The following is a 144,179-nucleotide window of genomic DNA, read 5'->3' as shown; positions in this document are numbered from 1 at the left end:
AGACCTAGACCTCTCTACACCATCACTGGTCATCTCCATCAGAAACATCATCCTGGACCCACTTGTGGGTCTCCACAGGACCTTGCCCTCAATGTGAATCAACAATAGTATGGACTGCCCCACTTTCCTAAGGTAGGCTGCATCAGCATACTCTGCCGACCCAGGAAGACTGGTCCTGAAATGAGTGCAACCTAGAATGTTCCTAGTTATGGCCACAGAGTGTGAGCTAAGACTTACAAGGATGCAGAGGATACACAGGTTCCTGTGATATATATATATATGCCCCAGGTCAGATCGATGGGGTTTACAGTTTATGGTATTTATATACATTTCCCATATTTGGGAGCTACTCTCTTCTTTGATGCAGCTTTCTAGTCCTGTTTCCAATTCTGATACCATCTCCCCAGACAATACCTTTAGTCTACCATACATATGTTCATTATCAGGTTCAGGCAAAAATATTGGTAAAGTCATGGGCTTCTTGGAATATACCTAAAATACAATTCCTAGATTTAGTGAAAATGGAGACTCCAAATCTCAATTTCTATATTCTTACTTTTAGATTCCTGATTATTAAACAATTTGTTCTGCTTTATATCTTGATAATTTTCAGCCACCAAATTGTAGATGCTACCGTGATGTCAGTATGAATTCCCTGGGCAGATGACCCCACCAATGTGTCCTGGAACCCCACCTCTCCAGACCCCTGCCCCACCAGGGGAAGACAGAAACAGTCTCAGAGTATGGATGTCAATGCCCATGTCCAGTGGATAAGCAATTACAGATGCCACACCTTCCACCTTCTGCACCCCATAATGACCTTGGGCCCAGAGCGATAAAGAATAGGAAAGCTTCAATGGATGGGATAGGATGTAGAACTCTGGTGGTGGGAATTGTGTGGAATTATACCCCTCTTATCCTATGGTCATAACTAAATCAATTTTAAAAAAAGAAAGAGAAGGCAGGGTCTTAGAAGTGCATAAAACAAAAAACTTCTGTTGCCAATTTCCTCTCTCTCTCCCTACCACCCATGCATTGACCTATTTGCATGCTTTCCCTTTTCCTGAATAAAGACTTTAAAATTCCTATTAAAAAAATTGATGGTAGATACCATCATTCAGGAAATGTGGGAAGCTCAGAGAGTAAGAATATACCTTATATATAATAATATATATAAGGATATACCACAGATACACATAGAACACCCACACATATGCCACATCATATTTAATAAGAAAAAACAAAAGGAAAAATCTTAAAGAAGTTTGAATGGGAGGTTGTACTCACAGATAGTGCATGCCTTATATGTGTGAGGCCCTGGGTTTCATTCCTAGCACCACATTTAAAAAATAAATAAATAAATAAATAAATAAATAAATAAATAAATAAAACATTGTAAGTGGTGAAGTTGTATTCTGGTATCTTTCTCCCTCAAAAGGAAAGAAAGAGAGAAAGAAAGAAAGAAAGAAAGAAAGAAAGAAAGAAAGAAAGAAAGAAAGATAGAAAGGAAGGAAGGAAGGGAGATAGGAAGAAAGATAAAAGGAGGGAAGAGAGAGAGAGAGAGCGAGGAGAGAGAGAAATTCTCAAAGCTAATTCTAATGTGGGTGTGTGTGGAGGCTTGTACATGCAACAAGCAATTCTTGATCACCAGCAGGATGTTAAAGAATTTAACTCTATCCTGACAACAGCTAGTAAGAGGCTACAACAGATTTCATAAGTTAAGGACTCTGAAGCAAGACTATCTTCAATATAGTTCAGAACCCAAACATTTCCTTGTTCCTTTGAACCACTGTCTACAAACTACAGATTTCTGGAGGACCTTCTTTGGACTCAGCTAATTTCTTAGGACAGTCAAAAAGAATTTAGAAAGCCTGTTGACACACTAGATTACATACTTATAACTGCTTAGCTCTAGTTTATGGTGGTGTGGGAGACTGAGCCTGGGACCTTGGAGCCACAGGAATGAGAGTGTTTTTGCATAACCATTACGCTATCTTCCCCATAGTATTTTCTTTATATCATTTTACTGGGCTGAGTTAATAGTTTGTGGTACAGTTAAAATATGAGTACAATTTCTCTTCTCCTCACAATATATGTCTCACCCCCAATTTAGGTCCATGTATCAGGACACTAAGGCCCTGTTCACTCCCTCCCTTTCTCTCCTTCCCCAGAGTCTTTTGCTTTGGTGAAATGTATATATAGGATTGATTGATACATTGGATTTTAGTGACTGGCTCAACCACTAGCTCCACTTTGAAAGATCAGGGCTGTGGGACCAAAAATTTAACCCACTTTTCATGCTTTGCTTTGATGGCAGCCAGCTCCATTCTTTAGGTGTTGTCAAAGGTAACATTCATCAACATAAATATGTTCCTGTAAATGGTGTCAATGGGCTTTTTATACATAATAAGATATCTACTTAAATTCCACTGTTCTGAAGCATTTTTAGGAACTGAAGTCAAGAGACTGGGTACTATGGAAATAGAAGCTCTCATTGCTCTTAACACTCAAGAGATTTCAAGGCTTTGTATACCTGTACAAAAACTGGTGGCAATTGACAAAACAATCTTGAGAAGAAAGAATAGAACTGGGGGCATCATACCCCCAGATCTCAAATTGCATTATAGGGCCATTGTAATAAAAACTGCTTGGAACTGAACATAGACACACTGAACAGTGGAATAGAATTGAGAGCTGAAAAGGAAGTCACCGCACCTATGAATATCTAATCTTTGACAAAGGTGCCCATACTATTAAATGGAAAAAAGGAAGTCTCCTCAACGAATGGTGTCAGAAAAAGTTGGGTTAAAACATGCAGAAGAATGAAACTGAAACACTGTATTTCACCAAACACAGAAGTAAATTCCAAGTGGATCAGGGACTTGAATGCTAGACTAGAAACTATCAAATATTTAGATGAAAATATTGGCAGAACTCTTTTTTGTATAAATTTTAAAGGTATTTTCAATGAAACAAATCCAATTACAAAGAAGACTAAGGCAAGAATAAACCTGTGGGATTACATCAAATTAAAAACTTCTGCACAGCAAAAGAAACCACTATCCAAACAAAGATACCCCTCACAGAATGGGAGAAGATCTTTATATGCCATACACCAGATAAGAGTTTAATAACTAAAATATATAAAGAGCTTGCCAAACTCAAAAAACAAGAAAATAAATGACCCCATCAAAAATGGGGAGAGGACATGGACAGAATATTCACTACAGAAGATATGTGAAAGGCTGAGAAACATTTGAAAAAAATGCTCCAAGTCACTGATTGTCAGATAAATGCAAATAAAGACAACCATGAGATACCACTTAGCTCCTATGAGAATGTCATACATCAGAAAAGGCTGCAGCGGGAAAGGTTGTGGGGTCAAAGGAACCCTTCTGAACTGCTGATGGGAATGTAAATTGGCCCAACCCCTGTGGAGAGCAGTCTGGAGAACTCTCAGAAGGCTAGTAATGAACCTTCCCTATGACCTTGCAACTCCTCTCTTGGGGCTATATTCTAAGAAACCCAACACACCCATCCAAAAAGATTTGTGTATACCTAAGTTCACAGCATCACAATTTGTGATAGCCATAACCTGGAAGCAACCCAGGTAACCAACAACAGATGAGTGGCTGAGCAAGTTGTGGTCTATATACAGAATGTAATACTACTAAGCTATTAAAATAGTGTTTTCCGAGCCCCTAGCTCTCCACCTGCAAAGGAGTCACTTCACAGGTGGTGAAGCAGGTCTGCAGGTGTCTATCTTTCTCTCCTCTTCTCTGTCTTCCCCTCCTCTGTCCACTTCTCTCTGTCCTATCCAACAACAATGACATCAATAACAACAATAATAATAACTACAACAATTAAAAAACAACAAGGGCAACAAAAGGGAAAATTTTAAAAAATGTTGTCTTCATCATTTTCAACCCATCTTGGATGAAGCTTGAAGGAATTATGTTAAGATAAACCAGAAAAAGAAATATGAGTATGGAATGATACCACTCATAAACAGAAAGTGAGAAAGAGTAACAGAAAGGAAAATGCAAAACAGAATTTGACTGAGTTTGGAGTAATGCACCAAAGTGAAAAAAAAAACTCAGGAGGGAGGGTATATTTTCAGTGCCACTGTAAGAGGGTGAATTGTTGGGTGTTAGACCTTTGGTGTGGGTAGGGTGTTAGTATATATACTCGTATTAATTTATAGTCATATAAATCATTAATCAATATAAGAGGGGAAATATAGGTTGAATTCTTGAGCTCTTAAATGCGTAGATCTCAGTTCTGAGTATATATTCCTTCTGTTGAAGTACTTAAGGTTTCAACATTGGGCTTATATGGCTAGTGCATTTCTAATAATACCTTGTTTTTAAAATATTAAATAAACTATAATCTTAGACCAGGGAGACCACAAACAACCAGTCCTGTCACTGTATATAAGATATAGTTATTTGTAAATAACATTAAATGAAATAAATCATGGTAAGATCTTGTATGGTTCAGTAAACCCCAAATGTGGGATTTCCAAAGTAAACCAAATTCCCAAATAACTGGGTCATAATAATAATTACTATTACCTTCATAAATTCTAAGACGGCATTCTCTATAAAACCCGTATTTCTCCCAGTCCTGGAACCGCTGAGGCTTTGCTTGGTTTCCTTCATGCTTCTCTTGATCCATACCATTTGATACCACATCCACTGCTCTCAACCAAATAAATACAGCCAATTCCACCTCAATAAGTTTCACATTGGACTATGTCCAGAGTCGCCAGACCAGGATGTCAATCTTCCAATTCCATTACTCTGATGAGACTTTTCCTAGTTCATAGGACTCCTTGGTTCCATTTGGGTGGTGCACTTCCTAACAAAGTTACAGAACCTAAATATAGACCAGGGTCCATGAGGTAAGGCACATGTGCTCATGTATCCATCCACAGGTTAGGTGAAAATATATACCTTAAGGTAAAAGTGTGCAATTGTCTACAATGACTCTAAGTACAGCAAGCAAGTAGAAAGACCTACAAAAGACACTATGAAGTATTTAATCAAATAGTTTCTACTTAGACCTGGATGCACTCACTCATTACCTGTTCCCTATTTCACTTCCCTCAATCACTCTAAGGCTAAACTTGTCAATTAAAGTAAGGACTACAAAACCTGGATAAGGGTAAGAGACTGGCACACTTTTATGATGCCCCTTTTGATCACTACCAGACCACTCCATCATGTGAGGCCCTATCAGAGAATCCTTGGATTGCCACATAGATGAGCCTAGACCTCTAACAGATCTCTCTCTGTTATCATTGGTCATCTCCATCAGGAACAACATAGTGGACCTCTTGTGGGCCTCTACAGGACCTTGCCCTCTATGCAGAACAGCAATGGTATGGACTGCCCCACTCTCCAAAGAGAGGCTGGGTCAACATACTCTGCTACTCCAGGAAGATTGGTCCCAAAATGAATGCAGCTGAAGATGTTCCTAGCCATGACCATGGAATCTGAGCTCAAACCAGCAGGGATGCAGAGGTTACATAGTCTCCTATGCTGAATAAGTATAGGCATGGACCCTAGGTCAGACTGATGGGGTTTACAGTTTATGGTATTTATATACTTTTTCCGTATTTGGAAGCTACTCTCTGCCTTAATCCAGCTTTCTTGTCCTATTCCCAATTCTGACACCATATTCCCAGACAATACTTTTATCCCACCTGCATATTAGCTGCTGGGCTCAGGCAAACATTAGTAAGTAAGGTCATAGGCCCCTTGGAATATACCTAAAATAGACTTCCTAGCTTTTTCCAAAATGAAGACCCCAAAAATGCTATATTCTTGCCTTTAGGTTTATGATTATTAAACGATTTGTTCTGCTTCATATCTTGATACTTTTCACCCACCAAGTTGCAGATGCTACCGAAACACCAACGTGACTTTCCTGGGCAGACAACCTCACCAATGCATCATGGAACCCCACCTTTCCAGAGCCCTGCCCCACTAGGGAAAGATAGAAAGTCTTCCCCTCCTCACTCCATTTCTCTCTGTCCTGTCCAACAATAACAACATCAATAATCACAACAATGTTAAACAAAAAGGGCAACAAAAGGGAAAATAAATAAATAAATATTTTTTTTAAATAAAAAAAAAACAGTCTGGGGTATGGATCAACCTATCAATGCCCATGTCCAGTGGAGAAGCAATTACAGATGCCAGATCTCCCACCTTCTGCAGCTCCTAAAGATCTTTTGTCCATTCTCCCAGAGGGATAAAGAAAAGGGAACCTTCCAATGGGAGGATGGGATACAGAACTCTGATGGTGAGAATTATATGAAATTGTATAAGTACCGCGCGCTAACCAGTTGCGCCACTGGAGCTCCAAATTATATGAAATTGTATCCCTCTTACCCTACAGTCTTGTTAATCATTATTAAATTACTAATAAATTTTTTAAAAATAAATAGCCATCCAAAGGGAAAAAATCTAAATGAATTTTTAAATGAATATAATAAAAGAAAGTTATGGGACAACATAAGAAGATAAGAGGAATAACATTCACAGTATCAGAAGGAAAACAGAAAGAATTTTTTTCACCTTCCCCACTTTTTTATTATTGAGTTAATAATGATTAACAATACCATAGGATAAGAGGTGTACAATTCAACACAATTCCCACCTCCAGAGTTCTGTACCCATTCCCCTCCTTTGGAAGCTTTCCTATTCTTTAACCCTCTGGAAGTATGAACCCAGGGTCATTATGGGGTATAGAAAGTAGGAGGTCTGGCTTCTGTAATTGCTTCCCTGCTGGACATGGGCATTGATTGGCAGGTCAATCCATATTTCCAGCCTGTCTCTCTCTTTCCCTAGTGAGGCAGGGCTCTGTAGAGCTGGGGTTCCAGGAACACACTGCAAAGAAAATATTTTTATTTGAAGAAACATTAGATGAGAAATTCTCCCAAACTAAAGGAGATAGATTCTCAGATCCAGGAGACTCTAAGATCAAAAAAATAATAATTGAAAGAAAAAAAACATACTTAAGAGCACCAAGACTCATAATAATTAAAGTGGCAAAGATCAAAGATTGAGAAAGAGAAATACTGGTTAAAAATAGCTGGGTAGGGAGTCGGGCAGTAGCGCAGCAGATTAAGCGCAGAACTGGTGGAAGGATCCCTGTTGGAGCCCCCGGCTCCCCACCTTCAGGGGAGTTGCTTCACAGGCGGTGAAGCAGGTCTGCAGGTGTCTATCTTTCTTTCCTTGTCTCTGTCTTCCCCTCCTCTCTTCATTTCTCTCTGTCCTATCCAACAACAACGACATTAATAACAACAACAATAACTACAGCAATAAAACAACAAGGGCAATGAAAGGGAATAAATAAATTTTTAAAAATTAAAAAAAAATAGCTGGATAGGGAATCAGGAAGGACCGGTTTGAGCCCCCTGTTTAAACCCCCGGCTCCCCACCTGCAGGGGAGTCTCTTTACAGGCAGTGAAGCAAGACTGCAGGTGTCTATCTTTCTCTCCCTTTCTCTGTCTTCCCTTCCTCTCTCCATTTCTCTCTGTCCTATCCAACAATGACGACATCAATAACAACAACAATAATAACTACAACAATTTAAAATAGGCAGCAAAAGGGAAAATAAATAAATAAATATTTTAAAAGTTTTTTTAAAAAGAATAGCTGGGTAAGACACAGGCCTTGCCATGTACACAGCCCATATTCACTTCCTGGCACCAGAGAGGAATGTCACAGCACACAGGGGAAGCTATGGTGCTGTGTGATGTCTCTGCCTTTCTCTATCTCTCTATCTGAATGATGAAAAATTGATCTGGGAACGGTATTTCCTATTTCATCTTCCTGCTAAGCTGAGGCCTCCCTCACATGTGTGAGTTTACCACTTCTAGGCCAAGTTTTTCATTTAAATAGAGAGACAAAAGGAGAGAGACACCACAGCACCAGAACTTCCCCCCTCCCATGTCATAGTACTTCTTTGTGTTGCTGAGGCTCAAGCCTATGCCATATGCATGGCAAGGCCTGTAACCTACCCAATGAGCCGTCTCTCGGACCCTCCATTGTTTGGTGGTTTGTTTTTTTGTTTGTTTGCTTTCTTTTTCTAAGAACTCCCCATACCATTTCTATTGGAACTACACTTATTTGCATTTCCACCAACCATGCATCAAGGTTTCTTTTTTCTCCACATTCTTGCCAATACCTGTCATCTCCTGACTGGCTGACCATTCTCACAGGTCATCCCACTGTGATGTTAATTTGCACTTTTCAAATAATAAGTGGCTTCGAGCATTTTTTTTGTATGGCTAGTGTCATCTGTGTGTTTTTTGTGGAAGTTTGTATTCAGATATTTTTCTCAGATTCATGTCTATAAATTTTTTTCTATGTATTGTTGGTATACCCTTGTTGCAGGAGGAAGAAAACACAGATCTCCCTGTCTAACAATCCCAGTCAACCCTTTCCAATCCCTCTGATATTTGCTGGAGTAATTCCTCTTTACATGTAAGACTTACTTTAAGTAGTGTTAATAACTCCAGAGAGACAAGATGTCAGAGGACCTAGTGGGAGTTGTATTGTTGTGTGGAAAACTGAGAAATAGTGTGCATGTATGAACTATTATATTTACTATCTACTACAAAACATGAATTCCCCAGTAAAATAAAAAATAACTCCAGGGAGTTTTCCCATGCACTCTGCTTCCTAGGTTGGTTTGGTCCACTTTTGCTGAACTCCCATCTCTAAGTTGTTTTTTTTTTTTTTAATTTTTTTATTTTATTTATAAAATGGAAAGACCATAGGATAAGAGGGCTACAATTACCACCACCAGAATTTCATATCCCTTGAACCCTAAGACAGCAGGAACCTCACATTTCCTTTATAGAGCCTATATTTCCCCCAGTCCTGGAACCTTAGGGTGGGGCTCACTTTTCTGCATGCTTCTCTCAATTCATACCAAATAATATTGCATCCGCTGATCCCAGCCTAAGTACCACCTCAGCATGCTTCACTTCAGACTGTGTCCAGATACTTCAGGTGTGGAATGACAACCCTTCAGCTTCATTACTCAGGTGAGACCTTTCCTTTCATAGTATTCTCTAATTCCATTCCAGGCTGGCTGTTCACTTCCAAACAAAGTCCCAAAACCTAGATATATAGCAGGTCCCATGAAATAGAGTATATGTTCACACATATCCATAAACTAGGGCAAAATATATACCTGAAAGCAAAAGTGCACAATAGTCTACAGTGAGTCAGTATAAAGTTCCTAAGGAAATAGTATCTAATTAGACTTAGATACCCTCCTCACCTACTTCCTATTACAGTTCTCTCACTCACTCCAAAGCTAACCTTAGCAAAGCAAGGACTGCAAAGCTGAATAAGGGCAAGAGACTGGCATACTTTAATGATGACTCTTTAGTCACTATCAGGCCATTCCACCAGCTGGGGCCCTATTCAGGGAGTCCTGAGATTCCCAAACAGACATGATGGGCCTAGACCTGAAATAAATCCCTCTCTTCATTGTTACAGGTCACCTCTATCAGGAACAACAAAAACGACCCCTTTGTGGGCCCCCATAAGACCTTGCCCTTAACTTGGATCAACAATAGTAGAGAATGTTCCATCCTCCAAAGGGAGGATGAACAACATACTCTATGCTACACCTGAGCAAGTTGGGTCCTGAAATTGGGGCAGCTTGGAATGTTCCTACTCATGACCACAGAATGTGAGCTCAGATCTACAGGGATGTAGAGGTCACATAGGCTCCTAAGCTGAACATGGACCCCAGACCAAATCAAATCAGTGGGGTTTACAGTCAGCAATATTTATACCCCTTCCCCATATTAGGGAGCTACTCTATTCCCTGATCCAGCTTTCTGTCCCTTTTCCAACCATGATATCACCTCCCCAGTGATCCACCTACATATCAGATTTCAGGCTCAGAGAAAAAAAAAAAAAAAAAAAAAAAAAAAAAAAACAGGCCCTTTGAAATATAACTGAAATATTTCTACTAGCAGTCTACAAAATGGAGGACCGCCCCCCAACACTTCATCTGCACTATTTCAGCGTTCAGGTCCATGACTGTTCAACAATTTGTTTGGCTTTGTATGTTAACTCTCTTTTCAGTCACCAGGTTCCAGATGCAAGCATAATGCCCACCAGATTTCACTGAACAGAGAACCCCACCAATGTGTCCTGGAGCTCTGCTTCCCCAGAGACCCACCCTACTAGGGAAAGAGAGAGACAGGCTGGGAGTATGGATCAACCAGTCAACGCCCATGTTTAGCAGGGAAGCAATTACAGAAGCCAGACCTTCCACCTTCTGCATCCCACAATGACCTTGGGTCCATATTCCCAGAGGAATAGGAAAGCTATCAGGGGAGGGGATGGGATATGGAAATCTGGTGGTGGGAATTGTATAGAGTTGTACCCCTCTTATCCTATGGTTTTGTTAATGTCTCCTTTTTTAAATAAATTTTTTTAAATGTTTTTAAAAAAGAATTCTGTATCCCATCCCCTCCCTTGAAAGCTTTCCTATTCTTTATCTCTCTGGGAGTATAAACCCAGGATCTTCATAGAGTGCAGAAGGTGGAAGGTCTGCCTTTTGTAATTGCTTCTTTGCTGAATATGGGTGTTGGCAGGTGGATCCATGCTCCCAGCCTGTTTCTCTCTTTCCCTAGTGGGGTATGGCTCTAGGGAGGTGGAGCTCCAGGACACATTGGTGGGGTTGTCTGCCCAGGGACCATCTCTAAGTATTATATTAAGTGTGATCATGTATAAAAGATAATTGCGCCTTTGTGTTTCCTCCAGATAAGTATTGATCTGTTTTAAGGTGTAGACCATGAATCTTTTCATCCTTTGAGATAAGCAGCACCTTGCATATTGTCTGCACTAAGTGAAAGACTGATGATTGAATAAGCAACCAAGAAAAAAATGTACAGTATCCCTATTCAAGTTCGCAAATCCTCAGTGATAAAAAAAAAAAAAAAAAGCTAGGTCTTTTGGACAAAGTATTAGGTGGGTTACCTATCTAGAGTCAAAGGCCTACAGTTAAGTCAGACTATGGGAGCAGGGGCAGATGGAGTACAATATTTGTAACTCTGATTATAAATTACTAAGAGATGAAGAATTGAGTTTTGCAAATAATGTGAATACAGCAGTAAATATTTTGCTACAGTTTAAATAGTGCAATCTATTCCATGTGTGAGGAAACCTACATATCATAACTGACTAAGCCCCCAGGAGAATTTAATAACCACTGTGATGCATTTTCAGCCTTTTACACCCTAGTGTAAATAAAAGGTTTGAAAGTAGAATAAGGCTGCCATCTGCTGAAATATTGGTGCATAACAGACAAGTGAAAGCTGCAGTAGGTTCTCATTTTTTTTTTTTAGAAAGGCTTGTTATTTTTTTTTTTTAATTTAAGAAAGGATAAATTAACAAAACCATAGGGTAGGAGGGGTACAACTCCACAAAATTCCCACCACCCAATCTCTATATCCCACCCCCTCCCCTGATAGCCTTCCCATTCTCTATCCCTCTGGGAGCATGGACCCAGGGTCATTGTGGGTTGCAGAAGGTGGAAGGTCTGGCTTCTGTAATTGCTTCCCCGCTGAACATGGACGTTGACTGGTTGGTCCATACTCCCAGTCTGCCTCTCTCTTTCCCTAGTAGGGTGTGTCTCTGGGGAAGCTGAGCTCCAGGACACATTGGTGGGGTCTTCAGTCCAGGGAAGCCTGGCGGGCATCCTGATAACATCTGGAACCTGGTGGCTGAAAAGAGAGTTAACATACAAAGCCAAACAAATTGTTGAGCAGTCATGGACCCAAAGCTTGGAATAGTGGAGAGGAAGTGTTAGGGGGGTACTCACTGCAAACTCTAGTGTACTTCTGCTTTCAGGTATACATTTTGCAGTAGTTTATGGATACTTGTGAACATATGCTCTCTCTCACAGAAACTGGTGTATATCTAGGATTTGGGACTTTGTTAGAAAGTGAACCACCTGGGATGGAATTAGAGTATACTATGAAAGGAAAGGTCTCACCCAAGTAATGAAGCTGAAGGGTTGTCATTCCACACGTGCAGTCTCTGGACACAGTCTGAGCTGAAGCATGTTGAGGTGGCAATCGTTGTGTTGATTAGGTTGCAATGGGCAGATGCAATATTATTTGATATGGATTAGGAGAGGCATATGGGAAAGTGGGCCCTATCTAAGGGTAGGTTCTCATTTTTTTTATATTCTTTTTATTTTATTTATTCCCTTTTGTTGCCCTTGTTGTTTTATTGTTGTAGTTATTATTGATGTCGTTGTTGTTGGATAGGACAGAGAGAAATGGAGAGAGGAGGGGAAGACAGAGAGGGGGAGAGAAAGACAGACACCTGCAGACCTGCTTCACCGCCTGTGAAGGGACCTGCCTGCAGGTGGGGAGCCGGGGGCTCGAACCGGGATCCTGACGCCGGTCCTTGAGCTTAGCGCCACCTGAGCTTAACCCGCTGTGCTACAGCCCGACTCTCAGGTTCTCATTTTTTAATGGCTTCTAGAATATGATCTAATTTCTTGATCTTCCCACTATGTATTTTATCTAGGATACTGTGTATATTACTTCAAGCACATTACTATATACATATATAAATATTATATATTCTTAATAAATATTCTATAGGCCTTTAAAAATACATCATGTTTTTCTCATATTTTCCTAAACACTTGCTTTTTTTCTAATGGCTTAATTAAAATTTTAAAAGTAAAAATTAGCAGAGAGTTTATTATTGAATAACAAGCAAAAATGCTACCAGTTATGGTTCAGGAGAAGGCACGGTGGCTAAAAATGTTAGAAACATAAAGTCCTGTAGCTCCAGAAGTAACACAAAGATTAAAGTGTTAGACTCTCAAGCAATGACATCTTTTGTTTGATCTCCAGTTTAAGTGTGTCAAAATGTTGTTTTGTTTTACTTTCTCTCTTTCCTTCTTTCCCTTTTTCTCTCATGTCTCTCTTATGTCAACAAATGATAAATCTTTTTCTCAAAAATAATATTAGTTTCTTTGTTAATCAATTAGGAAGGATGGCTATTGACACAACATAGGAGCCAGACGTGTTCACATTATTTAATACGAAATGCAGACTGTGAAGTTCAAGGCTTCATGGAGCCTTTACAAGAAGGTACTCTTGACATAGCAATGCATATGGTAGAGCAGTTGAATCATGATGAAAGAAACATGAAACCTGGTATTTCATGCCTGTGGATATAGTACAGTGTATAATGCTTTTAAGTTATATAATATGATCTCTCAAGATCCTTACTTTGTACACAAAAAATGTACTTAGTCATTCAGACGGGAGGCTTAGTGGAAATAAGCTTTAAGTAGGGCAGCAATATGGTTAGGCCTCCATTTCTTTCCTTCCTCTTAATTTAATTTTATTTATTTGTGATACAGAGGGAAATTGAGAGGAAATAAGGGAGACAGAGAGGGAGAGAGAAAGAGAGTCACTTGTAGCTCTCCCTGTGCAGGCTCCAGGTCCTTGCACATGGTAACATCTGTGTTCTACCAGGGGCACCACCACCTTGTCTCCAGGTTTCCTTTCTTTAAACTTTATTTATTTACTTATTTATTTATTTATTTATTTATTTTTATGAGAGAAAAGGACAGTGGGGAGGGGGAGGAGGGAGAAGGGAGGGGAAAGGAGGGGGCAGGGAGGGGTGAGGAGAAAAGGGGAGGGAAGAGGGAGAGAGAGGGAGAGACTATAGTACTATTCAGCTCTGGTATATGCAGTACCAGCGAAAGAACTTGTGCCCCCAGGCAAGCAAATCTGCCCGTGAGCTCCCTCTCCAACCTAGATTTTTCATTTCCAACACAAAGTTCTAGCAGGTGTTTAGGACTGACTATGAAATGCAACCAGAACCAAGAACAGAATATAAGAGGACTATAAATGAAAGAGAAGAGCAAGAAGGAAAGACATTGAGAAAATAAAATTAACAGGATTTGGAGATGATTCTGTGAGAGGTGCAATAAATAATGTACAACTTTCTGTCTTGGGTAATAGACTAGAACGTCTACATTATGAGAGACAGAGAAGCAGGCTTAGCTTAAATATATATTTATTTTATGAGAGAGAAATAGACAAGCCAGATCAGCACTCTGGCCCACAGCCTTAAATTTGCAAACCAAAAATATGTGCATATTTATGGCAAAATTTTGTGGACTGATTTAGTCAAAGTAAAAATAATATTTTAATAAAGATAGTTCTGTGTTTTTCAGTTAAGAAGATATTCCACAGCTAAAATCCCAAATTATTGTAAATAAGACATCAATATAAAAATTTGTTTGCAAACCCACTAAACCTCCTCTCCAGGCTTCACTTTTTTAAATTCAGTGCTTTCTGATTCTACTTATCCCTAATCTTGTTCAAAAGTATCCAGCGAAGTTGATATTTTGCAGAACACACTTTCAGAACATTGCAATGAAGAGGATACATCAGAAAATCAATAGACCCAGAATATATATATATATATATATATATATATATATATATATATATATATATATATATATATTTCTTTGCAGAAAAGTTTGCCAAACCTCAGTCCAGGGGACTGTTGAGCAGGAAGGAGATGCTTGCAAAAGATCAGACAATAGACACTCAGAAATCAGGAAGGAGATGCTTGCAAGAGATTGGCAAATGGACACACTTAAGTCCATGAATATTAGCATGAGCATCAGTCATCATACACACTCCATGAAGTCTTTATCAGTTGTGAACACATTCAATTGCAAAAAAAAAAAAAAAAAAAATCAACTTTTTCATTCACCTTTATCCATTTAAAAAGAATCTAACAGTGAGTACCCAGGGCCAGTTGAAGAGAGGAGGACAAAGGGAAAAGGGCAAAGAGTCGCGGAAGCATACTAGCCAAAATTATCCTCTCTGGGTCCACCAGGATAGCTCCCCTGGATAGTGCACCAGTTTTGTCATGCATGTGGCCCAAGTTCAAGCCGGAAAAGTTTGAGTGCTGAGGTATCACTCTCTGTCTCTCTTTCTGTCTGAGAAAGTCAGCTGGAAAAATTAAGGCCCAGAAACAACAGGGGGGGAAAAAGGAATGGAAAAATATGTCCTGTTCAGAAATTTTTCTGGTAACCAGAACTGTTCTAAGGCCTCTCCTTGAATCTCATTGCCCAGAAGTAGCTCACAATGCAACTTCTGCCTGCAGGGAAATCTGAAAAGGAAACTTTGTGAGCGTTCAGGTTCATATAGGAGAGGACATTGGGACTGACTTTTCTGCTAACCTGACTGGGCACCTTTGCTGGCTAATGTTCTTGTTCTTGTTCTTATTCTTATTCTTATTCTTATTGGACTGAATGAAAAAGGAGAAACATTGAAGATAACAGAACCAAGTTAACTGAGGGAGGAAGATACATATTTCACAGAAAAGGAAAAAAAAGAAACACAGAAAGAACAGAGAAGTTTATGTGGCTTTTAATAAACACAGAAACTGATACAGGCCACCACACAAGCAGTAAAATCCTCTAGTAGACTGGGTGGCAATGCAGCAGTCTACCACGAAGTGGCAGCAGAGAGCCACTGATCTTTCCCCCTTTGATGAATTGCAGCTTCATCTTGCTGACTTCTACAACTTTCCAAAGAAGGGATTCACAGCAATGAAAATAGGAATTATCCCAGTCAGACGCACATCATCACACCCTCTAATCCCGGAGACATAATGTTCCTGGAACTCTATTTCCATCTTCTTTCCCTTATTCCATTCTTTATCCTTGCTGTTCTTAGGAATACAGAATAACTAGTAAATCCAGTGTTCAATAAAAGAAAATCATTCTACACCCAAAGTAAAGAATTCTAGGGCCTGACCTGTAGCAAACATTCTAGCTGCTTTTTGTAAGTCTGCAGCTAATGGTTAAAACTTCAATTAAAACAAAACACAATAGTAATCCTAGGGGTGGTGGCCTGGATAAAATGCTAGATTCTCAAGGTTGAGATCCTGAGTTCAGTTCTTAGAATTACATGTGTCAGATTGATGCTCTGATTCCCTCCACCTCGATTTCTCATTAACAAATAAATAGATCTTAGAGAGAAAAAAAAGGAAGAAAAAGATGTTTTTTAAAACCCAGTCTGTTGGGAGTATGGGCCGACCAGTCAAAGCCCATGTTCAGCGGGGAAGCAATTACAGAAGCCAGACCTTCTACCTTCTGCAACCCACAATGACCCTGGGTCCATGCTCCCAGAGGGATAGAGAATGGGAAAGCTATCAGGGGAGGGGGTGGGATATGAAGAGTGGGTGGTGGGAATTGTGTGGAATTGTACCCCTCCTACCCTATGGTTTTGTTAATTGATACTTTCTTAAATTTAAAAAAAAAAAAAAACAGTCTGTGTTTAATAGTACCACCATGAACAGGCAGATTATACTGACAAGAGTAGTTTTTTGTTTGTTTGTTTGACAAGAGCAATTTTTAAGAAATGTGCTACAAAAATTCAGTTTTTTTTTTTAAAGAAAATTCCAATGTTATCACATCAACATCATTTAAAATTAATTTTCAGAGTTGGTAGGATAGCTTACCTAGAAAGGTGCCAACTTTATCATGTGTGTGACCCAGGCTCAGGTCCCTGATCTCCACCACTGAACTAGGAGATGCTTTGGTATTGTGGTGTCTCTGTCTCTGTATGTTTCTGTCTCTCTATCTGATTAAAAATAAACATTAAATAACTTCTACATGGAATAATAAAGATAAGATATATAATTCACCTAAAAAGCCAAAGTCTCCATGAATTGTCATTGTTGATCTAAGGAAACAGGACACTTTTCTTTATGGTCACAATGAGGACAAAAGTTGACATTATTCATTCTAGATTAAAATTATAATAGGGCCATCGTTTTGAATTCATTAGTCTTTAGTCAGGACCAAGTAAGTCATTCAAGAAGATTTTACACATATGTAAAACTAAGATTCATATTTGATGCTTAGACTAAATCAACGGATGTGAAATACATTTCCAAATTGTTCCCTAAAAACTATACGGAAGCTGAAATAAATTATGCCTGTTGAGGACAATGTTCATGTATACCTGAGATCTCCCACTGGCATTGCAGCTGTGCTCAGACCCTTTGATTTTTAGGCATGACGAACTTTAATGTGGGCTAAATGAAAACTTATGTTAATTTTTAAAATATTTTCATGACCCTTTTTTGTTGTTGTTGTCATTGAGGCTTCACCACCCTGGGCTAACTTGTTTAATATAGAGACAGAGTCAAAGAGAAAAAGAAAGAGAGAGACACCACAGCACTAAAGTATTTGATATGCGGACTCTCTCAAAAGCCTAGACCAAGTAGATTAGAAGCTGGGCAGCTGGACAGCACTGCTCGCCCGAGCAGTGGTGACGGGGCTGCTGGCCCTCAGCACCCTGGCCTTGTATGTTGCTGTTGTCAATGTACATTCTTAGGCTTGATGCCACAGAGGTTCATGCACTTTTTCCCCATCTGCTGATCTCAGTGAAGTAAACAGTATTTGGGAAAAAAAAAAAGAAGCTTCCAATAGCACAGCTATATACAAGACCAGCAAACCATAACAAAGGGACTTTTCAAAGTTAACCCAATTAACAAATAATGTGATGATAATGTTAACTATTGATTGTCTTTTTGAACCCTAAGACAGCAGGAACCTCACATCTTCACTATAAAGCCCCTACTTCCCCCAGTTCTGAAACCCTTGGATAGGGCCCACTTTCCCGTATGCATCTCCCAATCCAAACCAAATAACATTGCATCCGCCGATCACAACCTAACCAAAGCAACGATTGCTACCTCAACATGCTTCACCTCAGAATGTATCCAGAGACTTCACGTGTGGAATGACAACCCTTCAGTTTCATTACTCGGGTTCCAGATGCCACCAGGAAGCTGGCTAGGCTTCCCTGGATTGAAGACCCCACCAATGTGTCCTGGAGCTCAGCTTCCCCAGAGACACACCCTACTAGGGAAAGAGAGAGGCAGACTGGGGGTATGGACTGACCAGTCAACGCCCATGTTCAGAGGGGAAGCAATTACAGAAGCCAGACCTTCTACCTTCTGCAACCCTCAACAACCCTGGGTTCATGCTCCCAGAGGGATAGAGAATGGGAAAGCTACCATGGGAGGGCGTGGGTTATGGGGATTGGGTGTTGGGAATTGTGTGGAGTTGTACCCCTCCTACCTTATGCTTTTGTTCACTAATCCTTTCTTAAATAAAAAATTTAAAAAAAATAATAAAAAAATAAAATACCATCCTTTTCTATGGAAAAAAAAAAAAAAGAAAGAAAGGAAGTGAAGTCAGGGGTTGAAAGTTAATAAAAGCTGTTATGTGTGTGGTTTTATGTTCTCTGTCTGCCAAGCTGGGATTCTCAACATGTGAGTAAATTGCTCAGTCTCTTGTGTTCTTTCACACTACCCATGTATACTTCAACATGTGTATATTCTCAGTGTTATTCAATAAATCTTAAAATTCCTGAAAAAAAGAAAGAAAGAGAGAGACACCACAGCACTAAAGCCTCCCCTAGTCAGGTAGAGGTCAGAGGTTCTAACCTGGGCTGCCCATATGCTGGGTGAGCTATCCCAAGTGATCACATATGCTCCAGGCCTGACACAACAATAATTGCTAACCACCACAGGCAGAAGGTTGGTTGGAAAACTGATCTATTGATAGATTTAAAGAAACAAAAGAGACTAAGAAGTCTAAGTATGTGATTCTAAATTGGACCTCAGGACAGGGGTAGATAGCATAATGGTTATGCAAAGAGACTCTCATGCTTGAGGCTCCAAAGTCCCAGGTTTAATCCCCTGCACCATAACCCAGAGCTGAACAGTGCTCTGGTAAAAAAAAAAAAAAAAAAAAAAAACTCAAATCAAAAAAAAAAAAAAAAATTGCACACACACAGAGAAAGGGTATTACTTGCATATGGTGAATAGCATTGGAGGATAATATTGTATCTGTGTAAAGTTTCCTCATTTTGATCACTACACATGGTTATACAAGTGAGTTCTCTTGTTCTTAGGAAATATAATTATTTAGAAGTAAGTTGCTCTCCTGTGATTGAAAAAGAATATGTAATTCCTATGTGTATGGTGAGGGTATTAAAAGTTGGTGAATTTGAGTGAAGAGTATTATGTAATAGTCCTTTGCACTATTTTATCACTTCTCTATAAGGCTAAAGTATCAAAATAGAAGGTCACATGTTTTTTTAAAAAATGGTAGCCAGAAAATTGTTCCAGGCTAAAATCCAGTAAAGCAGTTTTCTTAATTTATTTCTTTTTTTTGTAATTTTTTATTTATAAAAAGGAAACATTGACAAAACCATAAAACAAGAGGGGTACAGTTTCGCACAATTCCCTCCACCAGAACTCTATATCCCATCCCTTCCCCTGATAGCTTTCCTATTCTTTAGCCCTCTGGAACTATGGACCCAAGGTTATTGTGGGATGCAGAAGGTGGAAAGTCTCTGAACATGGGCATTAACTGTCGATCCATACTCCCAGTCTGTCTCTCTCTTTCCCTAGTGGGGAAGGGCTCTGAGGAAGCAGAGCTCCAGGACATATTGGTGGGGTTGTCTGTCCAGGGAAGTCTGGTAGGCATCATGCTAGCATCTGTAACCTGGTGGTTAAAAATAGAGTTAACATACAAAGCCAAACAAATTGTTGAACAATCATGGACCTAAGGGCTGGAATAGTGCAGATGAAGAGTTGGGGGCACTTAATTTATTTCTTAATAAAGCAAGGGGGCAGAGCCAGGTTGTGGCATATCTGCTAGAGTGCACACATTACAGTGCATAAGGACACTCAAGTTTAAGACTAAACTCCCCACCTGCAACAAGGATTTTTTTTTTCTTTTTCCTCCAGGGTTATCACTAGAGTTCGGTGCCTGCACTACGAATCCATTCCTCCTAGCAGCAATTTTCCCCACTTTTTATTGGATAGAACAGAGAGAAATTGAGATAGGAGGGTGAGATAGAGAGGGAGAGAGACAGAGAGACACCTGCAGTCCTGCTTCACCACCTGTGAAGTGACCACCCGGCAGGTAGGGAACTGGCAGCTAGAACCCGTGATCCTTACGCTGGTGTGTTTCTCTGAGTGTGTATGTGTGTGTGTGTTTTCATATCCCCCAGCCCTCACAGTTTCTCTATCCAAAATAATAAAATATTTTTTAAAAAATCAAGGGAAAGACGGGTGGTGGCACACCTGATTGAGCGCACATATTGGAATGCTCAAGGACTCAGGTTCGAGCCCCCTGTCCCCACCTGCAGGGGAAAAGCTTTTGCAGGTGTCTTTCTGTCTCTTTCCCTCTCTGGCTCTCTCTTCCTCTCGATATCTGACTATCTCTATCCAATAAATAAATAAAGATAATAAAAAATTAAAATTAAAAATTAAAAATCAAGGGAGCAGGATCGTGGGTGGCACACCAAATTAAGCGCACACTGTAGAAGTGCAAGGACCAGCGCAATGATCCCGGCTCAAGCCTCTGATTCCCACCTGCAGGGGGTTTCTTCATAAACAGTGAAGCAGGTCTGCAGGTATTTGTCTTTCTCTCCCTCTCTCTATCTTCCCCTCCCCTCTCAATTTCTCTCTGTCCTATCTGAAGGAAAGGGGGTTATGGTCACCGGGAGCAGTGGATTTATAGTGCTAGCACTGAGCCCCAGCATTAACCCTGGAGGCAATAAATAAATAAATAGGGAAATGTTATTAGTAATTTGACAGTGTTTTGCAAAATTATTATTTCAGGATATAATTTTATACCTACATAAAATATACATGAATCAACAAACCCTCTACCAAGGTACTGTGTCCCCACTACCTGATAATCACCAGAGTTCTCATAGAAAAAAATGAGAGACAGTTTGGCTACTATTAATTTATTTTCAAGTTCATTCACTTCAGTCATCTCTAATCTACATATGAGCACAGCCATATGGTAACTGTCCTTCACTTCTTCATATATTTCACCTAGCATAATCACCTCAAGTTCCATCCATATTGTACTAAATGATATAATCTCATCTTTTTTTAAAATTGTAAAGTAGTAGTCCATTGAATATGTATCCCATAAATTCATTGTCCAGTTATATAAAGAAAGGAAAAATGTTTAAAGAAAGAAAATCTGGGACATATCAGTGGAAGATCCAGGAGAGTGTACAAGTTACCATGTGCAAGGACCCAGGTTCAAACCCCCAGTCCGCACCTGCAGGATGGTAATCTTCACAAGTAGTGGAGCAGCGCTGCAGGTATCTCTCTTTCTCTTTGCCATTCTATCTACATCTCTCTCAATTTCTCTGTGTATCTATCCAAAAAAGTTGAGGGGAGGCAGATAATAGCCATTAGGAACAGTAGATAGGTCTTATAAGCACTGAGCCCCAGCAATAACTCTGGTGGCAAAAGAAAGAGACAAAGAAAAAGAAAGAGAAAGAGGGGCCAGGTGGTAGTGCACTTGGTTGAGTTCACATGTTACAATGCACAAGGACCCAGGTTCAAGCCCCTGGTCCTCACCTACAGAGGGACCGCTTCACAAATGGTAAAACAGTGCTATTGGTGTATCCCTGTTTCTCTCCCTATCTCTCCCTTCCTCTCAATTTCTGATTATCTCTATCCAACAAATAAAGACTTTTAAAAAAGGAAAAAGAGAGAAAGGCTGCCCCACAACCCACCTTCATAGCCTACAGATGCTCCCACATCCACAGGCTTTGTAGTCATTTGTCTTTTGTACCTTTCATGAAATTACTGTATTTTGTTCGAAGAATCCATCATCTTTGGGCTAAAGATTGGGTTTCCCCACCATCACCTGTCCCTTCCACATCTGTTGTCATCAGAGTAGCTATTGTGAATGTGTTTGGCACTCACCAAGATATGAACATTCACAAGCACACAGAGGAAAAGCCAATATACGTAAAACCCCTTCTGTTGTTGCTAAGCCCTAGATTTGACTGTATCAAAATGAACAGGAGACCAACTCCACCTTTATTCTCTCCTCTCCACTCTCATCCAAATCTTTTTTTTCTTTTATTTTCCTATATTGAGGGATTAATGTTTTATAATAGACAGTGAATATCATAGTTTTTTTATTTCTTTATTGGGGGATTAATGTCTTATATTCGACAGTAAATACAATAGTTTGTACATGCATAACATTTCTCAGTTTTCCACATAACAATGTAACCCCCACTGTCATCCTTATCCAGGACCTGAATTCTGCCCCCACCCACCCTAGAATCTTTTACTTTGGTGCAATACATCAACTCCAGTTCAGGTTCTACTTGTGTTTTCTCTTCTGACCTTGTTTTTCAACTTCTGCCTGAGAGTGAGATCATCCCATATTCATCCTTCTTCTGTTTCTGATTTATTTCACTTAACATGATTTCTTCAAGCTTCTTCCAAGATGGGCTGAAAATGGTGAAAATACCATTTTTAATAGCTGAGTAGTATTCCATTGTGTATATATAGACCTTGTGGCTCAGCCACTCATCTGTTGTTGGACACCTGGGTTGCTTCCAGGTTTTGGCTATCACAAATTGTGCTGCTGTGAACATAGGTATACACAAATCTTTATGGATGGGTGTGTTTGGTTCCTTAGGATATATTCCCAGGAAAGGATTTGCACGGTCATTGGGAAAGTCCACTACTAGCCTTCTGAGAGTTCTCCAGACTGCCCCCCACAAGGGTTGGACCAATTGGCATTCCCACCAGCAGTGCAGGAGGGTTCCTTTGTCCCCACAACCTCACCAACATTTGCTGCTGTTACCTTTACTGATGTATGAAATTCTCACAGGGGTGAAGTGGTATCTCATGGTTGTCTTTATTTGCAATTCTCTGACAATCAAAGACTTGGAGCATTTTTTTATGTATTTCTCAGCCTTTCAGATCTCTTCTGTGGTGAATATTCTGTGCATGTCCTCTCCCCATTTTTGATGGGGTCATCTGTTTTCTTGTGTTTGAGTTTGGCAAGCTCTTTATATGTTTTGGTTATTAAACTCTTATCTGGTGTGTGGCATGTAAAGATCTTTTTCCCATTCTGTGAGGGGTTTCTTTCTTTGGGTGGTGGATTCTTTTGCTGTGCAGAAGCTTTTTACTTAGATGTAGTCTCATAGGTTTAAACTTGCCTTAGTCTTCTTTGTGATTGGATTTGTTTCATTGAAGATATCTTTAAAAATTATGCAGAAAAGACTTCTGCCAATATTTTCTAATTATCTAATAGTTTCTGTTCTAATCTCCAAGTCCTTGATCCACTTGGAATTTACTTCTGTGTTTGGTGAAATATAGTGGTTCAGTTTCATTCTTCTGCATGTTTCTTTTTTTCCTCCTTTTGTTGCTTTTGTTGTTGTTGTGTTGTTTCTTTTTTTATTTATAAAAAGGAAATATTGACAAAACCATAGGGTAAGAGGGGTTCAACTCCACACAATTCTCATCACCAGAACTTCGTATCCCATCCTCTCCCCTGATAGCTTTCTTATTCTTTAACCCTCTGGGAGTATGGAACAAAGTCAGTGTAGGATGCAGAAGGTGGAAGGTCTGGCTTCTGTAATTGCTTCCCCGCTGAACATGGGCATTGACAGATCGATCCATACTCCCAGCCTGCCTCTCTCTTTCCCTAGCGAGGTGGGGCTCTGGGAAAACATTCGAGTTCCAGGACATATTGGTGGGGTTATCTGTCCAGGGAAGTTTGGTCGGCATCTTCTGCATAATTTCAACCCAATTTTGCTGACACCATTTGTTGAGGAGACTCCCCTTTTTCCATTTAAAAGTCTGGGCACCTTTGTCAAAGATTAGATGTTCATAGGTGTGGAGGGATTACTTCTGGGCTGTCAGTTCTATTCCACTGTTCAGAGTGTCTATTCATGTTCCAGTACCAAGAGTTTTGATGACAATGGCCCTATAGTACAATTTGAAATCTGGGAGTGTGATACCTCCAGTTCTGTTCTTTCTTCACAAGATTTTTTTGGCAATTCTAGGTCTTTTCTGTTTCCAGATAAACATTTGTAGCATTTTTTCTGGTCTCCTAAAAAATTGAATGGGATCTTGATGGGGATTGCATTAAACTTATATATGGCTCTGGGTAGTATATTCATTTTAGTGATGTTAATTCTTCCAACCCGTGAACATGGAATATCTTTCCACTTTTTTGTGTCTTTTTCTATTTCCTTGAGTAGTGACTTATAATTTCCAGTATACAAGTCTTTCACTTCTTTTGTAAGATTTATTCCTAGATATTTTATTGTTTTTGTTACTATTGTAAAAGGAATTGATTTCTGGGTTTCATCTTCTTCTAATCTAGTGTTTGTATAAAGGAATGCTACTGACTTTTATATATTAATTTTGTAGCCTGACAACTTACTGTATTGCCTGATGATTTCCAAAAGCTTCTTGCTGGATTCTTTAGATTTTTCTTTAAGCTGATTTTTTTAAATAATTCTTTTATTTATTTATTTATTTATTTATTTTTATTTTTTGTATTGTTGTTGTTAGTGATGTCATCATTATTGGATATGACAGAGAGAAATGGAGAAAGGAGGGGAAGACAGAGAGGAGGAGAGAAAGATAGAACACCTGCAGACCTGCTACACCGCTTGTGAAGCGACTCCCCTGCAGGTGGGGAGCCAGGTGCTCGAATCAAGATCCTTGCTGGTCCTTGCGCTGGTCCTTGCACTTTGCGCCACATGTGCTTAACCTGCTGCGCTACCGCCCGCAGATTTTTCTATGTATATTATCATGTCATCTGCAGATAGGGAGAGTTTGACTTCTTCTCTTCCAATCTGTATTCCTTTAATTCCTTGCTCCTGCCTGATTGCTATGGCAAGAACTTCCAACACTATGTTGAATAGTAATGGTCATAGTGGGCAGCCCAGTCTAGTACCTGATCTGAGTGGAAATGCTTCCAGTTTTTCACCATTGAGTATGATATTGACTGTAGGTTTGTTATATATAGACTCCACTATCTTGAGGAATTTTCCATGTATTCCCATTTTGTGTAGTGTTTTGATCATAAAGGGATGTTGTATTTTGTCAAAGGCTTTCTCTGCATCTATTGATATGACCATGTGGTTTTTCGTTTTGCATTTATTGATGTGGTGGATCACGTTGATTGATTTATGTATATTAAACCAACCTTGCATGCCTGGGATAAACCCCACTTGGTCATGATGAACAATCTTTTTGATATACTGCTGTATCCAGTTGGCCAGAATTTTGTTTAATATTTCAGCATCTATGTTCATCAGAGATATTGGTCTGTAGTTTTCTTTTTTGGTTGTGTCTCTGTCTGCTTTTGGTATCAGAGTGATGTTGGCTTCATAGAACCTGGAAGAGAGTATTCCAGTGTCTTCAATATTCTGGAAGACTTTTAAAAGTCGAGGTATTAGTTCTTCTTTGAAGGTTTTGTAGAATTCATTTGTAAAACCATCTGGTCCCAGACTTTCATTCTTGGGAAGATTTTTGATAACTGTTTCAATTTCATTACCTGTGATGGGCATGTTCATATTATCTAGTTCCTTTTTATTTAATTTTGGAAGTACGTAGGTATCTAGGAAATCATCCATTTCTTCCAGGATCTCTAGCTTGGTGGCATATAGTTGTTCATAGAAGCCTCACATGATATGCTGAATTTCACTGGTGTCTGTTGTGATATCTCTTCTTTCATTTATGATCTGATTTATTTGCTACTTCTCCCTTTTTTAATTTGTGAGTATGGCTAAAGGTTTGTCAATTTTTTTTACTCTTTCAAAGAACCAACGTTTACTTTCATTGATCTTTTGTATGGTTTTCTTATTTTCAATATTATTGATTTCTGCCCTAACTTTAGTGATTTCTGTCCTTCAGGTTGCCTTAGGGCTTCTTTGTTCTTCTTCTTCTAGGTCTTTAAGATGTGCAATCAGGCTGTTTATTTGTGCTTTTTCTTGTTTCCTAGTGTGTACTTCTATGGGTGTGAACTTCCCTCTCAGTACTGCCTTAGCTGTGTCCCAAATATTTTGATAGCTTGTGTCTTCGTTTTCATTGAACTCTCAAAACATTGTGATTTCTTCCTTTATTTCTTCTTTGACCCAGTAGTTGTTAAGTAGTCTACTGTTGAGTTTCTATGTATTTTGGAGCTTTTACTAATTTTTTGTTTATTATTAAGTGTTAGTTCAATACCACTGTGGTCTGAGAAGATGCTTGGGATGATTTCAATGCTCTTGAATTTGCTGGTGTTGTCTTTGTGGCCTAACACATGTTCTATCCTTGAGAATGATCCATGTGGTCTTGAATAGAATATGTATTCCAGTTTCTTTGGGTGAATGACTCTAAATAATGTCCAATGGTTCGAGTTTATCCATCTCCTCATTTAGCTCCTTCATTTTTTATTGATTTTCTGCCTGGATGACCTATTAAGTTGAGAGGGTGGGGTACTGATGCTCCATACTATGATTGTGTTGCTGTTAATATATTACTGTAGCTCTTTCAGTAGATGTTTGATGTATTTAGATGGCTTCTCACTGGGTGCATAGATGTTAATTGTTAAGTCCTCTTGATTCACTGATCCTCTGAGCATTAAGTAATGTCCATCCCTATCTTTTTAAATTTTATTTATTTTAAAGTCTATCATGTTAGATATGAGAATAGCTATTCCTGCCCTTTTTGTGGGCCGTTGGCTTATATAATAGTTTTCCATCGTTTCACTTTGAATCTGTGTTTGTCTAATTGAGTTAGGTGGGTTTCCTGTAGACAACATATTGTCAGGTTGTGTTTTCTGATCTATCTTCCTACTCTGTGCCTTTTAATAGGTGAACTCAGGCCATTGACATTTATTTATATCATATATTGAAGATATTTTAACACCATTATTGCAGATTTTTAGAGTGTTCTGATATATGGCATATTTATGGTGGCCTAACTCTTTATAGGAGAACTTTCAGAACGTTTTCAGGACAGGCTTAGTGATAGTTGATTCTTTCAACTGTTGCTTGTCTGAGAAGGTTTTTATGCCTCCATCTAGTCTGAATGACAGTCTAGCAGGATACAGTAATCTTAGTTAAAAGCCTTTCTCATTGAGCATTCGACGGATATCTTGCCATTCCCTTCTGGCCTGTAGTGTTTGTATGGAGAAGCCTATTGCTAATCTTATGGGTTTTCTCTGTAGGTGACTGCTTTTCTCTTGCAGCCTTCAGGATCCTTTCTTTATCCTTATTCCTTTTCATTCTAAGTATGATGTGTCTTGGTGTCTTTAAGTCTGGGTTAATTCCGTTTGGGACCCTCCAAGCTTCTTGAACCTTTATGTCTTTAATGTTGTCTAGACTAGTAAAGTTATAATCTATTATGTCCTGTAGAATGCTTTCTTCTCCTCCCTCTCTTTCTTCCTCTGGTGAACCAATAATGTGTATATTATCTCTTTTGAAGTCATCCCATAAACTTTATGTAGGCTTCTTAGCTTAATCCTTTACTCCTGACCAAGAGATAAAGCAGGGTGGGGAAGAGATAATACGGTGGTTATGCAAAAAGACTCTCTCACCCCAAAGATCCAAAGCTCCAGGCTCAATTCAGCTTTTCTGCCAAGCCAGGCAGCACTGCTAGGCCCTGTGAGTTTCTAAACAAGTCCCATTTATAGCCTGTACAATCTGAGGCAATTATTCACCATGTTCTCATCAGGAGAACAATGTGGAAAACCTCCCACTATACAGCCCCACTGCTAGGCCACCAAGGTATAGATCTTCTCTTGAGTTTCCTGGTCAGTTCTCTGCTTCCTGATGTCAGCACAGGGCCTCCCACCTGCTGCTCCAGCCTCTGAGTGCAGTTAACAGTGGAGACTCACAGTTGCATTGGTGATTCTTAGGGGAGTCCTCTCCTCCCTTCAACAGTCTTTTTGTTGGTAAAACAGACTGGAGGTGGTGCGTCAACTGGCAAACTGCTGGACTGTCAGCTGCTCAGGAGTAGTTACGGGCTTTAGCCTCAGGAATCTCTCCTTAGGCTTCTCTCTATCCACATGTCACAAGTGTTTGCACTCACCACTGATTTGGTGGGTTCCCAAAGTCGTTCTGGTCCTGTCTTGTTGTGTTCCCAGGTGATTTCTTTTGATATTTCTAGAGAAACACAGCTGCTGCTGCTCTGTAGCCCCGCCTCTGGAAAGTCAACCTAAAATGTATTTCTAAGCCTATTGTCCACATCTTATCTGGACCTCCACCTGGGCATTTTAGAGGCCACAGATTTGTCAAATCAGGTAAGGTTTGGCTCTACTCTCTGGCTGAGTCAGTTCTCTTGATACTAGTGGAAATCCACAGATCATGGGTAAGGTGCCTGACACTGAGAGCTAAGTAGCTATGTTTGGCAAATGTTATAATCTTTCCTGTTATTCGTTTTCAATTAAGTGAAACAGTTGCAAGATGAAATCATCTCTAAAGTTACCTTTCATTCTGAAAAATTCTGATTCTGGCCAGAAAAAATAGAAACAATCAGATAGGAAATCAGGAGCAGGAAAAAGTTGAAGTGAACAGAATATAAGACCAACTCATGGCCAAGAAAGTGGCTCAGCAGGACTTGCATGTGTGAGGCCCAAGGTATGAATCTCCAGTACCACATATGCTAGAGTGGTGCTCTGGTTTCTCTCTCAAACACACAGGTGCACGCACACACATACACACACACAACACTTTTAAAAAGATGATCACAGTAAGGCAGGGGAGATAACATAATGGTTATACAGAAAGACTTCCAAGCCTAAAGCTCTGCAGTCCCATGTTCAATATCCACCACAACCAAAAGCTAAAGTTCAGCAGTGCTCTAGTTTATCTCTGTTTCATTTTCCTCTATATTTCTCACATTAAAATATAACAAATAAAATATATCTATTTTTAAAAGATGATCACAAACATTGTAGATTTATTTTAGGACATAAGTGCATAAAACAGAATAAAACTGACCTCATAAAAACTGTTGGAATGGAAACAAACAGATACTGGTAATCACAGAATGAGATGATTCATTATTTATTAAACCAGCTAACTATGACTCTTTCCAGGAGTGGATCAATGACACATCTCCAAATGCTACAATTAAATACCTCTGAAGCCAAATTCTAGCAATGACTAAGCTTTTCTTCCTTTGTACTTTCAATAGCTCATGAAGTAAAGTACAATTGTTTTTTTAGATTAGTAGTTGAATGATTCTCAAAAGTATGGGCTGCCTGTCTACATTAGAGATCAGAACACTTCAGAGTGAGAAGGGTTGATGAACACCAAGTCCAGTGTTTTATTTCATCATGAGGAAAGTAAAGACCAGGCTGGCTGAGTGACTTGCCAAAGGTCACATGGAATGGTGATTCATTCCCACTCTGGCTGCATTTCTTGCTGCCATGTGTCCTCATGAATAAGACACTTGTAATCTCTCACGTCTGGGTTTGTCTCTGGTGGTCTTAATGAAGCCAGGAACCAATCTTCACCTTTGGCATTATTTCAGTGATCTTCCTCCCTGTTAGTGCTTCTGGGCTGCCTGCCAGTTTTAGTAGATCTTGTCCAAGGAGAACTTTTGTAGCACTGAAGCCATTATACCACTCTAGCATGGGGATCACAAGGTGCATACCCTCATATTAGATTCTCTCTAAGGTGGGTCCAGTGAGTACAATCATAGGTAACTCTTTAGACACTACCATTCAACTTCAGATACTATCATTCAATTTTGCAAAATTGGTTGGAGAACAGGCTAGACAATGTTCTAGGAGGTTTCTTGTCCACCAGAGTGCTCTCCAGTTACAAAGTTAGCAAGCCATGGCATTCAAGCACCTTGTAGTTTTTCTGAATTTAAACCATATGTCAAAGCGGGAGAAAAAATGTAATCCACATATAAGAACAGCCAACATGTCTCTTCTCTAGATTTGCATAGAAAAAGACAAGAGTTAAGGCAGACTTCGTTAACTAATATGGTGGTGATGGTTTCTCTTTTACCATGTGGTGCAACAAAATATACATAGCCTCATGCTTTGCGCTAGCCTACAACATCTGTTGTGTTCATTCCTATACTCTGCTGAGAATGAATGGGAGCTCAGCTTTGCAGGGATCACTCTTTCCAAAACTTTAAGATGCAGAGATATAGCAGCAATACATTGCAAGAATACATATTTCACACACTCCTTTGCACTCTTTTTTTTTTTTTTTTTGCCTACAGAGTTATAGCTACAAATACACTGCTCCTGGAGACCACATTTTCCCATTTTTGTTGCCCTTGTTGTTTATCATTATTGTTGTTGTTGGATAGGACAGAGAGAAATCAAGAGAGAAGGAGAAGACAGAGGGGAAGAGAAAGATAGACACATGAGACCTCCTTCACCGATTGTGCAGTGACCCCCAACCCCCTATAGGGGACCAGGGGATCGAACTGGGATCCTTGTGCCAGTCCTTGCACCAGTCCTTGCGCTTCTGACCATGCATGTTTAACCCACTGCGCTATCTATCACAGGGCTTCCAACTCTTTTCTCATTAAAATATATCATTTTTTATCCAGTAGGAAGCATCTTCAAATCAAACAAGAATACTTTGAATCTATAAATCTCAGACTTCTGCACTGTCAGTAAAAGAAAAAACAAAAACAAAAAATGAAACCTCCCTAATCATCAGGAATCTTGTTTCAATGTGAATCTACACCTAGTTAGGTCTCTTAAGTTCTTTTGAATCCTCAGTCTTCCAGAAGAATGAAAGTGATTTCTTCTCTATTTAAATTTTGAGAAATCCCAATCTAGAAACTTGGATTTAGAAGGACATAAGGTCTCAGGTCTACATTCTAAAAAGTGAAAACATAAAACATATAGTATGTAAGATCCCTCACAGGCCAAGTGGTGGAATCCTGGGATTTAAATTCCAGGTTTGTTGTTGCTGTTATTTTGTTTTGTTTTGTCTTGTTTTGTTTTTATCATACTGTGTGAAATGGAATTTCAATCTTTTAAGTTGATAGCTGTGGGAGCCTGGATGAATCCTTTGCACTGTTTCAAATTTCTTTTTTTTTTAACTTATGCTATGGGCTAAAAATAAATCTGATGATTAATAGTATACTTCAATTGTTAGGTTGTCCTTATTAAGATAAGCAGCTGCTGAGAAGGTGCCATCACATAACTTTTAGGCTTGTGGGTTCTGAAATTTTATCACTTATATTGAAATAATATAATAAATAATATAATTCAATCACTAATTAAAAAATTAATTAACTCTAAGTTGTAGGCTTTTCTGCTTTAACATGAGGATGAAGGTTGTTTGAAAGAATAAGTAGAAAGCACTGTATCCACAGACTGTGCATTGCACGGTGCTTGTGTATAACAAGCATTAAAAAAAAAAAATGTTGTGATGTTCCTGATAGAGATGACCAGTAACAATAGAGAGAGGGATCTATTTGAGGTCTAGACTCTTTGTGGGCCCCTCATAGGACCTTGCCCTCAACTTGGATCAACAATGGTAGAGAATGTTCCATCTTCCAAAGGGAGGGTGGACAACATACTCTTCGTTCCACATGAGGAAGATAGGTTCAGAAACTGGGGCAGCTTGGAACATTTCTACTCATAACCACAGAATGTGAGATCAGATCTAAAGGGATGCAGAGGTCACATAGACTCCTAAGCCGAATATGGATCCAGATCAGATCAAGTCGATGGGGTTTACAGTCAACAATATTGATATACCTTTCTCATATTTGGGAGCTACTCTCTTCCCTGATCCAGCTTTCTGGTCCTTTTTCCAGCCATGACATCACCTCCCCAGACAATAACTTGGATCTATCTGCATATCATATTTCAGGCTCAGGAAAGGAAAAAAACAAAACAAAACACTAGTATAGTCATGGGCCCTTCGGAATATAACTAAAATAGGACTACTATATACAAAATAGAGACACCCCCCCAACTCTTCATATGAACTATTCCAGCCTTTAGATTCATGATTAGTCAACAATTTGTTTGGCTCTACATGTTAGCTCTTTTCTCAGCCACCAGGTTCCAGATGCTAACACGATGCCAACCAGACTTCCCTGATCAGACGACCCACCAATGTGTCCTGGAGCCCTGCTTCCCCAGAGCTCCACCCCACTAGGGAAAGAGAGAGGCAGACTGGGAGTATATATAGCCCTGTCAATACCCATGTTCAGCGGGGAAGAAATTACAGAAGGCAGACCTTCCACCTTCTGCACTACATAATGACCTTGGGTCCATTCTCCAGAGGGATAAAGAATAAGAAAGCTATCAGGGGAGGGGATAGGATACAGAGTTATGGTGGTGGGGACTGTGTGGAGCTGTACACTTCTTATCCTATGTTTTTTGTCAGTGTTTCCTTTTCATTAATAAAAATTTTTTTAAATGCTTCTTTATAAATCTTGATGCAGCAGTTCACTCACAAGTAACAATAGTGCTTGATTTGTGAAACACCATATAATTATTTACAGTAAAATATCTCTTAAAACGTTCTTGTCAAAGTTAATATTTCCATCTTTGACTAGAACTCTTTACAAATGTCCATCTTCTTTGAACAGTGTAATGACCTTTGAAGGAATGACCAGGAAAAACTGGGAGTACATGGCATCCAGTAAAATTCTATATCAGGGAACATTTCTTTCCTCCTGAGCAGTTCTGTTTGGTTTATTAAAAAAAAAAAAAATCTTTCTTGTGCTACTTTAACAGCTGGGACACTAATTTAAAAAAAGCCTGCCAATATTTCTACTATAAAATTTTCACTGGCCTAATATTAAGAAGTTTAAGTATTTACCTGAAGTCAATTTAATCTCAAGAGGCACTGTTACATAATAGATGTGCTCTACATTTGAAATTGGACCACAGCCAAACAAATTATAAGTTAGATGTGTCCCCTTCTAGGGAGTCTGGTTGTGGCGTACTAGATTGAGCACACAAAGTACGAAGTGCAAGGACCCTGGTTCAAGCCCCTCGCTCCCCACCTGCAGGGGGGTCATTCACAAAACATGAATCAAGCCTGCAGGTGTCTATCTTTCTCTCCCCCTTTCTACCTTCACCTCCCCTCTCAATTTCTCTCTGTCCTATCCAATAAAATGGGGGGGGGGGGAAGTGGCTGTCAAGAGCAATGGATTTGTAGGCACTGAGCCCCAGCAATAACCCTGGAGGTAAAAAAAAAAGAATAAAAAATTAAATTAAGTGTTCCAGGAGGTGGCACAGTGGATAAAACATTGGGCTCTCAAGCGTGAGGTCCCTAGTTCAATCCCTGGCAGCTCATGTACCAGAATGATGTCTGGTTCTTTCTCTCTCTTCTCCTATCTTTCTCATGAATAAATAAATAAAATATTTTTAAAAGAAATTACATATAAAAAATTAAATTAAAAAGATGTTTCTCCTACCTTGTTGGGTAGACTGTGGTAACTATGGGCTGTGACTGAATAATCATCTTAAAGGCTGCTCCAAGTTTGTTATTCGAGATCAGATAAGGAAAAACTAGGACTGAATTATAATTAAAGTCTGCAGTCATTGTACACAGCTAAGTTGCTCTTTTTTTTCTTTTATGAGTGATTTAATAGCTTAAGATCACAGCATTACACCTCCACAACACATACACGACCAAAGTTCTGTATCCCAACTATGTTAACCGACATAACTTTCACAATGTCTTTTGTTTATTTGTCTGTTTTATTGGGGAAACAATGGTTTACAAAACAGTTGTTGTCACATGGGTACAATCTCTTATCCTTCCAAGCTAGGTGTCTGCCTTATAAAGTCTTAGACGTAGGATGACTACCTGTTTTTTTTTCAAGTTACATATTTCAGCTCTCTATTACACACATAAGCAAAACCATCATGTAGTTGTCTTTCAGCTCTTCCTTATTTCGCTAAACATAGTCACCTCCAGTTCCATTCATTTTGTTTTGGGCTTTGTGCCATGTGCGCTTAATCTGCTGCGCTACCACCCAGGCCCCCATTTAGGTTTCTTCCCCAGTTATTATAAATAACCCAGCTGTGAACACAGGAGTGCATATGTCCGTTAGAATTAGTATTTTCCTGTCCTTTGGATAAATGCCTAAGATTGATATTGCAGCATCAAAAGGCATTTTTATTTTTCTTGAAGAACTCTCCATGCTGTTTTCCATGAAGATTTATTTGTTCATCAATGAAAAAGAGTAAGAGAAAGAGAAAGAGAGGACTAGAGCATCACAATAGCATATTCAATGACAGGGGTTGAAGTTAGGTTATCATACTCATGAACTCACTCACCTGTATACTTCTTGGATTTTCTTTGCACTTACATAAATGCAACATTCTTGGTTGGTATGTTGATCCCATAACCAGGTCCTGCATTTTTCCCTGTTGTAGTCAGGGCAGGCAGTCTCAGAATAAACCTTAATGAACCCAGGATGCTGGCTTATCTACTCTGGACACACAGAGACCATGCTTCCACTGGGGGGAACCTTTCACAGACTCCTTGAAGGAATTTTACCCAGTCTTCTCAGAGCTGTGTGTATGCCAAAGTATATATAGACATCATAAACCACAATAGATTTAAGTGTTTAAAGTAAAGATACAAATATACTTTTATAAAGAAGTACTAAAGTTGGCCAACTGAGCAGTTATACCTGGGTGCTTAATCGAATTTGTTTAGGGTACACTACAGAGTAAACTTTTTTTTTCTCTCTCTCTTTTTTTTTTATTGGGGAATTAATATTTACATTCAACAGTAAGTACAATAGTTTGTACATGCATAACATTCCCCAGTTTCCCATATAACAATACAACCCCCACTAGGTCCTCTATCATCCTTCTTGGACCTGTATTCTCCCCACCCACCACCCCAGAGTCTATTACTTTGGTGCAATACACCAATTCCATTTCAGGTTCTACTTGTGTTTTCTTTTCTGATCTTGTTTTTCAACTTCTGCCTGAGAGTGAGATCATCCCATATACATCCTTCTGTTTCTGACTAATTTCATTCAACATGATTTTTTCAAGGTCCATCAAGATCTGCTGAAAATGGTGAAGTCACCATTTTTTACAGCTGAGTAATATTCCATTGTGTATATATACCACACCTTGCTCAGCCACTCATCTGTTGTTGGACACCTGGGTTGCTTCCAGGTTTTGGCTATTACAAATTGTGCTGCCAAGAACATATGTGTATACAGATCTTTTTGGATGGATATGTTGGGTTCCTTAGGATATATCCCCAGGAGAGGAATTGCAGGATCATAAGGCCTTGCTCAATCACTATTGAACAGGCCATGGCCGGTGCGCCGCTATGTTCCATCGCTGGGGAGCCAGAGACAACCCGAACTGCCCCTGCGGCTACAGACAGACTATGACCCACATAGTCAACGACTGCCACCTCTCCAGATTACATCAGGCTCAACCTGACGCTGTTGACTGGCTACGGAAGAAGGGCAAATGCTAGAAGAAGAAGGGTAGGTCCATTTTTAGCCTTCTGAGAGTTCTCCAGACTGTTCTCCACAGAGGTTGGGCCAATTGACATTCCCACCAGCAGCGTAGGAGGGTTCCTTTGACCCCATACTCGCTCCAGTATTTGCTGCTGTTGTTACCTTTTCTGATGTATGACATTCTCACAGGAGTGAAGTGGTATCTCATTGTTGTCTTTATTTGCATTTCTCTGACAATCAGAGACTTGGAGCATTTTTTCATGTGTTTCTCAGCCTTTTGGATCTCTTCTGTGGTGAATATTCTGTCCATGTCCTCCCCCCATTTTTGGATGGGTTTATTTATTGTCTTGTTGTTCAGTTTGGCAAGCTTTTTATATATGTTGGTTATTAAACTCTTGTCTGATGTATGGCATGTAAAGATCTTCTCCCATTCTGTGAGGGGTCTCTTGGTTTGGGTAGTGGTTTCTTTTGCTGTGAAGAAGCTTTTTTTTTTTAATTCTTTATGGAGGAATTAATGTTTTACATTCAACAGTAAATACAATAGTTTGTACATGCATAACATTCCCCAGTTTCCCATTTAACAATACAACACCCACTATGTCATTTATCATCCTTCATGGATCTGTATTCTCCACACCCACCCACCCCCAGAGTCTTTTACTTTGGTGCAATACGCCAATTCCATTTCAGGTTCTACTTGTGTTTTCTTTTCTGATCTTGATTTCCAACTTCTGCCGGAACGTGAGATCATCCCATATTCATCCTTCTGTTTCTGACTTATTTCACTCAACATGATTTTTTCAAGGTCCATCGAAGATCGGCTGAAAATGGTGAAGTCACCATTTTTTACAGCTGAGTAGTATTCCATTGTGTATATATACCACAACTTGCTCAGCCACTCATCTGTTGTTGGACACCTGGGTTGCTTCCAAGTTTTGGCTATTACAAATTGTGCTGCCAAGAACATATGTGTACACAGATCGTTTTGGATGGATGTGTTGGGTTCCTTAGGATATATCCCCAGGAGAGGAATTGCAGGGTCATAGGGTAGGTCCATTTCTAGCCTTCTGAGAGTTCTCCAAACTGTTCTCCACAGAGGTTGGACCAATTGACATTCCCACCAGCAGCGTAGGAGGGTTCCTTTGACCCCACACCCTCTCCAGCATTTGCTGCTGTTACCTTTTCTGATGTATGACATTCTCACAGGAGTGAAGTAATATCTCATTGTTGTCTTGATTTGCATTTCTCTGACAATCAGAGACTTGGAGCATTTTTTCATGTGTTTCTCAGCCTTTTGGATCTCTTCTGTGGTGAATATTCTGTCCATGTCCTCCCCCCATTTTTGGATGGGGTTATTTGTTGTCTTGTTTTTGAGTCTGGCAAGCTCTTTATATATGTTGGTTATTAAACTCTTGTCTGATGTATAGCATGTAAAGATCTCCCATTCTGTGAGGGGTCTCTTGGTTTGGGTAGTGGTTTCTTTTGCTGTGAAGAAGCTTTTTAATTTGATGTAGTCCCATAGGTTTATACTTGCCTTAGTCTTCTTTGTAATTGGATTCATTTCATTGAAAATGTCTTTAAAATTTATGTGGAAAATAGTTCTGCCAATATTTTCTTCTAAGTATCTGATAGTTTGTGGTCTAACATCCAAGTCCTTGATCCACTTGGAATTTACTTTTGTATTTGGTGGAATACAGTGGTTCAGTTTCATTCTTCTGCATGTTTCAACCCATTGTTTCCAACACCATTTGTTGAAGATACTCTGCTTTCCCCATGTAATAGTCTGAGCCCCTTTTCAAAGATTAGATGTCCATAGGTGTGGGGCTCACTTCTGGGCTCTCAAATTCTATTCCACTGCTCAGTGTGTCTATTCATGTCCCAGTACCAAGCAGTTTTTATGACAATGGCCCTATAATACAATTTGAGATCTGGGAGTGTGATGCCTCCAGTTCTGTTCTTTTTTCTCAAGATTGTTTTGGCAATTCTAGGTCTTTTCTGGTTCCAGATAAACATTTGTAGCATTTGTTCTATTCTCCTTAAAACTGTGCTTGGGATCTTGATGGGAATAGCATTAAATTTGTATATGGCTCTGGGTAGTATATTCATTTTGATGATCTTAATTCTTCTAACCCATGAACATGGAATATCTTTCCACTTCTTTGTGTCTTTTTCAATTTCCTTGAGTAGTGACTCATAATTTTCAGTATACAAGTCTTTCACTTCTTTGGTTAGGTTTACTCCTAGATATTTTATTGTTTTTTTGCTATAGTAAAAGGAATTGATTTCTGGATTTGAATTTCTCCTAACTTAGTGTTTGCATAGAGGAATGCCACTGACTTTTGAATGTTAATTTTGTAGCCTGACACCTTACTGTATTTCCTGATGATTTCCAAAAGCTTCTTGCTGGATTCCTTAGGTTTTTCTGTGTATACTATCATATCATCTGCAAATGGGGAGAGTTTGACTTCTTCTCTTCCAATCTGTATCCCTTTAATTCCTTGCTCCTGCCTGATTGCTATGGCAAGAAATTCCAACACTATGTTGAATAGTAATGGTCATAGTGGGCAGCCCTGTCTAGTACCTGATCTGAGGGGAAATGCTTCCAGTTTTTCACCACTGAGTATGATGTTGGCTGTAGGTTTGCTATATATAGACTCCACTATCTTCAGGAATTCTCCATGTATTCCCATTTTTTGTAGTGTTTTGATCATAAAGGGATGTTGTATTTTGTCAAAGGCTTTCTCTGCATCTATTGATATGACCATGTGGTTTTTGGTCTTGCTTTTGTTGGTGTGGTGGATCACACTGATTGATTTACATATATTAAACCAAGCTTGCATGCCTGGGATAAACCCTACTTGGTCATGATGAACAATCTTTTTAATATACTGCTGTATCCGGTTGGCTAGAATTGTATTCAGTATTTTGGCATCCATGTTCATCATAGATATTAGTCTTCTTTTTTGGTTGTGTCCCTGTCTGCTTTTGGTATCAGAGTGATGTTAGCTTCATAAAAGCTGGCAGGGAGTAGTCCAGTGTCTTCGATATTCTGGAAGACTTTTAAAAGTAGAGGTATTAGTTCTTCTTTGAAGGCTTTGTAGAATTCATTTATAAAACCATCTGGTCCAGGACTTTTATTTTGGGGGAGATTTTTGATAACTGTTTCAATTTCATTACCTGTGATGGGCATGTTCAGTTTTGGAAGTTGGTAGGTATCTAGGAAATCGTCCATTTCTTCCAGGTTCTCTAGCTTGGTGGCATATAGTTGTTCATAGAAGCCTTGCATGATATGTTGAATTTCTGCGGTGTCTGTTGTGATATCTCCCCTTTCATTTACTATCCAATTTATTTGGGTCTTCTCCCTTTTTTGTTTTGTGAGTCTGGCTAAAGGTTTGTCGATTTTGTTCACTGTTTCAAAGAACCAACATTTACTTTCTTTGATCTTTTGATGGCTTTCTTATTTTCAATGTTATTTATTTCTGCCCTAACTTTAGTGATTTCTGTCCTTCTGGTTGCTTTAGGGTTCCTTTGTTCTTCTTCTTCTAGGTCTTTAAGATGTGCAATCATGCTGTTTATTTATGCTTTTTCTTGTTTCCTAATGTGTGCTTGTATAGCTATGAACTTCCCTCTCAGTACTGCCATAGCTGTGTCCCAAATATTTTGATAGCTTGTGTCTTCATTTTTTTGAAGTCTCAAAATATTGTGATTTATTCCTTTATTTCCTCTTTGACCCAGAGGTTTCTAAGAAGTGTACTGTTGAGCTTCCACATTTTGGGACTCTTACTAATCTTTTTGTTGATTGTTAAGTGTTTGTTTAATTCCACTGTGGTCTGAGAAGATGCTTGGGATGATTTCAATGCTCTTGAATTGGCTGATGCTGTCTTTGTGGCCTAACATATGGTTTATCCTTGAGAATGACCCATATGGATTTGAATAAAATGTATATTCCAGTTTCTTGGGATGAATGACTTTGAAAATGTCCAATAGTTCTAGTTTATCTATCTCTTCATTTAGCTCCTTTATGTCTTTATTGATTTTCTGCTTGGATGACATGTCAAGTTGAGAGAGTGGGGTGCTGAAGTCCCCTACTATGACTGTGTTGCTGTTAATATATTGCTGTAGCTCTTTCAGTAGACGTTTGATGTATTTAGATGGCTTCTCATTAGGTGCATAGATGTTAATGATTATTAAGTCCTCTTGATTGACTGATCCTCTGAATATTAAGTAGTGTCCACTCCTACTTTTTTTTAATCTTATCTGTTTTAAAGTCTATCATGTCAGATATGAGAATAGCTGTTCCTGCCCTTTTTTGTTGGCCATTGGCTTGTATGATAGTTTTCCATCCTTTCACTTTAAGTCTGTGTTTGTCTTGTTGAGTTAGGTGGGTTTCCTGTAGACAGCATATTATTGGGTTGTATTTTCTGATCCATCTTCCTACTCTGTGTCTTTTAATAGGTGAATTCAGGCCATTGACATTTATTGATATCAAAGATTGAAGATATTTTTTTAATATTTATTTTATTTATTTATTCCCTTTTGTTGCCCTTGTTGTTTTATTGTTGTAGTTATTATTGTTGTTGTCGTTGTTGGATAGGACAGAGAGAAATGGAGAGAGGAGGGGAAGACAGAGAGGAGGAGAGAAAGACACCTGCAGACCTGCTTCACCACCTGTGAAGCGACTCCCCTGCAGGTGAGGAGCCAGGGTTCAAACCGGGATCCTTTTGCCGGTCCTTGTGCTTTGCGCCACCTGCGCTTAACCCGCTGCACTACAGCCCGACTGCCAGATTGAAGATATTTTAACGCCATTCTTGTAGAGTTTTAGAGTGTTCTGATATATGTCCTATTTATGATGGTCTGACTGTTTATAGAAGACCTTTCAGAACTTCTTTCAGGGCAGGCTTGGTGATAGTTGATTCCTTCAACTGTTGCTTGTCTGAGAAGGTTTTGATGCCTCCATCTAGTCTGAATGACAGTCTAGCAGGATATAGTATTCTTGGTTGAAAGCCTTTCTCATTGAGCACTCCATAGATATCTTGCCATTCTCTTCTGGCCTGTTGTGTTTGTGTGGAGAAGTCTGCTGCTAATCTTATGGTTTTTCCTCTGTAGGTGACTCTTTGTCTTTCTCTTGCAGCCTTCAGGATCCTTTCTTTATCCTTATTCCTTTCCATTCTAAAATTTATGTGTCTTGGTGTCTTTAAGTCTGGGTTAATTCTGTTTGGGACCCTCTGGGCTTCTTGAATCTTTATGTCTTTGATGTTGTCTAGACTAGAGAAGTTTTCAGCTATTGTGGCTTGGAGAATGCTTTCTTCCTCTCCTTCTCTTTCTTCCTCTGATATGCCAATAATGTGTATATTATCTCTTTTGAAGTCATCCCATAGGTCTCTGTTGTTGTTTTCAGCATCTCTTAATCTCTTTTTGAGAGCTCTTACTTCTTTTTAGTTGTCTCTAATTCATCCTCAATCTTGCTAATTCTTCAGCCTTATTGATTCTATTCTCTCTGCCCTCTACTGTTTTCTGGAGTTCATCTATTTTGTTTCCCTGTTCTGATACTGTTTTAGCTTGTTCAGCTAGTTGTGTTCTTAGCTCAGCTATTTCAGCTTTCAGCTCTCTAATAACCTTGAGATAGTTAGTGTTTTCTTCCAGAGTCTCATTTGTTGTTCCTGTATTTCTGATTACAATTCTTTCAAACTCTTTACTCACTCCTGTGATTATTTCCTTAGCTAGTGTTTGGATGTTGACCTTGTTATTTTGTGCTTCACCCTTTGGGGGGCTTTTAGCTGGACTGTTGTCCTGGTTAGTTTCTCCAATATTTCTTCTTGTTGGTTTACCCATTTTATATATTATGTTATGAGATCCCTCTCTTAGTACTTTTCAAATTACTGACCACTATTTCCTGGATTGACTTGTGTCTAAGTGAGGTAATTAAAGGGTTCACAGTGGTCGAAGTTAACAGTTATTTCAATAGTATTTTAATCCCTGAGTTGGAGCTCAGTGATTTAAAAGCCCCTTTTTTTTTTTTTCTTCTCTGTAGGCTATGGGAGCCTGAGGGCTTCTAACTATAAGTAGGCTTCTTAACTTAATCACTGACTCCTAACCTAGAGATAAGGCAGAGATATAGCAGAGATAGTCCGGTGGTTATGCAAGGAGACTTTCACAGCCTCACAGCTATGCCACCGAGGTATAGGTCTTCTCCTGAATTTCCTGGTTAGATCTCTGTCACCCGGTGTCCCTCCCTGCCGCTGCTCCAGACTTTGAGGGCAGTAGCAATGGAGACCCAGAGCTGCACTTGGTGAGTCTCCAGGGATTCCTCTCCTCCCTTCAGCTGTTCCCTTGTTGGTGGAGCAGACTGGAGGTGGTGTCTCAACTGATAGACCATCGGACTGTTACCAGCCACTTAGTCTCTCTGTAGGCTCCTCTCTGTCACCAGCCACGTGTGTCTGCACTCACCGGTGATTTGGTGGGTTCCTGTAGTCGTTCTAGTCCTGTCTTGTTTCAGTCACAGATGGTCTCCTTTGGTATTCCTAGTTGATCCGGGAGAGGAGAGGAGAAGACCAGAGTAAACTTTTTAACATTTTGCACTGAAGTAAAGAAAAGCAAAGGAGGAAAACACAGCTCTGTAGAACATTTCCTCATGTCCACTTTATGGAACAACCATAACTTGTAACAGAGTTACAAGACTGTGCCAATAAACTCTGACAGTCACCACAAAATGTTTATATTGAAATTAAATTTAAATATGTTTCCTATGTCCCTGGCTTTCTCCATTTCTCTCCTGTCTTATACTTTACCTTTTACGCCATCTGTAACTCCCTTTCTGCCAAACAGTTCCCCAGACTTGGGGTAAAATTTTTCAAAAAGAAAAAAAAAAAAAAAAACTCAGGTATTTGGCCCAGCAAGGCAGCTCACCTGGATAGTGTGTCTTCTTTGTTTGCATACAAGTTCAATGCCAGCTGCCACCACATGGGGGAGGGAGCTTTAGTGCTGTGGTATCTCTCCCTTTGTCTCTCTGTCTCTATTTCTCTTTTTCTCTGAAAAGTTTATCTCAGATTGGTGAAGACCCTATGATGAGTGAATCAGTAAGATGAAATCAAAAGCTAGGTGTGGTAAGAATAGATGCAATCACTCTTCTCTCTCCCTTTGGCCAAGAACAGTTTCTACTACACTTTCTTGTTGTTCCCACTGTGGGTTTTTTTTTTCTTCCTTTTGTCACTTTTTGGGGGGAGTTAGTGGATTACAGCACAGTTGTTGATACATGGGTACAATTTATCATCTGTTCATAATAGGTGTCTTCAAAACACTCTCACCCCTAACTTAGGGCAATTTCCTCCATTATACACCTGGACCCCAAATGCCTCACCCACCTGCCCATATTCAGTTGTCTTCCTGCCTTTCTTCCCCAGAGTTATTTGTTCTGATGCAATATACCAAATCCAGTCCAAGTTTTTCCTTTTTGTTCTTGTTGCATAAGTTCTGCCTATGAGTGAAGATCATCTGTGCAATATTTTGATTTCATCAACTTTTTATGTGAATGTAGAGAAGTCAATGGCCAGGGAACCTGGCATGAAACTGATCTCATCTGAAGTGTAGAGCAGCCTTTGTCTCATACTTCCCCACCCCACCCCCAAACACACACACACCAGCATACACACTCGCACAAACTCATTTTAAACAATGAAAACTAGAATCACTGCTTCATATCCAACAAATGGGCAATAATTATATATCAGACATTAATAAGTCTGGATAATGATAGGGAGCAAGGGAACCCTGTCATATTTACTTATTTATTTTTTATTTCTTTATTGGGGGATTAATCGTTTACAGTTGACAACAAAACACAAGAATTTTACATGCATAACATTTCCCAGTTGTACACATAACAATACAACCCCCATTGAGTCCTCCTCTGCCATCATCATATTTATTTTTTTATTGCCACCAGGGTTATCATTTGGGTTTGGTGCCAGCACTACGAATCCACAGCTCATTTATTTATTTATTTATTTTGCTTGTTTTTCTTTTTTCTTTTCTTCCTTTCTGTATCATTTGATAGGAAAGAGAGAAATTAAGACTGGGTGAAAAGGGGGAGAGAGAACAATAGACACTTGCAGACCTGTTTTACCACTCTTGTAGCTTCCTCCCTGCAGGTAGTGAGTAGGGGATTGAACTTGTGTCTTAGTGCATGACAACATGTATGCTCAACTGGGTTCACCACCACCTTGCACTCCCCATCATATTTATTTTTTTAATTAATTTTATTTTTATTTATTTATTTTTATATTTATTCCCTTTTGTTGCCCTTGTTGTTTTATTGTTGTAGTTATTATTATTGTTGTTGTTGTTGTTGGATAAGACAGAGAGAAATGGAGAGAGGAAGGGAAGACAGAGAGGAGGAGAGAAAGATAGACACCTGCAGACCTGCTTCACCGCCTGTGAAGCGACTCCCCTGCAGGTGGGGAGCCGGGGTTTGAACCGGGATCCTTATGCCGGTCCTTGTGCTTTGCGCCACCTGCGCTTAACCCGCTGTGCTACAGCCCGACTCCCCATCATATTTCTTAAGTGAGTTCCAGTTGGTTAGATCACTTTAGGAAAACAGTTTTCTATAACTTAGGAGGACAAAAATGCATGCTGTCTTTGTGCCTGTCCCAAACTTCCTCTGCACTGGTACAGCAATCAGCCCTCTGAAGCTGATCACAGCAAAACACTGACAATCACTCGAATATCAAAATGCAAAGCAAGTAGAAACAACAACCAAGTAACACCTTGTCAAGTGTATAATTCAGCAAATTCCTCTTCCAAACATTTTAAAGATGTGCAATTCTGAGAGATCATTTTCAAGCATACAAACAAGTAGGGAAATTGTAAGTAAAACAAGATGTCGGGCCAGGTGGTGGCACAACTGGTTGAGTGCACATGTTATAATGCACAAGGACCCAGATTTGAGTCCCCTGTCCCCACCTGAAGGGGGAAAGCTTTGCAAGTGGTGAAGCAGTGCTGCAGGTGTCTGTCTCTCTCCCTTTCTATCTCCCCCTTCCCTCTCAATTTCTGCCTGTCTCTATCCAATAAATAAATAAAGATAATTTTAAAAAGAGGATGTTAAACAAATGACAGTGTTATCCAAGAAAGAGGGGAGGGAACAGAATGGAGACTGAAATTGACTGTTCATACAGATGATTACTAGTACTTGAGTGTGTTCGAGGGTGAGTGTGTGTGTGCATGTGTGTGTGTGTGTTCACACCATCTTTACTTTCCCCCCTTTTAATTTCTCCCTTTATCTCTATCTCCCTTTCTCCCTTTCTTTCTTTACTTTTTTTTTCTTTATTCCTTTCTCCCTTCCTTCCTTCCTTCCTTTTTCCAATTAATAGGGCAGATAGAAATTGAGAGGGGGAGGGAGATATAGACATACAGAGAGAAATACACCTGCAGACCTGCTTTGCCACTTGTGAAAATCCCCCGCCCCCGCAGGTGACGAGCAGGGGCTCAAACCTGGGTCCTCGTGCATGGTAATGTTAGCACTTAACCAGGTAAGTAAGCCACCACCTGACCTCCAGAAATGGCATTTTTAAGGAGGGTTGGTTTTGGTGTGTCCACAGTGATAAAAAGCATCACAACTTTGGCAAAACTGGGGAAATTTTATTTGTTTACTTATTTGTTTATTTTGTTGCTGTTGCCAGGCATTCACTACCCCAGACCACCCTTTTTAAATAAAAAGAATTGATACAGAGATAGAGGGAGAGAGTGAAAATGGGCGGGGTTGGGGGAGTACAGGTCCTGGAAAAGGATGACAGAGGACCTAGTGGGGATTGTATTGTTATGTGGAAAATTGAGAAATGTCATGCATATACAAACTATCGTATTTACTGGTGACTGTAAAACATGAATTCCCCAATAAAGATAAATAAATAAATAAAATTTCAGTGAACTAGGAAAAAAAAAAAGAAAAAGCACCACAACACTGAATCTTCACCCAGTGCTATAAGCCTGCCTCAAACCCGGATCATACATATGACAAAGCAGATGGCTGCCCAGGTTAGCTATCTTGCTGGTGTGAGAGGGCTTCCAAGGAGGAATTTTAAGTGTGGAGAAGTTCTTTGAACTTCAAAGAAGACATTGCTTTCTCTACACTTGACTGATACATAGTTCAAAGAATCTGCCAAGTCCATGGTCCAGGGTAAGTGGTAGTGGGATGTTGTGGTATATAATGGACTCAACTTTGATTTCACACATGTGACACTGGAAAAATACAGCATGAGATGGAGGTAAGTGGTATGTACCTTTGACTACGGCATTTAGTGCTAAAGGAAAGAATGAGTCAAGTGTGCCTATAACAGACTCATAGTGCTGAGTGGTAACTGTTTTTTTTTCTTTTAAATTTTGCCTCCCCCCCCCCCCCGCTTTTGTTGCCCTTTGTTGTTTTATTGTTGTTGTTGTTGTTATTGTAGTTGTTATTGATATCGTCGTTGGATAGGACAGAGAAAAATGGAGAGAGGAGAGAAAGACAGAGAGCGGGGAAAGATAGACACCTGCAAACCTGCTTCACCACACGTGAAGTGACCCCCCCCCAGCAGGTGGGGAGCGGGAGGCTCAAACCTGGATCCTTACTCCAGTCCTTGCACTTCGTGCCACATGCGCTTAAGTCGCTGCGCTACTGCCTGACCCCCAACTGTTGTTTCATTGTTGTGGTTACGTCCAATGCCAGGATCATCACATAGAAAAGGTGAGAGTACACAGGTGTGTGAGTGCAGTTAAAACATCTTTTTTGTGTGACTAGACCACCTTGGCCTTGCAAGGCCAGCATACTGTGAGGCTGTGGGGATTAGTAGGGACCAGATCATGGAAAGATACATGAGCTCAGATAAGAAGTTAGAACATATAGAGGGGATGGGATACTGAACTCTGGTGCTGGGAATTATATGAAATACTCCTCTAATCTCACAATCTTGTTGACCATTATTAAATCACTAATAAAATAAAATTAAAAAATAAAACAAAAAAATTAAAGTTAAAAAAAAGGGGAGTCAGGCGGTAGCACAACAGGTCAAGAGCAGGTGGCACAAAGCGCAAAGACCCGCGTAAGGAACCCGGTTCAAGCCCCTGGCTCCCCATCTGCGGGGGAGTTGCTTCACAGGCGGTGAAGCAGGTCTGCAGGTGTCTTTCTCTCCCCCTCTCTGTCTTCCCCTCCTCTCTCCATTTCTCTCTGTCCCATCAAACAATAAGGACATCAATAACAATAATAGCTACAACAATAAAACAAGGGCAACAAAAGGGAAAATATTGCCAAAACAATCTTGAGAAAAAAGAACAGAACCAAAGGCATCACACTCTCAGATCTCAAACTGTATTATAGGGCCATTGTCATCAAAACTGCTTGGTACTAGAACATGAATAGACACACTGACCAGTGGAATAGAACTGAGAGCCCAGAAGTGAGCCCCACACCTATGGACATCTAATCTTTGACAAAGGGGCTCAGACTATTACATGGGGAAAGCAGAGTATCTTCAACAAATGGTGTTGGAAACAATGGGTTGAAACATGCAGAAGAATGAAACTGAACCACGGTATCTCACCAAATACAAAAGTAAATTCCAAGTGGATCAAGGACTTCGATGTTAGACCACAAACTATCAGATACTTAGAAGAAAATATTGGCAGAACTCTTTTCCACATAAATTTCAAAGACATCTTCAATGAAACAAATCCAATTACAAAGAAGACTAAGGCAAGTATAAACCTATGGGACTACATCAAATTAAAAAGCTTCTTCACAGCAAAAGAAACCACTACCCAAACCAAGAGACCCCTCACAGAATGGGAGAAGATCTTTACATGCCATACATCAGACAAGAGTTTAATAACCAACATATATAAAGAGCTTGCCAGACTCAACAACAAGACAACAAATAACCCCATCCAAAAATGGAGGGAGGACATGGACAGAATATTCACCACAGAAGAGATCCAAAAGGCTGAGAAACACATGAAAAAATGCTCCAAGTCTCTGATTGTCAGAGAAATGCAAATCAAGACAATAATGAGATACCACTTCACTCCTGTGAGAATGTCATACATCAGAAAAGGTAACAACAGCAGCAAATGCTAGAGAGGGTGTGGGGTTAAAGGAACCCTCCTACGCTGCTGGTGGGAATGTCAATTGGTCCAACCTCTGTGGAGAACAGTCTGGAGAACTCTCAGAAGGCTAAAAATGGACCTACACTATGATCCTGCAATTCCTCTCCTGGGGATATATCCTAAGGAACCCAACATATCCATCCAAAAAGATCTGTGTACACATATGTTCTTGGCAGCACAATTTGTAATAGCCAAAACCTGGAAGCAACCCAGGTGTCCAACAACAGATGAGTGGCTAAGCAAGTTGTGGTATATATACACAATGGAATACTACTCAGCTGTAAAAAATGGTGACTTCACCATTTTCAGCTGATCTTGGATGGAACTTGAAAAAATCATGCTGAGTGAAATTAGTCTGAAACAGAAGGATGAGCATGTGATGATCTCACTCTCAGGCAGAAGTTAAAAAAACAAGATCAGAAAAGAAAACAGAAGTAGAACCGAAATGGAATTGGTGTATCACACCAAAGTAAAAGACTCTGGGGTGGGTAGGTGGGGAGATTACAAGTCCAAGAAGGATTCAGAGGACCTAGTGGGGGCTGTATTGTTAAATGGGAAACTGGGGACTGTTATGCATGTACAAACTATTGTACTTACTGTTGAATGTAAAACATTAATTCCCCAATAAAAAAAAGAAATAAGAAAAAAGCCAGAAGTAAATAAACTGTCTCTAAAAAAAAGGGAAGATAAAAATAAAAAAATAAAAATAAAGAAATTAGAACAAGACTTGAAGCAATAAGATTCATTAACACTCTCTCTCTCTCAATCTCTCTCTCTTTCTCCCTGTAATAAATACTAAATTTTTTTTTTTAAGTTGTAACCATGTCAGAACTCTTTAAAACTTAGAAAGAGGAAAGAGGAAAAAAGAAAAATCTTACCAGTTACTACCATGTGGGTGATGTCTTGAAGGGAACCCTACTGGGGAATCCATGGGAGAGGAATTTGGGGGTTACTAAACCCTCACAGGTTATGAGCAGACCCTGGCTTAGCCTCAGAATTTTTTTTTCTCAGAATATATTTTTAAATCCAAAAAGGATAATTGGGGGCAGCCATGGTGAGGCAATGGGGAAAAGGCAGAGCTCAGATCTTATCTAGACCCTGGACTGTCATCAGAACTCTTCAGAGAAGGTGCTTCAGTGCTTCTGGCATTCTTGTACACTGGGGCTACATTGGTACACACAGAGTGGAAATTATTCAAGTGGTATCGCCAATGCTACATGGTCCTTCCTTAGCCCAAAAGCCTATTGTTAAGAATGGTAAAAATGATGGAAAACTTAGGAATCATTTCATGGCTGAAGAGAGAGAACCTACCTTACAACAAGAAATTGGGTCCTTGATGCAGAAAGATTCTGTTCTGATAGGCAGCATGAATGGAACTGACTTAAATTTCAGCATCCCTGCCAATGCCTGCAGAATTTTTCTGCAAAAAAATGATGGCCAGGGGCAGAATATAGCCTACATCAACACAACAGGAGATGACAAGTGTTGGCCAGAATGTGAAGGAAAAGGGACTCTGTTACACTCTTGGTGGGAGTGCAAATTGGTGAAGCTACTACAGTAAAAAGTATGGAGAATCTTTAAACAAATAAAAATACAAATACCTTATGATCCAATAATACGACTCCTAGGCACATATCCAAAGGACATTAAAATACTAATTTGAAGGGACATATGCACTTCTATGTTCACAGCTGTATTTCAACAGTAAAAGCAAACAAAATGACCAACAACTGGATAAAGAAGTTATGGGATATTTTTTTTCTGTGAAATACACTATGCAATTTAGAAAGATGATAATGTGAGCTTTGGGACAAATGGGTGAAACAGAAGGAGGTGATTATGTTTAATGAAGTAAGGAAGTGAAAGGCAACTACCATTTGGTTTCGTTCATATGTGGAATCTAGAGATTTTAAACATATCACCACACAAAGAAAAAGATAAGTAGCCAACATGTCTCATTTTAAGAGAACTATGGTGCATATAATTTTAAGGGGGATATAGAACTTTTGGGGTAGATGCTGCGTGGATCTATACTCTTTTTTTTTTTTTTTTAGTGATTTAACAATGACTAACAAGATTGTAAGATAATAGGAATACAGTTCCCACTACCAGAGTCCCATGTCCCATCCCCTCCATTGGAAGCTTTCCTATTCTCTATTCTTTATCCCTCTGTGGGAGTGTAGACCAAAATTCTTTATGGGACGCAGACGTTGGAAGGTCTGGCTACTGTAATTGCTTCTCCGCTGAACATGAACGTTGAAAGGTCAGTCCATAACCCCAGCCTACTTCTGTCTTGCCTTAGTGTAGTAGAGCTCTGGAGAAGTGAGGTTGTGGGGCTCATTGGTGAGGTTGTCTGCCGGGGGAGGTAAGGATGGCGTCATAGTAGCATCTGCGACTTGGTGGCTGGAAGGTGGTAAGATATAAAGCAAATTGTTCAATAAACAGGAACCCAAAGATAGGAATAGAGCTGATGAAACTAGTGGTTTTTGTGTAGGAAGAAGCTAAGAAATCTATTTTAGGTATGTTCCCTGTGGCCTATGAGTTTAACAATTTTTGCCTAAGCCTGATAGCTAACATGCAGATGGACTAAAAGTATTATCTATCTGGGAAGATGGTGTCAGAGTTGGCAATAGAACTGGAAAGATGGATTAGGGCAAAGAGTAGCTCCCAAATATGAGGAAAGTATATAAATACCATTAACTCTTAACCCCATTAATCTGACCTAGGGCATATATGTATAAATTCATACTTAGCACAGGAGCCTGTGTAACCTCTGAGTTCCCATCAGTCTTAAGCTCACAATTAATGGTCACAGCTAGGAACATTCTAGGCTGCACTCATTTCAGGACCAGTCTTCCTCAAGTTGCATAGTAGGTTGACTCAGCCTCCCTTCAGAGAGTGGGGCAATCCTTACCATTGCTGCTCTACAGTGAGGGCAAGGTCCTGGAGAAGAACAGAAGAGGGCTTATGAAATGACCAGTGATAGAGGAGGGAGGGATCTATCAGAAGCCTAGGTCCATAACATTTTTGTGGGAATCACTGAGTAGAGCCTCAGATGATGGAGTGGCCTGGTATTAGCCAAAAATCATTAAAGTGTGCTAGTCTCTTGCCTTTATCCAGCTTTTCTACTAAACCTCTACTAAATCACTAATAAAATAAATTAAAAATAAGAGGATCTGGGGAGTCGAGTGGTAGGTAGCACAGTGGGTTAAGTGCAAGTGGTGCAAAGTGCAAGGACCAGCCTAAGGATCCTGGTTTGGGCTCCCAGCTCCCCACCTATAGGGGAGTCGCTTCACAGGCGGTGAAGCAGGTCTGCAGATGTCTCTTTCTCTTCCCCTCCATCTTCCTCTCCTCTCTCCATTTCTCTGTCCTACCTAACAACAACGACATCAATAACAACAACAATAACTACAACAACAATAAAAAAGTCAGCGACGGCAACAATAGGGAAAATTAATTAATTAAAAAATAAATAAATAAAAAGATCTGTCACTCTTCCTTACTTTCTGTTTTATAAGATTTCATTGCCATGAATATCCAGAGATCCTGAAACCCACTCTCAACTTGGCAATCAACATTCTTCTCTGACTTCCCAAAAGTTGATGGCAAGGTGCAAATAACAATGCCAGATATTTGGGGTTAGATACAAATGTTGGCTTTCTATTAGTGGGGAATGATGTTACCTACCTGGTGATCGAGCAAGGTGACAGTAGGACCCGTCTCTGCCCTCAAGAGATCTGCCTGTCTGCAGTGCCCCAGTAGTAGCACCTGTGCCTTCAATCTTTGAATCTGGATCCAACTCTGACACTGCTCACTAACAATGCCTGCTGTGTGTGCTGACTGCTTCAGTATTGAATGCATCTGCTACTGTAAATTATTTTTCTGGTTTTGACAGTCCTATTGTCCTTTCAATTTTCTTAGCATATTGAAATTATTATTTATTCCAAAGGGCCCTGGTGATGCAAGTTAGATCAGTATCATTTTCCTTTCTTCCCCCCAAATTATGTTATTGGGGTGGAAATAATGGTTTAATAAGACAGCTGTTGATAAATGAGTACAGATCTTTATTTGCCCACAATAGGTGTCTGTACAGCATTCCCACCAACCCAAATCCCTCTTCACAACCATATCCTGGATATCCAGTGCCTTCTCCCCTTGCCATCTCCCCCTAGTCCAGAGTGTTTTTTGCTTTGCTGCTATATGCCTCACCCAGTCCAACTTTTACTCTATATTTCCCTTTTCTTGCTTTGCTTCTTAAGTTCCACATATAAGTGAGATAATATGATAGTCATCCTTTTCCTGATGGCTTCTCTCACTTAACATGATCCCTTTAGGTGCTATCCAAGACATAGAAAAAGAAAATATTTCATTGTTTCCTACAGCAAAGTAGTATTCCATTGTATCTATATACCACAACTTTATTAGCCACTCATCTGGGTTGCATCCAGATGTGAACTGTTACAGTCTGTGCTGTGGGATGCATTGGATCGACCTTCCTGTGGTGCATCCTGTGAGTACCCACTCATTGGGGAAACTGACGATCCTTCCTAGCCGACTGAATCCACATGGATCCCAGTCACTTTCAAAGCCAGCAACAAGCAGCTCCTGACAGCTTTCAACCTGACGCTGTTGACTGGCTACGGAAGAAGGGCAAACGCTGGAAGAAGAAAGTCTGTGCTGCTATGAACATAGGTTTGCATAGATCTCTTTGGGTAGGTGTTTTTGTGTTCTTTGGATAGGGGCATATCTCTGAGAGAGTAACTGCCAGATCTTAGTGTTGACCCATGTCTAGTGTTCTGAGGACCCTACAGAATGTTTTCCACTGGGGGGTTGAATCCATTTACATTCCACTAACAGTGTGTTTTCCTCTTTACACATATACTCCCTAGGACTTCCTGTTTCTGTCTTTTCTAATGCATAGTATTCTCACAGGTGTAGAATAGCATCTCATTTTTTGTTTTTATTCACCGTTCTCTAATAATCAGAGACTTGGAACATTTTTTTTTTTCATGTTTATTGAGCCTCTGGATCTCTTCATTAGTAGAAATCCTATTGGACTGGAGAGATAGCAAGGTGATTAAGCAAAATATTTTCATACCTTAGGCTCTCAGGTCTCAAGTTCAATCCCGAGCACCACCATAAACAAGAACTGAACAGTGCTCTGGTTAAATAAATACCTGATTCATGTCCTCTCCCCATTTTTTTTTTCTTGATAGAGCTACTTTATGTGTGGTTTTGTTGTTATTTTCATTGCTGAATTTTGGGAGCTATTTACATATTTTGGTTATTATCCCTTTGTTCAGTAGGGTGTTTTTCTGTTTTGGTAATGTCTCCCTTTTCTGTGCAGAAGCTTTTCTCACTAGTTTATTTTCATATTTTTCCATAGCTTTTGGACTTGATCCTTTAAAGGCTGTTTCCAAAGAAAACATCATGGAATATTCTGTCAATGATTTTTTTCTATGTATTTGATGGTTTCTGGTCTAATGTCTATTTCTTTGATCCATCTGGAATTGACTTTGGTACACAGTGATATGTTGTGGTTCAGTTTCATTCTTCTGTGTGTTCCAACCCAATTTCCCAAGAGCCATTTGTTGAAAATGCTCTCCTTTCTCCATTTAATGTTTGAGTATCCTTGTCAAAAATTAGCTGTAACTATAGAAATGATCCCTGGAAGTATAGTTTTAGGTCAGTATCATTTTCTATTGCACATATCAGTTCATATAGAAGCAGAGGTCTGTTAGTTTCCCCAGGCTGTTGCATGTACAGAACTTGGGCCTGTGTTTCTTCTACTGCAATAATGCTTCATTTCAAGCCACTTCATTCATCCATTAACTTACCAGCAAATAACTAATCATAAAGCCTCTAATAAATTCAGGCATGCATAGTACTGAATGCTGGAGATAAAGAGCTTCATAAGCTATAAATTCACCTTGTAAAATGCTCAGAGTTCAATAAAAGAGCATATATGGAACCTACCTATCTAATGTGTTGAAAAGCTGCTACCCTTTTTAATGTTCACCTGATGTTCTTCATGTAGAGAAACTGCATTGCTGTATTCTAGTAACTCACTGTGAGTACTGCCCAGCCCCTACCATGCACTTTTATCAGATCTTTTAGGTGACTGTAATAAGTATGGTTAATTTGTTGGGTACACTAGAGTTTTTAATGATTCAGATATTGCATCACATTTTCTATTGGCATTTGACACATAGAATCATTTTTAATTTCTTTTTTTAATATTTATTTACTCCCTTTTGTTGCCCTTATTGTTTCATTATTGTTGTCGTCGGTGTTGGATAGGACAGAGAAATGGAGAGAGGAGGGGAAGACAAGAGAAAGGGGAGAGAAAGATAGACACCTTCAGACATGCTTCACCACCTGTGAAGCGACTCCCCTGTAGATGGGGAGCCGGAGGCTGGAACTGGGATCCTTACGCAGGTTCTTGCCTTCGCGCCAGGTGCGCTTAACCCGCTGTGCTACCTACCGCCCAACTCCCAATCATTTTTAATTTCATAGTAACTGATGGTCCTAATAGCTCAGCTAATTAGTAACTATTAATATTGCTATGTAAAAGGAATGAATGAATAAATAAATAAATACAGAAAAACTGATTGCATCTACCTAGGAAACTTTGGAAGACTGGTGAAAAGTTTCTGTAGGCAAATTTCTTATATATATATATATATATATATATATATATATATATATAATTTTTATTTATAAAAAGGAAACTGACAAGAATCATAGGATAAGAGGGGTACAACTCCACATAATTCCCACTACCAGAACTCCATATCCCATCCCCTCCCCTGATAGTTTTCCTATTTTTTTATCCCTCTGGGAGTATGAACCCAGGGTCATTATGGGGTGCAGAAGGTGGAAGGTCTGGTTCCTGTAATTTCTTCCCCACTGAACATGGGCGTTGACAGGTTGATCCATACTCCCAGCCTGTCTCTCTCTTTTTCTAGTGTAGCAGGGCTCTGGGGAAGCAGGACACATTGGTCGGATCATCTGCCCAGGGAAGTCCGGTTGGCATCATGGTAGTATCTGGAACCTGGTGGCTGAAAGAAGAGTTAATATATAAAGCCAAACAAACTGTTGACTAATCATGAAACTAAAGGCTGGATTAGTGCAGATGAAGATTTGGGGGGGGGGTCTCTGTTTTGTAGATAGTTAGTAGGCCTATTTTAGGTATTTTCCAAAGGGCCCGTGACTATACTAGTGTTTGCTTGTTTGTGTGTGTCTGGTTTTGTTTCTGAGCCTGACATCTGATATGAAGGTAGACCCAAGTTATTGTCTGGGGAGATGACATAGGCAAATTTCTAAGTGCAGTATGAGAATTTTCTCTAAAGAAAGTCAGCATTCTAAACTAGATATTATTTCCTTGTGCAATAGCTCCATCCAGTTGTCAAAGAAAAAACTCAGCCATGCTGAGGGAAACCCAACAGGGTTCCTGAAGCTGAAGGCAGCCAGCACTCTGTAATCAGGCTTCAAACAGACCTAACAATCTCAACAAAAGAAGCCCCTCAGAAAGTTGAAAAATGTCAATGCAAAGTGTTCCTGTACTTTCAACTTAAACCCAAAACATGACTACTATTTCTATACTCCTTTTCAGAAGAAAGCATTTGGCATTTAAGTGAGGTTTCTCTTTCTCTTTCGCTGAAGATTAAAAAAAAAAAAAAATAGAAGCTAAAATATTAAAAAGAATGTCTAGGCGATTTTATTTATCTAGTTTGGCCATATTACTTATGTACCCATTACTTATATTACACAAAGTGAGTGTAACAGTGGAGGCAGATGGGAATGAAGAGGTGAGATCATGGTTGAAGCCCTGGAAAGATGTCATGGAGATTATGTTAGCTAAAAGGATCAATTAGATTTTGAAATGCAGCAGTTGAAGCACAGTCATTCACATTGATGCATTCAGGAATTGGTAGCACAGACGGGAAAAATCAGGTATTTTTCTGTCTGTCTCCCTCACTAAATCCAGGGTCCATCAGGACAGAGCCAAGCTCTCTTGTGTACAAGAGTGAACCCCTCCCCAACTTCCCTAGACCTGCTCCACGTGTCACCAGGTCTTAGAGGACCTTGAAACAAAGGAAAGAAAGCTTGATGTTATCCTGAGACAACACATAGGTCTTGGAGATTTTGTGTGATAGGGAGGGTGAGGGAAGGGGATAGGTTGGGTGGGGGCACTGTTTACATCTTAGATTCACCTGGATGTACTACAGAGGGAATTATAGCAGGCAGGAATTTATGGGAGATATACTTGGGTCATTACAGTAATCCAAAGCCACTATAATAACTTCTTTCCATGCCTCCAGAATTATTCTTCTCAGCATAAGCAGGGCTTACCCAGTGAATCCTGTTTATTTTAAAAATACTTATTTATATATTTCCCTTTTTGTTGCCCTTGTTTTATTGTTGTAGTTATTATTATTGTCTGTCTTCACTGTTGCATAGGACAGAGAGAAATGAAGAGAGGAAGGAAAGACAGAGGGGGCGAGAGAAAGAGAGACACCTGCAGGCCTGCTTCACCACTTGTGAAGCAACTCCCCTGTAGGTGGAGAGCCGGGGGCTCAAACCAGGATCCTTATACCAGTCCTTGTGCTTGGCAACACGTGCGCCTAACCCGCTGCTCTACCGCCCAACTCCCTGTTTATTATTTTTTTTTATTTCTATTTGTCTTGTTATGTTTTATTTTGGAAAAAAGCAAAAGTAGAAACATTTTTAATATTTTTTTCTTTATTGGGGAATTAATGGTTTATAGTTGACAGTAAAATACAATAGTTTGTACATATGTAACATTTCTCAGTTTTCAACAGTAATAATAACCGCCCCCCCCATCCTCCTTTGCCATCATGTTCCAGTGCCAGGCTAGTGTGGGGGTGCCTCTTCCTGGGCGTGTGCTCTCTGGGTTGGAGTGAACTCGACCAGAGCCAGCCTGGGCTGCTACTCACTCAATGACATGAGGGAGATGACTTAGGAACCAAACACGTGGCGCGAGGCAATGCAATTTCTTTATTGATCAGAGAACCAAGGCTTTTAAAAGACAGACCCGGAAGTGGCAAGTAGGAAACAGAAATGGCTAGGAAAAGGGCGGAGAAAGGCAAAAGGGGGCTGGGAAGGTAGAAACTTCCTTAGCAACTGTTGCAAGGGTTTTAACTGGTAGGATTAATAATACCCTGCAGGCAGGAAAGGTCTCAAGGGTAGAAAGAAGATAGATCAAAGGAATGGAATGGGTGGGGATCTTTCAGGCAAAACAATGATTATGTAGATAGGCCATAGTATCAGGAATGCAGGGTGCTTTGTGAGGCTCCTCACAATTTCCTGACATCTCCCCCTTTCTTTTTATCTAATGGCCATAATATCAGGAATGCAGGGTGCTTTGTGAGGCAGGGAGCCTATAAGATGAGGCATACTTTTGGGGTTACTCCTGTCGCTATTTGCTCAACCTCTTGGTAGAGAGACTGACAGGATAGACGCACTCCTCAGGTCAAACCCTGCCAAGCTCAACCACATCCTCACAATTTCCCAACATCCCAGGACCTGAACCCCCCCATCCCAGTCTTTTTAGTACAATACACCAACTCCAGTCCAAGTTCTGCTTCATGTTTTCCTTTCTGTTCTTATCTAACTTCTGTCCTTTTTTTTCTTTAAAGATTTTCTTTATTAATGAGAAAGATAGGAGAAAGAACCAGACATCACCCTGGTACATGTGCTGCTGGGGCTTGAACTCAGGACCTCATGCTTGAGAGTGCTTTATTCACTGTATCATCTCCTGGATCATCAGAATATTATTTTCTAAGCTTTTCCCCCAAAAAATTTCTATTTTGGGTGAGTCTACTGAAGAATCAAACTGATGGTGGTGAAAAATTCATAGACAAAAAGAATGAGAAAACCGCAGTTGGAGGACACTCCTGCATTCCGTTATCCCAAGTGGTGGACTCTCTCAACTTCTGAGTGGGATCATCCCATATTCACCCTGCTCTTCTCTCTCTCTTGGCCTGCAGGGTTATCAATGGGGCTCGGTGCCTACACTATAAATCCACTACTCCTATGGCCATTTTTTTTTTTTGATAGGGCAAAGAGAAATTGAGAGGGGGAGGGAAAGATGGAGAAAGAAAATTAGACACCTGCAGACCTGCTTCACAACTTGTAAAGTGACTCCCCTGCAAGTGGGAAGCTGGGGGCTTGAACTGGGATCTTTGTGTGGGTACTTCGTACTACTTGCACTTAATCCAGTGCGCCACCACTTGTCTCACTTAATATGAGTCCTTCAAGCTTGTGAAGGTGAATTCCTTCACAAGCTTGAAGGACTTAATAGCTGAGTAGTGTTTCATTATATAGATCACAATTCAGCCACTCATCTGTTGTTGGACACCTGTGTTGCTTCTAGGTTTTGGCTATTACAAATTGTGCTGCTATGAACATAGGTATACACAGATGTTTTTAGATGGGTGTGTTTGGTTCCTTAGGATATATCCTCAGGAGAGGAATTATAAGGTCCTAGGGTAGGTCCACTTCTAGCCTTCTGAGAGTTCTCCAGACTGCTCTCCACAGTGGGGAGAAAGCCTGTGTATTTGAAAATCCTTCTGGCTTTTATGCATAGAATGTAACATCCCAGGCACAACTATTTAAGACCTTGCACAATGTAAATTTATTCTACCTATGTTTTTTTCCCCTACTACTTGCCTTCACATAGTTTGGCTTCAGTCAGTAAGGACCAGTCCCCAAATATAATGCATATGTCCCCCTTTGTGTTTAAGAAGGCTATTTATATTCCTAGAAACTTATTCTGCTTCTTGCTCATATTACTCTCCCATGCTTCAAGAACTTGTTCATTTCTACTCTTCCATATTCCTCAACCTAGTACTTTGCAGGCACTTGACAAATACTTACAAAGCAGAATTGAGCTAGAGTACTTGCACTTACGTTCAACTAATAGTTACTGGGAATTCAACTAATAGTTACTGGGGACCAAAATCCCTAATAACTAATAGTTACTGGGGACTAAAATCCCAAGACTGGTCCACTTAATTGCATTAAGATGTAAAATGGCACAAATCATCAGTAAAAGATAAACTAGGAGGAAATACAGTATATGGTAGAGAGGTAATTTTCTTAACATACTACAAATACCCCCATATCATGCATACCTCAATCTATAAAAAAAAAAAAAAATGAGTAAAGCAAATTTATACCCATTTTGTTTTCACTCAATTTGAGAAACTCTTTTTAATAAAGTATCTAGTGGGAGTAAAAGTGTGAGGAGGAAACACAGGCTTAACATACACAGAGAGGACTGATGAGATAGCTCACATGGATAGTGCGCTTCTTTGTCATGGTTCATGGATAGTGCGCTGCTTTGTCATGGTTTGAACCCAAGGTTCAAGCTTGGATCTCACAGCATTGAAGGAAGCTTAGGTGCTGCAATCACTTTTAATTTATCTTTGCCTTCTTGTCTCTATCTTAAAACAAATGGGGGCAAAGCCAAGATGGCAGCTTGGAGATAACACCTGCTATGAGCTCTGCAAGGAAACTGCTTCAACCTGTGATTCTTGGAGAGGCCACCAGGTTCCAGATATTAACATGATGCCAACTGGACTTCCAAGGGCAGACGACCCCACCAATGTGTCCTGGAGCCCCATTTCCCCAGAGCCCTGCCCCACTAAGGTAAAAGAGAGACAGGCTGGGAGTATGGATCAACCTGCCAATGCCCATGTTCAGCAGGGAAGCAATTACAGAAGCTATCACTTCCACCTTCTGCAACCCATAATGACCCTGGGTCCATACTCCCAGAGGGATAAAGGATAGGAAAGCTATCAGGGGAGGGGATGGGATATGGAGTTCTGGTGGTGGGAATTGTGTGGAGTTGTACCCCTCTTATGCTATGGTTTTGTCAGTGTTTCCTTTTTATAAATAATAATAAAAAAAAACTTCCAAGAGGTGTGACCATAGAGTAACAATGGACAGAGATACTCCCCAAGGCAAGAACTGACAACTATTGAACGTATCAAACCTCATCAAACTATAGCTGAAACATTTATAAAAGCCTCAGGTGAGTGCTTACGCATGGTCAGGGATGAGAAGGGGCACAAGATTAAAATCAGACACATAGAAACTGAGAATGCCAGCAATGGGTGGTGCCATTTTGGTTATATAACACAGCACACACAGCACTGGCTGGGAGAGAGGGGAGCCCCTGGGATATTAGCCCATGACCTCAGGGGAGTCAGGGCACTGACCTGCTGACATAGATGCATGACAATAGCAAGAAAAATATCTGGTGGAGATGCTGTGTGGTCTGTCCCCACAACTAAGGCATATGTATTTGGTACCTGGTGGTTAAATTTAACAATAAGCTCTGCTTCTTCAAATACACAATAGAAACTGGCCACTCCACTTTACAGAGAGCCTCTGAGCTCTAGATATAGGCTAAAGGTCAACAGAGAGGCCCACAGATTACAGAAACAGTCCAAGGAAATGAAGAAACATAATCTGATCCATCATCTCCCACTAATCAATATATAAACAAAACCAAACCCAATATTCATAACAGCACCACCTGTTGGCCCAGCAATAAACAGCATGCTAAATGCACAAATAGCAGAGAATTCCCAAAAGCAGCCCTCAAAAAAAAAATAACACCTTACAGATAAAAATGAAACAGAAGAATCCCGAAATTATAAATCTAGAAACAGCACAGTAGTATGAAGTTAGAAATCAGCCACAAAAAAAAGGGGGGGAAATACCTCAAAGTATAGAGACTAAATAATGTTTCTTAACACGAGTCATTGAAGAAAGCAAAATGGAAATCAAGAATTACCTCCTATCAACAACAACAACAATGGAGAATGGGAAAGCTATCAGGGGAGGGGGTGGGATATGGAGATTGGGTGGTGGGAATTGTGTGGAGTTGTACCCCTCCTACCCTATGGTTTTGTTGATTAATCCTATGGTTTTGTTGATTAATCCTTTCTTAAATAAAAATAAAAAAAAAATAAAAAAAAAAAAAATGAAGAAACCAGCTACTAGGGCCTGTGGGACAAAAAAGCAAAAGCTGTCCTGAGAGGGAAGTTCATAGCAATGCAGGCTCTCATTAATAGAGGTCTAGTAAACCATGTAACAGCCCAGCTGAACCAACTAGAAAAAGAGCAACGTAGAAAAACAAAGTCAGCAGGAGACAGGGAATAGTCAAAATCAGAGCAGAAATCAATGAAAGAGAAGACAAAAAGGGGCCAGGTGGTGGCACACCAGGTTAAGTGCACACACTTACAGTGCACAAGGACCCAGGTTTAAGTCCCTGGTCCCCACCTGCAGGGGGAAAGCTTCGTGAAAGGTGAAGCAGGGTTGCAGGTATCTCTCTCCCTCTATCTCCTCTTCCCCTCTCAATTTCTGTCTCTATCCAATAGTGAAATAAAATAAATTACAAAATAAATAATTCTTTAAAAAAAAGAGAAAGAGAAAACAAAAAGACCATCAGAGATTAATGAAACAAAGAACTGGTTTTTCAAAAGGATAAGTAAAATAGGTAAACCACTAGCTACCCTCACCAAGAGAAGGGAGAAAGCTATGGTAAAATCACTTAAAGGGTCCAGGCGGTGGCACACCCGGTTAAATGCTCATATTACAGTGCACAAGGACCTGGGTTCAATCCCCTGGTCCCCACCTGCAGGGGGAGAGGGGTAGGAGTGGTAAAAGAGGGCTGCAGGTGTCTGTCTCTTTCCTTCTCTACCTCCGCCTCCCCTCTCAATTTCTCTACCAATTTCTATCTATCCAATGATAAAGTAAAATAAATCACTTATAAATGAGAGATTACAACTGATGAGGCAGATACAAATGATCATGTGAGACTATTATGGACACCTAAATTCAAATAAATTTGAAAACCTGGAAGAAATTGACATTCTTAAAGTCATATCAACTGTCAACTTTCAAAAGAAGTAGATAAACTCAATAGGCCAATTACAGTAATCAAGTCTTCCCAAGAACAAAAGTCTTCATTAGCCCTTTTGTGGGGCTCTCCAGGACCCTACCCTCTCTAAAAACTACCCCTCTCTGAAGGGAGGCTGGACTACCCCACTCTAAAACTTGAGTACTGGCCCTGTAATGTGTGTAGCCTAGAACATTCCCAGTCATGACCACAGACTGTGAGCTCAGACTGAAAGGGACCCAGAGGTAATACAGGCTCTTGTGTTAAATATGAATATACTGTATGCTTTTCAATATTTTTAAAGTCCTACCTCCCCCAATACATACATACCTGTATTGCTTATGTATATTCTTGGGAGTGACTCAAGCATTTTGGGTAATACATAACATGAATGTGTTGCTTAGGTCCACTAGGAACAATCACATAGATGGTGGTTCTTCAAAGGATCAGTTTCACAAAGCACAATGTGCCACATCCTTCCCTACCCTATCTCACAGAGATTCTCACAGAATTCTCACAGAGAATCTGTGATAAGACACTTCCTATGAGAGTAAGATGCATATGAACATAGTCAAATGCTTCTGACTTACTTCTCATTTGATTACCAAAGATTTGCCTACATACAAAATCTGTCTTGGTACCTACTAATATCCTGACACAATTTATCAGGTTAGTCAGTGTCACATCTACCAGAGTATAATTTTGGAGAAATACAATAGTGATAAAGTAATGGGGGACCCTGCCCTCTAAAGCAGGTCAACAAGATCTTGAACCATCTGTTATAAAGAGAAAACATTCAAGTAGCAGCATGTGTATGAAGATACAAACAAGAAATGGGAATTATAGGCTAGTTCGAAATTAAACAGCTTTGCCTTGGTGGGATCATATGATTATATATTGAATTTGATTAAAAATCCCAGATAGGGGAATGGGTTAAGCACACATAGTGCAGAGCATAAGAACCAGCCTAAGAATCCTGGTTCAAGCCCCCAGCTCACCTGCAGGGAAGTAGTTTTGCAAGCATTGAAGCAGGTCTGCAGGTGTCTATCTCTCCCCTTTTCTGTCTTCACCTCCTCTCTCAATTTCTCTCTGTCCTATGTAACAATGGAAAAAAAGATGGCCTCTAGGAGCAGTGGATTCGTGGTGCAGGCACCAAACCTCAGTGATAACCCTGGAGGCAAAAAAAAAAAACAACCCAGGTAAACACTTCATAAATAACATTATTAGGAAACAATCTACACTGTCACAACAAGGTCTTATATAATAAATAAGACAGTTTGGTACTGGCATGAGGATAAACACATGGGTCAATGGAATTGATTGGCAACAAGTTAATGGGAAGCAGTCTTTCAATAATAGGTGCTTGGACAACTGAATAATCACTTGCAAAAGAATGAAGTCAGACTCCAGCCTCATGTCATATACAAATATTAGCTCAAAATAGTTGACCTAAAGGTTAAGAGGTGAAACCTATAAATGTTAGCATGTCTGAAGCTGCTAATAAATCTTAAAATGAAAACATAATTAAAAAAAAGAGCAGGCATTTAAATATACACACACAATTGGCCAGTAAGCACATGAAAATATTGTCAATATTACTAGTCACCAAATAATCACTAGGATGGCTACCCTCAAAAGCAGGTAACAAATGTTAATGAGGGTGTAGAGAAATTTGAACTCAATGTACAAGGGCACTGCCACTTTGCAAGCTAGTAAGTCAGTTCCACAAAAGGTTAAACAATTGGGGGTCGGGCGGTGGCGCAGCGGGTTAAGCGCACGTGGCGCAAAGCGCAGGGACCGGCGTAAGGATCCCGGTTCGAGCCCCCGGCTCCCCACCTGCAGGGGAGTCGCTTCACAGGCGGTGAAGCGGGTCTGCAGGTGTCTATCTTTCTCTCCCCCTCTCTCTCTGTCTTCCCCGCCTCTCTCCATTTCTCTCTGTCCTATCCAACAACAAAGCAACGTCAACAATGGCAATAATAATCGCAACGAGGCTGCAACAACTAGGGCAACAAAAAAAGGGAAAAATGGCCTCCAGGAGCGGTGGATTCGTGGTGCAGGCACCGAGCCCACCAATAACCCTGGAGGGAAAAAAAAAAAAAAAAAGGTTAAACAATTACTACATGACACAGCAAGCAATACAACTCCTAGGCAAATAGATTCACAAAGTAATGAACACCCACACACACCTGTACACAAATTGTTCAATATACAAGATGGCTCATAAAAGCCAAAATGTACAAATAATCCAAATGCTTGTCAACTGATGAATGGATAAAATGTAGTCTCACTTATGCCATCCTGACGTCCCTGGGCAAACGACCTACCATTGTGTCTTAAAACCTCCCCTGTACTGAACCCTACCCCACTAGGGAAAGATAGAAATAGGATGGGGGTATTAATCAACTTGCCAATGTCCATGTCACATGGAGAAGCAATTACAGAAGACAGATCTTCTACCTTCTGCACCCCATAAAGAATTTTGGTCCATACTCCCAGAGAGGGATAAATAATAGGAAGCTCCCAATAGAGGGGATGGGACATGGAAGTCTGGTGGTGAGTGAGGACTGTGTGGGATAGTATTCCTGTTATCTCATAATCTTGTTAATCATTATTAAATCACTAATAAAAAGTAAGATAAAAAATTGTAGTTCATCTATACAGTGGAATGCTATACAGCAATAAAGAGGAAAGAAGTGCTAATAGACCCAACAGAAGCAACTTTGAAAACATCATGCTAAGTCAAAGAAGTTACAAAGGCCACATAGCTGGTCCATTTTTAAAGATGTACAGAATAGGCAATGCTAGAGGCAGCAAAACAACTACTAGTAAGACATTAGGGAGGGTGGTGTTAAAGGAAATGCTTCTGGAATGATGAATCTGTTCTAAAATAAATCATGGTAATATCTGCACAACTTTGTCAATATACTGAAGACTACAGTATCAAACATTTTAAAATATTATATCTCAAAGTTTCCATTTTGAAAAAAATTACTATGACAGGACAAGAAGCTACTGGTTTGATGTCAATACTTTGTACATTTAAAGAGGTAACATTATAATTCCAAACACTTATCTTAGCATTTCTATAAATATACTAAAATGCAGTATGTATTAACTTCTCATTAGATCCTATTTTAGACCATTATTTTCACAGCAATTAATAATAAAGAGTTTGTGAAGCAGTGCACTTTTTATTCTAACAGAATCACATTTAACAAGTCAATCTGGGGGCTGAGATTAACCTGATAGAACCTATGTGTATTTTATCATGCACAGGGTCCTGGGTTCAAGTGACTGCATCACATGGAATCACTATGAATGGCACTGTGGAATCCTCAGGCAATCACTCAGCAGTTGCTGCATTTAAAATTTTTTAAATATTAAAAATAATCAAGGCCATATGGCTTAAAAATATTTGAGCTGAATTTTGGCTTAAGACTAATGAGAAGAATAGTTTGTTGTTAGATACTCATTTAAAAAAAAAAAAAAAAACTCTTGTTCCAGGACCAGATGAAGGAACACAATTTATCTGTTTTGTTTTCACTCATGTTCTAGTATACACTGAATAATCTTGTTTCTGTAAGATAAAATAAAATTAAGCCATAGTTTCACCCTAATGTTTTCACCTAATGTTTCACCCTTCCTTGACTATCTCATGCTGTGACAGAAACCCTACTTCTTGGGAAGTCATATTCTCCCCTCCCCAAGCCCCCATTACCGTGGTTCAAGAACTGTTTCTATGGCATCAGCTGGTTATCCAATAATTTTGGATTCTACTCATAGCGTCCTTTAAACCTTTCCTTAAAGGAACCATGTTCTTCTACATGCCACTTAAAACAACCTTTCCACATTCCTGGCTTTCCCACAAAGTGGCTGTATTAATCATATTTTATAAAACAAGCAAGTAAGGGAAAGATAAAAATCTTGGAACTGAGTCTTGGATTTGAAGACTGTCATCACCCTTCTAGCTTCAGCTAACCATCCCAGTCTTCTCTTGCAGAGTTTCTCACCCACCTTTAACTTTTGGTTAGAATAATCTGCAGACCACTCTCTAAATTTGAACTAAGCTTTTCTTTCATCATGTAACTGCTCACTTCATTTCCTTTCCTTGGAAATACTGCCTTCCTCTTATCTCCAGGAAGTCTGTACTCGCTCACATCTTAGTTTTCTCAAGATCAACGGGAAAGTTCAGCAACTCGTGCATTCTTTCTAACACTCCTTTACCTCCAGGAAGTAATGGAAACTAGTGTCACAGCACAGCTGGTGGAGGCAGACTATCATCACAGCACTTACAGGAAACACAAGACTAGTTTAACATAGTCTCCCTTACAGAATTGAAGATCTGAGTAAGGCCTGAGTATAATGTTTTAGAAAACCAGAGTAATCATTTATTTAAAATATTTATCTGCTTTTAAGCTGTGTAAACAACTTTAATACAAACAGTCAGTAGGGCATTTTCCCCATGGCACTCAAGATTTCTTCTCTTTCTGCTGCGGTAGGCATATACGGTTCCAAACCCTTCTGTCTTCGATGGATCATGATAGAATTCTGTGTGTAGGTATAGAAAAGAAATCAAAATCAGTTATTCATTAAATGCTAATCATTTGCCAGTCATATGCTATTGCTTCCTCAAAAGAAAATTCCAAAAACTTTCAAAAAAAAAAAAAAATTAACCCTATGACTCCAGATGTTTTTAAGCTATTAATTAAACATAACCAATTGAGTCCCTATAGGAATATATTGACAGTAACTAAGATGAGGACACACTGTTTAGCTAGAAAAGTTCAAGGTAACAATTCACTAATGACTCCAAGTTAGCCTAGAGAAAAGAATCATGTATCAACAGGACATCAATTCAGGTTTACAACATGTAAGATGACAGTCCCAAAATCTATATTATAAATGTTATACTGAGAAAATAGCTGTAACATAATAGCATCATATATAGTCAGCAGTCATATACACTGTTTTATTATATCTCTTGATAGGATCATTTTCTCTTATGCATGACTAACCTCCTCAGAGGCCATACCTGTACAAACTCCACTGCTAATGTTGCATTTCTACAAAAATGACATTTCTTGGAATAGCTGCATCCATTCAGAGAAATAAAATTAATTACCTATGTCTAAAGAAAAATGTTACTATGGGTAGTATTAGGAAAACAGGCAGAAATAGAAGCCTAAAACACATTACAATGGGCAAATTATCTTCTGTTTCTCTCCAAGAAAACCAAAATTATAACAAGGTCAATGTTTTAAGAGCTGAAGACGCTCATTTACCTCTGTGTCACTTACACTTAAAAATTGTAGTCTTTGCAAAAGCTGAATAAGGGCAAGAGACTGGCATACTTTAACGATGATTCTTTAGTCACTATCAGGCCATTTCACCAGCTGGGGCCCTAATCAGGGAATCCTGAGATTCCCAAACAGACATGATGGGCCTAGAACTTGAATAAATCCCTCTCTCCATTGATACTGGTCATTTCTATCAGGAACAACAAAATAAATCCCTCTGTGGGCCCCCATAGGATCTTGCCCTCAACTTGGATCAACAATGGTTGATCCCAAAGGGAGGATGGACAACATACTCTATGCTACACCTGAGGAAGATGGGTCCATATTGGGGCAGCATGGAATGTTCCTACTCATGACCACAGAATGTGAGTTCAGATCTACAGGGATGCAGAGGTCACACAGGCTCCTAAGCTAATTATGGGCCCCAGATCAGATCAAGTCGATGGGGTTTACAGTCAACAATATTTATACCCCTTTCCCATATTAGGGAGCTACTCTCTTCCCTGATCCAGCTTTCTGGTCCTTTTCCCAGCCATGACATCAACTCCCCAGACAATAACCTGGATCCACCTGCATATCAGATTTCAGGCTCAGGCAAAAAAAAAAGGGGGGGCTACAGGCCCTTTGAAATATAACTAAAATATGCCTACTAGCTATCTACAAAATGGAGGACCCCTCAGCATTTCATCTGCAGTATTCCAGCCTTTAGGTCCATGATTGTTCAACAATTTGTTTGGCTTTATATGTTAACTCTCTTTTCAGCCACCAGATTCCAGATGCTAGCAGGATATGACCAGACTTTCCAGACAGATAACCCCACCAATGTGCCTTGGAGCTCTGCTTCTCCAGAGCCCTTCCCCATTAGGGAAAGAGAAAGGCAGGCTGAGAGTATGGATCGACCTGTCAACACCCATGTTTAGCGGGCGTTGTTCAGCACCCATGTTCATTCAACCTTCAACCTTCTGCATCCCACAATGATCTTGAGTCCATATCCCAGAGGGGTAAAAAATAGGAAAGCTATCAGGGGAGGGGATGGGATACGGAGGTCTGGTGGTGGGAATTGTGCGAAATTATACCCCTCTTATCCTATAGTTTTGTCAACATTTCCTTTTTATAAATTAAAAAAAAATGTTTAAAAAAATTGTAGTCTTAAACTCTGGAGTACAATAAGCCACTACCATGAGCTATCAGGATCCATTAGGGCTAAAGTAGCGCATAAAGTATACAGATACTTAAGTTTCCTTACAGTCAATACTAAGGACTGTGGGTACTAACTAATTTCAGGCTTCAGCTTCAAGCCTAAGAGAGATTTAACACAAATCTAACAAAGCTAGACTTACCCAGAATTTCCGGCAGTTTTTGTACTTCAGGAAGTAAGCATAGCACCTACTCTTATCATACTTATTTTCTTCCATGCATCTGGTAGAAGCATCTGATTCCTTAAATATTTAAAATAGGCATCATTTAGGAGGTATAATGGGATCTAAAATACAAAACAAAACAAAGAAACAAAAATTGATGGCACTGCCTCCCCACCCCAACCCCAAAAACAGATATGAAATAGTTTCCTTTTTATCCCTTTAATAAACAAAAATTAAGCATCTTTCCAGCAACTGCAGTATCCACTCTTCTGTGGGGGGAGTAGCTGGGGGAAGTTATCTTCCTTTCTATACCCCCAGGTAGTAATTGAACATCTAGCCAAAGGAAGTTGAGCTCAAAGAATAAGATCACTCACCCAGAAATCATTAAAAATAATAATAATATATATAGTACTGTAATAAAAAAAAAAAAAGACAGTGTCATTTGGGACAAAATGGATGGAATTGGAGGTGATTATGCTCAGGATCAGTGAAAGGAGAAAGAACAACTACTGGTTGATTTCACTCATGTACAATATAGAGAACTGAAAAACATGAATTTGAAAAAAATAGTCAAACCATATCTAAGGCCTTAGGAGAACTATGGTGGCTATCGCTGGAGAGGTGGGGACACAGAGCTTTGGTGGTGGGAATGATGTGGAACTATACCCCTATTACCTTATAATCTTGTAAGTTATAATAAAAGTAAAGTAAAAGGATGCCGAGGCAAGTGCAATGTGCTCACAATCACTGCTACATGACTAGAATGAAAACCCAGTGCTCAGTTTCAGACAGTCTCTTGCTCTTCCAAGTTCTCGCTTTGACTTGAATATCTGATGTTAATGTTGGTTTCAAGATCCTCCATAAATCACTAATAACTGGTTTGCATCACGGCAATTTACATCAACTCCACTCATCTTGATGTATTTTGAACTATCATTTGCTTTAGTATACAAGTAGATGCTCTATTACGTGTGCAACTTTAACAGATATCATTAATATCATTTCAAAAACCCAAGAGAGCAACACAGGACCTTGTATGCAAAGGATGATAGCTACTACATAGGAGTTAAACTTTAAGTTGCCTAAATTAGAAACAGAGTGGGTATCAAACTTCAAAGTGAAAGGTATGATTTTGAGATGTCATCGATAAGATTAACTACAGAGGTAATTAGCTTATAGATCAAACAAACATCGTCTATCTAAACAGACTTAAGCTACTGCAAACATCTGATATAAAAAAGAGCTACATTTTTATGCGGAATGTTTAAGAAATATGTGTATAATATCAAGGAATGCAATTTTCAAAGCACCAGTCTGATGACTTCAAAGTGGCAAAGTCACAAGTAAGTACTGCTTGTCATATCAAATAAATGTCAATAAAAGCTTTTTTTTTCTTTTTGACAGCAAACCATTGTTTATGACCTTTTGTGAAAACCTTTAGTTTTAAATAGATTAATTCTACTGAATACCTAGCCCATTACTTTCAGCTAGTTTACCTGAAGGACATGGTGGAATTACTGTTACTAAAACAAATAGTGGTAGTTTAAGACTGATGCTTTCCAACTTTTCACTTTTAAAGATTTTCCTCAATGTCAAATTCTGAAAAGTATTACTGACAACTAAATGCATGTATATTATACAAAATTTTACTGAATAGATATGAATCCGTTCACTAAACTAAGAATACCTAAAAACACTCCAGTTAAAAAAAAAAAAAAAAGGGATTCGGGCGGTAGTGCAGCGAGTTAAGCACACGTGGCGCAAAGCAAGGACCCATGTAAGGATCCCCGGCTCCCTACCTGCAGGGGGGTCGCTTCACAGGTGGTGAAGCAGGTCTGCAGGTGTCTTTCTCTTCCCCTCCTCTCTCCACTTCTCTGTCCTATCCAAGAATACCAACATCAATAACAATAATAACTACAACAAAAAAACAACAAGGGCAACAAATGGGAATAAATAAATAAAAATTTTTTTTAAATGGGCTGGCAAAATAATCACCTGGATAGTACACTACAGGCCCTTTGAAATATAACTAAAATATGCCTACTAGCTATCTACAAAATGGAGGACCCCTCGGCACTTCATCTGCACTATTCCAGCATAACACAAGAGCAACACAGACTTAACTCTAGCCCCCAGTACACTGGAGGAAGCCTTCATGATGAGGTTTCTTTCTCTTCCTCTCTCTCTGCCTGAAAAGTCATCCCAGAGCTATGAAGCCTGGTGATAACAGAAAAAAAAAAAAGAAGAAAGAAAGAAAGAGAGCAGGCCAGGAATGTGTTTTGCATAGGAAAAAAAAAATCAAACAGACAATAACAAAAACACTTTCAATCAGCAACTGCACAAAATCAAAAGAAGCTAGTTTGGGACTTAACACTCATGAAAATTAAAAGCAAACCAGCTTACCAACAAACAAGGATTTATGTCAGGATCTCTCAGCCTCTGTGCTGCAAAGGGCATCCTAATAGTCTTCTCACTGTAGGTACATATTGGGGGTGGGGGGAAGAGTTAGATGGTGGGTGACAGAAAATAAATCTCATTCAGCTTTTACATACTTGGAAAATTAACTTCGGCATGATTATCTAGTGAGGAAGTTCTTATATTCTCTGTAATTTGAGAGCAAAGACTTAAAGCCATATTGAAGTGAATCTACTACATTAATTAAAATGTCCACTATAATTCAGTTTTAGTATATTACCCATTCCTAAAGTTTCAGCAAATAAATGCACTAACAAAACCTAAGAATACAGTATGCACTGTAATACATTAATTAGCATACAAAATAAGTGTGAAATAATTTAGGACAGCCCAACTTTAGCAGAAACATTTGTGGTCAGCACTGTGGTAGCCAATATATTAAAAAAGTTATTGTTTGACATGCTTAAAAATGAAAGCTGAAACTTTACATCCAGTGGTATTCTCGATTAAGCTGATACTTCCCTGGGCTGGAGAAGTCAGCAAATGGTATTGTAGTTCATTAATCTTTTAATGCAAATTTTATAGAAACAGTTCTAGGGAAGTTTATCAATTAAAGACAGTGACTGTTCCCTAAGAGCCAATTTGTTACTCCAAGTCAAGTTACACAGTCATATAAACCAGAGACAACTGCTCCTTACAGTGGAGTTCAAAAGAAATTAGTACGTCTGTTTTCTTCAAAGACATGTCAGGGAAACTAAGAGAGAACATTTTAAAAACATGAGTCAACTAACATGACTATTCCAAAGTGTTTTCGTAGTTTCACTGTAGTGGTAGAGTAGTGATGAGCTACTGACATTTTCTTCTCTTAAGCAGGACAGTGTTGGAGTACTGTAATTTATCCAGCCATTGATTAAGCTGGCTAGAACTGGCATGAACTTGGGGCCCTATTCGGGGAGTCATGAGATTCCCACACAGACATGATGGGCCTAGACCTCAAATAAATACCTCTCTCCACCGTTATCAATCATTCCTATCAGGAACTATACAATAGACCCCTTTGTGGGCCCCCATAGGACCTTGCCCTTAACTTGGATCAACAATGGTAGAGAATGTTCCATCCTCCCAAGGGAGTCTGGACAATATACTCTATGCTACACCTGAGGAAGATGGTTCCTGATATTGGGGAAGCTTGGAATGTTCCTACTTATGATCACAGAACGTGAGCTCAGATTTACAGGGATGCAGAGGTCACATAGGCTCCTAAGCTAAATATGGGCCCCAGATCACATCAAATCAATGGGGTTTACAGTCAACAATATTTATACACCTTTCCCATATTAGGAAGCTACTCTCTTCCCTGATCCAGCTTTCTGGTCCTTCTGCCAGCCATAACATCACCTCCCCAGACAATAATTAGGATTCACCTGCATATCAGATTTCAGGCTCGGGGGGAAAAAATAAACAAACAAAAAAAAACACTAGTATAGCCACAGGCCCTTTGGAATATAACTAAAATATGCCTACCAGCTATCTACAAAATGGAGGGGCCCCCAACTCTTCATCTGTACTATTCAAACCTTTAGGTCCATGATTGATCAACAATTTATTTGGCTTTGTATGTTAACTCTCTTTTCAGCCACCAGGTTCCCAGATGCTAGCAGGATGCGACCAGATTTCCCTGGACAGACAACCCCACCAATATGTCCTGGAGCTCCGCTTCCCCAGAGCCTTTTCCCACTAGGAAAAGAGAAAGACAGGCTGGGAATATGGATCAACCTGTCAACGCCCATGTTCAATGGGGAAGCAATTACAGAAGCCAGACCTTCCACCTTCTGCATCCCATAATGACCTTGGGTCCATACTCTCACAGGGTTAAAGAATAGGAAAGCTATCAGGGGATGGGATACAGAGTTTTCTTGTGGTGGGAAGGAATTGTGCGAAGTTGTACCCCTCTTATCCTATGGTTTTGTCAATGTTTCATTTTTATAAATAAAAAATTAAATTAAAAAAAAAGAAATGCGAATAAAGACAGCAATGAGATACCAAAAAAAAAAAAAGAAAAAAAAGAACTGGCATGAACTCCACAATTACTCTTGCGTATACTGTCCCCCATGCCTGGCCATGAGCACAGTCAGGCAAAGTCTATGAGCATGCCACCAACAATTATTTTATATGATCTACGCTAACCTTAAGGAACCCATTTAACTTGTACTGACAATCCTGTTCTAGCTGAATCATCTTCCATCAAAAGACAGGACAAACCAAAATACCAAGTACAAACAAAACTGCATAGTCAGTATAGCCACACAGAGGACGTATTTTCTTTTTGGCCTTCACTGGTCCAAGACAACCTTTTTCAGAGACAAAGAACAAAATGCCAAAAGACAGACACAACAGCACTGAAGATTCCAAAAGCACAGTTGGGGCTGGGCTTGAGACTGGGCCACACACATGACAAAGTAGTTGCACTACCCAGGTGAGCTACTTTGCTTGTCTAATAGACGTTAACTTTTACAATAATTTTTTCCCTCTTCCTTTATCTCTGCTGGGCCCATCCAACAATAGCAGTTTGGAGAGGTGGCTCAGTGGGTAAAGCATAAGCTTTGAAAACTTGAATCTTGGGTTCAACCCACAGCACTGCATAAGGCTGGAGCCAACACTCTGGCAAACATATCAGTCAGGTTCAGAGAAATATAGCACATTCAGGAAAAACTAGTGACCTAGAGTTCAGTACAGGGACAAAGTAGTTGGATAACGGAGATAAATCTTTGCAAACAAGGATGGAAAGTTTAGACTCTTCAGTCTTTTAACTTCTAATATCCACGAAGTAATCGTGTTGTATTATTTTCATTGAACAATATGTTAATTATACCTATCAAAACATCTTGGCAAAGAGGAAAATTAAGATGCAGTTCAATAATTTGTATGAGATTCTTCCTCTCATGAACACAAATCCTTCCAGGTTTAACTTCTTCCCATGAGAAATGATAGTACTAAGTAAAGTCACGACGTTTTCTTTTTTTTACATCTATCCTATGAAATGAAAACACAGAATTCTGTTTAGTTGCTCATATTTCTTGGATATAATCAGAAAATCAGACACAGACAAAACTTATGATACGTGCTTAACATGAAAAGTGTTCTTTTCAGCATTTCACTATCATAATCATGAGACAGGAATTCTTTAAAAATAATACCTAAATCACATTACATATACCAGAGTCAAACTTGCAGCAGGAGTTTCTTCACATTTCAGTTCCTCTTCCTTCCAGCCTCTAAATACAAGACAATCTAAGTTTGGATTTCTGGATGTCACCTTTCTGTTAATTCCTCATGTTTCCACGGGAGATGCAGAGGAATTGTCAATTTACAATGAGAAGCAGGGCTGGAGAGCAAGATGAATGTTCTGCGGAGACTCCCTAACTTTCTGATGATACCAAGTAAACACTGCAAGGCTCCACTGGCAGGAAGATAGCCAGAAAAAAAACCAAAAGTTTGACAGGTCACAAAAAGCACAGCGCATTTGAAAAAATAATAATAAAATCGCCCCTCCCCCTCCAGTGCAAACTTCTGTTTAAAAATTTGCCTTGATTCCCCCCCAGCCCCCAATTCTAGGATGCACCCCAGGCTCCAAATTTGCACGGGGAGCCCGAACTGAAGAAGACACCCGCGCTGGTCTGTCAGAACTAGGAAGGGTCCTTGACTCTTAGGCTAAAAGGCAGAAGCAGCCACCGAGAAACTGTAACGCGGGATGCGAGTTCAATGCAGCAAGCAGAGGCAGGGCCAGAAAGTCAGGGTAACACAGTGGGGGTGGGGGGGAAGAAAGAGGCCTGGCAACCATATATCCCCACCGTGCACTGCGATCGCAGGTGAGTACACCTTGTTTTGACCTTTAATGCTGCCGAGAGAGGCAGGGACCAAGGAAAAGCAAGAAACGGGTGGTAGGAAGTGGAGCAATTATAATTCAACAGCAGGGAAGGAGAGTGAAGAGAGAGTCCGGGGTGCTGGGGCAGGGTAAGGGGGTGACCCTCCACGTCCCCGGCCCAACCAGACCTGAGTCGCGAGGAGCAGGACAGACAAGAAGAGGCCCGCGTTGCAGCGAAGCCAGGTAGAACTGGCTACTGCCGAGGAAGGGGAGTCTAGCCCCTCTGCACCCCCCTCTTTCCGCTTCCACACAGCAGACGCGGAGCGAGGGTGGGGAACCACTCACCTCGGGCGCCAGTACAAGCGCCCAGGCCGTCTGCAGCTCCAAACACGTCAATGGCTCACGCAGCTAGACCTTAAATAGTGCACATCCTAACTTGCTGCCCCCGCTCCCGGGCGGCCGCCGACCCAATCAGCGGCCCTCGACGACAGACTGACAGCTGAGCAGCGCCCAGTGCGGTGGGGGCGGGCGGAGCTAGCCCCGCCTCGATCTGACCGTAGGAAGGCAAAGGCGGGGGTAGTGGGCGGGGCGTAGCTCTATGCCCCGCCCCTATCCCCGCCCCGCTGTGCTCCCTCTCGCATCGGGCCCGCCTCTTAACACTTCGGCTTGACGGGCGGCGCCGGCGACCAATCGGCCGGCCCATCTCCCGGCGGCGGCGGCGTCGAGTGGTTGGCGTCCGGTAGAGCTCGAGCGGGGGGCGGGCCCAGCGGCGGGCGGGGGCCGAGGGCGGGCCGGTGGGAGGTGGGGGCGGTGGCCGAGGCGGCCGGGGGAGGTGGCGGTGGGCGCGACGTCGGCGGCGGTGGCGGCGGCGGCGGCAGCTGCAAGTTGGGCTGCAGGGGCAGCGCATACACTACAATGGCTGCTGGAAAGAGGCGTAAGGAAACAATTTCCAGGCCCGCCGCGTCCAGCCCGAAATATGAGAAAAAAATTATTAGAAATTCCGCGGGCGGTGTAAAGGCGGCGGACGGGCCGGAGGGAGGATGTTAAAGCCCCGCGGTGAGTTCTCCCGGGGTCCGGGGCGGTGGAGAGGCGTTTAGCGGGAGAAATATCAGGGTTATTTAAATTATGGGACTAGCCGAGGGGGCAGAGGAGCAGCAGCGGCGGCAGGAGGAGGAAAAGTTTGTGCTACTTTCAGCCCCTGCTCAGGACCCCAGAGAGAAAAATAATAATAAAAAATAGAATAAAATAATTCAGCGGGGGTGCGAGGACTCCCGAAGTCGCTTCTGACAGGGCAGGGGGCGATGCGGCTGTTGACCCAAAGGTGAGGTCGGTGGGAAAAAAAAAAATCTCTTTATTCAGGGTCTGGAAAGTTTGAAAAGTTTTCCTCCTCCTCCTCGTCCTCCTCCTCCTCCTCTCTGGTGCTGTGAATATTGTGACAGCGGCAGCGGCTGCAGCCGAGAGCGGAAGACATTAGAGACCCGAAAAATCAAGGAAAAATTAATATAAATTCAGTTTTAAGAGTAAACTCTCCGCATTTTCCACCAAAACATCCCGGGGGAAGGTCGCTCCCCACAGGGCCTGGCGGAAACCCCCAGTCGGCAATATTTGGGGGGCACTTTGAGTGACTTGGGGTAACTTTGCCCCTTTTTCCAAAGAGGTTTTTTTCTTTGGGGGGAGAAATGAATTTGTTTTTGCCCTTTCCTCAGAGGTGGGTGAGTCGGGGTCGGGGTGCGGGGTCTGCGGGGAGGTGTGAGCCCTAGATGTGTGGCTGCGAGGGGGGGTAGGGGGAGGGGGTGCTAAATGAAAGCAGGAGATCTGCACAGAGCAGGGACAGCTTGTTGTCAGTATCATAAACAACCAAAATGGAGGGAGAACTCAGGCATATAACCAAATAAAAATTTTTAAAAAATCGCAAAAAATCCCTAAAAATCCGGGATGCTCCCCCTTTTCTCGCTAAAGGTAAAAGCATGAACCGCCTCTCCCCTGAAGCCCATTTTGACTTCTCAGGGACCAAGGAGTTAATATTTATTTATTTTTTTAAAACTTTCGAAGGGCAAAAGTCTTTTATAACTCAACCGACAATGAGAAAACGTGAAAATCCGATGCGAGAGAAGGAGGGGGAGAGAGGGGGGAGGTGGTAGTGCAGAAACTGCTCAACTTATTGGTAATGTGGACTGATCTGAGATAAGATAAACACTATATTTGCTATTTTATAACTTTCCTTTAATGATCTTTGAGGTTTTTTTTTTCTTAGTGGAAAAAAAGTGATGCCATTTTCTTAATAGAGTTAATATGTGTGATTGGAAGAATAAACCTTTCCGGTTGTAGATTGCAATTTCGTCGCATTTGTGCTTGAGGTTTTGTTAGTGACTCCCTCCTTTCTTTAGACTCTACAGTGGAGGGGTAGGGAGGTGATGTCGCAAAACTGGAGGCTAAAACTGGAGCACCTTTTGGGGAGGAGTAGGGAGTTACTGGGTTTCTCCCTTGCTGACACATTGACTTCACCTGTTCATCCTCAGTAAAAAATGTTAAGCTGAGGATTTCTGGGTTTAGGTATACAAAAGGATGGTGTCTCTTGTTCCACATTGAAGTTAATGAGAAAGTGCTGCTGATGTTGGTTCCACGTGGGATATGGGACAGAGCAGGGCATTTTAAAGGGACAGCTTCTCTTAGGATTTGCATCATCCACATGGAACCACTGGCTGAGGACTAGCAGGAGAGGTGCTGGGAGAATATGGTGATGGAAGAGCCTTCTCTTTCTGTTACTCATGTGCACCCATCTTTAGGAGTGATGGAGGGAAAGGAAGGGTAAACAAGCTTAACAGATGATGGATATGTGTAAGACTCAGTTTGCATCCAAGCTGTTCTTTTGTGTAACAAGCCCTCCCAGGAACTTTTCATGTTACATAGCTTTGCTTTGGAAAGAATTATGGAAAAATGGAAATAGGTTAAGGTGTGTGGTATAATGGTATAGCATTACTGAACAGTTATAAATTCTGTGCAGTGAGATCAAAGGGTTGTGTGTACCAATAATGTGATTTTACAGCCATTTTGTAAAAGCTGTAAAATACCTAATATTCATCTGGGCTTAAGGTGCATTGAGGACTTCTGGTTGAAAACTGCAGAGTGGTGAAGATTTTTTTTTTTTTTAACTGTAATAAATAGGCATGTCTTTAAAGAGGAAAAAAAGAAAACAAGCATCAATACCATGGAAAAGTTTACATATACCTATTTCTAAATCATCCTATCTGTATACATGGTTGTTACCCTGAGCCATTGAAATTTAAAGATGTTGAAATCCTGAAACCTACAGTTTGCATAATTTTAATTGAGTTTATTTGTTATTTAACAGGAAATTTTTGCAGATAATAAGCTACCAACAACTTGCATGGTTTAGATTTTTGCAGTATTTTCAAAATGTTAAGCATAGAAATTGTCACCTACGTTTTATTTGTAACTCCGGTTACTACTAAATGGAAATTACTTGAGTTCTGTTTTCCACAGACAAATGGAGTTTCTGAAATAAATATCTGTTTTCATCTATTCTTATGGTTTATGGAAGTAGATAAAAATTAGGAAAGGAGTTAAAATTCAGTATTTTTTTATTTCTTATACAGAAATCTTTCTTACCATTCTATCTTTCCTAATTATTATTTTGAGGACCATTGTGTGTTAACTTGTCTTCACAACCGAGCTCTTATCTGCATCTTCACTTTCAGCAAGTGCCTCTATGACAGCACTACATCAGTGTAGTGTTTGAGTGCATCATCTTGTGGTTTCTGATTTTGCAAACAATTACAGCTTTCTAAGAACTTATTAAACTTTTACTCCCGTCAACCACTGATAAAATCCAAAGTGAGGAAAGTGATTATCAGTGGAGAAGAGACTTTTCACTTCCATCTTCCTCCAAATAATCTGACTAGAGATTTCAATATGCGATTAATCCTTAATTTTATCTTACATTTTCACTGTATTTTGGCTCGACAGTTATGTTGACAATAAATAGAATCAGTCTTTGTGTGTAAGTAAATGAGAGTTTTAGATCTTGAATAGCTGTCATCTTAACAAATCACATACTAATGTCAGTAAATTCATTTTCTGTAAAAGTGGAAAATGGTATTTCTTCCAGTTAGACTATTGAGTTATTCAGGTTTGGACATTTCAAGTTACTGTTATTGTCAGCCTAACTAAAAGTGCTGCTGTTGTGATTTATTTTTCTGAGAATGGCATAAAACAGTCACTGTGCTTGGATTTTACAGGATCTCTTGCTTCTTAGAAATTGGAAAATGCACTCAAAATGCACAAATATAAAATCTGCAGTTCCTTAGCATCATATTTAGATAGGGCACAGCACACCATCAAATTTGAATTGGTTGTGTGGAACTTTTCTAGTGCCTTAGAAATGCTACCTGTTGAACTTCCTTTTTCTGAGATTTATTGTTATACCAATTTACAGAAATAATCACAGGGTATTGTATACTCAAAATCTGTATCTCAGTCAGCATACAGAAACCTCATAGGAGATTCATATTTAAAGTTTACACATCTAACTTGGCTGTTTGAAATTTTATAAGAAATTTAGCTAATGTAGAAGATAATATACAAATGTGGATTAATATTGATGGAATTTCTTATCTGTTTATAAGAATCAAGGTATTTTAATAAGTGGCCATCTTACTATTAAAGAAATGAGTGAATTTGCCTTTTAATCAATATAGTTTTAAAAATTAAGGGTACTCTTCGTGTTTTAATATTACACAAAGTTGGAGGGGTTTTTTTTCTTCATCTTAAACATGATTCTGGCTGCTGTTGCATACATTTTGGTGTTGGTATCCCAGAAATTTTACTTTGCAAGGATTAAATTGTTATTTGCTAAATTAAATGCAATGTTGTAGTCTTTAAGATTTGCAGAGCCAGATAACTGAAACATAACTATCTTTAAAGTTTTGTCTCAGTAATCATTTGTCTCTTTAGCTATGTAATCAAAATATTGGTTCCTTCTAGGAGTAATTTTATATTTTTTTATTTAGAATCCTGTTATTTGGAAAATCAAAATATATAAAAAATTACCTATTACACACATATCCTAGAGAAAGGAGTTTTACTGAACAACTACTTACACTGCCTAGACTGCTTGTCCATTTTAAAGTGTTTCCAAAAGTATAAGAAAGACATTTTTTTCTCTTTATATTGATAACATCTTAGATTCCTATAGTTAAATTATATGATTAAAGGAAGAGTTTCATAGGAAGAAATAGTTGAATCTGTTCAGCAAATTCCAACATAGTGGATATGTTAAAGTTTAGAAGGGTTGTAAAATTGCCCCTTGGACTATTATTTAAATGTTTTGAAAACTTGATAGACTTTTTTTTTTTTAATATTGAATATTTTGTAAATATATCAGTCACTGCAGAAAAAAGTAGACATTCAATTTTTAAAATCTCAACAGGTATTAATGTAAGCATCATGGTTAACCAATTAGTAAGTGTTTAGGTCGCCTTGGAGAAGTATTTACAAATAAGTTAAATGTGAGGGCAGGGTACCCTGGATGAATGAACTGTAAAGTTAACTATGATTTTAGAATTCATGCTTGAAAATTCTTTTCCGTTTTACCAGTTAGACCACTTTGGAGATAACAGTTTCTTACTTTTTAAATTTATTTTACTACCTAATTTTTTTTAAAGATGTCTGAACCTGACAGCCACACTATGTTACTACTTTTTATTTACAACAGGACAACTTTTATATCTCATTAGTAAATTTAATGTTTTAATAATTTGAAAAATTAAGTGAAATTTGTACATTACGATATTTCATAAAATTATTGGTGTGTAGTTATTAACATTTGAAGCTTTGAGAAATACACATGTTTAAAAGCCTGGTAGAAGTTACTACAGAGGCATAATTTGATTTTGACTTTTAAATCACTTGGCCTACTGCCCAGTGGTTGCATTTGCTCCCTGTATACACCTGTCCCTACCTCCTCTCCTCAAGGTAGTATTGACAAAGATATGGTGGCATGGAGCTACCAAGGGTTCTTTAATATTTCTCTTCACTGATTTTTGTGTATCTATTAGTGTTTACTGCTGTTCAGTTAAAAAGGATTTTGCTTTTTTTAAGTGCTTATCAGAAAAAGAAAATCTATTTTTTAAAAACAAAAAATACATGTTTTTTTTTAATGAAGTGGTGCTGTGATACTACATTAAAATTGTTAGTATTTAAAGTCCCTAGATGTCTTGTAAACAGAGTTACTGCAGAATTGTGGTGTTAAAACTAACCACAGTGTGTATAGGGAATTTGAGATAACTACCTAAGAAATGTGTGTGCATGTGTAGAATGAGTGATCTTGGGCAATTATACCTTAGGCTAGAAAGATAAACAATTTGAAATGTCTCCTTGTATTTTAATTTTTTTAAGTGCAAGCTTTTCCTAATCTAAAAACAGAAAAGCTAGAAATAAGGAGGGGTTACAAAATAAAAATGTTCTTTTTAAGACTTATTTAAGAAATAAGTCTTAAATGATGAAAGGATATTACAAAAGTATGGACTAAAATGTCTAAAATTGATGGGAAAGAAGAAAATAAGAGTGTCAGAATAAAATCATTTAAATTTTAAAATTTGATTTAGGTGAATAAAAGAACAACTATTTATACAGCAGAAATAATAAATTTATCACCCAAAATGAGAGTGGTAAATAGGAGAGTCTAGAACAGAGTACTTTTAGCACAAGTTGCTGATTTTATGATAACTTTAAAAAGAAGATTCTCTCATAGCCTTCCTAACATATCTTCTTAAAATTTAAGTTAAACTTAATTAAATTCTAAGGTAATGATTATTTGGAATTCTTTAGTATCAGGAAAAAATATTTTTTTGCTATTTTTTTTAAAAAGATGTAAAGGATTATTTTAAATATGTACCTAAGTGAAGTGTTTTAAAGGCTTAGGAACTGTTGAAAATTAACTTCTTCATCCATCAGAAAGTTTAAAATCTTCCATTAAGTTGATGAAATAAATTTTAGGACATTATTCTAAGGACATTATACTATATGGACTTTTGGGTGGACAATTAAAGCTATTTCATACTGCTTTAATAGCATTTAAAATCTCTTTCACAAGATAAAAATAGGACACTTCAACAAAAAGTCCTTAATGTCTGGAATACTTCAGGTGTATACAGACAAAGGAGTTTACATTACCATTTGTTAATTAATGACTGATTTTTCTGAAGGAAGATCTAGATCTATCATAGTATTCTATTTAGGAATAAATGTTTCCTTAAGTATTGGAAAATATTTTCAGGGTAAAGGAGGTATCTTCTTAAAGGGCAGTTAAATTCTCTGTATAGATTGTAAGTGATCTGCTGTTGCAGTCTTAAATTCTGCCCTTTTCTTATTGAGAGATAAAGTCATTTTAGATTTTCATTTAAATATTTAAACTACTTTGTTAAACCAGTATTAAAATTGTGTATGTCATCTTTTAGTTTTTGACTATAGGGTCATTAACTTTCAGTGCTACAACTAAAAGGACTTTCATCTGATTTTTAAAATATTTTTTAATCAATATACATTAGAACATTTAATTTTGAGATACTTTTTTGGAGAGTGTCAAACTAAGAACAAGTTAGAGAATGAGAAGTTGAGCCCCTTTAACTAAAAAGCAAAATAGAAAAATGTTTCAGTTTTGTCCACTTGAAGACACACCAATAGGAAGTTGGTTGAACTGTTCATCAGAAGAATGTTAAGAAATTGAACCTGGAAACTTAAGGTAGTTTAAACTGGAAGTTCAAAGCAGTACTAGCTAACTTTCAGTCTGCTAGATTTTCTCAAAACTTGACTATATTTTCTTTTACCATCTTCATGCTGGAACTACATAGAGTCTATATCACCTTTCATCCTACTCTAAAAGGTTTTATTGTTATCAACATTGGACAGTGAAGTAAAAAAATACTGTTTCATGTGAGTTTTACTCCCTTTCTTAAACTACTTTTTGTATTTTCTAAGTATAATTTATTTAACTATTCTATACCAAAGAAGATAAATTAGTTCCTTTGCTTTAGAGCTAAGTTTATTCTGAGCTAGCAATTTATAAGAGTTGTCACTTTAGTACTCAGATAAAATTTATTAAAATCTTTAAAACGTTGTGACCAACATGTCAGCTTAGGAGCTACCTCTTAAACATGAGTTTGCTTTTGTTTGTACATCTAACTTATTTTTCTGAATTAATCTGCTAAAGTGTTTCTTTTGCATTTTCCTATTTTATACTGCCTGAGGTTATTTAATTGGGTAAATTTTCAGTGTGTTACATTTTTCTTCTAATATTTACAATGTTTTATGAAGAAATCACTGTTCAAATACATAAGAGTTTAAGCACAGCATTAGACATGCAGTTTTTTAAAAGGGCAATTACACCAAGAGTGATGGAAACAGTCTTAGTATTTCAGTTTTGGAAGAGTTAAAAATGATTCAAAAAAGAACAGTGCCTATGAGTATACCTCTAACAACAGTGATGTTTCATGTTTTTCTTTTTCTTGCATCATAAAATTTGAACATCCTCAGAGCTACTATCATCAAAATGAAGCTAATTTAACTATGCTATATGTGCCATAAAGGTCATGAATCAGGTTTAGCTTTCAGTGTGATTTGCTTTAGTTAAAGAAAAGATGTTAAGACAGCAATCTAAGGTGTTTAAGCAATAATGTGCCATACTTAACATTTTTAAGGATATTACCTGTAAAGTATGTTGTTATAATTACTTACAAATCAAAATGAAATTATCAAGTAACAAATTTGACTAGATAAAGAACGAATATTTTAAATACTTAATGAAGAACTGCTCAAATAAAGGTTTTTTTTTTTTTAATGTGTCAGTCTCCTATTTTCTTCTCCTTTTTTTTTTAATTAGTGATTTAACAAATCTAACAAAATTAAAAGATTCAGGGATAAAATTCTACACCCATACATGATAAGTGTAAATCATCCTACTCTCCAATGAGGAAATTTCAGTTAAAAGTTGCTTTTGTACCTGAATCTCTTTTTTTGTATAAACAAAAGTTTGAAAAACTAAGTAAATAAATATAAATATATGTATATATATGAAAGACTCATAGTTTGTAGAAATTCCTTTATAGTTATCCGTTGATAGTAAATGTGTATTTTTAAGTAAACGAACAATACTATTTAAAAAATCATAACATATTCAATTACTTCAGGTTTTTTTTTTAGTGAGGTAATACTGTTTTTATCTGTATCAGTTGAATATCCTTTGTAATTTGAAATTTTTCATTGGTCGGAATATTTTAGTTTTTCTTAAGTAGTGTTGCAGAACTTTTCCTTTAAAGTTTGTCTGTTTGAATATTATAACTGAAGCGAGTGAATCAAAACTGTTATAAGAGCATTTACAAAATTATTCTTCTTAAACGAAATGTCCTACCATAAAGTTCTTTGAATCATAATTTCGACTATCTTTTCAAATCTGTACTAGAAATATGATTTTTTAAACTTTGGTCCTTCTGTGGTGCTTGCATTTATTCAGGCTCAGCTCACCTTTTATCAGACAGTGCAGGGAGAGGGAGCCAAGCAATTTGTTTTGAGAAAAATGCAATTGATCACATTTAGAGACTGACTCATAATAGCATTTCTCAAACACATAACATCTCTGCCAGAACTAAAAGGAATTTCTTAATTAAAACCAAAATACCCCTATGTCTGTGAATTGTTTTCATAATCAGATTTCAGGCACACTTGCACGCCTGCATTGGCCAGTCCAAGTGTTCTTGCTGTTTGTATGCATTTTGTTCTCAGTGCTGCCACCCTGTGTATGGCAGTGCCCCTGTACTGTATATTCTCATTTTCTGTGCTTTTTTTTTTATTTATTTACTTTTTTTATTTTACTCAAGCAGTAACATCCAGAACCACTTCTGGAAAATAATCATACATATTATGACTAATTTAGAAGGTATTTTTGGTAAACTCTGCTTCGATGTGTAATGCTGTACTACATTTAGATTCTTTTTTTTTTTTAATGACACAGTTCAGAAGTATGGTATTCAGATGCCAAAAATGAAATTGAGGGTGGGAGGAGGTTAAAGGTAAATACATTTATCTGTTTCTTCCATCGCTTCAGTGGACTAATATGGAGTTATACTGGTGTTTTAAATTTAGCTTGAAATTGATCAGATGGGAAAGTAAAGGTTTTGATCCTTTTAAGTTGAGAGATAATGTGACTTTTAAATTTTAGCCAAGTATTTGTTAAAAGTTCTTCCTTGGAAGAGCAAAACCAAAAATGAACACACAAAAAGAAACTGTTTCTGCTTAAAAGAAAAAGAAACTCAACTTGATTGGTTAAATTATTCTCTGAATCATTAGCCAACATGACTTTTAAATTATATTACCCAAAATATTTGAGTAATAATACTGTCTTTCATCCGTAAATACGTTATCCTGGAAAGAAGCCTTTGCTTTTACTTATCTTATTTAACTTTACAGCAGTTTTTGAAAGAGGAAGTAGAGCCATCTCAAACATGTAGGTAGCAATTATGACATTAGACATTGGAATTCTATCTCTTTTTATAAATTAGTTTTTAAAATAAATAGGCCAAGGGCCGGGTGGTGGTAGCACCTGGTTAAGCACACAGGTTACCATGCTCAGGAACCCGGGTTTAAGCCCTGGTCCCCACGTGCAGGGGGAAAACTTCATGAGGGCTGCAGGTGTCTCTCTGTCTCCCTCCCTGTCAACCCCTACCTTCCCTTGATTTCTGGCTGTCTCTATCCAATAGATAAAGATATATATTTTTTTAATTTAAAAGAATAAATAGGCCACAGAAGTGGATTATTATATATTAATGTGCTAGTATGACTTAAATTATATTCATATAGAAGTTAACTTATTTTAAAATCAGTTGTAAAAATAAAAATTTCTGGACAGTCATAATTAACACAAGTTAAAAAGTCCTGCTTATCTGCCTGTATTCTTAAGCTATGTAGAAAGAATCAGGGGAAAATTACACACTTAGTTAGATTTTTAAATTTTTTTAATTTAACTTTTTAGAGAGAGAGAGAGAGAAACAAGGCACTTTTCTGCCATTTTGTAATGTTCAGTTTGTTTTGTCTTTTGTATGGTGTTAAGAGATTAAACCCAGGGGCTCATGCAGAAGGCTTGTGATCTCTCACTGAGCCACTACCAGGTCCCTAAATAAGTTTTCAGAAGGTGGTGGTGGTTGTTTTTTAAGAATGTAACCTAAGTTCTAATAGTATTAACTTTTTTCTCCCAAACCATTTTTGAAATTTTTGGTTGCTAGTGGTTTACAAGATTTTAGGATTACAGAATATAGTTCCACACCACACCCACCTCCAAAGTTCTGTGCCCCCACCATTCCAGTGACATAACCACCATACTAGCTTTTTCCTGAAAGTAGGTTTATGTCAGAGCCATCTAATTCCAGAATAATGAGCATCTTTTAAAAGTTTTTGATTGGTCCTAGTTCAAACGAGTATATATTATGACAACTGGCAAGTATGCTAGTTTGATTAATAATAGATGTCAGTGACACAGTAGAATAGAATTTTTTTTCCTCCAGGTTTGTCACTGGGGGCTGTGGGGCAGAACTACAAATCCTCTGCTCCTGGAGAACATTTTTTCCCCTTTTTTTTAGGGTAAGACAGTGAGAAATTGAGAGATGGTGAAAGTGAGACACCTGCAGACCTGCTTCACCACTTGGGAAGCAACTCCCCTCAAGTGGGGAGCCAGGGGCTTGAACCAGGATCATTATGTGGGTCCTTGCATTTTGTACTATGTGCACTTAACCCAGTATGCTACCACCCAGCCCCCTAGAATTAAAAAATTTTAAAACAACACATGGTATCACCCTATTTATTCCAAAATTCCAAGTTTAGAATTTCAGTTTTGTTATTCAGTTACTTATCTCCGTAGATTTAGAGAACTTAAAGACCTACCCTACATTTACCTGTTTCTTTTATTGTTTATTTATTAAGGGCTTAGTGGTTTAGTTATTTGCCTGTTCCTACGTTGCTGACTTTGTTCAATCTCTCTGAAATGTTTTCCTTACATACCTGTTAACATCATAACCTGTCCTCTAAGCCCCATATCAACCCATCATATTTTTTAAAGTTTCATTATTCTTACTCCAAATGTGAACCAGAAGTGCAGAGAGTACTTTCTGTTCCTCTTAGGGCACAAATATTTGCCTTCTACTCTTTCTTTATTTGTCTTTTCTGCCTTTTGCGTGTTGGGTTAGTCTATGAGAGAAACCTCAAAGCAGTGTATTTTAAAATGCAATATGGATGTAGAGACAGAAACTCTAGGTGTTCAAGAAAAGAGGTATGGAATTCAGGTTGGGCTTTAAAAAAAAAAGGTGTGAGTTGGAAATGTCAGGGAAAAAATGATGAAAGAAATCAGCAGACATTAGAAGGCAAAAAATGTGTTCATTGTCCACAGCCACCAAGAATACCAGTCTGACTGGAGAGGGTGATTTGTTAGAGAGCAGCAAAAGATAAGACTAGAAAGGTATGTGCTCATGTGACAACAGCTGTCTTGTAAATCATTATTTGCCCCCAATAAAGTGATTTGGGGTGGGGGAACTAGAATGATATGCTAAAGACTTTGCCTTCTCTGCTAGATAAGGCACTGTAACAATTTGAGCATTTTGATCAAGGGAAGATATATTAGGAACACTTAAATTGATTCAAAATCTAGAATAAATTGAGCCCATGAGCATGAGTCTAGGAATAGCACAAATGTTTATATAGTACAGATTTGAAATGGTGATCCCGTGACATGCAAATAACTGAGCACATTATCACTAAGCCCATATTCTAGCAAGTTCTAGGCAGACATTTTCAAAGATCTCAGCGCCATAGATACCAAGATGGACAATTGGCATCTCAAATTTTCAGCATCCTTAGAAATCACATTTTATTTCAGTGGCATTATTAGTGGTTCTGCTATTCTTTGGGCCCCTGCTCATGAGATCCCCTATTCTGTGTTCCGCTGGAACTTCTCATAGGTTTGTGCATCTGTTGGAAAGAATTAAAGCAAGTAGACACATAGGAAGGGGAAAAAAAAAGTAGTTAACATCTGTAGGTGGGTTGGGTTTGATTCACTGGGAAGGTGGTCCTAGATGATAGAAGTTGCAAGGAAAAATAAGAACAAGGGAATACTGAAGCTCTGGGTATGTGCGGCACAGGTAGATCCTCTCCTGTACTTCAAGCGGAAATGCGGAGGTGTCAGGAGCAGAATGATGGTGGTTGATGAGGTTGGGATCGAGGCTGGGGCCAGGGCCGAAAGGCTCTTAATCAGTTGAGAGGGACCCACTGAAATTCACAGAGTTGGATCTTCAGTAATATAAATCCACTCTGCAAGCTGTGTCTGTGTTCACAAGGCCTTTGCTCACTTTCCCATCACCCATTCTCAGCACCTAGTTTTCTCCTGGGACCTCTGCTCAATTCACAGCACAACTCCCACCCTCTTGCACCTTTTGACTGCTCTGCAATAGTGGCCAGCTCTCCTGTGGAGGAGAAGAGAGTCTCCCAGTAGGCAAGGTGGGCAGTAGGAGTGCAGTGACCCAGCAGCCAGGTTACTGTACCCACTTGGGGCCTTATGATCACTTACCCCTCCTACCCTGCTGTCTCCTATCTTCCCCCTCCACCTGCAGATACATATGCCTAAATCTTGCCCTCTTGAGAACAAAATATGATAGAACTTGCCTCCAGCCTACCCCCTTCTCACATTTCCTTCTGTCCATTGGTGCCTACTTCCTTAAGGAGGTATTTGTGACCAGTCTCCATTTCCTTCATCTTCTCTTTCTCTTGAACCCATCCTCCCCCACCAGTTTTGGGTCTCTGAAAAAGAACGCCCGATGCAGCCTCCTGATTCCAAATCTGGTGGCATCTTTTTTCATTGTACTCCCATGTGGTGTCCCTGCAACATTTGATGATTCTTCCCCATCATGAAAACCTCCCCGTCATGGTTCCTATCCTTCCACCTGGGTCTAATATCTAATATTTTGGCATTTCCCATCTTTGCTAGGTTCTCTGGTTGTTCAGTGTGCATGTCCCCAAGCCCTAGCTTCTCCTGTTTATCTGTGCCTACCCAGCTGTGAGCTGAGAAAACCTGCCTCTCTATCCCTCTCGAAACCTCTATGCTCATGTTTTCTGTTTACACTAACAGCTCCACGTCTGTATACAGGACACCTCTCCTCCCATCTCTTAGTCAGCAGGCTTTACAGATCACCTGCCACAGCCAGGAACTGTGCCAGACAGTAGACCAGATTCCACCCTCACTGAGCAAAGGAGACAGTTAACAAGAGTTCCCTCATCTCATGGCAGATGGTAAGAAAAACTTATTCGGAAAGAATTCAAGAGTCTTAGAACTGGGGAAGTGGCACAGTACTTACAAGCATGAGGTCCTGAATTCAAGTCCCAGAATCACATGTACCAGAGACGCCAACATTAGGATGAGCAGGAGTGAGTGACACATACCTAGAAGGTGAAAGAAGGTCAAGAAAGACTCCACAGTGGGGATGGGGTGAGGGTAACACAGGGAAGGGGAGGTTGGGCAGTAGATATACCAGGATGGGATGCAGACATACCTTGGGAAGGCAGAAAGGAAGGAGACTCACACCCAGAAAGTAGATTTACACTCTGCAAGATGTGACAAGGGAGACACTGGAGGGAGGAGGTCTCAACAAACACCTAGAGGAGAGTAAGACACATAGGCACATACACAAGGGAAGAGAGACTCACCAACACATCAGGTGTTAGAGACGTCTACACCCTTGATTAGAAAAGAAAGAACAGGGTGGGGGTAGATAGCATAGTGGTGATGCAAAGAGACTCTCATGCCTGCAGCTCCATGGTCCCAGATTCAGTTCCCTGTACCACCATAAGCCAGAGTTAAACAGAGCTTGGGGGGGGGAGGGGGGTGGAAGAAGAAGGAGGAGGAGGAGGACAGGGAAAGAAAGGGAGAGAGAGAGAGAAGAAAGGCAAACAGATTCAGAAAGAAGCTGGTATATAATTACACATGTACATGTGCAGCTTGGGTGAAAGAGAAGCACAACCTAGCAGAACATATTCAGACATCTAGTGCAACGGGTTAAGCGCACATGGTGTGAAGCACAAGGACGGGCGTAAGGATCTGGGTTTGAGCCCCTTGCTCCCCACCTGCGGGGGGGGGGGGGGGGGCGGGTTGCTTCATAGGCGGTAAAACAAGTCTACAGTTGTCTCTCTTTCTCTCCCCCGTCTTCCCCCTCCTCTCTTCATTTCTCTCTTGTCTAATCAAACAACAGCAGCAGTGACACAATAACAGGAAAAGAGAGATGTTCTGATAGGAGAAGGGAGATCCCCCCCACACACACAGTAGAGAAATGGGAAAAGTACAGATTAGCATGTGGGACAGTGAAAACTTCCATGAGGCAAAGCCCACACCATCAGAAGCATCAGAAAACTCATGTAGTTCATTCCCATAGTCAGTCCCTTGGATTTGGGAAATACTCGTAGTGCTTCCCCATCCAGGGTCCTGATGCCCCACTGAGGCTCCCCAGACAGCTCTAGGCACCTTCCACTGGAGGTCTCCAGACAGAAGGTCACATGTTATTCCTTTCTTATTTAATTAAAAAAAAAGTTTTGGGGAGCTGAGTGATAACGCACCCAGTTAAGTGCACACATTACCATACACAGAGTCCCAGGTTCGAGCCCCTGCTCCATGCCTACAGGGAGGAAGTTTCACAAGCGGTGAAGCAAGTCTGCAGGTATCTCTCTTTCTCTCCCCCTTTCTATGTCCCCCTTCTTCTCAGTTCCTATCTAATAAATTAGACGGGGGAAAAGTGGGGAATGACCGTCTGGTGTGGTGGGTTTGTAGTGTGGGCACTAAGCCCCAGTGATAACCCTGGTGGCAATTTTTAAAAAAGTTTTCAGGGTCGGGTGGTGGCGCACCTGGTTGAGTGCACATGTTACGGTGCGCAAGGACCCAGGTTCAAGCCCCTGGTCCCCACTTGCAGGGGGAAGGCTTTGCAAGTGGTGAAGCAGGACTGCAGGTGTCTCTCTGTCTCTCTACCTCCCTCTTCTCTTAACTCCTGGCTGTCTCTACCCAATAAATAAATATAATAAAATTTTTTTAAGTTTTCATAGATTCACATGGAATGTACTCTGTGAGTATGCTGCGTATGTGAATACAACCTTAAGACGCTGTTGCTTCCACCGTCACCATCCATAGTTTCCCAACATGCTGATGCTCTAACCCTCCAGTTTCCCTCCTTTTATAGCAATCATGGGAAGTTTTCTGAGACTTGAACCCCTTGAGTGGAAATTCTTAAATGTAGTCTTGGGACTTTTCTCACCTACCCAGAACCCCTGGGATTCCCTCCCGACTTGCTATGTTTCCTGTTCCCATAAGAAGTCAGCCCCTCCCTTGGGGGTCAGGCGGTGGCGCAGTGGGTTAAGTAAGCGCATGTGGCGCAAAGCGCAAGGACCAGTGGGAGGATCCCAGTTCGAGCCCCCGGCTCCCCACTTGCAGGGGAGTCGCTTCACAGGCGGTGAAGCAGGTCTGCAGGTGTCTTATCTTTCTCTCCCCTCTGTCTTCTCCTCCTCTCTCCATTTCTCTCTGTCCTATCCAACAACGAACAGCATCAGCAATGGTAATAATAATAACCACAACGAGGCTACGTCAACAAAAGGGAAAAAATGGCCTCCAGGAGCGGTGGATTCATGGTGCAGGTACCGAGCCCAGCAATAACCCTGGAGGGGAAAAAAAAAAAAAAAAAAGTCAGCCCCTCCAAGCTTCAGGACCCCAGTTTCCTCAGACTTGGGTTAAGATTACTTTGGGGTGTGGTCCGGGAGGTGGCACAGTGGATAAAGCATTGGACTCTCAAGCATGAGGTCCTGAGTTCAATCCCCGGCAGCACATGTACCAGAGTGATGTCTGGTTCTTTCTCTCTCTCCTCCTGTCTTTATCATGAATGAATGAATGAATGAATAAATAAATAAATAAATAAATAAATAAATAATAAAAAAGATTACTTTGGGAAAGGGAAACTATGTTCACCCTCCACAGCTGCTGGAAGGGGATTTAGGGCCTGCTAGAGGCTGTCTCCTATGTTCAGCCTCTGTCCATGGCCCCACTGCCTCCTTGTCACTGGCTGCGAAAGTCTCCCCCTGTGCTGCTATCGCCTCCTCTCCCTCATCACAGGAGAATGCTTAGCTTCTGTGCAGAGTGCAGAGCCACAGGCACTGCAAATTGGGAAGTCAGCTTACTCCTCTGGAACAATAGTATCACCTGACTTTATGAAATACTTAATCTGTGCTGACTGACCATCTAGCACACTTACATATAATGCACTTCTTTAATCCCCATAACAATTTCACAGAGATTTAAAGAAGTTAAGGCAAAAAGTATTAAATGAAGTGCATGAAAAAAAAATTCTCATCATAATACCTAGCTCATGTAAGTGTTCAAACGGCTTTGTCCACTTTATTATATGAAACTGTACCCGGTGATAATAATAATTCTTTCATAGAACTAGGATCTCAAAGAGGCTAATAATCTATTAACAGACTAATATCAGTGTATTAAAAAGTCATTAATATTTTATTATTTGCCATACTGTAATATTTAGTGGAATATAAATACCTCATATGTTAACCTGTTAGTAGCTAGTAGTCTAGTAGGTATTGTAGCTAGAATCTCTACCATATATTAGATAACATTGCCAATTCACTGAGAAAACTGAGTCTCAGGTGAGCAGTTCCGATAGTCTATCCACTGACCACAAGCTTATTTGCATCCTAGCTTTCTTAACTGCTGAGAGAATCTGCTCCAGTCCTCTCTCCCTGCTTCTCCCTATCCCCCCCACACATGCACACACCCACACCCACACCACTGGCTCCTTTTACTCAGCCAATGGAGACATCCAAGACTCTCCAGATAAAACCCGTTTGAAGCCTTCTCTTGCTTCTGCCACCTCCACAGGGTCATAGTCATCCCCTCATACTTCTTTGGTTTTCCTAGACTTGTTTATCCTCTATCCTTAGAAGCATTAAAAAAATAATCTAGTCATTGTATGCTGAAAAGTTATTTATAAGCCTAAAAGGTAAAAATTCTCTCTGAATTTTTCCAGATGACTGGGAACAGTCATGTTATAGGTGATGGAGAAGTAGCTATATAAAGTAGACCTGAAATGGCAGCTTGAGTCCAAGGCCTGTCTTAATTTAGTTCTTGCTGCCGTCTAGATCTGCTGTAAAACATGTTGCCTCTGGTGCTATGGTATCTCTCAGCCCTGAGAGCAATGAAATCATATATGCATGATTTCATTGCATGAATGAAATCATATATGCATGAGGTCCTGGCTCTGCAAAAAAAATAAAATAAGTAGAAGTCGGCGGTGGCGCAGTGGGTTAATCGAACATGGCGCAAAGTACAAGGATCAGCATAAGGATCCCAGGTCGAGCCCCCAGCTCCCCACCTGCAAGGGACTCGCTTCACAAGCAGTGAAGCAGGTCTGCAGGTGTGTATCTTTCTCCCTTTCTGTCTTCCCCTCCTTTCTCCATTTTCTCTCTGTCCTAACCAACAACAACAACATCAATAACAACCACAATAGTAACTACAACAATAAAGCAGCAAGGGCAACAAAAGGGAATAAATAATTTTTTTAAATTTTTAATAACAAAATAAATAAATCCCCCTAGGTTTCCACTTCAGTTCCTTTTTTTTTTTTCTTAGAGACAGAAAAGGCAAAGGAGGAGATAGAGAGACCACAACACCAAAGTTTCCTTCAACACAGTGAGGTCCAGGCTCCAACCTGGGTCACTCACATGTCACAGCAGCACTTATCCAAGTGAGCTATTCCACTGGCTCTATGTTAATTTCTCAAGCATTAAACCAGGTAAGTGTGGGGTTCAAATGCTCTTCCTTACACATGCCATTTCCTCTGTTGGAATGTTCCTTTGTCCACGTGGCCAACACCTGTTCATCCTTGAGAACTCTGCTCAGGTGTCACCTCCACCACGAAACAGTGATAATTACTCTCTTCACCTTCATCATCTTTGGTTTAGTATCTGCACACACCCTGAAGTCCTGTATTTCTTCCCACCCGATCCCCACCCGATCCCCACCCGATCCCTGCTCATCCATTATCCTAGTCCTGGTGACCTTTCCTTCTATACTTGATTCTTCCAGTCAGCGTGTCACACCCCTGCTGTCTTAAATGCACATACAAATGGGACATAAGTTGCTCTGTATACCTCTCTTTCACCTAACATCCATTCCACAGAGAGTGGTGTGTACTTTGAAATATGGCGCTTCTTTCTCAATCTCGGTCAGCATTCCATTCTGGTTCCTGAAGTAGTTCCCTTCAACATGACTAAGAAGACTTGTATGTCACTAAATCAAAAGGGAGTAGAATTGATTCTCTGTAAAATTTTCTTTTACTTCTTTGCAATACATATTCTGGTTTTCCCACCTCCTCTGCTTTTAATTGCCACCAGGGTTATTACTGCAGCTTGGTGCTGGCACTAAGAATCCACCATCCCTGAAATTTTTCCTTTTTTTTCTTCTGTTTTATTTGATAGGACAGAAAGAAATTAAGAGGGGAGGGGGGAATCAGAGAAGAGACAAAGTGAGATTCCTGCAGCTTGCTTCACTACTCGTGAAGCTTCCCCACTGCAGGTAGGGAGCGGGGGCTCTAACCCAGGTCTTGAGGCCACCACCTAGCCCTTGGCCATCCTTTTCTACGCATTCCATATTTGATAGAGATTATTTTACCCCTCCACATTCCTTCTCCCAAAATCAGTGTGTTGTTCTACCTCCTGCACCTTGTCCATGGCTCATCTTTCCACTCTGCTCTTTCTCCTGCTCTTTAAATTCTCTTCTGTTTCTCCATTGTCTGTTAAATAAACTTATAATGAAGGTCTTCATTTTTGTCACTGTTAACATTAGTAAAACTGTTGAGTGCTGCTGATCTTGGTGGTGTGTGCATACCAATTCACTTATTCACCAGAATTCTGTGGGTTGTATAGTTTTTTGTTTCTGATGGAATGGGACCTCACAGTAGAGTTTTACTATTCTGGTTCAGATAGAAAGAGAGAGAGGGTGGAAGATACCACAGCAATAGAACTTTCTCCATTGCTATAGCACCCATCACCTGGTGTCAGAGTTCAAACCAGGGCTTTGCTCTTGACAGTACAGGCGTCCTACCTAGTGAGCTGAGGAATCCCAAGGTGAAAAAAGGTAAGTTATTTACCCAAAGCCACCCAGGTACCCACTTGACCTCCATAAGTGCCAGACGAGATTGCTTCCACAAACAACTCTACTCCGCAAAACCACCTTTTTCCCTCTACTACTGCTCAACTTCCTATAGCAGAGGACCTTTTGCCACCTCTTACTGTGTTCCTGGCCTTGCTTTTATGCAGTTTCATTTTCCACTCTTTTTTAAAGCACCACTAGCTCCAGTTAAGGAGGTAACTTCTGCCCCTCCCTTCATCCACCTACTCAGACCCAGCCTTTGTCCTACTGCTCCTCTGCTCAGGACTGCTCCCCCCAGCTCCACAGCTTACCTCTGTCCATTCAGTTCTGATGACCCTTCCTTCCCAAACTGGTCTCAGATTAATAAAATCACTTGTTTCTATGGGTCTCCATTGTTCTTAATCTACACCTTGTATTTTTAACCTGTTTTGTGTTATTAGTAATTATAAGTTAGAAATATCCATTTGGGCTACTTCCCTACTAGACTACATTTCCCTTATTAGAAGAACAGGTGACTGGTTCATGCTTATGTTTTCTATGATACTTTATCAGTCAAATAGTAGAGATTTACTTATCTGAAAATTTGTTCTTTCTATTCCAAAGAGCCTTTGTGCAGGTAGGGGACTGTATTGGAATATTGAAGAAGACGAACTTTCTAGACATGACCACAAGATGGCACAGTGACTGCAGCCTATCTGTTGAGGGTGGGCCAAGTCAGAAAAGAGAACAATGTGTTCTCAATTGCTGCATGCTCAGGGGAAATCCAAGAAAAATTCAAATTTAAAATATTCGTTCAATTCCTAGTTATACATAAGCAAATAGATGGAGTAACTATTTTCTTCCGCAGATCCACTTGGCAAACAGAATGGAAAGCTTTCTTCTTTTCTGCTTCTATTCATTCACAAATACTTCAGTACCTCCTGTGTACAGCCACTGTTCTAGCTGTTAGGGACACAGAAATACACAATAAAAAGTGAGATGAAACTCTTGAGGGCACTAATTCTATTCCATACACTGGACCCAGCTACTGATAAAAGACAGGCTCATGAGTTTCATTTCTGTTTTTGTTTTCCCTTTAATTATGTTTTTCCTTTTCCCCTGCATCAATCCAGTCTTTTTTTTTTTTAATATTATCCAATGTAAAATGTAAACAGCTTTCAGTTTACAAAGCAAAAGGACAACTTAGTGTGATAATTTTACTTTAGTCATAATTTTCTACACTCACTTTTTGTGTCCTCTTCATTGGTAAAGGTACTGTGAAACAGAAAGGCCCCCCAAACACATCTAATATTACATAGGTAAATACCTGGACAGAGACTCAAGTCTCTATCACTCTGACATTATAATCAAGGCCATGCCGTAAAATTTGTAGAAACAAAGAAAATGAGTTCAATATTGTGGCAAGTACTTAGGAATAAACCTGACTTACTTTATGTTGATGCCAAAAGTAATAGTGTAACAAAATGGACCTAGTGTAGATTTAGCTAATTATATACATGGAGTATTTAAAACTTTGCTTCCATAAAGGGTACTAAGCAAGAGTATAATACTGAGTAGAAGTTATTATTTGTGTCCAGTTTTGAATCTGTGCATTGTCCTTTTGCTCAAGCCATCACCTCTGGCTCTGCCAGAAGGGATTCAGTCCAGCTCACACCTTTCTGCCAACCTTGAGTTTCAGGAAGATAAGGCTGGGGGGTTGATTTTTGAGACCAATGTCAAGTATGACATTTTGGTTTCTCATGTACCTAGGCAGAATACTTTTTTTTCCCCTAGTGTGTGACTTTTATTAGTCTTAACACTGTCACAGGTACATCATCATCTCCTACCTCAGTTAAACTAACTTACAGTCAGACTGTTGTTCAATGGTGAGCAGTCACATGTTACCCCAGCTACAGTTCAATGCTGGCTTCACATCAGTCAGTCTTACTGCAGCTGTGATTTGGAGTTACCATGACCATTATAAACATAAGATATGCCTTTCCTGTGCCACAGAGACAAAATCAGAAGTGTATCAGCTCATCAGATGCCAATTTTAGTGTAAGCTTCATTACAGTCTCGTTGACCCTCAAAGATTCTGTTCACCATCATTCTATCTGTATAGCAGCCTTGGGGGTGGGGGACAGGGAGCCTTATTTTTTAAGTGACCATAAGGCCATTCAGGGGCCATATTTACAGGACTCTGGGGGAAAAGGGGAAGGAAAAGACAGAAAAGAACTTTGGGGTCCTGGTGCTTAATGAAATTATACCCATGTATCAGTAACTACACAGTAAACCATTGGCCTCCATAATAAAAAGATTTTTTTTAATTTATAAAAAGGAAACACTGACAAAATCATAGGATCAGAGGGGTATAACTCCACACAATTGCCACCTCCAGAACTCCGTAACTCCATATCCCTTCCCCTCCCCTGATAGCGTTCCTATTCTCTAACCCTCTGGGAGTATGGACTCAGGGTCATTATGGGGTGCAGATGGTGGAATGTCTCGCTTCTGTAATTCCTTCCCGACTGGACATGGGCATTGGCAGGTCAATCCATATTCCCAGCCTCTCTCTCTCTCTTTCCCTAGTGGGGCAGGACTCCAGGGAGGTGAGGCTCCAGGACACATTGGTAGGGTCATCTGCCCAGGGAGGTCTGGTTGGCATCATGGTACCATCTTGAACCTGGTGGCCAAAAAAAGAGTCACAAGAGTACATTTCCATACTTCCTCCAAGATACGCTCCAATGTATCTCACCCTCCACCAATTTGTAAGTTATCAGAATAATTTTTTAATGTTTAACCCTTGGTAATATGACTCATGCAGGACCCTTGGCTCCAAAAATAGCAACTAATTTCCTGAAGGCACCCAGACTCCACAGTATAATTTTTCTCCCACTGCATAATTTCTGACTACCTACATCTACAATACGTGTTTGGCTGGCTCTTACAAGGCCTTTTGCTATCTTGGGTCCAGTGTTACATCATTTATTTACTTATTATTAATTTTGGTTAAGGCTACCACTGATTAATATTTTTTAAATATCTACAAAAGAGGTTGAATTGAAACACCGAAGTACATACTGCCTTTGGTACTTGATAAATGGAACTTAACCCCAAAAAATATGTTTGTGTAGGCCTTAGTTACGGTAAGAATATATCCCAGAATCCGTTAAGGCATGTAGCATGATGTGCCCTTCTGTAAAGCAGCAGGTGAACTGAACTATCTTCCTTCAAGGGCAACAGCTGAGAATGTAGCTCTAAAATGTGCCTAGAGGTTTATCCTTCCCAGTAAGGAGGGAATGTAGCTCTTCTATTTAAGCCAAAAAGTATTCCTTTGTCTTTTTCCTTCTGAACAGAAAGGAAAGATGTAGTCTTTTTTCTAAGATTTATTTACTGATTAATGAGAAAAAGAGTCATAGCATCATTGGCACATGCGATGTCAGGGATCAAACTCAGGACTTCATATTTCAGAGCTTAACCTTCTATCCACTGCACTCACCTCTAGGGCCTAAGGGGTTTAGCTTTTTTAAGTCATTACTCAATTTGAATTCACAGAAAGTGAGTTGTTTCTTGTCTTGTTTGTAAACTTCAGTAAATTTATGTAAAAAATTATTTCTCATCTCATTTTTCCTCCATATGAAAAATTGATCTTTTCATAACTCTGTAAAGATGTGATTGATATGTAATACACTATAAACTTAAAGTGTATAATTTATCAAGTTACGGAATATATTTACATCCCTGAAACCACCTACCCAACGTGCTTGCACAGTGACCATAGCTATCATTCTCCAATATCATTCTTCTTGCTCTTAGAAGTTATCTCTCCTCCATCCCACCTCCTGTCTTTAGCTAACATGCTTCCCCTAGTATTTTGTATTAATGGAATTACATAATCTGTACTTTTTTTTGTCTTCTTGCAGCGTAATATTATGTTACCTGCTGTACGAATAATTCACTCCTTTTTACTACTGATGAGTTGTCATAAATCTATAGTTTATTCAGAGCTGGGTTGTGACGCACTAGAGAAAGTGCACATATCACCATGCACAAGAACCCAGACTCAAGCCCCCACTCCACACCTGTAGGAGGAAAGCTTCATAAGCAGTGAAGCAGTGCTACAGATGTCTCTCCCTTTCTATCCCCCCTTCCCTCTCGATTTCTTCCTGTCTCTATCCAGTAAAAAAAAATACATAAATAAATGACCCAATATTAAGAATATTAACAGTAAAATAAATCCTACAGCTTGTTTATTCTTTCAATGTTGATGGGATTTATTTGTTTTTGTAAAACCCTCAGATATACCTCTGGGGCACCCATCTCTTTGTCACAGTGTCCTAACCATTGCTGCTATCCCAGGGCCAAGTGTACTGCCCATGCCAGACATAGAACCCTTCTGTTTGATACTACTCAAGAAGAATAGGAAAGCTATCTGAGGAGGGGATGGGATACGGAGTTCTGGTGGTGGGAATTGTGTGGAGTTGTACCCCTCTTATCCTATGGTTTTGTCAGTGTTTCCTTTTCATAAATAAATTTAAAAGAAAAAGAAAAAAAGAAAAAATGCCTTTCATCCCTTTCAGCTTTTACCAGAAACTTACCAGGTTGAATATACATCCCTCCTAGGTCAGTAAAGAAGCCCTTTCTCTTAGTCTCTGATTTTGCTTAATTTGCCATAAGGTAGTTGCAGTTAGTTTGAACTCTCCTAGAGAATAGGTGCCCTGTCTGTTTGCATCCCCAATAAGTTAAATGAGTGCCATATATAACATATGTTTGTAGTAATTCTTAACATCAGTGTTAACTACTAAGCTTATCAGAGTGGTTGCCACATACAGTTGATTGTGGTCTAAGGAAATGAAGCAGATGGTTTCTCTACAAATGTGGTTTAGCATCCCTGTTCTCTTTTCTCTCGTTTAAAGCCCATAGAGTTTGGTCTTCATCACCTGCACCAGTGTAACAAACAGAAGATAATATAAAACACTGAGCATCTCAGACCATGTTTTGGTTTTACTTTGTGTGTTGTTAGGTGGTCTTGCCACCTGCAAATTCACCTTATGGTGAGGAAAAGAATCGTTTCATCATAAAGACTAATAACTCAGGAGCTGAACAGTTATCCATCTCATTCTGCTTCCCCAGTGCTTATGGTTTACAGCCTTCCCTGTGAACAAATGGACCGAGAGAAACACTGACCAACAGAATTTCTCCCTCACTACTGTTAATAAGGCATACACCTTAATAAACATTTCTTAAAGTTGTGTAATAGACAAAATAATGATGTGTTTTGAATATAAGTGAAGGAAATGAGGAACAGTTTTGAGAAGCAGCAGTAAACATAGTGTTTTCCTGAATAAAAATATGAATGGTCTAAGTAGCTTAATTGTGATTCACAATGGAAATACATAAATCTAGGAACATTTGTTTGCTTTTTATTCAGTGCACTGTAAATATTTTGTTTCACACTAGTTTCTAACAGGGTTTATGACTGATTTTTCAATAAAGTATAAGGAATATGAAAAGTTGATCATGAATTTTTAAAGCAGTATTATTCATATTCCATTAACCAGATTGGGTCTGACTTTTAGAATTCCACACTAACTCTTCTTTTTTTTTTAGGTTACCTCTTGGTGCTGCATTGTTCGTATTTGGCACCCAGAATGCTTCATTCTGTGATGGTCTATTGATAAGGTTACCTTGCTAGAGTTTGGAGCAGGGTCTCAGGTAGGTGGCTTTTATCATTATATGGCATGGTTTTCAAAGTGATCAATTTTTCCAGCTACTAAATAGTCTAAGATACAATATTAAAAACTTTGAAAAGCATGCCACATAATAAGCATGCCACTTACTATTTTTAAGGTCTGTCAGTGTTATGTTTAGCTGGACTTTGTTAATAGTGACAGTCTAGTGGGAGGATTTGGAATGCTGGCGAGGAATACAAAAAGCTTAGCTGCTGCTGTAAAAGCTTATTTGTTCATATTTCCCCAAAATTGGCCACATACAGACTCTTAAACTCTTCTTTCTCTTGTTATAGACTATACTCCATAATACCTCTTTCTGTCTTCTAGGAAGACTCTGATTAACTATGTACAGGTGAGGGTGGGCAGTTAGCTGCAAATGAGAAGTAATGAACTCAGTGTAATGGTCACAGTTAGCTTGCCTTGTTAGATAGAGGGCACACACATCTAGATTTCCCACCCTGTAAATGCAGCTCAGGGCACAGAACTTAGTTCTGTAGTGATGCTTGGAAGTCCAGGCACATCTGAATTGGGTACCAGGTAAGTCTGACCGAAGAATCTTGAAAATAGGATTGGGGTTAGAAGCCATAACCTTCTGCAGTAAGATGAGAAGACTGCTTAAAACAAAGATGATACCACTACCAATGGATAGGTCAACACTCCTCAATTCTGCTGATTGCCTAGCCCCAGGGGAAAGAAGGAAAGAAAATGTAGGCTTGGGGGGGGGGGGGAGGGCTCACATTACACATGAACAGAGCTTTGTAAGCAAACAAAAACACATAAGTCACATAGCTAATACACTTGAATAAGCAGAACATTCTAGGAAGATTAGACCTTAAATTTAAGAATAAAAAAACACCGAGAATAAATTTTAGCTCTTTCTGTGTTGTGAACACTCTACATGTGTAAAAAGACACTAATGCCATTTTAATGTTATGGATTATAGATTTTTTTTCTACTCTATTATATTTTTCTTTTTTTTTTTTTTAAAGATTTTTATTTATTTATTAGTGAGAAAGATAGGAGGAGAGAGAGAAAGAACCAGACATCACTCTGGTACATGTGCTGCCGGGAATTGAACTCAAGACCTCATGCTTGAGAGTCCAATGCTTTATCAACTACGCCACCTCCCGGACCACTCTATTATATTTTTCAAACTTCTTTTTAAGGAAGCTGCTTTTTAGCAGCTTAGAAAAAAAGAAAATTGCCTTTACTTGGCCAATTATTTATGCAAATTGTAATCATTTTGATTTCTCCTATATCTGTAAGCAGCTAAATTTTTCTCTGATGGTTTGAGCATTATCCTCATATTTTAATTTCACACAAAAACAATTATCTTTAAAGGTTTTGAGTTGTAGTTTGTTAGAAGAGGTAGAATAATGGTTATGCAAAAAGACTCATGCCTGAAGCTCCAAGGTCTCAGGTTCAATCCCCTGTATTACCATAAGCCAGAACTAAGCGGTGCTCTGTTAAAATATATATATAATAATTAATTGTACTTTGTTCTTTTCTTCATCTTATAGGACTCTGTTATATACAAATAGTACATCATAATACAGGTTACATGTGCTTAAGGAGTTATGGAATCAAACATTTAAAAGCAGCACTGTTCTGAAAATCCAGGCCAGTTGTGCAATTCAGTAACATCTGCAGGCCTCTCAAAAGCACGTGCCTATCTTTCTGTAGCTTTGGGACCCCACTGACTTATAGGACAGACTCAGACCCAAAACAAAGTTTCGTTTTGGGCGGGGGGGGGGGGGGTTGTCTGTAGATCTTGCTATAGACTGATTTGAAAATCTAGAAACTCCAAAACACATTTACCTACTTATCTTGACTCCTAAAATCTCTTTTTAAAGTCTATAATTATGTTCAACAAACATTTACCAGATGCCTACTCTATGACAGGGCACTGACCAAGTAGTTGTTAGGATTATAAAGATGAGTAGCACTCTCTCTGGGGCAGGTAATTGTATCATAGTTTTACGGCTAGTACAAGGAATAAAAGACTCAGTGGGGGTAACTCGGTTGTACAGGTCTTCCTCACAAACTAAAAATCAGTCAAGGAAAATAATTATCAAATATCTTCTATCTGCCATGGCTGGGAGAGTATGTGGATTCTCTGAGGCAGAGGAGAGATTGACTACTCCTGACTAAACAGTTTTATCTAGAACTCGTCCTCTACAGTCAACTATGAGAATAAATAGAAGTAGTTATTTACAGAAGTGACTTGATCCTAGAGAGCCATATCATAACAACTCAGGGAAGACAGACAGGGCGATGATACAAACAGAGTCTCACCTGGGTCTGGGTCTTGTTTTCATTGTGGTGTTTAGTGCCACTCATGGTTTTGCATGCACACCTAACATTTAAATTGGACCTGTCAATAGTTAAAAGTGCAGCAGTGGCTTAAAACTAACTTGAGATGACTTAAAAGTCATTCTATGCATGAGCTTTTATAACAAGGTAAAACCTTGGGGGTTGAGTGGTAGCACAGTGGGTTAAGCACACATGGCGCAAGGCACAAGTACCGGCATTAGGATCCCGGTTCGAGCCCCCGGCTCTCCACCTGCAGGGGAGTCGCTTCACAGGCGGTGAAGCAGGTCTGCAGGTCTTTCTCTCCCCCTCTCTGTCTTCCCCTCTTCTCTCCATTTCTCTCTGCCCTGTCCAACAACAATGACATCAATAACAACAACAATAGTAATAACTACTACAACAATAAAACAAGGGTAACAAAAGGGGGGAAAGGAAATTAAAAAATAAGTTAAAAAAAAAAAACAAAGTAAACCATATCACTTTGGTTTTAATGTGCACAACTTCTGCTTTCCTTTTGAGTTGAAAAGTTCCAACATGAAACCCGGAGTATGCTATATTTGTAATATTAATAGCACTAGGCAATTGCCCACAAATGAATCAAAGTATCCCTTCCCAAGTGTTGAAGGTGCATCCTCAGTGTGACACTTTTATAGTTGAGTATTTTTTGTAGCCCTACAAGTTTGCTAGGTTGGTTATAATAAAGACCTAAATGACTCATCACAGCTTGGAAGACAGCACTTTTCAGATTGTGCTCACTTTAAAATTCTAGCCAGAAGATCAATATTTTTGAGGGGTTTTGTTTTGTTTTATTTTGTTCCTACAGGAGGTAGTATCAGAGATTGAACCCAAGACCACATACATATATAGCATGTCCTCTACCTTTGATTTACATCCTCAGGCCCCCTGAAAATCCTTTACCTTCTCTCAAAGAAGGCAAGCAAAATCAAGGAAATCTCTAAAAATGAATCTTTGAGTAAGCAACTTGACTTTGTATTCAGATAAAATTATTTATCCACTCCCCATCACCATTACTTCCCTTTTGCACAAGCATCTCATTTCTGTTTGCAAATAGTACTTGTTCTATGTAGAGAAAATGGAAACACCCCAGTAAGCCACCCAGTGGGGCTGGGTTTTTTATACATGTATACACTTATGGGGCAGGGAGGCTAGGTGGTTTTACCATGTGGTAGTTAAACTGCTAATCTCTAAGCCGTGGGCCATTAAAAGAGTAGAACCTCTTTTGTAACTAACATGACATTTATAATAACCAAAAAGAAAACAATTTTGAATAGGAAGAATAAATTTATATGAATATATCTGCTTTGACAGATTTCTACTCATTTTCTCTGGATACACTAGAAAATAAACAAGTCATGTCCAAGTTCAAGGTGACCCAAAAAGCATGGTCTTAATTGTACAGTCAGAGAACTGACTTTGTGATTTGTTGGTTCCACCTTACAAATTGTTGGCTTTTTTTTTTTTCGTACTGTTTAATAAAAATAAATAGTTCTGCTACTTTTCTGTTGACTTTTGTCATTTCATATTAAACAATAAGGCTTTCTAAACATCAGTAATACTTAATTCTTGTGATAAATTTCAAAAGGGTTGTCCTAGAACTGAATTTTTATTTGAAAATGTCAAGTACAGGGCAGGGGTAGATAGCATAATGGTTATTCAAAGAGACTTTTATGCCAGAGTCACTGAGGTCCCAGGCTCAAGGTCCCCTGTACCACCAGAAGCCAGAGCTGAACAGTGCTCTGGTAAAAATAAATAAATAAATAAATAAATAAATAAATGCAAACAAAAAAAAGTAAAAGAAAGAAAATACCAAGTACAATATGTCCAAACAGGTATTCTTATTTTTTACTAAACTTAGTTAACTATGATACCTATTAGAGGAAAATAAATACCATAATTTACAATATTCCAGGTATGAAATGAATTATTTGGATACCTACTACAGCAATTTCAGCTATCACCTTGGTCTTCTGTTTTGTGGTGGGCACTCCGTCTCCTTCCAGTTCTCTTAGTACACCAGCAGCCTCACATAATCCTCTCACCATCCTCCCTGCTCTAGTTGAGCCACAGATGCAGACAGGCACCAGGCATGTTTTCACCTTAGAAATTTTTACTAAGATTGGAAACCAAAGTGATAATAGCATGTATCATTTGTTTCCTTAGCAATAAGATTGTTCAGAGAATGCTTGAGGGTTGAGTTTTGGTGTTTGTTTATTTTTTTTTAATTTCTTTACTGGGGAATTAATGCTTTACATTCGACAGTAAATTGTTTTTGTTTTCACCAAAACAGTTATTTTAGAGAGCTTTGTTAGAATTGCAGATGTTTTCATCTATGACTTTACAAATGGGTAGTGTTTCAAAAATACCTTTGTGTTGGCTCATTCATTTGGTAGATCAAAGTGTATCATAATATATTTTCTACTTCAATGAAACTATGTCTATTCTCCCCCCCCCCCTCTTACCCTCTCTCTCTCTCTCTCCTAAATTCTTAGTAGGGAAATAGTCAGATATGTCTAGTCTGTCCTGTGTTTACTGTGGTGATCAAGGAAAACTCTAGTTCATTTCATTGCTAGAAAGCACTTGCCCTGCTTCAGTTTTTTTCATCCATTCACCAGTAACTTTTCTTCCTTTTATGGGAAACATCAGTAAATAAAACTGACCCACTTCTTCCTGTCTTAGTGCTACCTAAAGTCTATTTTTAATTCATTCTTAGGTCTTTATACTTGTAAACCTTCTTTTATTCTTTCTCTAATAAGTGCTTTTTATAGACCTATGGAAATTGAAGACTAAAAATTTCCACAATATCATAAAAGATGAAAAAATACTCTTAAGAAGTTCATTGTCATTACTCCAAAGTCACGTTTTTAATTTTATCTTGTTAATAGTTTCTTTCACATGATTCATTCTGTTGTGTTGTATAGATGCAAATAAAAATATTAATTACTTATGTTTCCTTTTGCAACCTGCCATATTTATTCTATGTGTGAAGGCTTGTTTTAAGCAAATGATGACATTTTCTAAACTATTTACCAATGGTATTTTTTGCTAAATATAAAGCTTTGGTTATGAGAGCATTTTCCATTAATTAGTAAAGCCTGTATTTGACTTTTAACTTATATATGAAACAGTCATTGATGTAGGTAAGTTAAAATTAACAACTGGTAAAAAAAAAAATGACTATCAGAATTTTGTAGTTTAAAATAGAGAAACACCTTCAGCACAGATGTGTTGTTTTCTCCTACATCCTCAGAGGAATTCATTCTATTAAGCTTTCTGACATATGATTCATTTCTGCTTTCTAATTTCTTTGTGAGTCACTGTTTTAGAATGTAAAGCAAGGAAGATAAATCTGTGTGTGTGCTGGCACTTACAGTCTCCTCATTAATTGTTCTTTTTATGTGTGCAAAGTTGTCTTCAAAAAGTGTCTACTTTGGTACCAGTAAAAGATAGGGTTGTTTTTTTTTTATTGGTTCATCTTAGAGTGATTTGAAACCCGTGTGTATGTACATTTTTCACCTTGCTTCTAAAGACCAAGACAAATAAAAGTTTCATCAATTAATTTAAACTCATAGTAACTGACCTATGATATGTAAAAAGCATACTAGATACAGATTTTGTTACAGACTTTTCAGAATACTAGTCATAATGTTTTTTAATCATTCAAAAGAGAATTCCCAGATAATTTAGGTTAATATTTAATTAAAATTACATGAATGAGAACTATATGTTTTTATGTTTATTGTGTCAAGCTAAATAATAATGAACTGTGTCCAGCTCCTGACTTTCATTCCTTTGGGAAATAATCAGCAGTCCTTTGAAATTATTTGGCCACACATAAGAACGCATAATAGTTAGGCTGCATTTAAGGAAATGAACCATGACTTTGGAACTGTGTTTTATGTTAAAATGAATGAAAATTATGGCACTATTTGTTATTTTATTCAGACTATAATATATGTAGTGGGTAATTTGTCAACTATAACATTTTAAATCAGGTTCATAATTTTAAACTATTTTGAAATACTTAAGACTTTGAAAGATTTATTATAAATGCCATTGAACTGTAAACATAAAAACTTTATGAATGTATTTGATATGCAATAAAATTTATATTGGTTGGGGAATGAAAAAGTAATAAGAATTTGTTATCTACAAGTCAACTTTGTTTTTTTTAATTTTTTCTACCCAAGACATAATCTCCTCAATTATAGTAATGATTATCTTAACTGTTACTTTAACTTGTTTAGAATTTACTTATGAACTGTCTTTTTAAGTCTTAAGTTTGTTTCCTTTGGGAGCTCATCTTTGGCAGCTCTGATGGAGAAAATAGCCATTAACCCTTATTCTCATTTTTTAATTATAATGACAGGATTTATCCTTTTGCAGATTGGTTTACTATAGCCTGCTTGTCTGCTAGAATATAGTAGATTAAGAGTGAAATGGGAGTTTTAGGGCATAAACTTTCTCACTGTCTAGATGTTCAGCTTCTCTGCACAGCTTACTTTAAACTGACAGTGATAATAAATGCACCCACCTCTCAGGTCCATTGAATTCCAGGGAGGTAACAGATGAAAACACTATACTTGCAAGGTATAACACACAAAATGAGCTTTCATATTCTTAATTATCCTACAAAAAAATTCAGTATGTGCCCTTGGCAAGTAAGTATTTACAAAATTTTATTATTATGCAATTTTATGTGCAAAATTCAGTTCTTCCATTTGTGCATGCCCTGTGCTTTACAAAAGAATTAAGCTTTTGCTGTAACTGTTAAAATAGCTTTTATTGGTCTACTTTTGTTTTCCTGTCTTTTAAACTGTGAGAATACTGCTGCTTTCAGATATACTCTTAGTGTTTTTGTAATGATGCTCGAATGTCCTCTATTAAGAATTTTGCAGGGGAAATTGGATTTGTGTTTAGAACACTAAAATTATTTTTATTTAATCTGTCCTTGAATCCCTCTTGTTACTGTATTTTCACTATTTGATATATATTATCCCTCTCAAGAGATAGTACAGATCTTATAATTATGACTTCTAAATGTTCATCTTTAAAATACTCAGTTTACTAATCCTCTTTATGCCCTATCTCTTAGATCAGATAATTCTAATTTTTCTGACTTTTGACTATGATTCTTTTTATAATTTTTTACTATCAAAAATTATTCATCTTTTCTATGCGTGTTTATAGTGTACTGAAGTTCAAGCTACTCATAGGCATTTTTAAGATAATTGAAATTTTTTTCTATAATAATCTCTTGAAACCAAATGATGATTTCTTCCTGATCCTACCCCACCTATAGTAAGCCAATATTTAGTTTCCCTTGCATGCTATTGAATTCTAAAGACCACAAAGTGTAGCTCCTTTCTAGCAGTCCTTGTAGCACTTTGAGAAAGAAATTGACAGGTAACAAAAGTGTAGCTCTGAGGAGCCCAAGTTGCACAAGTGTGTGGACATGTGTTTCCATGGAGGTGGGGGGGGTGCTGCTCTTCAGTGTGGTTCCCAGAACACTCTCTCCACTCTCACGACTAATACTAAGTTTATTAAACTTCTGGTCAGTTAAGATCAGTTAAGTTTACAAATAATAACCCTCATATTCATATCTCACAGTAGGCAAGTTAAATAGAGAAACTTAAATTGGGGCAAGAAATGGGGAGTCATTCAGCATCACAAAATGCCACTTATAGGAAATACTGTCTTCCCTTTTATTTCTACACTTATTTGGTCATGTAAATGTGCTTGGAACTAATAATTTGCAATTGGTGAAAATTAATGCATGACTCAGCAGCAGAGTATGGAATGTAAGCATGTGCCATGAAATTGCAATTCTTTTATCATTTATTTCCCGTCATTCCTGGATTGGTTCCTTCTAGAGTGTAGTCCATTCTTATTTTTTGTTTCATAGATTGGCCAAAATGGGAAGGACTAGATTCCACTCTCCTCCACGAAGAGTCAATGGAACTGGCTAAGATCAAGGTCTGAGGCTTTTTGCATCTGTCATCAGGTATACATTGAACAAAAATCATTATAGTTCTGTGCATGTACCTTTTTGAAAGTACTGTATTTAACTAGCATACATATTATGTATATGGACTTTTATTTGATGTTGAACTCACAACCTTATACTATGGTCTTAATTGTTCCTATAATTAATTTAAATTTTATAATATATTAAAATAAAAAGATACTACTAACCATTAAAGTTTTTCAGCTGGTCTCTGAAAAGTGTAATATTTGAAATCTGCAAATCTTCATTGCTCAGTATGTACATCAAAGGTATCAGAATTCTGTTTTTACTCAATGTTGAGTATCACCAACTTTAACATATGTTAATCAAATATTTGTGTATTATTTGATGATACACTTTTAATGTATTTTTTTCCAATAACTTAGGAACTATCATTTTTTTCAACTGGGATTCTTTGCCCATTATGATTGACCTCATAACACAATAGTGGCCACCCTTTGAAATATTTTATATTGACCTCATAACACAAATATGGCCACCCTTTGAAATATTTAATTTTTATTTATTACTTTATTATTTATTTATTTTTACCAGAGTACTTACTCAGCTCTGGCACATAATGATGCTGGACATTGGTGCCTCAGGCATGAAAGTCCTTTTGCATAATCATCAGATTATATCCTGAAATATTTTCAGATTATTAGTTAACCTATAGGTATTTAGATACTTTGCATTTTATGTTAATTTTTGCAGGTGAAAAAAATTATCAACCTTTTCCCCACAAAGACCTTGGCAAGTGCAGTAAAGTGTCATGTTAGGAAATCACATAGTCAAAAGTGCCTTATTTTCTTGTTTCGGCAGAATGCTTTATACCAATTTACAGTGTCATTACTGGCTACAGTGGAATATTTAGATATTTCTGAGTAAGGCAGAGAATGTCTTCTTCTGTTATATCTCATTCTCTGTCTAGAATGAGATATAACAGGGAAAAAAAAAGTCCCTGAGATTCAGAAAATCTAAAACCAGGGGAACATATTATGTTAACACTAGTTGCAGCAACTGTATTAACGTTGCTTATAAACTCCAGTGAAACTAAACAATTTGAAGAACACAAAGGAAGACCTTGTTTGTACTACCCACTGATGAAGAAAGGATACACAAAGCAAACCCTGATTAATGTACCTGTCTGCTTTATATTTTAATAAAATGATCAGATACTCTGTATTTGACTGTTTAGTGACAACCCCTACACTAAAATATATTATAGGACCTATTCTAATATACACTTGATTTTACAAAATTTTGGGGAGGTTGAGTCCCTGCAAAAGTAACAGAACTCTGCATAAGTTTATATCTTACATCTAATTTGTGAAGATCAGTGTCAGTCTGATGCCAAAATACAAGTGATATAAAAATATAAGAAAAATTTTTTCTGAATATATGCTGGGAGAACAAGCTAAATTGATTAGTAGCTGAGAAGATGTTTATCAGGACTGGATGGTAGTACAGTTGGGAAAGCATACAAGTTACCATGTTTAAGTCCCCAGTGCCCACCTGGGGTGGGGAAGTTTCATGAGTGGTGGAGCAGGCTGCAAGTGTCTTGTCTTTCTTTTTCTCCCTTGCATCACTCTATTTTTCTTTATCGTGAAAGAGAGAAGGAAGAACTACTTATCCATTATCAGTTTTCATTTTAAATATCGCATCTTTTTTTTAAGAGGTTGCAGTGCAGATATTATCATTTCAGTGTCTCCTAAAAGTATATAACTAACTTCATAAATCTTGAATGATGATTTAACTCTTTCATAGTAATTGGTTCTTTGTGGGTTGGTTTTCTTTTAAAAAATAGTGAAATAATTTTAATAGGGGTTACAAAAATAAATTAATATTTACTAGTTCTAGTACATAAAATTCCAAAGACTTCAGTCAACTTTAAATTTTTATTGTTGTTGCCATCACTGGGGCTCTGTGCCTTTACTACGAATCCACTACTCCCAGCGGCTATCTTTTCCTCCCCCCCCCTTCTATTTTACTTGACAGGCAGGACAGAGAGGAAAATTGAGAGGGGAGAGAAAGATAAACACCTGCAAGCATGCTCAGGCCTGGGTCCTTGTGCATTGTTATAAATTATGTGCTTAAGTGGGTGCACAACCACCGGCCCCCCCAAAAAACGTAAATTTTTTAAACATGTATTTATTTATTTATTTATTCATTTATTTATGGAGGTGGAGAGAGAAAACCAGAATATCAATCTGGCACATATGTGGCAGGGATCAAACATAGGGCCTCTTGCTTGAGAGTGCAATTGGCTTTATGCACTGCACCACCTCCTAGACCTCTCAACTTTATTTTTGTCTAAGTAGACACATTTGCTGTATAGTATGTACATCTTGTTCCCTCACACAGCACCAGTTGTGAACTGAAATTCTGACACACTTTTTACCAACCTGAAAGCACTTCTCATGATGTTTTGTTGCACTGGTATTGTGTGTTAGGTTAAAAGCCCCACTGGTGTGCTGTACTTGTGTTACAGCTGTGTCAAAGACTGATCCCCTTTAGCTCTGGGGGAGGAGACCTGAGAGTCCTGGCTCATCCACTAGCCTCAGTGTTGCCAGTGAGCAGAATCATTCATTTTCTGTGATGTGAAAAATGAAGAAAATCACTTCAGCCAAATCTGTGCCTCCCGCTACCACCTGATTTAATAGAACATTAAAAAAAAAAAAAAAAAAACCATCTCATGACTGCATGTTTATTACAGAGAGACATCACTTCTACTCTTGACTCAGAAATCCCTCTGTATGTGATGACACTGGTATAAAGAGTAAATTTCCACTTTAGAGTGCATTCAACTCTTTCAGGCCTCTGGTGTCTGTTAAGTGCTTCTTCCATAGACTGAATGGTTCACAAGGTGCCTGAAAGAGTTTGCATTTTCTTTGCTGTATTTCCCTATAAAAGTGGGATGTGGTAAGAACTGACACACACGCACAAATTAAAATTATTTTTAAATGTTAAAATATTTGTTGGAGACGCTTTCATGTTCCAGATTTCTATTCTCTAGTCCCATGTGTAAATGGAAGCTTAGTGATGCCACTTTTAGCATCATGTTTTGATGCCTCCAAAGAGTTTGTGAAAAAACTGCTCCTTTCCCTAAGTACAGTGCTTGTCAGGTGGAATTCAGGACATGTGTGAACTGTTCATTCTGAGCAATGCATAAATATATATTTTGACAAGTATCCAGAAACCTACAGATATTACATTAGACCAGCTGAATCCATTTTATGATGTCTTTTTTAATTCAGAAGCATCACATAACAAGTAAACTTTTAAAATTAAATTTAGTTACAAACTAGTTGTTTCTTATTTTTTTTTCCAGTCCCTTTTTGCTTTCTTTTACGACCACATGAAACTTGAGAAGCCACCTAAAGCTAAATCATTTAGTGGAGTTGGGCAGTTCCCAAGTGTCCAACAAGAAGGCCTGGTTTAGGCTGCGATGGCCACTGTCATTCCTGGTGATTTGTCAGAAGTAAGAGATACCCAGAAAGCCCCTTCAGGGAAACGTAAGCGTGGTGAAACCAAACCAAGAAAAAACTTCCCTTGCCAACTGTGTGACAAGGCCTTTAACAGTGTTGAGAAATTAAAGGTTCACTCCTACTCTCACACAGGAGAGAGGCCCTACAAGTGCATACAACAAGACTGCACCAAGGCCTTTGTTTCTAAGTACAAATTACAAAGGTATTAAACTCTATTTGTCTTTCAGATTATAATTTCTTATTATGTTGGCCATTTGAAGCCATTGTAAACGTATATATTTGTCTACACATTTTTTAACTTGCAGAAAGAAAATGTTAAGTAGTTTTTAGACATTGGCTAGCTTTAGTATTCTAAATCACATACTTTTGTGTGTTGGTATCTTTGAATTTTTTTAATAAAATGCTTAATGAGGGTAGAATTTCCTTTTGTACAAAGAAATTACAACAATAAAATCGTATGAACATTTACGTGAGTATATTCACAAGCTTGCTCATCTGCTGTTGTAATAGTAGCTAAAAAAAAAAGCAGTGAAAACTATAAAGTGGCAACTGAAAAGGCTCAAGTTCTGCAGTTCCTAGGTATATTAACTATCCTTGAGTATATGTTATATACTTTTTTTTTAAAAAAAAGTGTCCATTACTAGGGAAGTACTGTTTTAGCATAGTAGCTTAGCTTCCATTTAAAAAGTGAATCATGCCATTTTTGCTATTGTACTTACAAAATATATCTGTGTTTAAAGGCACATGGCTACTCACTCTCCTGAGAAAACCCACAAGTGTAATTATTGTGAGAAAATGTTTCACCGAAAAGATCATCTGAAGAATCACCTGCATACACATGACCCTAACAAAGAGACATTTAAGTGTGAAGAGTGTGGCAAGAGCTACAATACCAAGCTTGGGTTCAAACGCCACTTGGCTCTGCATGCTGCAACAAGTGGTGACCTCACCTGCAAGGTCTGTTTGCAGGCTTTCGAAAGCACAGGAGTGCTTTTAGAGCACCTTAAATCTCACGCAGGCAAGTCATCTGGTGGGATAAAAGAGAAAAAACACCAGTGCGAGCATTGTGATCGCAGGTTCTACACCCGGAAAGATGTCCGGAGACACATGGTGGTGCACACTGGAAGAAAGGACTTCCTCTGTCAGTATTGTGCACAGAGATTTGGGCGAAAGGATCACCTGACTCGACATATGAAGAAGAGTCATAATCAAGAACTTCTGAAGGTCAAAACTGAACCAGTGGATTTTCTGGATCCATTTACCTGCAATGTTTCTGTGCCTATAAAAGATGAGCTCCTTCCAGTGATGTCCTTACCTTCCAGTGAACTGTTGTCAAAGCCATTCACAAACACTTTGCAGTTAAACCTCTATAATACTCCATTTCAGTCCATGCAGAACTCGGGATCTACCCACCAAATGATAACAACTTTACCTTTGGGAATGACATGTCCAATAGATATGGATGCTGTCCATCCTTCTCACCACCTTGCTTTCAAATACCCATTCAGTTCTACCTCATATGCAATTTCAATTCCTGAAAAAGAACAGCCATTAAAGGGGGAAATTGAGAGTTATCTGATGGAGCTACAAGGCGGCATGCCCTCTTCATCCCAGGATTCTCAAGCATCATCATCATCTAAACTAGGATTGGATCCTCAAGTTGGGTCCCTTGACGATAGCACAGGGGAGCTCTCTCTCTCAAAAAGCTCTATTTCTATCAGTGACCCCCTAAACACACCAGCATTGGATTTTTCTCAGTTGTTTAATTTCATACCATTAAATGGTCCTCCCTATAATCCTCTATCAGTCGGGAGCCTGGGGATGAGCTATTCCCAAGAAGAAGCACACTCTTCTGTGTCTCAGCTCCCTCAACAAACACAGGATCTTCAAGATCCTGCTGGCACTATAGGTCTTGGCTCTCTGCACTCTCTATCAGCAGCTTTTACCAGTAGCTTAAGCACAAACACCACCCTCCCACGTTTCCATCAAGCTTTTCAGTAGGATTCCAAGTTGTGGATTTATTACAGAAAATGTATGTATAGCCAGCCCTGCCTTAGATAACCATTTCTATTTAGTGCCTACTTTGAGACATTGTAAAATTTTCTGCTTTTGTATAGTACCAATTTTCATTAAGCCAGTATAAAATAGAAACTAGCTTTTTAAATGAGCTTTGGAACCATTTGTGTTCAGTTATGTTTACCTGGGTATTCTGTCCTGATTCACTGCCAATTGTCATAAGATGGCTTTTCGTAAAGGAAAACCATTATCACCAGTAATGTCTTAACAAATATCATATTCAAATTACTTTCAGATCTTAAATTTTTAATTTTTGTCCAATAACAGTGACTCTACCTGTTGACATTTGGCTCATTAAAAAAGTTTGTAGTAGGATGTAAATGTTCTAAAATGTATATGAATAACCTGAAAGGTTTTTTTTTTTTTTACTAGTCTATATGGATTCGTAATCAAATACTACAAATGAATTAAGAATCCATTTGGGGGCGATAACCAGTGTTTCTTAGGTATACCATCATTTCAGGTCAGTATATTTTAAAGGCTTGTTGTTTCCTTGCTCAAATATTTTCTGCCTTTATTATGCACATGTAAGAAAAGCAAAAGCTAAAACACAAAGCACCAGTATATATAACAAAAAAAATCTCATAGTAAAGTGGCATGGCATCCCATGTTACTTAATTGTTGGCCTTAAATTAGTAAAGAGGACATTTTTCCACATTTCAAACTTCTTGTTCCCTTGCTGTTCATAATAGTAACAGGGCTTGGCACTAGAGCCTTCAGAGTGAGCATATTGTTCTCTAGTCTTTCCCACCTTTCATGGCTAAAAGGTAGGTCAAGTACAGCCAACAGCTTTGATTGTCAGTCCATATTTAGTACAGAGTCCAAAGCCAGTGTGCTTATAGCTGTTAGGTTTGTTTGTCCTGTGAACTGTTTCAGCTTTTAGGGTATACTAGAGTCTCAAGCAGGAAGGCAGATCTGAAGTACACAGATCAGCTTGGGAACTTGTCTAGACATCAGGTCCTTTACTGCCAGCATTGGAATCTAGGCTCTTGAAGAAGTAAAGTAAAACATCACTTATATCACTGCTTGATGAGTTTGGTAAAATCCCTTAAGAGCCAAAAGTAGAAAACAAAATAATAGTCAGTGTTAATGTGTCTTTCCTTGCTATTTTCAGATGGAGAATTTAGGGTTAAATACAGTAGAAAATTATTGAAGGAGTGACAAAGTTTTAAACAACTAAAAATATATACAGTAAAACCCCATTTTTACATGTTTCTGGGAAATAGAGTGAATCTTACAAATAAATTGAATTTGTAGAGGGGGAAAAGTAAAATAAAACCAACATTATCAGCTAATATGAAAATACTACTAAAGAATATTCTGTTCATTAAGTAAGTTATTACAGACTTTCCTCATGTTGGGAAAAAAAAAACATCATCTCAGAGATCAAATTATTGTATATTTGTAACTATTTTTTGGCATATCAGTCTAAGAAACATCTGTTAAGCACTTGCTAACACCTTATTTGGGGGACCTTTTCAGGGTGGGAATGAGGCGGGGGGGTAGGTTTATAGAAAAATATATATCTCTAAAAAAATTAAAACTATTTCTGAGCACTCATTAGGCTTATTTTTCCCTTTTATAGGGCTAATTATATCACTGCAGATTGCAATGTTTACCAAGTATTTCTAAAAAAAAAATGAGTGCAAATTACTGAATATAATTATTTAAAATATGTGGGGATAGTATAATTTGTGGGAAAATGTAAATTGTAATAATGTAAATGAGGGTTTCACTATATATATATTAAATATATATATATATATACACACACACACATATATCGCACTTCATAGAATCAAAGTTGCTCTGTAGGAGCTTTGGCTCCTGATATTTTATCATGCTCCTATCTTTTAATCATAGGAGCAGTAGTTTTATACTTATGTATTTAAATTTTATTATTAAAAATTACATTTTATTAAAAAAAATGTGTTCCAAAGGCATTAAAATTATATATATTAGTAAGGAAATGCATTTTTAAATTTTTCAAACTGCTCCTAAAGTTTTGATTAGGAGGATATTTGCGTTGAAAGTAGGCTTTTAGCTCTGCTTTATTGCTTCCTTTAGTTTCTATGAAACAGACTGCTTACCTAAATCATTAGTTGAATGATTAGTGTTCAATATTGCTTTAATAACCATTCTTTAAAAAAAAAAGGACAAAGGAAATTAAGTTACAGAACACAAAGAAATGTAAAACTTGTCTTCAAATACAAATCACAAATAGCTGGTGTGGAAGCACTGTTTTGTCTAAAATTTGCTTAAGGAGGGGTCAAATTAATGAGCTCACACATTGGCCTTAGGAGGCTGTATTTCACTACTAATAAAAAGGGAGTACCAGGATTTATTAAATAAAGCTTATTTAGGAGTGAGGAATAGCACCATGTAGTTAAATATATTTTTTGCTTACTTCTCACCCTGCATTAGAATTCGAACAGATGAAGTTATGTCTTTCAGGACCCCAATGTTAAAATCATAGGTCTTCATTTTCATACATGCATCCATTGTTGCCTCCCCCAACCCCTCACCATAGACTTGGAAGAAATATGAGGGAATTCAACTACTTTCTTAATTGACTATAGTGGTCACTAAACCCTCTTAGAGAGAATATATATTAAAATGAGGCAGACTCTTTTTTAATTGCACAATAGCCTAATAAGGATGTAACAGAATTGGCTCTTTTTTTTTCATAGGAAAAAAAAATGATGTTAGTTTTCATGTCAGCTGATTACAATTAAAAATAACTATTGTCAATGCTGCATCTATTCTCCAGTGGCTGGAATCATCCTTGAAATTTCTGGTAGTGCCTTTGTTTAGTCAATAAAGGGATTATAATTAAGTAAAAATATTTCCATTTAGAATATGGGTCTTAGACAAGATATTGAACCTCATTCAGTTTGAACTTCCACATGTATGTACAAATTAGGTGAGGAGACATAGAAGCATGAGTGTGGAAGGATCTTGGCACTGTAAGCAATATTACCCGCTGTGGTATGCAAATGTCATTTTTATAGTTACTGGTCACTTAAAATTTGCATTTTTAAGATTCTATTTCCAGTTTTTCAAGATTTCAGTTCTCATGGCTGATCATTTTGTGCAACTTTTAAATTTTCCTTTAGTGTTCTTTTGAGTAACATATTTTTGCTACTTTTGTTGCTTGTGCTTTTATTGTTCTTAGTCATTTGTGGAATATAGTGATATATTGTGTTGATTTGGACAGTAGCGGTTTTTAAAAACCATATACTGACTGAAACATGAGCCAGAGCTGATTGCTTTATTAAGCTAATAATGAATGTTAAAGAATACATATTTTCAGGATCACTCATCTAGTAAGCAATATGCATATATAGGCCAATATATTTTCTTAATAGAGCTTGGTCAACCTCTATACTACACATATTACAAGATATAGCACTTTCAAAACGAATCTAAACCTTTACAGAAACTTTCTTATAGGTTATGCCTTTTATTTTATGACTTATTATAATTTGTTTCAAGTGCCATTAGATGATATATGTAGGCCTTTGATATATTAATGCTTTTTTTCAAAGATGGTAGATGGTATTTTAAACAGGTACATTTTTACAGTGTTTTCTTATCAATTTGCTATATTGCACAGAATCAGTGTATGTCTTTTCATAAGGTTTTACAATGGTTTATTTTTTTACAAGGTTTACGTGTCTCAAAACACACTGTCTTCCCAGTATGTAAGTTAAAAAAAATACCAGTTCACCCAAGTTGCTTCTAGCCTACTGAGATCCATGTGACATTGGAGGGAAACTTTTTAAGTGTTGAGCATTCTTCATTAGCAGTGGCAGACTGTTACCTCTGACAAATTGAGTGCCTAAGTCGACTTTGTCTTGTTTTTCTCACATTGTGTCAGTAGCCACATCCACAGCACAGCTAGTTTGTTGGGCTCGCATAGCAACACATAGGTAATGTTGCTAGTTTTATGCTGGTTATCCATAGGCAACTCCTGTTTGGTCATAGGAGATGAGACTGCCAGGTTGGGAAAGGCACACTTAGATCACCCTCAGATCCTTGATATCAAGACTCTGAGGTTTGAAAGCACCGTCTTTTAATACTCATGCTGATTATTAAAAGAAATAACAGGTGTGTTGCTAATGTATTAAACACTTTATTGTATAAGCTTCAGTGGTACAGATGAACCAGAATGAATGTTTATCTTCTCAGAAACACTCCTTCAATATTACATTGGATCATGCTGCTAATGTAACTTGGGATACAACTCTTCATGGTGCTACAAACTTCTCTGTCTCATTCAGTCGTATTTTTTTATCAATAGGAAAAAAAAAAAAGAACTACACTAGGTGTAATGTGTACATTATATTTTTATACTGTGACTTAATTTGTCATTAATGAACTTTTGCACCACCCACCACAATGTATTCATGTGCACTTACAAAAGGAAATCTTGGATGTGCAAATGTTACCAGAACAAACCCAGCTTTTGTCCACAAGGTGACTGTAACACAAGCAAAAAGTGGGCTTTCTAACATGGTGTGGAGTGAAGAACATGCTATATGTTACTAACAGCCCTTTGAATTTAACAAAAACTGGGAACTCATTAGGAAGTGGATTGCATCATGCCTGATATAAATTGGACTGCTGAAATTGTATTTTTAGATGAAGAAAAAAGTGTTTGGAATAGTGCTCTAAAAAATGTTCTAAGGATAAAGTTTTGAGTCAAAATAGAAAAGGAAAAAAAATCTGCATTCCAGGCTGAATTTTGTATATTTTTATTGCATTTAAATTTGCTATTCTGTGATATTGAGAAATCAAGTGGCTTATCATGTATATCATGTACTTAAAAATGTATTCACAAACTACTGTTGTATTTGTATAAAATATAGACAAAGATCATATTTTTGTGTGTGTATAAGCTCTGTAAAATAGCAATCACATAATGAAGCTGCAGTGATACTACACTTTAAACATCCACATCCAAAGAAGCAGGCTATTTATTGTCCAGTTACCCAGATAGAAATATTAACTTGCTGCTAATTATGCAATAGTACTACAGCTTCTTGTGACCTACAGTGTTAATGTTTGCTGTAAAAAAAAGATATGTGAACTCCACAAAAGTATATGAATGAAATTATAGAATGGCTTTAGAAAATGTAGATCTTCCTGAAATTTTAATAGAGGATAAATTTCTATATGACACAACTTTTTCTTCACTTTATAGATATTTTCACATTTGATAAACATAAGATTCTAATAGCCAGCTCTAGGATAATACTTTGGTGTTGAAATGTAAAGTTCTAGAGTTCCTTTTTTGTTCTGTTTTTTTAAAAAACTTTTGTATCTTTAAAGGAAGAATCAAAAAAAATAATAAAAAGTCAAAACATGATGCATCAAAACTTTAATCCAAGTGAGAATTCAAGAAAAAGTTCAAAAAAGGCATTCGGAGTGTTTCTTGTTTATGCTAGATAAAATTGGCACCAACTGGGAGTCGGGCGGTAGCGCAGTGGGTTAAGCGCACGTGGTGCAAAGAGCAAGGACCGGCATAAGGATCCCAGTTTGAGCCCCCAGCTCCCCATCTGCAGAGGAGTCATTTCACAGGTGGTGAAGTAGGTCTGCAGGTGTCTCTTTCTTTCCCCCTCCGTCTTCCCCTTCTCTCTGCATTTCTCTCTGTCCTGTCTAACGACCACAGTAATAACTATAACAATAAAAAAGGGCAGCAAAAGGGAAAACAAATATTAAAAATTGGCACTAGTTCATTCTAGTAACACATATTTGTCTATCAGTACTATAAGTTATACTTTTAGAAATGCCCTTGGGATTTTGTCTAAAATTTTGCTGAAACTCCTCCCCCTTGATAATTCATCTGAAGCCAAACAGTAAGCATACGCAAATAGTTTCATTGGAAACATGTCAGTTAAACAGCAGCTGCCTGGGGAAGGTGGCACAGTGGATACAGCTTTGGACTCGAGTCTGTTCCTTACCATTGCATATGCCAAAGTGGTACTCTGGTTCTCTCTCCTCTTCATTCTTTCATTTAAAAACAATAAAATAAATCCTTTTTATAAGTAGCACATCTTCAAAAAGAGATACTTTTTTTTAACATTTATTTGATAGGACAGAGAAATTGAGAGGAGAGAGAGACCTGTAGACCTGCTTCATCACTCATAAAGCTTTCCCCCTGCAGGTGGGGGACTGGAGGCTTGAGCACAGGGCTTTGCACAACCAGGTGCACCACCACCCAGCTCCCGGGATATTTTAGTTCTTAAAACCACTTAGCAATCTGTCCAGAACCAACAGTAGTTTTTTTTTTCTTTTTTTGTTTGTTTTGTTTTGTTTTCCTCAGCACCTCTTTCAGTATGACAGCAGAACTTCCTCTTTGACATTCAACTTTTCTGTCTTAGGGCTCTCTTAACTTCAGAGAGATGTAGAAAATGAAGATGGGCAGGGGAGATAGCATAATTTTATGCCAGACTTTCATGCCTGAGGCTTGAAGTCCCAGGTTCAATCCCCTGCACCACCATAAACTAGAGTTGAGCAGTACTCTGGAATATATATATATATAATTTTTTTAGTTTTTTTAATTAGTGGTTTACAAAATTATAAGGATATAATTATACACCATTCCCGCCACTAAAGTCCTGTGTCCCCATTCCCCTCCAGTGGAAATTGCCATTGTTCTCGAAAGGTTACAGATATGAGATACATATGTGTGAATACGTGGCCCATTTTTATTCACTTCCTTTCTAAGTCACACCTAAACCTATTACAACTTCCAAGTGTCCTTCCTTTCTCCTCACATAAGTGAAAAAGTGCCTGAATTCTTTTGATGTTTCCCAGATTCTCTTTCAGTGATGATATAAAAAAGATTCCTGGTGACAAATATATATATACTTTTTTTTTTCTTTTACCAGAGCACTGCTCAGCTCTTGGCATATAGTGGTGGAAAGGAATTGAACCTGGGACTTTAGAGCCTCAGGTATGACAGTCTCTGCATAACCATTATGTTATCAACCCCCCCACACCAATAATGTTTTTAAATATATTTTTAAATAAAGATAGCAAAATTGCCATTGGAAAAGCTTAGATACCCAGTTACTTTTTTTTAATAGATGAAATAGTTAAACAGTGGCAATGTTAGCCTAAAACTAAAAACAAAGCCAAAATGAATGCCAGGACTTTGCCTTCATCCTATTCAACACAGATGTCAGTAATAACTCTTTTAACTCCAAATATGTTGATTCTTGGCTAAGTTGGTAGTTAATTTTATGTGTTGACCTGGCTAAATCATAGTACCCAGCCTCCAGGGCATTGGTGGTATAGTGAGCATAGCTGCCTTCCATGATACCCAGCCTCAATGTCTCATCTAGTCAAGTGCCAGCGTAGAAAAGGCTATTTGCTATAGAGGTAGGGGTGTGTGTGTGTGTGTTAAGTAGGTTTTAACTTCAGCAGATATCAGGGCTGGGTGGTGGTGCACTTACTTGAACATACATATCACCATGCACAAGGACCCCAGTTTAAACCTTCAGTCACCATCTGCAGGTGGGGAAGCTTCGTGAACAATGCTGCCAGTGTCTCTCCCCCTCTTCTATCAATTTCTGTTTTTCCTATAAAATACAAGAAAAATAAAATTAATTAAAAATATATATTTAAGGAATTCAGCAGATTATGTAAGAAAGGTGGGCTTCATCCAATCTGGTGAAGATTTAAGACAAAGTCTGAAGGAATTCTACCTCCAGACAGCCTTGGGGCTTGAGCTACAACATCTTCCTAGGTCTCCAATCTGTACACCAGCCTTGCAAATTTTGGATTTGCCAACTTCCACAATCACATGAGCCAGTTTCTTAAATACATATTTATATACACATCTTTTTTTTTTAATCCTATTTCTCTAGAGAACCCTTACTAATGCAACTAGCTTCAACTGTCACTCTAAATTAGTTGATTCTACTTTAAAGGGAGTGGAAACATTTATCTCTGATACACTTTAAGGACAGAAAATATAACCTTACAAGCATGGGCTGTTTTGAAATAAACAGAAATGGCTTAAATGGATAAAGATGATTTGCATGATGATTCTCAAGCTCCGTATCCAAAGCCGTTCAGACCAGACCAGAGCAGTGTTTTAATTTGTTTCTTTTAGCTCGTAAAATAAATCTAAAACTTAAACTTTTTTTATAGTTTTACAGAACGCTGCTCAGCTCTGATTTATGATGATGCTGTGGATTGAACCTGGGATGCTGTGGACTGAACCTGGGACGCTCTGGGACCGAGCATGAAAGTATTTTGTATAGTCACTATGTTATCTCCATAGACCACACCTAAAGTTAAAAAATAAAATAACCCACATACCCAGTGATAGTTGTGATGTGTGATCCAGGAGGTGACACAATGAATAAACTGCTGAACTCTTATAGATGAGGTCCTGAGTTCAATCCCCAGCAGCACATGTACCAGAATGATGTCTGGTTCTATTTCTGTTCTCTCTCTCTCTCTCTCTCATTAATAAGGAAGGAAGGAAGGAGCTATGGGTGAATTAATTATTTTTTTAAGTTGTGGTATACATAAAGTGGAATACTACCCAGCAATAAGAAATGATAAAATCATCTTTTTTTTTTCTTTTTTGCCACATACTGGATGGAGCTTGAAGTAATAGTGTAAAGTGAAATAAGTCAAAAGGAGAAGGATAAATACTGATATTCTCACTCATAAGTGGAACTTAAGAAACAAAAAGAGAAGTAAGGGGCAAAACGTAGATGAGTTATGGTCTGTTGGAGCAGATCCAAGGACTCTAAAGGAAAAAGAGAAGAGGTTGAAAAGGTATTGGGGAGCCAGTGCACAATGGTAGAGGGAGATACATGGTGGTTATGATGTGCAGACACCTATCACAAAGAGATAAACTCTACAATACATATGACAATGACTGTCTTATAAATCATTACTTCCCCACAATAAAATGAATTTTTAAAAAGGCACAGAAAGGAAGCACAGTGCTTAATGGGAATTGTAAACAAAAATTCTCAGAAACTCCTCTGGTGTTAATTTAGCTGCCATTATTATATATGAAAATTGTTTTCTGGGAGTCGGGTGGTAGCTCAGCGGGTTAAGCACACGTGGCGCAATGCGCAGGGACCGGCGTAAGGAACCCGGTTTGAGCCCCCGACTCCCCACCTGCAGGGGAGTCGCTTCAAAGGCGGTGACGCAGGTCTGCAGGTGTCTATCTTTCCCCCTCTATGTCTTCCCCTCCTCTCTCCATTTCTCTCTGTCCTATCCAACAACAATGACATCAATGACAATAATAACTACAACAACAATGGAAACAAGGGCAACAAAAAGGAAATAAATAAAAAAATTTTAAAAAAGAAAGTCACTTCTGAAACCATTAAAAAAAGAAGAAAAAGAAAATTGTTTTCTGGCCGGGTGGTGGCGCACCTGGTAGAGCACACACGTTACAATGTGCAAGGACCCAGGTTAGAGTCCCCATCCACACCTGCAGGGGGAAAGCTTCACAAGTGGTTAAGCAGTGCTGGCGGTGTCTCTCTGTCTCTCTTCCTCTCTATTTCCCCCCGCTTCCCTCTTGATTTCTGGCTGTCTCTATCCAATAAAGACAATAAAAAATTGTTTAAGGAAAAAACTTTTAAAAAGAAAGAAAATTGTTTTCTTCAAATAATATTTCTTGCAAAAGAAAAAGTAATGTAAATAAGTTCATCTCCCTTTACCCAGTAGAAGGATACCTGAGCTGTTAACCAATTTTTATTGTAGATTCACAAATAGGAATGTTTCTAAATTTAATCATTTTTGAAATCGGGTCAATAGTGTCTATTATGATAACACCTCAGTCAAAGCCTTGGCCTTCTGAGGTATCTGAAGTGTAGGGTCTCCTCACAAGGCACAGGAATTTTCTATTTTATGAGACTAGAATTCTTGGAATGGTTGTATATAGAGAGAACTATAAACTTTGGGAGTACACACGTCTCAAAGTATTGTCAGTGCAATTGGTACTTACTGAAATAATGTCGGCAAACCACTGTTTCTAAAAATACATAATCAGGGGGGCGGGCGGTAGCACAGCAGGTTAAGTGCACCTGGCGCCAAGCGCCAAGGACCAGCATAAGGATCCCGGTTCCACTCAACCTGCGGGGGAGTTGCTTCGCAAGTGGTGAAGCAGGTCTGCTTTCTCTCTCTCTGTCTTCCCCTCCTCTCTCAATTTCTCTCTGTTCTATCCAACAACGACAGCAATAATAACAACAATGATAATAACGATAAACAGCAAGGGCAACAAAAGGGAGAAAAATAGCCTCGTGCAATGGATTCGTAGTGCAGGCACTGAGCCCCATGGATAACCCTGGAGGCAAAAAAAAAAAAAAAACCATAATCAACCTTGTTAACACACACATGCACACACCTAATGACATTTCTAGACAGGTTTCTGTAACCAGATCTTCATGTCCTGGGAATGTTCATTGTGTAAGCAGGTTAAAAGCCTAAACCATGCCCTATTTAAGATTTTAAGCTATGAATTTTTCTTACACCAGAATTAATATGGCTACAGCAAATATAAATGTTCAAAAGCATTTTGAAGACCATTTTGTTTACAGACTATGAGCAAATTGAGTTTTAATTCCAGTGTATGTAAGTTAAATTAACCTGTACAGTAGTAAAGTGCTACTTACACTTTCTGTCACAAATTCATATATTATTTCCATATTTGTAAGTTTCACCTTTATTTTTAAACTATTTCTTTTTAAAAACTATTTATTTACTTATTATTGGAGAGAGACAGAAATTGAGAGGGGAGGGGTGATAAGAGAAATACCTGCAAACCTGCTTCACTGCTTGTGAAGCTTTCCCCCTGCAGGTGGGAACCATGGGCTTGAACATAGGACCTTGAGCACTGTAGTGTGTGTGCTTAACCAGGTGCACCACTGCCTGGCCCCCTAAGTTTTATCTTTACTAAGAGAGCCTCAATTCAGTGATTTGAAGCACCCTGAAAATCTCCTTGCACTCTATTTTTTTTAATTATTATTAGATAGAGACAGAGAAATTGAGAGAGGAAGGGAAGATAGAGAGGGAAAGAGAGGAAGAGACAGAGAGACACCTGCATCTCAATTCCTATATCAAACAGAAAGAAGGAAAGAAGGAAGGAAAAGAAGAGAGAAAGAGAAGATGAAAGTCACCAGCAGAGGTGAATTTGTTATGCAGGCACCAAGTCCCAGCAATAACCCTGGTGGCAATTAAAAAAAAAAAAAAACATTAAGAATTAGAATTCTCAGTTGTTTCAATTTTGCTCCTTTGTAATGAAAACATAAGTACCATTTTTATTTCATCAATTACTATGGTAGGTTTTTAAAACAAATCATCATTTTCAAATTCCTTAGACATTATTTAAATTTTATTTTCTCTTTTTTCCTTAGCAACTAGGACCACGAATACAAGCCATAAAGGAGGAGCTTTAGTATTCTTTGATCCACTTCTTCATAAAAATATATTGCAACCACTCTCTCAAAAGCCTAGACCAAGTAGATTAGAAGCATCCAATAGCACAGCTATATACAAGATACTGGATACTGTACAGCAAACCATAACAAAAGGACTTTTCAAAGTTAACCCAATTACCAAATAATGTGATAACATTAACTATCGATTGTCTTTTTGAACCCTAAGACAGCAGGAGCCTCACATCTCCACTATAGAGCCCCTACTTCCCCCAATCCTGGAACCCTTGGATAGGGCCCACTTTCCCGTATGCATCTCCCAATCCAAACCAAATAATATTGCATCCGCCGATCACAACCTAACCAACGCAACGATTGCCACCTCAACATGCTTCAGCTCAGACTGTGTCCAGAGACTTCACGTGTGGAATGACAACCCTTCAGCTTCATTACTCGGGTGAGACCTTTCCTTTTATAGTACACTCTAATTTCATCTCAGGTAGTTCACTTTCTAACAAAGTCCCATAACCTAGATATACACCAGTTTCTGTGAGAGAGAGCTTATGTTCACACGTATCCATAAACTACTGCAAAATATATACCTGAAAGCAGAAGTACACTAGAGTTTGCAGTGAGTACCTCCCTAACACTTCCTCTCCACTATTCCAAGCTTGGGATCCATGATTGCTCAACAAATTGTTTGGCTTCGTATGTTAACTCTCTTTTCAATCACCAGGTTCCAGATGCCACCAGGATGCTGGCCAGGCTTCCCTGGATTGAAGACCCCACCAATGTGTCCTGGAGCTCAGCTTCCCCAGAGACACACCTTACTAGGGAAAGAGAGAGGCAGACTGGGAGTATGGACCGACCAGTCAATGCCCATGTTCAGCGGGGAAGCAATTACAGAAGCCAGACCTTCTACCTTCTGCAACCCTCAATGACCCTGGGTCCATGCTCCCAGAGGGCTAGAGAATGGGAAAGCTACCATGGGAGGGGGTGGGTTATGGAGATTGGGTGGTGGGAATTGTGTGGAGTTGTACCCCTCCTACCTTATGTTTTTGTTCATTAATCCTTTCTTAAATTAAAATATATATATATATATATATATATATATATATATACCGCAACCAAGCTTAAAAACTCAACAGACTTGAGGGTCAAGCAGTGGTGTACATGGTGCGAAGCACTAGGACTGGCTCAGGAATCCCGGTTCGGAGACCCCAGTTCCCTACCTGCAGGGGGGTCACTTCACAAGCAGTGAAGCAGGTCTGCAAGTGTCGTTCTCTTCCCCTCTCTGTCTTACTTGTCTCACTTGTTTCTCTCTGTTCTATCCAACAGCAACAACAATAAAAGCAATAACATCAGCAACAATGGAGGGTAAAAAATGGCCTCCAGGAGCAGTGGATTCTTAATGCAGAGGCAGTGAAATACCTAGACGCAAAAATAAAACTCAACAGACTTTTGAAGTTACCTCCCTCCTTTTGGAGGTGAGCCCAGGGAATTAAAGCTGCTGTCCACTGCTAAGGCAAATCTCCCTGACATCAGAACACCATGCAGAGCTCTTTCTGTTGTGATATGTCCGAAGTCAACCTTAAGGGAGAGTGTAGTTTTAACATGGAGGGTTACAAACAGAAATTTCTTTTTTTTATAATGTTTTTTTAAATATTTATTTATTCCCTTTTGTTGCCATTGTTGTTTTATTACTTTAGTTATTATTGTTGTCGTCATTGCTGGATAGGACAGAGAGAAATGCAGAGAGCAGGGGAAGACAGACACCTGCAGACCTGCTTCACCGCTTGTGAAGTGATCCCCCACCCCACCCAACCCCACCCCCCGCAGGTGAGGAGCCGGGGGGCTCAAACCAGGGCTCAAATTGGGATCTTTATGCCGGTCCTTGCACTTTGTGTCACCTGCGCTTAACCCACTGTGCTACAACCCGACTCCCATAAATTTCTTGAAAGTTTCATGAATGACCTTAGAATTCCAAATTCCGGAAAGATAATGAAAATATTTTTGCCTCCTTTTTGTCCTCATTTTTGCTAATGAATAAAATTTAGTAAGCCTTGGAGAGAGTCAAGACTTGCTAGGAAGTGGTTGGATTGAAATCAGGTTATTTGACTTTTTTTCTATTTTTTTAATTTATTTTTTATTTAAGAAAAGATAAATTAACAAAACCATAGGGTAGGAGGGGTACAACTCCACAAAATTCCCACCACCCAATCTCCATATCCCATCCCCTCCCCTGATAGCTTTCCCATTCTCTATCCCTCTGGGAGCATGGACCCAGGGTCATTGTGGGTTGCAGAAGGTGGAAGGTCTGGCTTCTGTAATTGCTTCCCCGATGAACATGGGCGTTGACTGGTCTATCCATACTCCCAGTCTGCCTCTCTCTTTCCCTAGTAGGGTGTGCCTCTGGGGAAGCTGAGCTCCAGGACACATTGGTGGGGTCTTCAATCCAGGGAAGCCTGGCTGGCATCCTGATGGCATCTGGAACCTGGTGCCTGAAAAGAGAGTTAACATACAAAGCCAAACAAATTGTTGAGCAATCATGGATCCCAAGCTTGGAATAGTGGAGAGGAAGTGTTAGGGGAGTACTCACTGCAAACTCTAGTGTACTTCTGCTTTCAGGTATATATTTTGCAGTAGTTTGCGGATACGTGTGAGCATATGCTCTCTCTCTCACAGAAACTGGTGTATATCTAGGTTTTGGGACTTTGTTAGAAAGTGAACCACCTGAGATGGAATTAGAGACTACTATGAAAGGAAAGGTCTCACCCGAGTAATGAAGCTGAAGGGTTGTCATTCCACACGTGCAGTCTCTGGACACAGTCTGAGCTGAAGCATGTTGAGGTGGCAATCGTTGTGTTGATTAGGTTGCAATTGGCAGATGAAATATTATTTGATATGGATTGGGGGAGGCATGTGGGAAAGTGGGCCCTATCCTAAGTTTCCAGGACTGGGGGAAATATAGGCTCTATAGTGGAGATGTGAGGTTCCTGCTGTCTTAGGGTTCAAAAAGACAATGGATAGTTAATGTTATCATCACATTATTTGGTAATTGGGTTAACTTTGAAAAGTCCTTTTGTTAGGGTTTGCTGTATAGTACCCAGTATCTTGTATGTAGCTGTGCCATTGGTTGCGTTATTTGACTTTTTAAAAAAATTGTCTTTGTAAATTACATCTAGATTTTTACTGTCAACCACTAAAAATAGTTTAATGTTTATTTACTAACCAATTTTGCTTTGTTATTCTTTATTTTTTCTTGTGTATAAACCTTTATTTTATATTTTAATAAATTATATAGTTCCACACTGCATCCACCACCAAAGATCTGTGTGCACAATTATTCTAACTGGGTTAATTTTTATTAGTTATTTAATATTGATTTATAAGACTGTATGATAATATATAATATAAATCCAGACAGTTTCCACCACCAGAGTTGTGTGTCCCATCCCCCCAACTGGAAAATTCCCTGTTGTTTACCCCTCTGGTAGTATGGACCAAAATTCTTTATGGGGTGGAGGGAGTTCTGGCTTCTGTAATTTCTTCCCTCCTGACATAGGCGTTGGCAGGTTTATCCATACCCCCAGTCTGTTTCTACCTTTTTGAGTTTTTTTTTTTTCTTCACTTATCTTGGGCTTACTGAAATGTACATTCATATAGTCACCAACAAAAACCTGCTTTCATAGATTTTTATGTTTACCAGTCGTTTAGCTTTATTCATGAACTAAAATCTCGAAGAAAATATTAAATAATGCCTGTTGTTGTTAAATAATAATTGCTTTTTCATTCCCTCCTGGTGTTCACTGTAATGACTTTAGTGTTTTGATATTTAAGATATTTGCTGATCGTTTTTCGGGAAATCCTGGCACTTACCTAAAAACCGACTTAATTCCTGAAGAACTTTATATTCAGTAAACACCGCACAAAATAAATATGATGATAATAATAATAACTGAGTTTGCCATCAGGGAGAACCAGACGAAGCCACTGGCTCTGCGCCTTAGAGGACCTGTGCTCCACATTCCCCAGGCTTGTGAAACTGGACTGGGGAGCCCCTCCTTGGAACCCCTGGCGACCAAGGAGCCGTGGGCGTGACCAGGGGCGGAGCGAGGCGGCTTCCTCTTCCACTCTCTGTCTCCTTAGCCCAGCACCCCACCTCTCGGTCCTGTAGCTGCTGGGTGGGGCTCAGATGCTGGAATTAAATCGTCCTTCTGGTAGGAGCAGGTCCAAGGAGGGAGGATTCAGGGATCGCCTCTACAGCTCTTCGGACTTCCCAGGGAGAGGCTCCATCCTCCGCGACCGAGCGCCTGCCTCTTGCACTGGACTTCAGCGGCGCCACTTCTGGGGTCCAGGCTGCACTGGCTGCTGGTCCGCGCAGAGAACACAGTGGGACAGGACCGGGACCTGCGGGTCTGGCGCATCATCCGCCAGACCGGTCTTGGCGCGCCTAGGGGGAGGCACTGGCCTTGTCGCCCGCATCAGCCCCCTCTTGCTACAGCCACTCCCTGGGAACAGAGAGAGCATTTCAGATTGCATTACAAATTGCATTTCAGATCTCATTAAGTGTGGACTACTTGGCTGTAGAATACAAGGACATGCACGCCTTTCTCTGATTTAATGAGATGGCCTAGTGGGTGCCTTTTCCATCTTTCACGATTTGCATTCTTGGAATACCTTTTGGAATCCCTGCTAAATCACGGATGCTTTGCTGCTATCTGTTTGCTAAGCTTTTGTGAAATGTTTGAATTTTGTCTAGGTTGGATTGATACGCAGTTTCCTTCTTAATGAAGCTCCTAACTTTGGGGTTCTAGTTAGGCTTCAAAACTGGAGGCCGGAGGCTAGGAGGAGGGGCTTGGGCGGGGGTGGGGGGAGATTGTCGTCATTCGCTCCAGCGCAGTGCAGTGTAACCTGAGTGGGTACTGCTTGGTGAGTTGTTCTGTTTTGTTTTGTTTTGTTTTGTTTTTGTTTTTGTTTATTGTATAGAGACAGCCAGAAATCGAGAGCAAAGGAGAGTTAAAGAGGGAGAGAGACAAAGAGACACCAGCATCGCTGCTTCACCACTCTCAACGCTTTCCCCTGCTTTGAGGACTGGAGTGGGGACTGGAGACTTGAACCCAGGTCATTGCTCTGTGACATGTGCGCTCAACCAGGTGCGTCACCACCCTGTTCTCCCCATCCCCCACTCCCTTTGCTGAGTTGCTACTGACCAGCCCACATCTTCAGTGGGGCAAGCGCTCACTTACAGTGCTCCAGTTGTTCTTGGATCAGTTTTGGTAGTTACGATTGCTAGGAAGTTTCCTATTTCCTGTAAATTTTCACTTTTGCTAACACAGGATTTGCATGATGTGATTCCTTTCGGATGCTTTTTGTGGCCGCAGAAGCCGTTTTAAGTCTGCAGTCCCTCCCTTCCGTCCCAATATCTAATGCCCACCCCCAATCTACATATCCGAAACCAGCTGAATGATGCCAGCTTCTCTGCTTACTTTAAGTCTTCAATGATAGCTTGCTTTCGTCTTTTGATTCATTGTCTTTCATGGTTTAATTCACTTCATGCATGTTGACTTAGATTTACATTTTATTCTATTCTTCCCACCTTACACTATTTATTACTTTAAACTGTTCTCTCCTACTTTAATTTGTAAATGAGTTAATTTCACTTGTCAGTTTCTGCATTCCGTTGTATGTTTTCTTTTTTCAGTTTTTAAAAAAGATTTATTAATTTATAAGATTTTATTTATTTTTCACTAGAGCACTTCTCAGCTCTGGCTTATAGTGGTGCTGGGGATTGAATCTTTGGTGCCACCAGCATAAAAGCCTTTTGCGGGGCCGGGTGGTGGCACACCTATTGAGCATACATGTTACAGTGCACAGGACCCAGATTCGAGCCCCCATGCCCCATCTGCAGGGTGAAAGCTTCACTAGTGGTAAAGCAGGACTGCAGGTGTCTCTCTGTCTCTATCTCCCCCACCCTCTCGATTTCTGGTTGTCCTTATCCAATAAATAAAGATAATGTTTTAAAAAAAATTTTAAAGCCTTTTGCAGAACCATTATGCTATCTCCCCAGCCTTATTATTATTATTATTATTTTACATTTACTTATAGGATAGAGACAGAAATGGAGAGGGAGGGGGTTGGGCGGTAGCATAGTGGGTTAAGCGCATGGGCGTAAAGCACAATGACCAATATAATGATCCTGGTTGGAGCCCCCAGCTCTCCACCTGGAGGTCGCTTCACAAGTGGTGAAGCAGGTCTGCAGGTGTCTTCCCCCCCCCTTCCCCTCCTCTCTCAATTTCTCTCTGTCTTATCCTACAACTACATCAATAACAACAATAATAATAACCATAACAGTGATTTTTTTTAAAAGGGGGGGATAACAAAAAGGAAAAAAAAGTCACGAGAGGGAAGGGGGAGATAGAGGGAGAGACACACCTGCAGCATTGCTTCACCACTTGCAAAGCTTTCCCCCTGCAGATGGGGACAGGGTCCTTAAACCTGGGTCATTGGACGTTTTAACATATGCACTCCACCAGGTGTACCATCACCTGGCCTCTTCCAGCCTTATTTTTTAAATAAAGTTTATTTATTTAGATAACAGCAGAGGAATCAAGAAGGAAGGAGAGATAGGGAGAGAGAAAGACACCTGCTTCACCACTTGTGAAGATTCCCCCCTGCAGGTGGGGACCATGGGCTTGAACCTAGTCCTTGAGCATTGTAAGGCCTACACTTTACCAGGTGTGCCACTGCCTGGCCCCTCCAACCTTATTTTTAATGAGAGATACAGGGAGATAGATCACACACACACACACACACACACACACACACACACTCCTCAGCTCTGGTTTATGGAGGTTGGTGCTGGGGAAGGAATCTTGGACCTCATAGCCTCAGGAATGGAATTATCATTATCATTATGCATTATCATTATGCTGCCTTTCCAACCCCCTTTTGTATGTTTTTATTCCATTAACAGTCATCCCTATCTCTCCTACTGTGTTCTTTAGTCATACAGAACTCTTTATTTGCAAACAAAATAACATTTTCCTGTACCAAGACACTTCCACAATTTTTCCTACTCACTCTACTTAGTTTTCAAAAAAAAGCCCTATACTTATCCTATGCCTCCATACCTGTAAATTCCCCAACAACCTCCTAGACAAGACCAGTATATTGCAAACTCACTTTATTGTTTATTATTTTCTGTAACTCTCCATGCCTAGTGAAATGTTTTATTCCAGAATTGTACCAAGTTCTAGAACTTTCATTTGGTACTTTTTAATTTTTATATTTTATTTATTTATTTAGCTATTTATTTACTTATTATTGGACAGAGAGAAATTTAAAGGAGATGAGAGAGAGAGAGACAGAGAGAGAGACCTACAGCTCTGCTTCACCACTCATGAACCTTTCACCCTGATGGTGGGCTTGAACCTGAGTCCTTGCACACTATAATGTGTACACTTAAGCAGTTGCGCCACCACCTGACTCCCCATTTAGTACTTTAAAAAGAAAGTTATGTTTCTCTGCAGAGATTTCCTGCTGTCTATTTGTTTCACTGAGCATGTTTATTGTTATTTCTCTGAGCACTGTTTTTGAGTCCATTTGTGTTCATTCGAGCCGCTACTCAGACTCAGCTTCATTAGATCACATTTTCTCCTATTGACAGCTCACATGTTTCTGTTTCTTTATATTTCTAGTAATTTTGTGATTATATTACATCTCCTCAAGAGTTTTTAAGTTGGCTGGCTGGTGGGTTGGTTAGTTTGAATCTTGTCTCCCCTATGGTGATATAGCTGATATAGAGATTCTTTTAGTCTGAGATGGGATGCTGGAGCCTGTCCAACAGACTGGTGTTTCATAGGCTTAGTTAGCCCAATTTATCCCCAGAATATGGCTCCAATTCCTTGACTTCCTCCTTTCCCAGCTCCTTGCTGCTTTACCTCCGAACTCTGAGCCTCTGGAATGAAAGTCTTTTGCATAATCATTATGCTGCCCTCCCAGCCCCCTTTGTATGTTTTCATTCCATTAACAGTCATTCCCCCTATCTCTAGCTATCTAGCTAACTTAAAACTCTTGAGGAAATGTAATATAATCACAAAATTACTAGAAATATAAAGAAACAGAAACATGTGAGCTGTCAATAGGAGAAAATGTGGTCTATGAAGCTGACTCTGAGTACGTATCTAGCTTTTCAAGTAAGAATGACCAAGTTTAAATTGTCCATTGGGAGGGTAATAAACTTGGAAAGTGGATTTTATTTGTCTTGGTTTATAATAATTGCACTTGAAAAAGCTATGAAATCTGTTAAATCTTAGGAAATATTCCTTTTTTTTTTGGTTTGTTGTACATGATCTTTTCCTACAATATGAAGGATTTTTTTTATTATTTTGGTGTGTGATATGTCTAAATAACAAAGATTCTGTGCAATTACTAGGTCACATGGCATGTATATGGTAAACTTTATAACATATTTGCATACTGTCTTCCAAAATGGCTATTTTTTTTTCCTTTCCCTTTATATTGGAATTGGCACGTTGCACCAAAGTAAAAGACTGTGGGGTGGGTGGGGTGGGGGAGAGTACAGGCCCTGAAAAAGGATGACAGAGGACCTAGTGGAGGTTGTATTGTTATGTGGCAAACTGAGAAATATTATGTATGTACAAACTATTGTATTTACTGTCAAATGTAAAACATCAATTCCCCAATAAGTAAATTTTTAAAAAAGTAAAACAAACAAACAAACAAAAAGAGATAAAAAGAAAAAAGAAATAATAGTCAACCTATGTCTGTGACTTTGGGATAACTAGTACAGTTTCCAGTGGAGGGAATGGGGACACAGAACTCTGGTGGTGGGAAGGTGTGGAATTATACCCGTTATCTTTTAATTTTGTAAATCAATATTAAATCACTAATAAAAAATGTAAAAAAAAAGTTGGCCTGTTGGAGTGAAGCCCCAGTGATAACAAATATAGATAGATAGATAGATAGAGAAAGAGAGAGAGAGAGATTATTTTCTTAAGTATTAAATTTTAAGAGTTCTTTATATGTCCTTGGTGCTGTTCGTGAGATACATGACTTCCATTTATTTTTGTCCCAGTGTACTACTAAATCACAATTTTCCTGTCACAAATAAAAACAAAGCTGATGGTGCTTTTTTTCTGGGCCAGTGAATAGAGTAGCACTCATATCCTATGAATCATACAGAGGTTTGAAGGAATCAGTACTTGTCCAGGAACAAACCTGCTCCACCCACCCCAGGGATGCAGACCCTCAGTTCTCATGCTGCTTTTGTCAAACCAGCAATTCCATGTAAGTCACTGCAGATAATATATCACCTTCCCACTAGCTGCTGGAATTTGACACTTGCCCCAGAATCATCTTGGAACATTCATTCAAAATTTAAAACTGCAGAGGACACAAAAAGGTAGGTATTGTGGTGCCCACTTCCACCCTAAATATATGACCTCCTCCACCCTAAATATATAACACCCACTCATTGACCCCAGTACTGAGAACTAGCAACACTCCTGGGATTTGGGAACAATAAATTCAACCATTTTAGACTCCTGTTATGAGGGTAGGAATCTTTGTATCTTTGTTATTTTCCTGATGCCTTCCTCAGCTCTCCAATCAGGATGGAAAGAAGGTATAAGTCTCCAAGTTTTATGTGTCATACCAGTCTTCAGTATTGTAGGAATTCAGATTGTAGGAATCCTTGCTTCCTAACTCTGGCAAAAAGATTACATACATTTTAACTTTTTAAATTTTATTTTTTGTATTTATTTTCCCCTTTGTTGCCCTTGTTTTTTATTGTTGTAGTTATTATTGTTGTCATCGTTGTTGGATAGGACAGAGAGAAATGGAGGTAGGAGGAGAAGACAGAGAGGGAGAGAGAGGGAAAGACACCGGCAGACCTGCTTCACTGCCTGTGAAGCGACTCCCCGGCTGGTGGGGAGCCAGGGGATCGAACTGGGATCCTTATGCCGGTCCTTACACGTTGCGCCACGTGCGCTTAACCTGCTACACTACCGCCTGACTCCCAGTGTTATTTTTTAATAGAGAGAGAGAGAGAGAGAAATGAAAGAGACCAGGGGAGTCGGCGGTAGCGCAATGGGTTAAGCGCACGTGGTACAAAGCTATGGACCGACATGAGGGTCCAGTTCGAGCCCCCAGCTCCCCACCTGCAGGGAGTCGCTTCACAAGCAGTGAAGCAGGTCTGCAGGTGTCTTTCTCTCCCCCTCTCTGTCTTCCCCTCCTCTCTCCATTTCTCTCTGTGTCCTATCCAACAATGACGACATCAGTAACAACAACAATAATAACTACAACAATAAAAAGGGAATAAATAAATATGAAAGAAAGAAAGAAAGAAAGAAAGAAAGAAAGAAAGAAAGAAAGAAAGAAAGAAAGAAAGGAGAACAGAACACGGCTCAGGTCTGGTTTATGGTGTTGGGGATTGAACCTGGGACCTTTGATGCCTTGAGCATGAAAGTCTTGCATAACCATTATGCTTTCTTCCCTCACCAGATTTATAGAACTTTATTTATTTTTTTATTTGTCACCAGAGTTATCACTGGATCTGGACACCTGCATGATAATTCCACCAATCTTGGTAGCCTTTTTTTTTTTTCTCTCTCTTTTCTTTGTTAGAGGGTGAAATACAGAGAGAGAAGGAAATGGAGGGGGGTGGGGAGAAGACACCAGCAGCACTGCTTCACCACTCATGAAACTTCCCCCCTGCAGGTGTGGACCAGGGGCTTGAACCTGGGTCCTCATGCATGGTAATGTGTTCAGTACTATGTCATCAACCTGCCTCAGTATTACAGAAATTTAAATCCAGCAGTTGTTGAGCAACAAAAAAAAAATCCTATTCAAACAATTTTCTTATCTTGGAGTTTTATTTGGCCTGGGAAGATATCACTTTCAGGCATTCATGACTGATGCGCTATGTCCCAGATTTAATCTCCAGCACCTCCATAAACCAGAACTGAATAATACTCTGGTCTCTCTTCCTCTCAAATAAATCAGTAAAAATTTAAAGGTATTTAAAATTTTTATTCCTTAAAACCTGAGATTTTCTAAAAGTCAAAAATGCTTGGGAGTGCTCCTCAGCCTGGAACTTCCCATGGGCATTTGCTTTCAGAACAGTTGAGAGTCCAGGTTGCTAAACACTTGACACTTCCTCTTGACCACATTATTGAGTGCCCACTATTTAAAGGTTCAAAAATTGCCCCAGCTGGTGCTAATGCAGTGCTCAAATGCCTCTCCAGCTGGTCAAGCAACTGTGGCTTTATCTCCTAACTGATCCTAGTGATCCCTTTGGGAAATTCCAGTTAAATCACATAATCCAGCAGTTAAGTCACTGAGACCCAATACTTCCAATCTCCATAATGGGACGTCCTGAAATGCTTATAAAATGAGCACCTCCTGGGGTTGAGTGTACACACTACAATGTGCATGGACCTGAGTTTAAGCCCCTGGTCCTCACCTGCAGCTTCATGAGTGGTGAAACAGAGTTGCAAGTGTCTCTCTTTCTCCCTCCTATCTCCCTCTTCCCTTTCCATTTCTCCCTGTCTCATCAAATAAATTAATATTTAAAGTAAACACATAGAATGAACATCTCCTAAGAACACCCTCTATAACCCGAGTTTCAGACTTCCTCTCTTTTCCCAGCTAAATCCATCAAAAGCCCCAGCAGAGAATAAAGACAAATAGAGTTACCGTCCCAAGTCTACTATATCAGTTCTAGGAGAAAAACAGTTTTTTGTTTGTTTGCTTGCTTCCAGGGTTATCACTAGGGCTTGGTGCCTGCCTACGAATCCAGTGCTCCTGAAGTAGATTTCCATTTTTTTGTTGTTGTTGTTGCCCTTGTTTATCATGATTGTTATTATTGTTGTTGGACAGGACAGAGAGAAATCGAGAGAGGACGGGAAGACAGAGGGGGAAAGAAAAACACCTGCAGACCTGCTTCACCACTTGTGAAGCGATCCCTTACCACCACCCCACCCCACCCCCGCAGGTGGGGAGCCGGGAGCTTGAACCCAGATCCTTACACTGGTCTTTGTGCTTTGCACTGTATGCACTTAACCCACTGCACTACTGCCCGGCCCAAGAAAACACAGTTCTTGAGTAACAGGACCTTTCCCTACTTATTCCATGTGGCTCAAGTGTAATGCCTAGGTACCTGTCTCCTGCTGCTCAGAAGGCTGCTAAGTAGCATCTTGAGAACTTTATGCAAATAGCTCTCATGGAGAAGTCTCCCCAACTCTACCTTCCTAAGACTTATAGATCTGCTGTCCCTCTGCTATGGAGGAATCCACTCATAAACTACTAGCACATAAACTCTGTGCATCATGGCTAGAGATAGATATGGTATAGAGATAAATGTCATTTTTCTCCATAGGGACAGTTAGAAATTGGAGTATTCTACCTGAGAATTCATAGTATAGAGAATTAGAATATCAAAAATATGATTTGCTAAGTGCTGTTAAATCGCTGGTGAAATGGATATCTTGGGGGCCGGGCAGTAGTGCACCAGGTTAAGCACACATAGTACAGAGCGAAAGAACTGCTCAAGGATGGCAGTTTGAGCCCCCTACTCACCACCTGCAGGGGGTCATTTCACATGTGGTGAAGCAGGTCTGCAAGTGTCTTTCTCTCCCTCTATCTTTCCCTCCTCGCTCAATTTCTCACTGTCCTATCCTACAACAAAAAAAAAAAAAAAAAAAAAAGCCTCCAGGAGCAATATACTGTAGTGCCAGCACCTAGCCCCAGTGATAACACTGGAGGCCAAAAATAAAAAAAAAAGAAATGGATGTCTTTAAGACATGTGCCTGGTAACAAAATCTGTGGATCTCACCATGCTTTCTTTGAATGAATAAGCAGAATTTAGAAAACCACAGTAGCCAAAAAGGCTTTTAGCAGTGATCAAGAATCCTTCCAACTGTTTGGACAGTCCTTAAACAAAGAAAAATGGAATTACATTATGACACAACAAGACCACGCAGGCATTTGTCCATGGACACTCAAGCACTAATTAGAAGGAACATATGCCCCTCTATGTTCATAGCTGCATTATTCACAGTAGCCAAAGAGTGGAAGCAGCCTAAATGCCGATCAACAGATGACTGGCTAAAGAAGTTATGGGTTGTATATATTTCATGGACTACTACTCTGCAATAAAAAGATGATATTGTGTCCTTTGGGACAAAATGAATAGAACTGGAGGTGAGTATACTTAGCAAAATAAGCAAATAGATGAAAGGCACCTGCCAGATGGTTTCACTCATATGTGGAATCTAGAGATTTGACACATGTGAACTAGCCAAAAAACAAAACAAAACAAAACAAACAAAACCAGAAGCAAGCAAACTGTAAGACTTGGGAGAACTGCTGGTTATCTTTGAGAGCTGGGAGGGTGAGGATACAGAGCTTTGTTGCTGGGTGTGGTGGGAAACTATACACACTGTGATATTACAATCTTGTAACAAACTATTAATAGCAAAAAAATAAAAAAGAAGAATCCTTCTACTTCCTGGTGGCTTAATGGAATAACTTATCATCCAGGGTAGAAGGCATGTATCTTCCAAAAAGTAATTCTGTCACATAAGATGTCTAAAGGACACAATAATGCAATCTCTACTTTCCTCAGGATTTTTTTTTCTTTCTTTCCAAAATAAATTTTTCTAGGTGCTAGAGTACAGCCATCAAATCACCCCCCCTCTACACACACACACCACCAGCTTTCTTTTAGAACTACAACTTCTAGATGTGCAAAATTCTGACCAGCTTGCCTCAAGTTAGCACTTTTTAGTGTTAATTTACAAGAAACAAATTCACTTGGGTATTGTTTGCCTGAAAAAAACTCTATCTCATCTATGTTTTTAGCAGTATTTTTGTGAAAGAATAATTGATGCCTATCTTTCTTTTTAACTATTTTAAAGATTGTTCTGTTATTTCATTTACTTCAAATAAAGATTTCATTGCTTATGATGAAAAACCTGTGAAAACAGAACATTAACATTACCTTTGAAAAATATATTTACATGTAGATTTCTTCCTGTAAAGGCATCTTCCATAATGTACCTGAGAAGACTTAATCTCATCTTTGAAAAAGCGGAGAAATCTCTGTATCTTTGTTTATAGTGCCTTTTCCTTTGTAAACTCTGTAACTAGCTTTCAATTTTTTTCTTCCTGATGCCCTCTCTTTCAACAGTTAATCTCTGGAGCTGGGTGGTGGTGTACCTGGTTAAGCACATATGTCACAGTGCATAAGGGTCCCGGTTCAGTCCCCACCTGCAGAAGAAAACTTTACAAGCAGTGAAGCAGTGCTGCAGGTGTCCCTCTGTCCTTCTCCCTTTCTTCCTCCCCCTCTCCTCTCAGTTTCTCTTTCTAAAAAAAAAAAAAAAAAGAGTAAAACTTAAAATAAGTAGTTGAGCTATTTAAAGATGGTTCCTGGAATCATATGGATGAGTTACTCAGTTTAGCTAGGTCACTTTCTTATAGATAGAATGTATACAGATTAATAATAAATGTCCTCATTTTTCTTTTATCAATCTGTCTGATGATTGATCAATTACTTGTTTAACATCTGAAAAACTCAAAGAGAATGGCTAGGAATATAGGTGGTTATGTTAAAAAAAAACAAAAAACTTTCATGGCTGAGACTCCAAGTTCCCAATTTCAATTCCCCCAGCACCACCTTAAGTCAGAAATTAGCAGTGCTCTGGTAAAACACACACACACACACACACACACACACACACACACACACACACACACACACACACATACACACACACCACCTCAGAGCGTACTAGATTATTTCCTTTGCACCCTGAAATATAGTCCCAACTTTGTGTCATAATGTAGTATGATGCATTTAAACTTAAGGACTAAACTAAATCCAAATATTATAATAGCCATATTGAAATTCACCATAATTTCATGTTTTCTGCAATGCCTGCTTTCCTGTTTCTGCTTTTTCTGGCTCCACTGTTAATTCAAAGTTACACTTCACCTAGATCAGCATACTTGCTAATGTGCTAACTCAACACTATTGCTACTGGTGGCAAAATGACACAAGTTACCAGAATGTTTCCTATCTTCTTGTGGTGTCATCTGGGACAAATTATTGTGTATCCAGCCCTTTGGATTAGGCTGAAAGTAGGCTAATATAGGCTCAAGTTATTAATAACATCTGGTCATGTAATTGGACATTGTTGTCTCTGTGCGAGAGCTAGGTCATAAGAGAGTCTTCTCAGTTGTGGAAGGGACCAAACTGATCTGTCTTTGTTAATTAGTAAGTTAATATTATCTCAAATGAAAAAAAAAGTTACCAACCTAAACAAATCACAGAATCAAACACTTTAAATTAGAGATCAGGTCATTACTCTACTCTTATGAGTGTGCAAAATCCAAAATGTGTACAGGTTCTCACTTGACACATATTCCCCTGTAGAAGGCACCAACCCTGCTCCTGAATGAAATCTGTACAATCACATGGCTCCAGCACTCGTTCAAACAGTTCTCAATGGGACTGATCAACTGGAATCTTCATTTTGACTCTTGATACATGAGTATAATTTTACCTCCACAATGTTTAATGTCTAATTCCTCTACCTTTTAACTTGAAGAGATTTCATATTTTTATTTTTTGAAATTTATTTACCAGAGCACCACTCAGCTCTGGTTTATGGTGGCTCTGGGGATTAAACTGGAATGTTGGAACCTCTGGCACTAAAGTCTTTTTGTGTAGCCATTATGCTATCTTCCCAGCCCTTGGTTCATATATTTATTTATTTATTTATTTTTATTGGATAGAGATAATGAGGTAGAGTCTCCACTGGTCACACTTGAATAGGAAACAGAGAGTGAACCACTCAATATTCCTCTTTCTTTTAAAGGAATTTAATAAACTGCTATTTTAATTTTACAAATATTACATCACAGAGAAAAATACAAGATTGATTTTTAAAATTTTTGTTAGTGATTTAATGATGGCTTACTAGATTGTCAGATTTCAGGGATGTAGGAGGTAAACCACCACACCCACCACCACAGTGTTGTGCACCCAGCCCTTCCTTACAATCACTGCCATTTGGCTGCAAGTCCATTTGCTTTATTTACCTGCATTCCACATGAGAAGAAAACTGTCTTGTAGCTGAAGAGGGGCATTTTAAAAAGACAAGAAAGACTAGGGCTGTCTCACAGTGAGCCACTTTCCAAAGATCAGCTTTTTCCAGATGACCTTCTCCTATCTTGTTGAGCTCCTGGCTCTCTCTGCCTTGCTGTCAAGTCTGTCTGTCTTGGCTTTTATTTTATTTTTCCTTTCTTTCATTCTTTCTGTGGATATCTCCAGCTACTTGTTTGCAGAGGGTTAGTTTGCAGAGGGAGACAAAGACTCTTCTGGGAGCATCTCTACCCAATATGAAGACTGTGTGGTGGGTTTAGGGCTCATGAGTAGAGTCCCAGCACCGACATGGCTAATCGATTCACCTGGACTACCTGGTGCAATTCTTTAAAGATACTTGTCAAGTCAGGAGTGCTTAGGAGTTTCACTGCTGTAGGCTTGAGTCCCTGCAGTCTCTTGTATTCATAGACTTGCTCTAACCTTCAACACTTCTTCCCCTCCTCTGCCCTTCTCCTCTAATATATATATATATATATATATATATATATATATATATCAAAGGCAGAAAGTGAATGAAAGAAACCACAACACTAAAGTTTCTTTCTTGAACTTGAACTTTGGTCACACACGGCAATGCAGTATGCTATCCAAATGAGCTATTTCACTGATCTACCTTCGACATTTTCATGAGGCTTTGACCCCTTTCTTGATGGCTTGTTTTGAAGTCTCACCTCAGCTTTATCTGGATACCAGCCAGTATGGTTTTCCTTTAGCTAGCTGTGGGATTCATAGAGGGAAAACTAAAATTTGCAGTATCTGGTACATCTATTGTAAACTTTATATACCATGTACTGCAATGATTCAGTGCCTGCTGTGAAGAGTAGAAATGTACTTCTGACAATTAGACATGATAAAGCTCATATTTTGTCCATCTAGCTTAGGGAGTAAAGAAGGACATTACATTCTTTCATTGCTGTTTTAGGAAAGTCATAGTAGTGTGTGTGTGTGTGTTTGTGTGTGTGTGTGTCTAAAACTAGAGAAAAAAAAATTGGGGTTTCTACCTGTGACTAATTGCCAAACTCCACAGAATTAAGGACTATAGTCCAAATAGTGACCCAGGACAGAGAAGGCAAGTGACAAGTGGAAAACAAGAGACTTTTTTAAGTTTATTGCCTGTGTGCATGAAACTTGAATTGAAATACAAATTTTTCACTTATTATTTTTGTTAATAATGTGTATTTTAAAGGACTATTATGTATTTAAATGATTCTTGCAACTTTCAAGGACCATTTAAATTTTAATTGTTAAAATCACTGAAAATTGTTGTCTAATCAAAGCCCACTTATTTAGTGCCTACTTTGTCCAGGTTCTAAGTATTACACAGCTAAGTAGGACACTGCAAATATTTATACTTTATAGGTGGAAAAACGAAAGTACAAAGATAAAATCATGATTAGAATCCAAACTGATTTGTCAGAGTAGAGACACATTACCACTTCATTAAACTTCCTACAATGGTGCTATATCTTTTCTTTTTTTTTTTTTTTAAGATTCTTATTTATTTATGAGAAAAACAGGACAAGAGAGAAAGAACTAGACATCACTCTAGCACATGTGCTTCTGGGGATCAAACTCGGGACCTCATGCTTAAGAGTTCGAAGCTTTATCACTGCGTCACCTCCTTGATCACGCTACAACTTTTCTTATGAGCTACAGTACCATAATCATATAACCCTTACATACTTCTGCATTTTCATTTGCATCCTTCTTCTGTGTACAAAAAATTGTTATATATAGGACTACTAACTATCTACAAAATGAAGAAACCCCCCCGCCCAACTCTTCATATGAACTATTCCAGCCTTTAGGTTCATGATTAGTTAACAATTTGTTTGGCTCTATATGTTAACTCTTTTTTCAGCCACCAGGTTTCAGATGCTAACATGATGCCAACCGGACTTCCCTGGGCAAACTACCCCACCAATGTGTCCTAGAGCCCTGCTTCCCCCAGAGCCCCGCCCCACTAGGGAAAGAGTGAGCCAGGCTGGGAGTATGGATCGACCTGTCAACGCCCATGTTCATCAGGGAAGCAATTACAGAAGCCAGACCTTCCACTTTCTGCACCCCATAATGTCCCTTGGTTCATGCTCCCAGAGATAAAGAATAGGAAAGTTATCAGGGATGGGATGGGATATGGAGTTCTGGTGGTGGGAATTGTGTGGAGTTGTACCCCTCTTATCCTATCTTTTTTGTCAGTGTTTCCTTTTTATAAATTTTTTTTTAAAAACTGTTGTTATCAGGGTTTCACTGCGCTGGACAGACTTATTCAGAGAGAAAGAGTGATACAGAGATAGATATAAGATACCACAGTACCAAAGCTTCCTTCAGTGTTTTGGGGACCAGACCCCAATTTGGATTGAGCAC

General features: G+C 39.1%; 2 protein-coding genes and 2 long non-coding RNA genes across 19 annotated transcripts; 3 read left to right on the top strand and 1 right to left on the bottom strand.

Moving 5' to 3' along the window:
* The first annotated feature begins 53,463 nt into the window (after positions 1-53,463).
* LOC132542039 (uncharacterized) lies at positions 53,464-55,095 on the top strand. The gene is made up of 2 exons (XR_009553173.1): positions 53,464-53,544; positions 54,870-55,095. It is a non-coding gene; the product is annotated as an uncharacterized LOC132542039 (long non-coding RNA).
* Positions 55,096-62,981: 7,886 nt separating this feature from the next.
* LOC132540767 (uncharacterized) lies at positions 62,982-63,607 on the top strand. Its single transcript, XR_009551912.1, has 2 exons — positions 62,982-63,142; positions 63,515-63,607. It is a non-coding gene; the product is annotated as an uncharacterized LOC132540767 (long non-coding RNA).
* Positions 63,608-65,770: 2,163 nt separating this feature from the next.
* Positions 65,771-74,815, bottom strand: CHCHD7 (coiled-coil-helix-coiled-coil-helix domain containing 7). Of its 11 annotated transcripts, none has more exons than XM_060198933.1 (6): positions 74,694-74,711; positions 73,681-73,758; positions 73,356-73,516; positions 70,472-70,541; positions 68,048-68,146; positions 65,771-65,958 (listed from the first exon to the last, which is right to left on the bottom strand). In XM_060198933.1, the coding sequence occupies exons 4-6, from the start codon at positions 70,523-70,525 to the stop codon at positions 65,854-65,856; spliced, it is 258 nt and encodes an 85-aa protein (XP_060054916.1). In that variant the 5' UTR covers positions 70,526-70,541; positions 73,356-73,516; positions 73,681-73,758; positions 74,694-74,711; the 3' UTR covers positions 65,771-65,853. The 11 variants fall into 11 exon arrangements, with proteins under 11 accessions (XP_060054916.1, XP_060054911.1, XP_060054935.1 ...); XM_060198928.1 differs by lacking the exon at positions 74,694-74,711 and adding an exon at positions 74,537-74,685; XM_060198952.1 differs by lacking the exon at positions 74,694-74,711 and adding an exon at positions 74,537-74,685 and having other exon boundaries at positions 73,356-73,511; positions 73,695-73,758.
* Positions 74,816-75,185: 370 nt separating this feature from the next.
* PLAG1 (PLAG1 zinc finger) lies at positions 75,186-119,578 on the top strand. Of its 6 annotated transcripts, none has more exons than XM_060198911.1 (5): positions 75,186-75,404; positions 100,186-100,290; positions 108,541-108,639; positions 111,974-112,123; positions 112,871-119,578. In XM_060198911.1, the coding sequence occupies exon 5, from the start codon at positions 112,875-112,877 to the stop codon at positions 114,129-114,131; it is 1,257 nt and encodes a 418-aa protein (XP_060054894.1). In that variant the 5' UTR covers positions 75,186-75,404; positions 100,186-100,290; positions 108,541-108,639; positions 111,974-112,123; positions 112,871-112,874; the 3' UTR covers positions 114,132-119,578. The 6 variants fall into 6 exon arrangements, with proteins under 6 accessions (XP_060054894.1, XP_060054884.1, XP_007531579.1 ...); XM_060198901.1 differs by having other exon boundaries at positions 111,974-112,332; XM_060198904.1 differs by lacking the exon at positions 75,186-75,404 and adding an exon at positions 93,046-93,238 and having other exon boundaries at positions 111,974-112,332.
* The last annotated feature ends 24,601 nt before the right edge of the window (positions 119,579-144,179 follow it).

The sequence above is a fragment of the Erinaceus europaeus genome, chromosome 1 (assembly GCF_950295315.1).
Source record: "Erinaceus europaeus chromosome 1, mEriEur2.1, whole genome shotgun sequence".
NCBI lineage: Eukaryota > Metazoa > Chordata > Mammalia > Eulipotyphla > Erinaceidae > Erinaceus > Erinaceus europaeus.
This window is presented reverse-complemented; position numbering and strand designations above follow the sequence as displayed.

Coding starts and splice junctions, on each gene's coding strand:
- CHCHD7 (XM_060198934.1), bottom strand. CDS start 70,525: ATGCCCTTTGCAGCACAGAGGCTGAGAGATCCTGACATAAATCCTTGT. Junction 68,147..70,471: donor ACATAAATCCTTGTTTGTTG/GTAAGCTGGTTT, acceptor TAAATATTTAAG/GAATCAGATGCTTCTACCAG. Junction 65,959..68,047: donor AAAACTGCCGGAAATTCTGG/GTAAGTCTAGCT, acceptor ACCTACACACAG/AATTCTATCATGATCCATCG.
- PLAG1 (XM_007531517.3), top strand. CDS start 112,091: ATGGCCACTGTCATTCCTGGTGATTTGTCAGAAGTAAGAGATACCCAG. Junction 112,333..112,870: donor TCTAAGTACAAATTACAAAG/GTATTAAACTCT, acceptor CTGTGTTTAAAG/GCACATGGCTACTCACTCTC.